This window comes from Pan paniscus, chromosome 8 (genome assembly GCF_029289425.2).
Source record: "Pan paniscus chromosome 8, NHGRI_mPanPan1-v2.0_pri, whole genome shotgun sequence".
NCBI lineage: Eukaryota > Metazoa > Chordata > Mammalia > Primates > Hominidae > Pan > Pan paniscus.
Genome location: NC_073257.2, coordinates 74,985,116 through 75,129,294, shown reverse-complemented (window position 1 = coordinate 75,129,294; position 144,179 = coordinate 74,985,116). Strand labels below are relative to the sequence as shown.

Below are 144,179 nucleotides of genomic sequence, written 5' to 3'. Positions count from 1 at the left end.
AGGCACAGGCCCATATATTGGGGTGCAGCAGCCAAACAGAAAACATGACGAGGCCATTTTCTCTTGCATTCTTCTGCCTCAGTCCTAGAGGTTGTGCTCTTTTTTTCGGGCTTATGAGCCCCTCTGATGGAGAAACCATGATCAGGGTGCCAGACCCTGTGGTGGTTAGAGCCAGAAAACAGGGAGAAAGCAGGCTCGGGTCTGTGTGTGGGCACAGAGAAGATAAAAGGCTCCTGCCTTAGTAAACCTGGCTTCCTGACATGGTTCAGATGCTTAAGAAGTGCACTGCCTAAAACCCTAATAGAGCTTCTCTGAAGTGCCTAAGGACAGAGAATAAAGTGCCTGATCCACACCTAGAGAACCACTTTCTTCAGAGGGTTCTGACATTTTATTGTTAGCTGTTTTCATACTTAGGCTTTAAAATCATAAACACGTATCTATCTTGGAAGTTTTCCTGATTTGAAAAAATAATACTTGTTCATTGTAGGCAATTTGAAAAGTACAGAAAAGCACAATGGTATATCTAAATGTGAACATAGCTTTAACTTACAGAAATGATTACATATTATGAATACTTTTGTATAGACTATATTTGTATCTAAACAATTTATTGTGCTCATTTTCCCATGTCAGTAAATTTTCTTCTACAACACCATGTTAATAGCTGCCTAGTATTCTATCACATGAAAGTTCCAAGTTTCACTTTTCCAGTTTCCTAGAGCTGGACATTTAAAATTATGCTGAGATAAATATCTTTTTGTATATACTGTTTCACATGTTCTCTTTGGAAAAATTCCAAGAAAAGGATTGCTAGATAGAAGGGGGTAAATTCCTAGGAAAAAGGATTGCTAGCAATTTCCTAGGAATTTACCCCAAAAGAACATGTGATATAATTGTTGACAAATTGCAACTTTTGTGCCACTTTTTATTCCCCTATTGTTCAATATTGAAGTGATTTTCAATTTGTCACTATAGTAAGTTATAATGTGATGAACATCCTTGGATATGACTTTTTTTTTTACACATTTACTGTGTTCTTAGGTTAAACATCTTCATAAATAAAATTGCAATATCAAAGATATAAACATTTTTGAAGGTTTTCATCCATATTGCCAAATTTTCTTCTAGAAAAAGGGATAACTCTCACCCCCAGTGATTAGAATGCCATTTATTTCTCAAGACGTTTGCTAGCTAACATGTAGCTTATCATTTTAAAAAAATTTGCTAATGAGACAATCCAAGAATAGTAACTTAGTATTTTGATTTTTATTTCTTTGACTGTTAATGAAACTAAACATAATTTTTTGTTTTAGCCTTAAGATTTATTAATATAGAGCTCAGCTTTACAAGTAGTTTTTTTCAATGTTAGCATTAGACCACAAAGATTTTATTTTGGATGAATTAATTAGCTTCAGTACCATTACTCAATAACTATTTATTGAGTACTGACTATATGCAGGATGGTGTGAGAGCCACAGTGAGGATGCCACAGGTGAGAAAAGGTGAGTTCCTGTCTTTAAGACATGAATCTGCTGCAGAGAAAAGACAGATACAGGCAAATAGATCATTTAAAATGGGAAACGTTGTATATTTTATTTATTTAACATTTATAGTATCTAAAAGGACATTTGATAATATAAAGTGATCTGAGACTGCTAACAACAAATGGCCTAGAACCAATAAAACCATTAAGACAGAGATTAAGAATGGAATTTACCTTGAGCTTTAAATAAAAAGCTATTAATTAACAATGCATGCAACTTAACTCCATGCTTCTTAGCGCTGATGGGAAATGTGTAGGGTCATGGAGCTGTCATTAGCTACTAAAAGGATGTGTGCAAGTTTGTTAGAAAGGATGCAATCTCTCTAGAACTGTACTCATGAAAGAGCTCTCATGTAGGTCTTTCTATAAGGAGCACAGAACCACACAATGGACACTGTTTTTGATAGAATTATTTTAAAAATTCAGTCTTCATATGACTGTTGTTTAAATAGTGACTTGCACACACACAAAATGAGACCATAGTGTTACACTGTAGTGCAGGGCTGTCCAATCTTTTGACTTTCCTGAGTCACATTGGAAGAAGAATTATCTTGGGCCACCCATGAAGTACACTAATACTAACAATAGCTGATGAGCTAAAAAAAATTGTAAAAAAAAAAATCTCAATAGCATTTTTAGAAAGTTTATGAATTTGTGTTGGGCTGCATTCAAAGCCATCATGGGCCACATGTGGCCTGTGGGCTGTGGGTCGGGCAAGCTTGCTGTAGTGCTTAGTATTTCTTAGGGAAGTTAGGTATATGCCTTTCTGAGAATCTGATTTAGTACAAGGGTAGAGCCTTAAGAATGTAGGGTCAGATTGACAAGCATAAATATTTTGCCAACTTATTTCACAGTCAGTTGTTGCAATTGGTACTTTGACAGGCACTGTACCAATGATTTAAGATGATTAAAAATGACAAAAACATGAGATTACTAATGTCCTCAACCCAAAGTATAGGTATTCAGCTATTGACCATAATTAGTTTTCTGTGTTTCATTTATTTGTTTGTGCATTCTACAAATGTTTAGTAAGTTAAAGAAACTAAGCAAGGGTCTACACTAGAGGAGATTATAATATGTTTGGAAGAAGACATAGTTAAAAAATAATGAGGTATAAGTATTAATATGCAGGGAGGCACAGAAGAAAAAGGAAGTCTGTCTTGGTGTGTGATGTCAAAAGGCTTGAGAGGAGGTGACATTTGACATAGGTTTGCAAAGCTGAATAGAAAAGATAAGAAAGGACTTCTAGGTAAAGGGCACAACATATACAAAAGCACGGGTTTATAAAACTACTAAGAGTGTCAGAAAAAGATAAGCAGACAGGTGTTGGGGGTGAGGAATGTGGCATTTGCCAAGCCAGGTTGGGTGAGCTCTGTCCTCCAGACCTGTGCTGGCACAAGTCACATGGGGCTAATTAGAATTAGTCATAATTAAAAATTCATTTCCTCAGTTATACTAGCCATATTTCAAATGCTCTATAGCCACATGTGGCTAGGGGTAACCATGCTGGAGAGCACAGACATAGAAGTTTCCATCATTGCGGGAAGTTTGTTGGATAGCACCACTGGAGACAATGGAATGCTCAGGAAGACTATTATAAAGTGTAGTGATATGACCCAACTGGGGTCTTAGTAACATTGAATTGAAAAGGAAGTGAGGTGAGGCCAGGCGCGGTGGCTCACACCTGTAACCCTAGCTCTTTGAGAAACTGAGGAGGGAGAATTGCTTGAAGCCAGGAGTTGGAGACCAGCCTAGGCAACATAGTGAGACTCTATCTCTACAAAAAGTAAAGAACTTAGCTGGGCACGGTGGTGGAGGCCTGTAGTCCCAGCTACTTGGGAGGCTGAGGTGGGAGGATCGCTTGAGCCCAAGAGTTTTAGTCTGCAGTGAGCTATGATTATGCCACTGTATTTCCAGCCTGGGTGACAGAGACCCCATCTCTAAAAAATTTTTAAAAAGAGGAAGTGAGGGTACAGTTGAGAGAAAATGAATGACAGTGATAATGGAGAAATGGGTACAGTCTAAGACATTTGGAAGCAATAGTATTTATTACCGATTGATGGATGGAAAGTGGGGGGAGTTAAAAGTAATAGTGCTATTTCATGGCTAGGTGGAGGGTGATAAACGACACAATTAGTGTAAACAGGGAACAGAGGAGGAAGTCTGTTGGACAAAACAGTAAGTTCAAGAGTTGGACATGTTGCAACTGAGGTACCCACGGGAACTCCATGTGAACAGGCAGTTTAATGCTCAGAAAAGAGGACAGATCTTGCAGAGACTTTAGTATATAAATAGGTCGACCATGTAAAATTATAGTAGCTAACATGGATGTAAGTCTATATGCCCAACACTGTTCCCAGTGCTTCACATGTAGTTCAGTTCATGTCCTCTTCCCTGTGACTGTTTGAGATAGGACTTACTGTCATTAACCCCATTTTATATAATCTACCCAAGTTCACACCAGTGAGAGATGGAGTAGGGATTTGAACTGAAACATATTTGCCTAACCAAAAATCCAGACAGAGGATGGTGTGACAAGCCACAAAGGAGGGATTTGCATATGTATGTGAAAAATCCCACAAAATGTTCAAATTAAGTCACAATTAACTGCATAACAAAAATAACTTTCACAGAAAAAATGAAGTAGAATAATTTGGAACTGATTAGAAAATTTAGAGCCCATGACTGTTGCTTATGCAGTGTAGTATTGGGCAAAGACATGGAAGTCAACGTGCTTGCCGGAGAAGAATGAGAGGATGGGGAAGAAAGAGGGCCCTAGCGTAGAATCTTGGAGAACATTGATATTCAAGAAGGAGTGAAGGTAGAGAGCTCAGCAAATGAGACTGTGAGCTAGAAGAGAGTGATGTGCCTGAAGCCAAGGAATAAAACATCTGGCAAAGAGAAATAGTTGGTGAGAACAGTTCAAATATAATAAAGCCTGAAAACATTTCCAGTGACTTTCCCCAGCTGGAGTTTGTTGTTGGCTTTTTTCAGAACAGCTTCTATAGTACAGAGGGTGCTGGAGCCAGAAGACAGTAGGATGAGAAGTGCATAACAAGTGAAGAGTGGATGGGCGCGGTGGCTCACGCCTGTAATCCCAGCACTTTGGGAGGCCGAGGCGGGTGGATCACCTGAGGTCAGGAGTTCGAAACCATTCTGACCAACACTGGTGAAATCCTGTCTCTACTAAAAATATAAAAAATTAGCCGGGCATGGTGCCAGATGCCTGTAATCCCAGCTACTCAGGAGGCTGAGGCAGGAGAATCGCTTGAACCTGGGAGGCGGAGGTTGCAGTGAGCTGAGATCACACCACTGCACTCCAGCCTGGGCAACAGAGTGAGAATCCATCTAAAAAAAAAAAAAAAAAGAAGTGAAGAGTGTAGACACATCTCCCAGAAATTCAGCCGTGAGGAGAAGGAGGACAGGATTTTGGCATAGATAGTCTTTTTTTAAACACATTTTTTTTTTGAGATAGGGTCTCACTCTGTTGCCCAGGCTGGAGTGCAGCAGTGCCATCATGGTTCACTGTGGCCTTGACCTCTCCAGGATCAGGTTATCCTCCCACCTCAGCCTCCCAAGTAGCTGGGACTACAGGCGTGTGCTACACTGGGTTTCGCCATATTGCCCAGGCTGGTCTTGAACTCCTGCACTCAAGGAAGTCTCCCACTTCAGCCTCCCAAAGTGCTGGGATTACAGGCTTGAGCCATTGTGCCCAGCCATAAATAGTCTTAAATATTAGATGTGTGAATGGAAAAGGGCCATTCCATTTCTCTCAGGGAACGGGCACTGGAATTCCTGTAGACTAGTTTACAGCTTTTCTCAGAAAACAGCTTCATAGCAGTTCAAATGCTTCAGCAAGGATTCACTGAAACCATGGAGTCTTGAACGTGAGTGAAGGTCCAGGCAATGTGTAATTACTGCATGTTCAATGTTAATGCTTTAACTTGTGAGAAATGACAAGGGAGATCCATGGCATATCAATTCGGCATTTTGCTGAGGTAGGAATTTTACCCATGTGCATGCTGAGGCTGCCGAGACCGTATCTGTCCCTTCTGTGGTTCATGAACCTAGCAGATGGCTCAGCATCCACTCCTACCTTGGTGTCACATGAAGTTTTTAATGGTGTTGTTTCATAGTGAAAAAACGCCCACCAAATGACAGAGAAAACTCAAAAGGGTAGTTTTCTTGTAGTAAATAGGTGGCATCCAGAGACGTATGTGTTGAAATGCACATAGATTTAAGAGACAAACCAGGAATCTGAACCTATTTTCATGATTTTGACCTTCTGGAAGTTATGGGAATGTATCCTGCATAGATCAAATAAGTAGGATGACCGCACATCCTAGGTTGCTTGGGATATTCCTGATTGACTCCTGTTGACCTGGTAAAATATCTAATAGTGTCTCCTTTCATTTTCCAAAATAGTCCTGGTTTGTCTGATAAATCATAAGGTCATCATATATGCAAGTTATACTACAATGAGTTCAATCAGATTATGGGGAAAGAGGGAGGGCTGGACAGAGGGTATCAAGGAAGGCTTCGTAGGTGTGGCGTTGAACAACAAAGAGATCCAATAAGGCAGAGAGGGGAAAGAAAGCGTTCCTGACTGGTGATGATAAAAGCACAGAAGAGGTTCTTACCTCACAGAAAATGGAGACGTTGAGTTCTCTCTCAAACTACACTCCTGTAAAAACCCACCAAACCTGAAGAAGTTAAAATGAGAAGTGGAATGCAGCCATCTTCCATGAGATCCACTGCTGTATTTTTAGTTGTTCAGTTCTGAGGATTTTAAGTGTTAGCTAATACTTGCACATTTTTATTAACTTGATTTCTGTAGAGAATACTACTGGGCAGTTATTTTGCATCATGATGGCAGCAAAAATGTCTTCTTCGACCAGTTCTTAGATTCTAATGTTTTAGAAGTTGTAGGAATTATAGCTCTCCTACTAGCTAAGGAGAGGTTTGGATAGAGGAGATAAACTTAATTTAAAGCATAAAGTGTTTGAAGGTTTCCTCCCCATTGTAATTATAAGAATTATATTTAATATGTATGTAACAGATATTCACATCTTGAAGGGAGAAAACAATTCCCTTTGCATAAGGTAAAAATACTGCAAATATTTCATTATGTCAGTTATTTATTCTTTCTAAAATCCCAGCAGTATCATTTTCCTCAAAATTAATCCTGATTATCACCAAATGTTCTTTACTTACTTGACTCCTGACTGCTTGGGCACTACTTTTTTGTTTCTTTTGTCTTTGTGTATGTGAGGGTTTAGATACATGCACAAATTTCAAACCTTTTTTGATAATGAGGATTTGCAAGATCGCACAAAAAATTATTATAACAAATGTGATTATATGTGGGAAATTGGATCTAGACTTGTAGTGCAATGAAGGCTTAACAATCTTTTTACACTAAAGTAACACTGGAATAAAAATAGGCTCAATTCTATCATTTGTAGAAAGTCTGATTTTCTTCTAATTTCCATGATATATTGGTATTGTTAACCCACATATGTGAACAGCAGAGACACTGCTAATAGCCTGTACATAGGATTTCAATGCTATTTGGGATGACAATTTGCCTGACACCCCCCCCCCCAAAAAAAACCTACATTCCCCAGATTTCCTTGTAAGTGAAAGGAATCACTGCATGATCTCATTCTGGCCAAAGACATAAGGGAAAGCCACCTGATGAGACATCAAAGAAAAGCTACTGTTTTCTTGTTGAAGGAGACATACTCAGCCAGCAAACATTTTTGACCTTTGCCCTTCCCTTTCTTCCTGCCTGGACTGCAGATGTGATGGCAGAGATGGGGCTGCCATCTTGGACCATGAAGCAACAAGCATGAAGACATACAAAGGATAGTTGAGTGGAAAGGTAGGAGTCTGATGGCACTGTGGGGTTTCTGTGCGAGCCCTGCAGTGCCTTCCAGTGGAATTTCTGTTGCATGAGAAACAGAAACCTTTAAGTAAACAAGCCACTATTTTTGAAGTATTGTGTTATGGACAGCCAAACCTATTCTGTAATTGATTAATTCCTGATTGATCAATCTGGGAATGACCCAATTTTAGTAATATTTTATCCCTGTCATTCCTCCTTCTCAGAAAAACATTCTCAGCATTTGAGGGCAGTTTTGAGGATTAAATGAGTCAGTATGAGTGAGGTTTTTGAAATAGTTACTGATAGTAAATGTTGGTTTCTATTACAGAAAGTGGGTACAAGATACTTTTTCCAAGAGAAGAAGGATAGGGTTTCTGGAAGTCTTAGCTCCAGGTGATAGAGCTACAGTTGCCTTATACAGGAATATGCTTGAGAGGCAGTGCAAAATACTCATTACACTTCGTATGATGTGTGTGCATCCTTATCTCATTGTGCCGAACTTTGATGAGTAAAACTTGGTTTATTACAGAATATGTGAAGGTATTGGTGGGAGCTGTACACAGCACAAGATCATGGACCATGGACAGTAAATCAAGTTAGAAATATTTATGGAGCACTGCTTATGCGTAGGGCTCAGTGTTGGTCCTGTGATTGGAGATAATTTTTGTCATCAAATAGGACCTGTAGCTTTATGGGATTTTGAGTGAAAGGGAAACAGTCATGAGAATATTTATTTGGTTACATGTGCACTACAGCTGAAAAAAGAAAAGGCACCACTACATGGCCCTTGCCCAGGAAGGACTCACAAAATCATAAGACAGTTCATATTTTTTAACTAAACATTTGGAAAAAAGAAGTAATAGTGAACTCCAGGAAAAACAAAAAAGTTTCAAGAATGTAATTAATCATAGCATACTACCATGATCATAGTAAACTAGGAGAAAACAGTACTTACTTAATCATAATAACTAAAACACTCAAAATAGATTAACCCTCAAATTATGAGGTAACTAGTTGGGAGAATGAAGGGGGTGAAGGGTATTTGAGAGTGCTAATATCTTCCTCTGCTATAAGAAGTCAGTAGATAATGTTTAAAATTGATAAATCAAGTGGTAGCAGTATATTTGTATTATGTAAAGATTTGGGATAAATTAGAAGAAAAAAATCACTCAGAGATGATGTGGTTGCATGTGGGTGGGATGGGAAAGGCGAGGAACTGCCCTTTTTGGTGAAACATTTTAGACTATTTGACTTTTGAACTTTGATACATTTTAAGCTAAAACATTAATTAAAAATTATGTTTTGGACAGAACAAAAAAAGGGATTGAAGAGTGAAAGATCAAGAGAGAATGATTCCTTGGGAGCGGCAGTTGACAAAGCAAATTACAGAATATACTCAGTGAGAATCAGATGAAACACGGGAGATAAAAGGCTCCGGACCAAGAGGTCCCAGAGAAGCATTCAGAGGAGAAAGGCTGCAACCAGGAAGTCCACACACTCACAGCTGCTTCCAGGCCCCGGTGCTCACCCAGTAACAAAGCCCCTTCTGTCTGGAAAAACCACAGCAAGGCGAGGCACGGAGCAGAAAGCCTTTAATTGGGGTGGCGAATGAGCGGCCCTGTGAACTCCAAATGCCTCCAGCAGGCTGGGGCACGCTTTTTCTTTCCCTTCCTCTTTGCCCACCCGTTGATGGCCTCGCTTTCCAGGGCTTCTCAACAGGCATTGTTGGTCTTTTGGCTTCTTCCCTGCTCTGGGTCCTGAGCCATCTTTCTGCCTTTTTGCTATTCCGCCCTGAGCATGCTATGGGCCAGTGTCCTGGGTTCTCAGCTCACCCTCTCTCCATCAAGATGTTTCTATCCGGGTTCTACCTCCTCAAACCTTGCCAGGTGACTGGGCATCTAAACTAATAATCCAGTAATAAAATCAGTGGTAACTAAAGGCTGATAGCCAAATATGTTAACCCTTTTTATTAACATTTCCAGATTAATAGTGGCCTTCGGAGCTTCAACTCAGAGGAATTATTTATCTGGGAAAGTTGGGCAGTCGGTGTCCAGAGATTAGGGACTTTTGGGTTGGACAATCCCTGGTTCCCATGAAATTGCTCCATGAAAGAACCTTCTGAGCATAATTGAGCCAGCCTCAGTGTCCCCAGTTAAAGCTTTTTGGTATTGATCCAACCCCATGTTGATCTCATCTCCCTCCACACTGAAAGAATCCAATCTATTCTGCACTATTTTGTGCTTGTTTATTGGTAAGTTTTCCTAAGACAGGTTGCATGTATATCCCTTTGCTTCCTAAACTGGTCCATGACCTCCTTGAGGGCTGGCATCCTGTTGTCAAATGAAATGATAGTTTCCTTTATTAACTACACATGTCCTCCTTGACGAGTTTCTGGGGCCTTGACTCACAATCCTTTGGCTAAGAAACATGCTCTAGTCATGAGATGAAGCGCTGATGGGAAAGAAGGTATCAGTCTCTGCCTGTAAGAAAGAGAGCTAGAGAGAGGACAGAGGCAGGGCAAAGAGGCCAAGGACTGAGGTGCTCAGCACTCAGCAAGAGCGGGTTTCTCCGGGGTGGACAACACACTGGGTTTTGGGGTGGTCAGGTACTCACATGGAATTTTGGGGACTCAGTCTTCTTGAAACATTCTTCTTTGCTTATACTGCCCAAGCTGGGCTCATAAAAGGGGCAAGTTACTGGGAAATGACCCAAATCTGTAATTCTCAAAATCTCACGACATACACAGAGCAGGGTTTTTAGGACACTGTAGACAAATCCACCTAAATAGTTTCTGACCTGTGTCTCATGTTGTCTGGTGATTTCAAAATGCCAGAGAGGGTGAAGGGAGAGCTCAGGTATAAAAATGGTTATTTATCAGTGAGAACATTTGGACACAGGAAGGGGAACATCACACACCAGGGCCTGTCGTGGGGTGGGGGGAGGGAGAGGGATAGCATTAGGAGATATACCTAATGTAAATGACGAGTTAATGGGTGCAGCACACCAACACGGCACATGTATACATATGTAACAAACCTGCATGTTGTGAACATGTACCCTAAAACTTAAAGTATAAAAAAAAATGGTTATTTACCTGTAAGGAAGGGCTTTCAGTGAATTAGAAACAGATAGTAATGGCAGATATAGAAACTACAATAGAGAGAAAAAAAAATAAATATTATTATGTTTTAAAATATAAAAACATAAAATGTGCTTTTATTATATAAAGTATAGAAAAACAAAAAGAAGGAAATAAAAACACCCATGTTAAAGAGTGAAATTTAAAGGGTTAAGAAACATGTTACACTTTTCAGATCTTTATATTTTAAGATACACATGTGTACACATATATAATATATACTATATACACACATTTTAGAACATAAATGAAATCATACAGTATATATTGTTATAGAATTTGCTTTTTTACTTAGTACATTATTATAAGCATCTTTCCCTGCCAATAAATATTCATTAACTTTTTCATTTCTAAAGCTTGAAGAGGATGTCATTGTATAGATGCGCCAAAATTAACCAAATCTCTACTTTTTTTTTGAGACAGAGTTTTGCTCTGTCGCCCAGACTGGAATGCAATGGCACGATCTTGGCTCACTGCAACCTCCGCCTCCCAGGTTCAGGTGATTCTCCTGCCTCAGCCTCCCGAGTAGCTGGGACTACAGGTGTGTGCCGCCACACCCAGCTAATTTTTGTATTTTTAGTAAAGACAGGGTCTCACCATGTTGGCTAGGCTGGTCTTGAACTCCTGGCTTCAAGCGATCTACCCGCCTCGGCCTCCCAAAGTGCTGGGATTACAGGCGTGAGCCACAGTGCCCAGCCTTTTTTTTTTTTCTTTTTTTTTTTTTCAAGACAGGGTCTTTCTCTGTCATCCATGCTGGAGTGAAGTGGTATAGTCATAGCTCACTGTAGCCTCAAACTCCTGGGCTCAAGCAATCCTCCTGCCTCAGCCTCCTGAGTAGCTTGGGACTACAGGCACATGCTACCACACCTGGCAAATTTAAAAAATTTTTTTGTAGAGATGGAGTCTCGTTATGTTGCCCAGGCTAGTAGTCTGTCATTTTTTTTTTTTTTTTTTTTTTGGAGACAGAGTCTCGTTCTGTCTCGCTGAGGCATGAGCTTGGCTCACTGCGGCCTCCTTCCAGGTTCAAGCGACTCTCCTGTCCCAGCCTCCCGAGTAGCTGGGACTACAGGTGTATGCCACCACACCTGGCTACTTTTGTATTTTTATAGTGATGGGGTTTCACCAAGTTGGCCAAGCTGGTCTTGAACTCCTGACCTCAGGTGATCTGCCTGCCTTGGCATCCCAAAGTGCTGGGATTACAGGCCTGAGCCACTGCCCCTGGCCCACCCAGGCTAGTCTTGAACTCCTAGCCTCAAGCGATTCTTCTGCCTCAGCCTCCCAAAGTGCTGGAATTACAAGTGTGAGCCACCATGCTTGACCTCTACTGTTTGTTTCTAGTTTTTCATTGTTAAAAGCAATGCATCATTTTACATTATTGAAATTCAGAGTTTTTATTATTATGTATGCTAAATATTCTGCTTATTTTTTTGTTGTTGTTGCTATTCAAAGTCATCAAGACAGTTTTAGCTCTTGTTGGTAGGTGAGGCACGGGTCAAAAGAACTAAAGATAAGGGAGCAACTGGATTTAATCTGCAAGCAGCTGAACTGATGCTGTGAAAAGGGCTTGGGCATCCTATTGGTAAAAGAACAATAAACAAAGATGTAAGAAAAAGTAACCGGTTTTTACTAATTTAACAAATGTAAAGACACTTGCACTTTTAAAAACTATCTTTTTTTCTGTTTATTTCACAGTTTTTAAAGAAGATGTAACCAATTCTTAATATTCTAAAAGTAGAAAGCATGGGCAAGTGTATAAATGTTTTCTCATTCTTTTCTACTTCTGCAGTGGAAGCCTGAATGTGTTATCTATTATTGGAATTACTTCCTAATCCTCTGCAAGCGGCAGCTTCCAGAGAAGCAAGCAAGGGCTGTGAGAAAAACTTTAAAGCCTCTAAAGCTTAAACTGAAATTTAAATTTACTTAAAAAGACTAGCAACAATAAACATGGATCAGTTGTTCTCGAACTAGATACTGTCCAAGAAGCTCTACAATTGTGTTGTGTAAAATAGTTGCCACCAGCCACAGGTGGCTGTTGAGCATTTGAAATGTGAGCAGGACAACTGAAGAACTGAATTTTTAATATTATTTAATTTTAACTAATTTATATTTAAAAACTGAAGCAGTATATTTTTTCCTGTAATAAACTCATTTCTCTGGTAGGACTACGTTTCACATTAACCATTGCAGTGTCAGATATTATATTGTCATGCGTCTGTGTTGTTTCTAATGTTACATATAAACACATAATCGAGTAGTTGGGATTCAGTTCAAATTATTCTTTTCTATGCATTGATGTGACACAAGAACGTGTTTATTTGAATACTGTATGCAGGCAGCATGAGTTAAAGTGATACTCATATAAATTAAAATACTTAATATTTTAATTATAGTATAATTAAACTTTTTTGCTACTTAGAAAATAAGTATGAATGAATTTTAGATTTAAAATGAAGGCATGCTACTAATGGAGAATCAAATGGAGATGTAGAAGTAGTACAACAGTAAAGAAGAGACTGGAAGAAGGTATGTTGCCAGTTTCACAGTGAATGGCAATTGCAATTTGCTGTGGCAGAGCTGTTTATTGTATAATTCTTTCCTAAGATAATAAAGTGGACAATATTAAGAGACATTTTCAGAAAATACATACTGAATTTTGGTAAGAAGTTTCCTCTAAACAGTAAAAAAGTTGACAAGAGAAGTCACCTGAAATTAGAATTAAGTGTCCAATAAAATATTTTACATGTACACACACACACACACACACACACACACCATTTAGCTGGAAAAATGGTAAAATAAATTATGAGTTTAGTTATGGAAATTGTTAGTAAATTATGAGGATAGAGAGTAAAACATATTTTACAGAAAGTAAAAGATTTTATGAATAAAAACTAAAAGATTTAAAAAATAAGTCATTAAACAATTGCCTAAACATGACCTTTCAACAATATAAATGATCAGGTGATTCAAAATTTGAAAAATTACAAGTACTTTTCTTTAGCTTCAGAGGCTATGCAACATAAGAGACACTATCCAATTAATTTCTTCAGATATATTTTGTCTCAAGGGGCTTCCATATTTCAAAGAAATGTTGAAAATTTGTGCCTTAACATTAAACTCATGATGTACATAATTTCTGAGTTTTTTACATTTGTCAGAGTGTTCAAGGTAGAATTGAAAGAAAAATACTTTTTATAATGATAGATGATGCTCCAACTGTGTTAGGTTGAAATTGAATTTATTGGATTTTTAAAATAAGTGACTGATATTTCTCTTATATGATATATATTGAAAATATTTGCCTCTCCCCCTCCCCCTCCCCCTCTCCCTCTTTCTACGGTCTCCCTCTCTTGCTGAGCCTGGACTGTACTGCCATGATCTCGGCTCGCTGCAACCTCCCTGCCTCGGGTTCCCGTGACTCTCCTGCCTCGGCATGCCGAGGCACGCGCCGCCACTCCTGACCGGTTTTTGTATTTTTGGTGGAGACGGGGTTTCGCCATGTTGACCGGAAAGGTCTCCAGCTCCTGGCCTTGGGTGATCTGCCCGCCTCGGCCTCCCGAGGTGCTGGGATTGCAGACAGAGTCTCGTTCACTCAGTGCTCAATGTTGCCCAGGCTGGACTGCAGTGGCGTGATCTCGGCTTGCTACAACCTCCACCTCCCAGCCGCCTGCCTTGGCCTCCCAAAGTGCTAAGATTACAGCCTCTGCCCTCCCACCACCCCGTCTAGGAAGTGAGCAGCATCTCTGCCTGGCTGCCCATTGTCTGGGATGTGAGGAGCCCCTCTGCCTGGCCGCCCCATCTGGGAAGCAAGGAGCACCTCTGCCCGGCCGCCCCGTCTGGGAAGCAAGGAGCGCCTCTGCCCGGCCGCCCCATCTGGGAAGTGAGGAGCGCCTCCTCCCAGCTGCCCATCGTCTGGGAAGTGAGGAGCGCCTCTGCCCAGCTGCCCATCATCTGGGATGTGGGGAGTGCCTCTGCCCGGCCGCCACCCTGTCTGGGAAGTGGGGAGCGCCTCTGCCCGGCCACCCTGTCTGGGAAGTGAGGAGTGGCTCTGCTCGGCCGCCCCATCTGGGAGGTGTACCCAACAGCTCCGAAGAGACAGCGACCATTGAGAACGGGCCGTGATGACAATGGCGGTTTTGTCGAAAAGAAAAGGGGGAAATGTGGGGAAAAGAAGGAGAGATCAGATTGTTACTGTGTCTGTGTAGAAAGAAGTAGACATAGGAGACTCCATTTTGTTCTGTAGTAAGAAAAATTCTTCTGCCTTGGGATGCTGTTAATCTATAACCTTACCCCCAACCCCCTGCTCTCTGAAACATGTGCTGTGTCAACTCAGGGTTAAATGGATTAAGGGTGGTGCAAGATTTGCTTTGTTAAACAGATGCTTGAAGGCAGCGTGCTCCTTAAGAGTCATCACCACTCCCTAATCTCAAGTACCCAGGGACACAAACACTATGGAAGGCCGCAGGGACCTCTGCCTAGGAAAACCAGAGATCTTTGTTCACGTGTTTATCTGCTGACCTTCTCTCCACTATTATCCTATGACCCTGCCACATCCCCCTCTCCGACAAACACCCAAGAATGATCAATAAATACTAAAAAAAAAAAAAAAAGAAAAAAAAGAAAAAGAAAATATTTGTGCAGTTTGCTGGTACAGACTGTATGAAAGTGTTATGATATAGTTGTTAACATCCTTTCATATGTGTGTGCAAATGCTTTTAATCATTGGCAGTTTATGGAACTGTTGAAAGAAACAGAAGACAATGAATTGAGTGATCTTGTATTCTTTGGCAATGCTCATTAGTTGAGCTGTGGAAGAGCTTTACAGATTTACTGTATTGTTAGCTCTAATTTTCTTGAAACAAAAAGAATGCTTGCCAAACATTCAATTATTAAAGATAAAAGTGGCAGTGTGATTTACATTTTCTCACTGATATCACACCACATATGAATGAGCTAAATTTGAAGTTCCAAGGAAAGGTAAAACTTGTTTGTGACCTAACTAGACAGATAGAACAATTTATATTGAAATAGAAACTTTTCGTAATACAAATCAATAGTGATTTTATACTTTCTAGAGTATGAATTAATATGCAGAATATTTTCATGAAAATTGTCAAAAGTACAAGGAAAATTTGAACACTTTGTTGATATTGATAAATTTACAGTTGTATTTCAATTTATTAAATACTTTTAAAATTTGATATTAATCTTGAGCAGACATGGGAGTAACAATTCATGTAACTGAATGTAGTTAAATGAATGTAGTTTTGAAATTGAAAATGCTTATGCTTCAAAATCAAAGCGAAATTTTTTTAAATTTTGTTTTGTGTTGTTTTGTTTTGTTTTTGAGATGGAGTCTTGCTCTGTCGCCCAGGTTGGAGTGCAGTGGCGCAATCTCGGCTCACTGCAAGCTCCGCCTCCTGGGTTCACGCCATTCTCCTGCCTCAGTCTCCCGAGTAGCTGGGACTACAGGCGTCCCCCACCACGCCCGGCTAATTTTTTGTTTTTGTATAGTTAGTAGAGACGGGGTTTCACCATGTTAGCCAGGATGGTCTTGATCTCCTGACGTCGTGATCCACCTGCCTCGGCCTCCCAAAGTGCTGGGATTAGGGCCACAGCGCCCGGCCAGCAAATTTTTTTTTTTTTTTTTTTTTTAAAGAACCAGTTTGTCAGTGTAAATGCAAATGTTAAAGGAAAATGATTTTTGAATACTTGATGGAATGATTGGAAAACTTTTAGTGTTTTCGGAACAACTTGGGCATAAAAATCTGCTTTTTAAATGGCATAGTTTATGAAATCTAAATCAGATAAAGTAGTTCTAGGCATATAAATTGAGATATTTTGTACCTATAAAATCCACACTGGATTTTGAAGATTTTGTTCAAATAAAAGAATGTACAATATTTAATTAATATTTTTTATGTTTATTACAAGTTGAAATTATATTTTAGACATATTGTGTCAAATAAAATATATTACTAAAATTAGTTTCACCTTTGTTTTTTACCTTTTTAAATGTGGTACCTAGCAAATTTAAAATTCTATATGTAGCTCACATTGTATTTCTGTTGCCAGCACTTGCCCCATACATGCCAGCTTTATGGATTTTGTGGATTAGTTCCAAAATCCCAAAGGTATCACTACCTAGTTATATATAAAATCATCCAGATCAATGTCACCTGCCCTGTAATGCCAAGTTTTTGTGTGTCACTGACCCACCATATTCTCTCTTCATTGTCAACCAGGGAATCTGTTTGTGAGATGCCCAGTCAGAGTTCAAGGTTCAATCTGGCCATGTAACTGAATTCCCTGAAAACAGCCTGTCCATGGAGGAATGTAATCAGTGATCTTGGACTAGTTATCATTAATTTCAATCAACTTAGGAAAACTGTAAGTGAAGGAGAACCAGAAATCATATCTTAGATTATATTAGTCACTATTGATATGGTCACCTGTGCCTGAAAACAAATTGACTCATGGTGCTGAGCAAGGCCTTTACGAGATAAGACAACAGCTGGATTCACTGTCTCAGTTCCTGAAAGAGAACAGAGACCAACTAGGATCAGTACATTCCCGAGCCTGGCTAAAGAGAGATTGTCACGTGCTATAATTCAGGGGAAAAATTAATCTGGAAGTTTCTATCTCCCTTAGCTACCTTTTCCATACTCTTGTTTTGTCTGGATTCCTGCCAGACTCAGGATATTTGTGTTAGTGATGACTTGTGGTTTAAAAACGCAATTATTGGATCAAGTCAGAAGATCTGGATGAGAGGTCCTGGTTAATTACACAGTCTCTCTCAGTTTTCTCGTCTGGATTGGATCAGCTGATCTATAAGAAACCTGCTAGAACCAAGGTCTTGTGTTTCTAAATTGTTCTGGTAGTAGCTGAGACACAAATCCCAAACTATGTAAAACTCACTTAAAATCTGAACTCCATTCTAAGAACAAGATTTGAAATGCTATCATTTTCTTTCCTCATCAAAGAAAGAAGAATGTGGAATAATACACTTGTATAATTTTTCTATTTACTGGGAGTCACTATTATATTGTTTTATAAAAGCTTCTTGATATTTTTCCCTTATCAAAAATGAAATAGCAAGAAGGAAGATTTAGGTATGCTGTTAACATTTCTAATCTTGCTCTTTATTTGTAAGTGTGGTACCCTAAAAATGGAAGGCTGTTTGTGTAATAGCATTATAGAGAAAATGGCCAAAGAATCATATTTCTTTCTTTCACTCACTTGATAAAGTCTTCAAATGTTAGTCTGAAATAACTTTTAGTGGTGTCAGAAGTGAAAACTAGCTCTCTAGGGTAGATAGTTTTTATGCTAATTTCATGCACCTCAATGTAGACAATTATTCTAGGGCATGTGAATGATCCATTCACTGAATGAAGAAAAATTATTCCAAATGATTATTGATGAGTTAATCAAGATAACCATGTAAAGTTTTTTTATCCATTAGTGGTAACATCTACAGTATTTCACAATCATCATAATAAAAGAGCCAAATGCTAATGGGCAAGGTAATCAGACTTAATGAAGAACAGTGAAAAATCTGCTTTTAAAAATAGTTTACAGTTTTCATAATCACTGAAGTGGTCAGTGAGTCCCAAGGTTCTTCATATTTCATAATGTGTGTTTGCAAATTTTTTTCATCACTTAAAAAATAGTCAGATTTTTTTAATGTAAAAAAAGAACAGAAATAAAGGGAGACGGATTCATCTGAAAAAATAAATACATATTTAAAAAGCTGTTCATATTGCAATGGTGATTTAAAATGGGGGAATCTCTATGCATTTAAAAATACACAACTACTTTTTTAATGTTTTTTCTCCCCTCTTTATCCTTTTACTTAAATTTGGTAATTTTATCAATACAAGCTCAGACAAGTCTGGACTCACAATTTTATTATAATTATTCATTATATATTGTGGTTTAAATTTGTATTGATTTATTGATTCTGTACCCCAATGTATTGCCATGATGACATGAGGGCCTGCCATTCACCCTCTTTTGAGAAAAGCTATATAAAGTGTTTCCTTATTAATACATCACTGTATTTTGTATCATGTGGTCTCATTACCCTGGCATTTTAAGGTAGGCCCAGCTGGGGCTGCACCCTCCATGGAGCCAGTGGGAACCCCGCCCCTTCTGAGTTGGGGCGGGAGCTCCCCAGGCGCTGCTGCAGCCGCCCAAAGCCCTTTCGCAGACCCAGGCCTCCTGCTCTACAGAGCAGGCAGGCGCTCCGCCCTCCTGGGCGGGGCCACAGCCACCCAAACTGCTGCTGTGGATCCGAGCCTCCCTGTTCCCTTGGAGTTGGGCCCAGAAGCAGGCAAGATCTGCCCTCCCAGGTGCAGCTGCAGCCTCCTGAACCGCGGCTGCAGACCTGGGCCTCCGGCTCCACGGAGCAGGCAGGAGCCAGGACAAGCAGGAACCCCACCCCTTCTGAGTTGGCGGGGCGGGAACTCCCCGGGGCACCTGAGGCCGCCCTCCTAGGTGCAGGACCTGGGCATCTCTGCGACCTGCCTCCTTGGGGACAGGAAGCATCAATTAAGCAGAACCATTCTTACTCTATACTCTTAAAATTAGTTGTGGGTTAAATGAAAAAGTCAACTATAACAACAAAAAAGGTAACTATGAGGTGATGGTGTGTTACTTAGCTTGATTGTGGTAATCATTTCACAATGTAAGTGTAAATCACAGCATCACATTTACACCTTTAATACGTACAATTTTTATGTATCAATTATACCTCAGTAAAGCTGAAAAAAGTGAGAAATAATAACAATACATGCATGTACTGCTTTAGCCATTTTTAAATATTTTTAAATCTTAAATTTTGGGGGGTACATAGTAGGTGTATGTATTTATGGGGTACATGAGATATTTTGATACAGTCGTACACTAATAATCACATCAGGGTAAGTGGGGTATTCATCACCTCAGGCATTTATCCTTTCTTTGTGTTAGAATCAATCCAATTATACTAGTATTTTAAAATAATAATAAATTATTGTTGACTGTAGTCACCCTGTTGTGCTATCAAATACTAGATCTTATTCATTCTATCTTTTTGTACCCATTAACCATCCACACTCCCCCTGCATTGCCTACTACTTTTCCCAGCCTCTGGTAACCATCATTCTGTTCTCTCTGTAAGTTAAATTGTTTCAGTTTTTAGCTCTCACAGGTAAGTAAGAACTTGCAATGTTTGTCTTTCTGTGCCTGGCTTATTTCACTTAACTTAATGACCTCTGGTTCCATCCATATTGTTGCAAATGACAGGAACTCATTCTTTTTTATGGCTGAATAGTATTCCAGTGTGTATATGTACCACATTTTCTTTATCTATTTGTCTGTTGATGGACACGTAGGTTGCTTCCAAATCTTGGCTATTAATAGTGCTGATATAAACATGGGAGTGCAGATATCTCTTCAATATTCTGATTTCCATTCTTTTGGGTATATACCTAGCAGTGGGATTGCTGGATCATATGGTAGCTCTATTTTTAGTTTTTTGAGGAGCATCCAAACTGTTCCCCATAGTGGTTGTACTAATTTACATTCCCACTGTGTACAGGGTACCCTTTTCTCAGCATCCTTGCCAGCATTTGTTACTGCCTGTCTTTTAGATAAAAGCCATTTTAACAGGGGTGAGATGATGTTTCATTATAGTTTTGATTTGCATTTCTCTGATGATCAGTGATGTAGAGCACATTTTCATATGCCTGGTTACCATTTGTTTGTCTTCTTTTGAGAAATGTCTATTCAAATCTTTTGTCCATTTGAAAATCAGACTAGATATTTTTCTTATAGCCATTTGAGTTCCTCACATATTCTGGTTATTAATCCCTTGTCAGATAGTTGTGCAAGTATTTTCTCCCACTCTGGTTGTCTCTTCATTTTGTTGATTGTTTCCTTTGCTGTGCAAGAGCTTTTTAGCTTGATGTGATTAGCCAATCTTTTATGCAGAGCCATAGCCTCATTGACGAAAAGAAATACTTTACAGAGTTTGTAAAGTTTGCAAACTGTGAAATATTTAAAGAGGTTTATTCTGAGCCAAATATGAGTGACTATGGCCTGAGGCATAGTCTCAAGAGGTCCTGAGAATGTGTGTCTGAGGTGGTTGGGTTACAGCTTGGTTTTATACATTTTAGCAAGACATAAGACATCAATCCACGCATGTGAGATATACATTGGTTCGGTCTGGAAAGGTGGGAGAACTGGAAGTGGGGGTGAGGGGACTATCAGATCATTGGTGAATTCAAAGGTTTTCTGATTGGCAGTTGGTTGAAGCTATTATCTGAAGACTTGGAATCAGTAGAAAAGAGAGTCTGGGTCAAGATAAGGGGTTGCCAAGACCAATGTTCTTATGAAGTCTCATAGGTGGCTGCCTTTAGAGACAATAGATAGGAAATGTTTCCTATTCATATCTTTAAAAGGTGCTAGACCTCTTCAGGACTGGGAGGTCCTGGAAGGGGAGAGATCTGTATGTTAATATGGACTCTTTATAGATGCAAATTTCCCCCACAAAACCCAGCTTTGCAGAACCATTTTAAAATATGGCAAAGGAACATATTTTGGGGTAAAATATTTTGATTTCGTTCTTTATTCATCATATGATATTATGCCAGAGTCAGGTTGGAAAGTAAGCCAAGTAGGGTTAAATAAAACCCACCTGATGATATTTTTTTGGCTTGTAGAGCATGGCTCCCCAGGTTCCTTAGATAGGAATTTGGGCAAGAGAGAAAAAAGGTGAGGATTTAATTCTCAGCCTTACTTTTGCCTATGCATCTTTGCCTACAGAGTTTCCTGTCATCTTTCTTGGTCAAACCACACTTGACAATACTTCATCTACTTTTCAAGTTTCATTATCTTTTTTTTTTCTTTTTTTTGAGACAGTGTCTCACTCTGTTGCCCAGGCTGGAGTGCAATGGTGTGATCTTGGCTCACTGCAATCTCTGCCTTCTGGGTTCAAGAAATTCTCCTGCCTCAGCCTCCTGAGTAGTTGGGATTACAGGTGCCCAACATGACACCTGGCTAATTTTTGTATTTTTTTAGTAGAGACAGGGTTTCACCATGTTGGTCAGGCTGGCCTCGAACTCATGACCTCAGGTGATCACCCGCCTTGGCCTTCCAAAGTGCTGGGATTACAGGCGTGAGCCGCTGTGCCTGGCCTCATTATCTTTAAAGCAGATTATTTAAGGAATTTAAAGACATTTACAAAGCTGATGAATAAAGAACTTTTCTACATTCTGTAATTTTATGAAAAACTTCTAAAATTTTACACTTAACCTACACATATTAAATTCAAAGGCAATTCAAACACTTGACTAAGTTTTTATAGAAACAATTCTCTTCTTGCACTCATCTTACACTTATATTGGTTTATATAATACTTGATTAAATTACATAAGTAAAGGAACACATAGAACCAGCATAAATACATTTGGAAACAAGTGCAACTGACTCTTGGTAAGCAGAAAACTTAATTGTAATTGCCTGCTGCAGAGGTGTCTATAGTTGCAAATTTCCAGCATGTTTTGGCCATCAATCAGTGTGTTTTGTAGAGGAAATGGAGAGCATTGGTTTTTCTGGTAAATTGGTTAAATAGCATTTGATTAAGAAAACTTGCACTGTACTTTATTCTAGATATATGAAATAGGGTTTTAGAAAGTTAAAGTTAAATGGATACTGGTGTTTAAGTATTTACTTTACAAAGTATGCTCCCTTTTAAGGCATCAAGCCTGTTTTGAATGTTAAATTTCAGGATATGTATTATTTTTCCACTAAGCACAAAGCAGTGGTAACAGCCAAGCTGGAAAGAAAGATTTCTTCCTTGTGGCTTAACTACAATTATGTTTTATTATGTTAAATATACATACATCTTATGCAATCCTGTGCAGTCAAATCTCAGAAGTGAAAGAATGGGAGAAAGCTAATCTGAGGTTGTAAAATGAATGGATTTTGAAAGCAAAGAAATGCTGTTTTAGGGATAGCCTATACTAACCTTAAATTTTTTTTTTCTAATAGAGAACCTCATTGATATGATGGTAATGTATCAGTTGAATAAGAAGTATGTCCTATAGTTAACCATGCTCAATAAGTATTTACCATATGAATGATTGAAGTATGTGGCTGCTTTAAGAACGTTAAAATTATTTTAAAATCTCCATTGCTACAATGTTTTAAATGTTAGTTTTCTTAGTAAATTATTACATTTCTTAAAAATGGTTTCCTGGAACATTGGTTTCAGAGTGTGGCACCTGGTATATTGTTTTCCTGAAAAGCACATTGTAACATGTGGTGGAATGATTAAGAGCATGGATTCTGGAGTCAAACTGAGTTTATATTCCAGTTCTACCACTTACTAGTTTTAAATTTTGGACAAACTAGTTTGACTTCAGTTTTCTCATCTAAAAGTGGGTATAATAACAATTCCTGCCTCATAGAGTTGTTATGAGCATTAAATGTAGAAGATAATATGTGTTAATAATAGATTAACTATTAATCCACTGAATTGTCTTTTCATCTTTGTCAAAAGTTAGTTTCCCATATTTGTGTGAGTCTATTTCTAGACTGTCAATTATTTTCTACTGATGTAGGTGTCTCTGTTTATGCTAATATCACACTGTCTTGATAACTAGCTTTTTAGGAAGTCTTGAAATTAGGTACTGGTCTGTCTTGGTAAAGTTCAATATGCACTTGAAAAGAATGTGTGTCCTCTGTAAATGGAGTGTTCTAAGAATGTCATTTATGTTAAGTTGGTTGACAATGTCAAGTCTTGCAAATTAGGGGCCTAGGGGTCTGCAAATATTTTCTATAAAGGGCCAGATACTAAATATTTTCAGTTTTGTGCTATACATTCTGTCGCAACTACGCCAATCTGCAGCTGTAGCCAAACAATGCATAAATGGGTGTGGCCATATTTGACTCACAATGAGCTGGATTTGGACCAAAGGTATGTAGTTTGCTTACCAAGTTCTAAGGCCTTACTGATTTCCATCAACTTGTTCTATCCATTATTGAGAGACGAGTGTTATAGTCAGCAACTATAATTGTAAATATGTCTATTTCTCCTTTTAGTTCTATCAGTTTTTGCTTTAAGGCATCAAGCTCTGTTTTTGTTTGTGTATTTTTAAACTCTGTTACTAGGTGCATAACTGTTTAGGATTGTGGCTGGGCGCGGTGGCTCACGCCTGTAATCCCAGCACTTTGGGAGGCCAAGGTGGGCGGATCACCTGAGGTCAGGTGTTTGAGACCAGCCTGGCCAGCATAGTGAAACCCCCTCTCTACTAAAAATACAAAAAAAAAAAAAAAAAAAAAATTAGCCGGGCGTGGTAGAAGGCGCCTCTAATCCCAGCTACTCAGGAGGCTGAGGCAGGAAAACTGCTGGAACCTGGGAGGCGGAGGTTGCAGTGAGCCAAGATTACACCACTGTGCTCCAGCCTGGGCAACAGAGCAAGATTCCATCTAAAAACAAACAAACAAAAAAAACACACAAAGAATTGTTATACCCTCTTCATCAATTTACTCCTTTAGAATTATGAAAGACCTTTTCATCATTTTGATCTGAAATCTACTTTTTCTAATATGAATACAGCTACTCCAGCTTTCTTTTGATTAGTGTGAACATGGTATATCTTTTCCCGTACTTTCTCAGAGCCGTCTGTTCTCAGGCCAAGCTCGCTTCCTACTCTGCCATAAGGTGAGCCACCTCTACCTGCCTGGAGATCAACCTGCGGTCATCCAGTTCCACCAGTGCCTGGCTGGGTAAGTGTGATTTACTCTGACATAAATTAGAAAACTATTGTGACTGCATATTTAATTTCACAGCCCCTACGCTAGCTTTAATCTGTAATAAAACAGACAGACTTCAGTGTCTATATTTCTATCCTTTCAACATTTCAGAGGAAAAGAAAAAAGTGTTTTGATTTGTTTGCTAAAACCTCTGCAGACGAGTAGCATGTGAAGGGAATATTGCATAGACACTAGCTTTTGTTACCTCATAAAGCACTGATTCTGAATACTCTATGTGCCCCTTGGTTACTGAAAAGAGGCAGAGCATCTTAATGTTGTCAAACTTGGCTGCAGCCAAAGTGTAAAAATTTTGCTTTCTATTACCAAGTTATTTTTGCAACAGACACTCTTATATTTTGTTACTAAGTAAGACAACAGCATCTCTCGATCCCGTGTTAGGCTGTATCACCGGGTCTCACTCTGCCTCTGACTCTTGCGGGGCTCAAACTTGACCCCCAGAGATCCAGGAGGGCCATGAGGGGCAGTATTGAAGTGAAGCCCGGGGAGGGGGAGAGCTTGAGGAATGGAGTGAGAAGGTGTGTGGTTCATCTTCCCTGGTAAGAAGAAACACTAGAAAGTTCTATGGTTTGTTTCCCTGGTTTTGTTAAAATGAAGAATCTTTGAGTCCAAAAGCCAAAACAGCTCATCAGGCATGTCACATATCTTTAAGCACAAGCTGGCTGGACCAGTTTCCCTACATCACCTTCTGTCCTTGTTACTTGGCCACAAAGTCACATCTTGCAGCCTGGGGAATCATGCACACTGAACACCTCTTAGAGGTGGTTCTAAAAACTATTTGGGGGGAAGAACAGACCAAATATCCAGAGGTGGTAACAAGGCCCCAGCCTCCCTGGAGAACACTCGTAACACCAACCCAGTCCTCTTCCCAAGGCCTGGTCTCCAAAAGGCAGCAATCTTTTATGCCAAACATACTTATTACAGGGCCTACTGAGGTCCATTTCTTCAGACACTTCTATGGAATTTCCAAGAATTCGTGCAACTTGTAAAATTATGAAACTTCTCATCTAGGTGCTTCCCCTCAGCTTCATTACGCAAGTAACTATTCTAGGTTTTGTGTTTACACTTCTTTGGGGTTATTTAAATATTTAAATATCTAGCCATGTAGAAATTCAAATATCTCTTAATGAGGCAAACTTCTAAGCAGAGACTTCACGTCAATGTTAACTGCTTTCCAACTGCAAATGATGTGAAAGTTTCCCCGAACTAATGGCTGGCTGACTCAATGGAAGATGTCACCTTTAAGTTCCCTGAAAAGAAAAAGTCCTCCAAGCTCGTCCAAGGCCAAGTACACCTCACACCTTTACAGCATGAGGGGATATCAGCCTGTTCAATGTGGTTAAAGGGAAAACAGTGAAACCTGAGTTGACAAGAGGAGAGGAACATCCACAAAAGGGGAATGAGCACAGAGAGAAATCAGTCAGAACCTCAGAGGAAGGAACTGTGCTGGGTGTCACACTTTATAAAACGTTAACTAGCTCTTCCTCTGACATTATGAATCTGATATGATTTGCAGAGACAGTGGGGCAAAATGAACAGAAAATTCATTCTAGCCTAACATTCTTCTCTTCCATTTAGCAAGTGTCTTATTACTAAAGTTTATTTCTCTCAAAACTTGGTCTCTGTGTGGCCAATTGGTTTTGTTCTGTCCCATGGGACCAACCAGGCTCTTAACCTGACCCTGCACTCTGGCACTCAGGGACCAAAAAGAAGGAATGATGTATGCTCCCAGTAAATAATAGTGTGTAGATTCCAGTAAAACAGTTCAGAGAAGGGTCTTGTGAAAATGGGGCTGGAGAGGAATTGTCTTGATGTGAGAAAGGTAGCATGCATAGGGTGGCTGTTGGATATCAGTGTTTTCCAGAAACAAATGGTGTAGTGGAACCGTCAAAGGACAATGCTGAACTCAACTCTTTCTTGAAGTCATAGGAGGTGGGACATTTTTGTCTTGAAAGAAGATTATATTAAGCCTGTTGTCTATTCCTTCTCTCCTTCCAGAGCTATAAGTTGGTGCTGTTTGCCAGGGTTGGTGTCTACAGAGGGCCAGGGGAATTCCAAGCGAGGGAAGCAAGGAGAACTTCTTGGACTCCTCAAGGTAAGAGACGTGGTGAGATACTTGAGGATTTCTGGTTCCCATTCTAGTGCCTGCAGCATTAAAGAGCCAACAAGGACTTAGGACAGAAGCCCATGTCAGGAATAAAGCATGTAAAATAGACTCAAAATTTGTCTGTGCCAAACCTCTTAGGAATGGAGTATCTGCTTAATGAAGGAGAACCCATCCATATACTTAGGAGTTGGAACACCAATATATGAGAGTTCTCAACCTATGGGAACTCTAAAAGTGCTCCTAAATTTGAATTCCCTCCCTTCCATTCTGGCCGAGACTTGGCTCCTAGGAAAATAGCAAAGTGCAAAGGTGTTGACTCTAGTCAGTTAATAAGTCCACTAGTGTTTCTGCATTACTCACTGTTAGTCACCAAGCATTCACTAAGCATCCACTGTGAGCATGAACAGGACTACAGGCTGTTAGTTGTGTCATTTGCTGATGTGTCTGCCCTCTTCTACTGCTCCTACTTCCAACGTCTATGTAATATTTTGTATCTCCTGACAATGCAGCTGGGTTGGGTACTAACAAAGAAGGCCAGAATGAGCTCAAGGGTATTGCATTATTGCTGGAAGAGTGTTCCCATTAATAAAAGCTGGCATTGTGTAATGTCATTCACATATTACTGTACATGAGATGATGCAATGTGATGCTGGCCTTTGATTCACCCAGAGCTTAATGGGAGAATGAGACTGGTCATTCCAAATCCCTGAATTTTTACCACTGAGAATCATAAAATATTAGAGCTGGGAGGGACTTTAGAGAATAGCTCACCCAACCTCCTTTGTTTTACCAATGGGAAATCTGAGGCTTATGTTATTCTTTGTTGAATGTACCAACTGGAATCTGGCCAAAGTGCCTGTTTCTACTCACAAATGTAACGTTTGGAAACAGATTGGGTCCTGTGCCATCTGCTACCATCCTTGGTAGACTAGAAGACTAGGAATCCAGAATAGTTCCAAACCGTCTATGCACTTCATCTACATTATTAGCATCCCGGTTCCAGAAATTCTCTCCCTGAGGGTACTAGTATGTGGCACAAAAGTAGGGAAAATAAAAATAATTCTTGTTTTCTTATAATTTCATCTGATTCATCACTGCATCAAGGTGAGCTCGCTAATCTTAGATCTCAGATCTCCAGGGCATGGGCCCAGCCCTCTTTGTTTGATACAGAGCTATGAAGGCTGTCCAGCTTTGGTAGCAATCTCAATGGCATGTTTTTGTTGGACCATTTAAAAAATGACACAGTCCCCACTGGAGCTTGCACCTGTGTGTTTGTCTACCTTCTGCTGTATCTCCTTAATAGGGGAGGCAGGTAGTCTACCTGTTTAGAATGAGTTCAGGCTACGTAGTCTACACAGCATCAAGATATGGAATGTGTAGTTCACAATTCACTTTTGCCTGAATTATTTGTGTAATTGTGGAATGGGTTAGAAAGGGCATTTTAAAGAGTTATTCTTGGCTGTGGTAGGCTTTGTTCAATGGAAACATGTTTGGCTCTGTGTGAGCTGGCCTAACAGAGAAGTCATGGACAACATCCTGTTTCTTAGGAAAGCTTTCAACTGAAGAGTACTGCAAAAATCTTGGGGACACGGAGCCAAATGAAGCTGTTGACCCAGGGTTGGCCATCACAAGTGTTTTGTAGCCAAGGAAAAATTTGCCTGAGATCAAGATGCTTAGCAGGACTCCTGAGAGTGCCAGAAAGGAGACTGGAAATTAGTAGAAGTTGCTTCTGTTTTTGAGAAGGGCCCTTCTGTGTTTACATAATACAGAGTTTTTGAAATAGAAACCCCTGGCCAGAAAGTTAGAGGCCAAGAGAAGAAATAGAAATTAAATGAAATTCTTCCTTCGGCCTCCCCCTCATCTCTGTAAAAATAGACAGAGACTTCCTTTTCCACTTACAGATGGGGAGGGCACTGCTTTGCAGTTAGAGCTGAGTTGTGAGGTTGAGGCAAACTGGGTTGGTGTTGGCAGTTCAGAATTACCATCTCTTCGAATTGAAACCCGTACCCTAAAGGGTCTTTGGATTGGGAAATAGTGCAACCTCCCCATGCATAAGAGTAGGAGGCACTCCATTTAACTCTAGAACACCATTTTTTGGCAAGCCTAGCATTTAGGCTTAACTTAGCTACACCCTTCTCCTACTTTATTAGAAGCTGGGCATTGAAACTTATCCCTGCCACCTACTAGAGAGAGAGCAAAGAGTATCAGAATGGTCTTTTGAAGGATCTGGTATGTTCAAGAGACAAACACACAGTTTTGTTTTCATTCATTCACTTGCTTAATAAACATTTATTCAACTTCTGCCTCTCCTAATCTGTGTGATTTGCCATGTTTGTGGAGAATGGAATATGAAATTACTGAGTCTTGGCCATCCACGATCTTTCACACTAGGCAGGGAGATAAGACAGACCCACAAATAATGATAATAAGCAGTGAAATGTAACAAGCTCCTCAAGAAAGACGGAATGAAAGGTTATAGAAATTCAGATTAGAGGAGGACCTAGCTGAGCTGAGGAGGGAAGGCTTCATGGTGGAAGTGACAGTAGGAATGAGGAAGAGTAGAATTCCAGGTGGTGAACTGCACATGCAAAGGCATTAAGGCCACAAAGCATGGAGGTATGTTTGGAAAATAATGAGGCCTCTAGTTGGAGGTAATGTAGAGGATGAGTTGAGGGTAATAGGCACTAAGACTGAATGGAAACTTTCAAATGCCAGAAGAACCTGGAATGTAAGGTAGGAGAACAATGAAGAATCACTGAAGATTTCACAGAATGAAAACAAACTATGCTGTAGAAAAATTTATCTAGTAGACGGGTTTAGAAGGTGAGATAAGAAAGGGGAGGTAATTCAAGAAGTAATTAAAACAGTCTGGGCTATAGACAATGAAAGTCATGAAGAGGAGTGGGAGAGTGAGAGGAAGAGGAAGAGGCAGTAGAAACACAATGAGAAGGCAGAGAGGAGACACCATGGCACTAACGTGGCAGCTGATCAGATGCGGGGTAGGTAAGGTAGAACACCTGTCAAAGATGACTGAGGATTTTTAGTTTGGTTGTAATTCCCCACTGGGTAATGATCTCGACTGTTTCTGTTTAGGGAGAAGGGTTTAAGAGAAAACTGATTGCTAGGATGAATTTGTCCAGGGCTTATACCTGGGAGCTATAATGATCTCCAAAGCAGTAGCCTCAGAAAATATATTGAGGGCTACACTGTGATGGAACTTCCTTGAGGGTGACAGATACAGAGAATGTGCAAGGCAGAAAATACCTGCTTTCAGTGAGCTTACAGTTGGAGAGGCAAGAATAGCACAAACGAATAATGCCACACTCTATAAGAAAGAATATAATGAATGGATTAATTATGTATTCAAGATTGTGAATTATACAGACATTTAGAAGCAAAGAAGAGCAATGAAACAGGTGGGGCTTCTTGGAGGAAATGTTACATAAGGTGTTGGGATTTGGAGGGAAGGAAGAGAGAAGTAGGAGAACACCACAAATAAAGGCAGAGTGCTGGGGGTGGACAGTGGTGTTTATGAGGGACTGAACAGACTAACCTGGACATCTCTTCTACAGGAACTTAGAAAAGTTCTCAGTCATCTGAGGGGTATGAAGGGTGCAGGAGAAAGCAAACATTGAGCAAGATTCACAATAGGAGCATGCAAATATCATGCACTACTCATATCAGTGGTGCATAATATTTGCATGCTTCTATTGTGAATGTCGACTATTAATGTAACCATATAATATTACTCTTTTGGGGTGATGGGGGAAGGAAAGTTGGGTGTGTGTGCATGAAAGAGCAAAGTTCCTATCTTCTTTGGCAGGGAACCAATAAATAATGCTTAAAATTGATACATCAAGAAATGGCATTGTAAGCACACCTACAAACATAGAAATGCCTAGGGAAGGCAAGAGCTGCATGAGGTGAGGGTGGTTGCCTCTGGGGCAGGAGGATTGGGTTAAAGTGGGGCAGAGGGCTGCGAATATTAATTATATGATGTGGATTTAAAAACTAAGTATAGTGTTATAGTTTTTGAAAAAAAGAATGGAATTTTAAAATGCTGATCTGATTTCATCCTGAGGTGATGATTGGAGTGCATAAGTAAGACAGGACACCTGGGCCCACTGTGCTGCCTTTGATGGGGAGCCTAGGATGATTTCCTGGGAAGGTCCAAGGCTGTCTCAGCCAAGCTTGCTCCCTGGTTTTTCCACCTTCCTGGGAGGGTCCTCCAAACTCAGCTCTCTCAGGCCCCTTTCCTTTTGAAACACTGCCTTAGCTTTCCATCTGGGTTCTTCCCTCCATCTGGTCCAAGGCAGCTGGGTGGCAGCATCCACAGCACCTCACTTCATTGATGGCCCCATGGAAACAAGCTCCAAACTTTCATTTCATCCTACTGCAAATTATTAACAGAGGATGTTTCCTGTTCATGTTTATTAGCAATGGACTAATAAAAATGATAACTGTGAGAAAGGGATAAAGTTGAATCTATCTTACAGAGTTCTTACCCTCCTGGTCTCGGGCTGTGGTTCTTAATTCCATTGTCCATTTCTAATGATCTGGTCTGGACTTGATTGTCCCATTTTTATTCCAGATGGCTCATCCAGCCAAGAAAAGAAAAAAACAAAATCCCGGGCAAGAACCGTTAAGTGTCACAAGTGGATGATTTGCATTTCTGGGGATCCCCCAGATAGGGGAAACCTACTTAAGTGAATGCTTGTTCTATAAAAGAATTGTTCTTCTCTCTCCAGACTAAAAATAATCATCAGAGTTCTCAGTTTATTTTGAACATATCTTCCTCCAAGCTTCTCAACTTCCTCTACTCAGCCCCCCTCCAAAAAAGAAAAATAAAGTTCTTTAGCCTCTCCAGATCTGGGGGAAGGCAGCAGCAAAGGTACATTAAAGTGGGAGACTTGGAAATTCACCTCAGCTCTGCATCTTTATCAGGGAGCCTTCCCGGGCCTGCAGCCAGGTCAGAGCTGTATCATCAGTCTGAGTAGGAAATCCATGAAAGATGATTTCACCTACCCTGATCTTCATCATTCCCCAAGAGCCCTTTCCCTTCAAAAGTCCCTGCTTTCAATCCTAGGTTTCTGCTGGGAAAGCAAAAGGTTTTCTTTTCGTCTTTCCGCTCCCTCTTCCTTCTGTTTAGAGCAACACAGCTCCAACTCCTCGCTCTGGGGCATTCCAGTTAACAAAGAACCTTTGTCTCTGGCAGATCCTCAGAAATGGGGCCTTCTGATAGGCTGGCTTGTTAGTGATCGAAAGCCCCAGGCACTCAGGTGGCCCAATGTCTTTATCTAGCTTTTTAATAGCCAACTATCAGTGATAAATGGGACATAAATATTCAGCAATAACCAATAAAAGCCCACACTGATTTCTCAGTCATTGGGAACCGCCCCCCTCCCCCATTTCTGAATAGCATCCACTTTTATCTCAAAAAGGCGCCAACAGTTTAGGAACCAAACTTTGTTAGTGTCCTCAGGCTAGGACTCTGGCCGCATCCTGGGCCTCTTAGGATCTGCACAGAAAAGCTTGAGGGAGTTAGGACAGTCCTCTCATCTCCCCTGGGGTTGTAAGCATTTTTGCTTTGTTTCTTTTCTAGTTCTGTAGAGTGAGTGAAGGAAGCAGGGAAAGGAGTCCCAGCACAATAGCCAGCCCTCCAAAGGCCCTGGGCTGCACACCGAAACGAACATGGAGGGAGGTAGCTGTGAGAAGGGGAGATATCCTGGCTACCTACGTGGTTCCTTGCTTCTTGTAGCTTTCTAATAGTTTGTAGCTGGTTCTGGCAGCACCCAGAGCAGAACAGTGGGAGGAACTGGGCACCTCCAGAGATATCCTCACTGATTTCTGGTTGCCATGTATCCAGTCACTGCTCATGCCAATGGAGAAGGCCTCAGGAAGAAGCTTCAGAGACTGGAGTGAACCGGACTGGCCTTGGTCACCAGCAGCTTCATCCTGCTGCGAAGGCCACCAGTAGAGGAAAAGATAGAGGGAGCGGAGTCTCTGCAGCAGAGCTTCTTCCAAAATATGGGTCCACAGGCTAATGAGAACCTCTCTGGTACTACTCTCCCCAGGCTCTTTATGGACATAAAGATGGCAACAACAGACACGGGGGACTACTATAGGTGGGGGAGGGAGTGGGACAAGGGTTGAAATCCTACCTGCTGGGTACTGTGCCCACTACCTGGGTGACAGGATCAATCATACTCCAAGCCTCAGCATCATGCAATCGACCCAGGTTACAAACCTGCACATGTACCCTCTGAATCTAAAATAAAAGTTAAAATTATATGAAAAAAAGATTATGTTTTTCTAGTCTAGGTGGATGATCAGATGGCTCCTCTCTTTCCTAACGGCATTTACAGCCCTTCAATGTGGGCCATGTGAGACACTGGTCTGAGAAGAACTTTATTAATTGTATCTCCTGGGAGCACTCTGAACTACTTAGTTTCCATTCCCAGAGTGAAACACACACACCTGTTTGGATTGCCATCTTTCCCCTCCCTTTCAGCCTGGATTCCTCGGAGGTAGCATTCGCATTTGGGAGAAACTATCTGCCCCTTGTGGGGAAGCTCTTGCATCCTTGAAGAGACAAACCCAATTTTATCCCTTCTGAACCATTGCAAGTTTTCTGCCAGTTGTGTAAACTACAAATGTCTTAGAAATATTAGCCCGGAAGTTGTTTTTTTTTTTTTGGTTTGTTTTTGTTTTTGTTTGTTTTTAATTCCCCAGCAGTTTACACAGTTTTGAGAACAGTTGTTTTTTTTTTTCCACAAGCTCATGTTTGGAGATTCAGAAGCTCTTGGCTATCAATCATACTACTTTATTCCCAAGTCTTTCCACAGTGTTGAGGCTTCAGAGCTGAGTTCCTTCTGAGTTACTCTGGACTAAATTTCATCAGTCAGCCACTGCCTCTTCAACATCTTTGTATCTAGCCTTCTCCTTCTCCTTAGGAAATGTCTTGACTTCAGCTTATTTTTATGGGACAGTGTCCCTGGTGACTCAGAGAGGAAAGGAGAAATCCAAACTCCTTTAGCCTTGTGCACAGAAACTGAAGTTTTAGAGGAATAGTTGGGTAGGTTTTTTTTAATGGGCCATTGGTTTTTCTCTCCTTGAGTCTTGTCTCTTTGCCATCTTTGTCTTCTCTCCTTCCATCCTCAGCAGAGTTCCTGAAAGTCTAACTAAACTTAGCCCCTTATGGCTGGGTAATTTGGAGAAATGTTGCCTTCTGGCATTTTACTTTTGTGAAATAAATGGGCTCAATGAATAACTGGTATATTCTAAGTCATAAATTAATTTTATTCTCTTTGTTTTCTTCTCTTTTCTTCTTCTTCTTCCTTAAAAAAAAAAACCCTTTTGTTCCTTTAAGAAAGAGGACATATTTAGGAAGTGTTCTGGCCTACCAATCGTTTAGTATTTATTTGAAGGCTGAATTACCAGGATTAATGCTATAGATTCATGACCACAAATATGGGTTAGTTAGTAGCTGTATGTTGAAGAGAACTGTGCTCAAATTCTAGCATGATGCTTATAGCTTCATGAACTTGGGCAAATTAATTAACTTCCCAGAGCCTCAGGAGTTTTATCATTAAATGAAGAATAAGGACACGCTTCATAAAATTGAGGGTAAAATTACATAGTGTGTGTAGCACAAAGCCTGACACATTGCAAGTTCTCAATCAGTGGTACCTATGGTGTCAACTGCATAGACCACTTTTAAAATTTTCCATGGGAATTAAAAAAATCTTAACATTCTTCCCCTGTCCATTTAGCATCTTTCTGGCTCTCATTCATAGCAAGTGATGTATTCTGAAGGAATACAAAGTCATTTTGAAATTAGCTTAAGCAAAACTTTCATAGAGAAGTCATTTCTAGTCATCTTCAAAGTGTGTACATTTGTGTGTGTGTGTGAATGCATGCACTACTCTAGATAAATTTCTAATACCTAGAAAGTTCTTTTTAGTACTTCTTGGCTTTCTAAAATGGATAACAGAGAATTTATTCAATTGTTCCTTCTTCCATGAAATCTTTCACTACACCCTGGAAAACCTGATGAGCTTTGAAACTCTATACAGCCCTCGGGAAAGATGCTATTTTTCTTACTAGTATTTCTTAGTGATTTACATTGTTCCTCTTCTCTACTACACTTTAAGTTCCTGGAGGGCAGTGCCTTTCTCTGCTTAGTGCCTTCCATGGCACCTAGCAGAGTCTCATGTGAGGTAAAGTAGACATCAGTTCAGGATTAACAGCCTGGACTCTAGAGTCAGACATGCCCTTAGGTCCAATCCCACTACTTTTTGACTCCTCAAGCAGCCTTACTTAATCTTTTCTGAGTCTCAGTTTCTACTTTTGTCAAACTGAAGTGTTTGGGGTTGTTACAAGCATCAAAGAAGCATATATATATATATATATATATATATATATATATATATATATATATTCTCAGTTCCTGGAATGTAATGAGAAATGAATGAAATTGTAGCTACATCTAATTATCACTATTATTCATGTGCTAAATATATGCTTGTATGTTGGATGAATGGACAGATAGATGGATGGATGTCATTCTCTATAGCTGCAGCAAGCAGACCTTGCAATGAATTATAAAAGTATCCCCCCAACATTCTGATCTGCCAGGACTCCAAACTGGAATTAACATTGGGGATTTCCATATTTTTAAAGCTCCACCTCCACTCTCAGTTTTGTTCTGATCTTCCCTGTGATACTTGAGTTTTCTTCTGAGATCTGATACCTGACACTCCCTGACTCTCTTTTGTATAGTGAAAGCCCATCTTTTGCTGATAGACTATTGCCAATAGCAATATTATTTCTAGAAGGATAATCCTTATCTTGATGGCTACTTTCTAACATAAACAGAGAAGAGAAAATAAAAGAATACCATTTCCACACCAGGTAGTGGAGAGATAAACAAAGATGTCAGTAGTCGCTATGGTAGGAGAGTGCTTTTGCACGCTCAATTACCTGCCTGAGCTGTTGGCCTGCTTCCTGTCTGCTTTTCTTTGCATTGCTTGACCTTTAGACTGATGCTATTAAAATACATACCCAGTGCCACGTAAATGGTTTTCAATGCCTGGCTGCTTAGAGAAAACTCATTGACATGCAGCGTACAGTTACTTATGCATGTGAAAAAAAGAGATTAAGAGTCCTTTTCGACACCAGCTTGCTAGGATCATATTTTGTTGTGGCCCCTCTATAGATTACTGACCTCCCTATGGGTTTTTGGCCTCAAATGACACTGTAGCACCTGACATCTCCTTCTTTAGCTACCAGGTATGAAGGTGTATCTGTGGCTAAGAGGTTCTCTGCCCTGGGATCAGTCCTGGGCTCGTTGCTGAGTCACTAGTGGATGGAAACAGTAGCCTCATACTCATTTACACTTCTATGATAGTCTAGATTCATCTGTGTCTTTGACCTTTCTCTTGATTTCATTTAAATCCAGATACTGGAGTCCCTACTTTAAGAATACAGAGCTCTTCCCCACCCTGCTTGTTCACTCTTACCGTTCTCTCCCTGGAAAGGGAAACAAGACTATAAACCTGACATGGATTCCGATCTTAAAAATATCAGCATGAGGGTCCAGATGGATAAGAATGCCCCTGTGAGTTGAACTGTAGCACTTTGGTATTCACAGAATGATTCATCATTCATCCATTTATGTACATTTTATATAACAAGTTCATCTTCATGCATTTGTTTTCATTTATGTCAAACCTTAGGAGGAAACAGAAAGGAGTAGAAGAGCTGTTCTTGCTTCTTGACAAGATAGATTATTATAAGATAGAACTTAAAGAGAATGGGAAAGATATTAAGAGCATGACAGTGGAGAGCTGGTCATGTTCCATAGGAGAGATGAATCTGAACTGGATCCTGAAGCAGAAAAGAGGGTTGGGTGCCTAGAAATAGCGGATAAAGACATTTGACCTAAAAGAACAGTGTCTGTTATATCAACATGACTGTTGAGAACTAGCTCCTGCATATCTCTCCTCTTCCCTGAAAAGGGGGTATTGAACTAACTTTAGAGTCAGTTTACAACCATTGGTTTTACTGCCGTGAAATAGATGAATAATAACACAGGTAAGAGAGATGCTATCTTCATTCTTGTGAGCTTCTACAAGGCTGTTCTTGGCATAAGCAAAGTTATGAAAGCCATTTCATCCAGCCTCATGCCATTAGGTAAGATGAATTCAGCATGGGGGGCATCTTGTTGCCAATAGGCTAGGATACTTCTAGTACTCCATGATGCATTTCTTCATGTGTTCTGATTCTAGATGCTAAGGCAGTAATGACAGGACATGGAGAAGGCTTGCCTCTGTGAGTTTCCATACTCACCTCCAGCTACTCTGCCACTTGCTCTCAAGGCTCCAGCCACATTGTCCTTCCAGAAGGCCCATCTCAGGCTCACATCACTATTGTCTCTACCTGGAATCCACTTTCTTCCAGTTATTGCTTGGCAAACTCCCACCCATCCTTCAAGTCTGTGAAAATGGATGGGACCAGATCTGGTTGCTCCATGGTGCCTATGCTATTCCTTCATGACCAAATTGTAATGAAAGTGTTTAGGTGTTAAAATATTTTCTCTGTATCCCCTATTAAACTATAAGTTCCATGAAGTCAGGGATTGTTAGTTTTGTTCACGTCAGTTTCTTTGAAGCCTAGCACAGAGCTGAGTGTATGGTATATACATAATAAACTTGGTCGAATGTTGAATGAATTAATGCATTTGGAGATCTTACAATCATAATGGCTAGTCAAACTATGTGCAAAATGAGTTAGTTAATTATGGAGACATTTCAAACGTTGGAGTAAACATTGACATCATTGGCAATCCCAAGTTAGAGAGATTGTGATGGTCTTTACAGAGTTCTTTGCTCTAAACTAGTCCCCTAAAGTTATAATGTATTGAAAGAGGCCAAGAACAATAGCTGCTTGTCTCTCATCTGTGGAGACTGGGAATATTCTTTCAGATGACTTTCTAAGCTCTAGAGCTGGAGAAAGCACCCGGAGTGAGACATCATTATTGGCAGTCATTCATCTCTCTTCCCTTTTTTTCTTCCTTCCTTCCTTCCTTCCTTCCTTCCTTCCTTTCTTTCTTTCTTTCTTTCTTTCTTTCTTCCTTTCCTTCTCTCTCTCTCTCTTTCTTTTCTTGAGAAAGGGTCTCACTTTGATGCCCATGATGGAGTGCAGTGGCATGATCATGGCTCACTGCAGCCTCAACTTCCTGATCTTTCAGGTGATCCTCTTACCTCAGCCTCTTGAGTAGCTGGGACTACGGGCATACACCACCACACCCAGCAAATTTTTGTATCTTTTTGTAGAGTCAGGGTTTCACCATGTTGTCTAGGCTGGTTTCAAACTCCTGGGCTCAAGCAGTCCTCTTGCCTTGGTCTCCCAAAGTTTTGGGATTACAGGCGTGAGCCACCGCACCTGGCCAACTTTTCTTATTTTCTTCTATCTTTATTTGTTTCATTTTTTTATGCATCTACTTTCTTTCCTGCCATTCTACTCTGTGGCCCCATGAACATGGCTTGGTTATGGTGTTCCAATCTAAACAGGAGCCAATTCTTGCTTTAGAGGAAGTAAGGATTTCATGCTAAAACCCAGAAGGTGGTTCAACTTCAGGCCACAGGTCTTGGCATAGGAAGGTGCCATTTGGGCTGATAGCATAAACATAATGGAATAGTTAGACCACGGTTCTTCCAAGCATCACTTTCCACTCCTCCTCTGCTTCGAGAACCTCATCCTGTTTGTTCATAGTTGATCAAACCCTGTCTCCTCTCTTCCATATCTTGAAGGCTAGTTCAAGCCTCAGCATCTGCTTTCTGAATTATTGCAGTAGTCATCCACATCGTCTCCCAGATTCTAGGAGCTATCATTTCCAAAGCACAAGTTGTATCTTCCTGTCCAACTCAACATTTATGATGCCTTTTATTGCTAGTATGAATTCCCAGCCTCTCAGCAAGCGTTGATACTTTTGTCTCTTTACAAGTTGTCTCTCAAATCCCTTCCATCTCTAACCCCATCCAACCCTCCCCAAAGTGCACAGCACTCCAGTCCCCTGGACTCTGATGACCATCCCTGTCTGACTCCGTTTTATGCTTCCGTGGCTTTGCACACACTGTTCTCATTGTTGAGAGACTTGTCCTTGCTGAGCTTAAATATTCCCTCTTCTGAATGTCTCTTCCTAATCCTCAGAGTCAGAACTATAAATTCTCTCCTCTGTACTCCCAGGCAAGTTTACTTCTAAGTCATTTACAGCTTGCCTTGTTTTGTAGTGAAGAGTTTGTATCTGTTTCTGGCACTGCCTGTGAGCTCCTGCAAAAGCTGAAACCATGTTTGATATGCACAACCTCTATATGATCATGATTTTCCAGGGAAGTGACTTTTTTTTTCCTGTCTTACTGCTCATATAAGTACACCCGTGCCTGTCAGACCATACATCTCTTCCGAAAATATGGTCACAGCTTTTATTCATCTTTATATATGTCCTTTTACAGAAAATGCTCAGAAATAGTTTGTCGAATTGAATGAACTAAGTGACTCCTTACGAAGCACGTTCCCCCCATGGTTCTATGATTCAATTAGGAAAAATATACTTATGTCTTGGACCAGCTTTTTCTCCGGATGTCCTGGCAGCTGAGGAAAGTCAGAAAGAAAAAACATTTAAAAACACCTATCCATAAAGAATAATGGAGATTGAGGTTTGAGGTGAGGAAGAAAGAATTCAAGGAATGAAATCAGAACCATTAAACTTTTAAGGTGCCTGCCCTCCTGCTTGTTGTATCATTGTGTCAACACATAGCAACAGTTTCCTATTGTTGCCAACAAGGCCTTACAATATTACCTTTCATGATGAAAAACAACAGCTGTAGCACAGCCTGAGAACAACACTGCTTCTGTATTGAAAGCCCAGTTCTTAGGAGCTCTAATCACTTCTAAGATAGCATCTCTCCAATTCTCAGAATATCCCTCAGAGGGAAGGAGGAGGCTTGTATTGTTATCGGCTCTATTTTGCATACAGTAAAAACAAGGCAAGAGGAGGTTAAATGATTTGTCCTTGGTCATGTGTGAGTCAGAGACTGAGCCAGCCAGAGAAGTTTCTTCACTTCCAGGCCATTGTTCTATCCTGATATTGGCTAACTCTCTCCCTCCATCTTTGTAACTGGTGGGGACAAACTACCAAGGGAGTGACAACTGGGTGATCTTTACTTCCCAAAATATAAATGTTGGCCACTGACCAAGAGAGTTCACAATAACAAATGTAAGGGGAGTTGTATGTCTGTAGTTTTGTGTGTATTCCTTCAGTCAACAGATAGCTTTGGAGGACTTGTGTGTGTCAGGCATTTTGCTATCCACTGGGGATGTGGAGTTGAGCATGAGAGTCATTGTTCCTGCCTTCAAAGAGCATCCACTCTAGCGGGATCACAAACATTAAATAGAGAAAGAAACAAATACAACTATCATAATGAATCAGTCATCTTCGAGCAGGCTGGGGCCATCCATTAAAATGGTTGCTAGCCTTTTTTGTTCTCTATCTCTCAGCAGGATATTCAAGACCCGTTGCAATCTATCTTCAAAATATCTTCCATTTCCATTGGCCTCCAGTAGTTCTCTCTTCCCTCCGATAAACAGAGTGCTCCAGCCCTGCTAGACTCTGCCATTCCTGGGCCACTCAGTTTTAAGTTTCTGTGGCTTTGCTGAAATGGGCGGAGAGACCTTAGGCTTCTTAGACTGGAAGTGAGGGTGTGGGGAGAATGGAGTGGAGACTGGAGCCATGCCTAAGGAGAGATGAGGCCACTAAAATGCTTGGCTAGTGAACATGTGTCCTATAAGTGAAAGGTTGAGAGGATGGCTGTTACAATGTCTATTGCTGTGGTTAAGCACCTTCACACACTTTAGCTAGTGTAGAGGAGAGAGTACTGGATTAGGAGACTGGGTGCCTGGACTGTAGTCCTGCCTAGACCTTGGCTAAGTCACAGTATGTCTCTAACCTCAATATTCTCTTTGGTCACATTAGCGGATAGGATTAAGTGTTCTCTGAGGGCTTCAGAATAAGGATGTCCCTATGGTTCTTCAACCTGATTTCACGCGCACGCGCCCGTGTGTGTGTGTGAATGTAGTGGCATAGGGTGATAAGATAGGGGGGAATAATTTTTAAAATGGGACCAGCTCTTGATAACTACTGGTTTCTTCCAACTATGCATAAAACCAGTGCCAAGGTGGGGTTATATATTTATATTTGTGTTTCCACATCAGTTACGTTATACCCAGCCCAGAATACAATGTATTCTCTCCATTGTAAACACTTTTGTATCCAGCTACTTCTATGGCCTTCCCAGACCCTGAAGACCTTGTATGGGGGAAAAGACTTCTCCTTTACCCTCTGAGGTTCTGTGGTTGGGCCTGAGAATTAAACTTAACAAAAGACAGATTAACAGGAGAAAAGCATACAAACTTTATTTGATGTTAATATTTTTACATGCATTTATATATAGGAAATGAAGTTCCGGCCGAGAGCAGTGGCCCACACCTGTAATCCCAGCACTTTGGGAGATGGGAGGTCAGAGGTGGGTGGCGGGAGGATCTCTTGAGTCCAGGAGTTTGAGACCAGCCTGGGTGACACAGTGAGACCTTGTCACTACAAAAAATAAAAAATTAGTTGGACACGGTGGTGCATGCCTGTGGTCTCAGCTACCTGGGAGGCTGAGACAGGAGAATTGCTTGAGCCCAGGAGGCGGAGGTGGCAGTGAGTTGTGATCATACCAATGTGCTCACCTTGGGCAACAGAGTGAGACCCTGTGGAAAAAAAAAAAAAAAAAGGAAAGAAAAGAAAAAAAGAAATAAAGATCCAAAAAAAGAGATAGGTCTGAAAGCTTATTTACAGTTTTAATTAAAAAAAAGTGAATTATGAAGATCTGACAAGACAAAGGAAAAAGGGATTTGGGCTAGGGGTGGCAAATTGTGAGAAAGTGATGAGGAAATAATGGAGGAACTAATGGAACATAAGGGTTATTTTGGCAGGTTTGTTTATACAGATTAATCCCATTCCATCCCTCACCCCATAATAAGAATGTTTTCCTCTTTTTGGCAAAAGAGAAGGCACCATTGTCATGGGAAGTTTAGTTCTTTCTTTAGGTAAAAAGGGAAAGGCCAAAGAGTCATTCTTGCATCTGCTGTTTTTTAGTTGCCTTCACCTCAAAATACCTAATATGCCAAATTGGCATCTTTTGGGATGGCATGTTCTGATTTCCTTCAACTTTTCTTTGTTTCTTTCTTTCTGGGTCCTCAGTTCTACCAGAAGGCAGTGCTATGGTGTGCCCAACCCTCCCAGGGGCCTAAATGGCCACCCTCTTGGGAATGCCCAAAGCATCTGCTATTTAGGACTTGGTTACAGAGCGCCATCAGCTTCCCCAAGGTAAGCCAGCATTGACTTCCAGGCCATTTAATTTACATCTTAATTTTGCTCATTGCTCATTTCTAAAGAGGGAGTCCATTTCCTGGGTTTTTCCAGCTCTCAGATACAAACAGATCGAGCCTTTAGTTTCACTCCTAAGATGGAAGACTTATTTCACAACACCAGTGGCCCTGCACAGCCTGATTTCTAAAGCAGAGACATACGTGCTGCACACTGCACATTTGCCAGTATTAGGTTCCTGCAACCAGTTGGGCAAGAGACTCTGTCAGTGACTCCTCTGAACTGATGCTTGAGGGTTTCAAATCAGTGGGAGGAGTTTTACAGAAACTGTAATACAGCCAACATTTACATGTCTTCAGTTATGTAAAATCTACATTTTTCTTACATATGGAGCATTTATTTCTAGTTATGCTTTCCAATTGTGCCATTCATTTCTTTTAATCAAGTTTAAGGATATGTCCTCAGTAGTAGATCTGAACCAGGCAGAAACGATGTGTCAAAAATATTTCTTGGTTAGTAATTGGTGAGACAGGGCCTTATGGTTTCCAATTATGGAGTCCTAGAAACTAAGTCATCCTTCTTTGAACTCTGCCATGGTCATTTCCAGACCCAGGAACAGAATGACTCAGAAATAGCACTGGTTTTGGCAACATGACTGACATCTTACCTTCAGGCCCAGAAATCAAAATCCCATCTCAAGAATGCTGTTTACTGTTTTTTTTTTTGTTTTTTGTTTTTATTTTTATTTTTGGTAGGTGAGAAGATTTTAGTTGGGGATATTGCATCTTTTATCCATCACGAGCTTTGTATTCTGCATTTGCCCCAGTCCCCTTAGTTGGTTGCTTTGTATGGAGGCCATGGATCTGGAGCTGTGAGACCCTCATTGCCCCACCTTTAAATGCTTATTTCTGTTCCTTGTGAATAGGTGTGTATTAAAATGGAACAAAATTTGCTTCAGAAGAAGAGTAAAACTGTTGGTTGATACAAGGTTTTAGACATATGTAGGTGACAATTTATTCATACCACGTCTAACCATTTATTATTATATTGGGTTTTGAGGTCTGAGTGCATGTTCTTACTGCCCAGTGGAGAATATGTGGAAAGAAGAAGGCTTTCTTGGCCAGCAGCAGCTAACAAACAGCATTTTGGTCTCGGGTCCTTAATTATTAGGGACTAGCATGCCAAGGCTGACTTTTTATTAGCATGTCTCTTTTCCTTTAGGAAAAAGTTTTAAAACAGACTACCCAAAGGTCTTCCAATTGCTAGTTCAAGAGATGACTTGTGTTTGAATTTGGCCAATTAACATGACAATGTCAATGTCAAGATCCATTTCCAGGGGAAAGAGTTTTGAAAGGCAGTTCTTGAGGGTGTCCAGGCTGAGAGGCAGCTTCTCCTCTGGGACTATTTGGATTTTATATTCCCGAGCCAAAAAAACATTCTTTAGCATTGGCTGACAAAATGGGTTTCAGAACAGGAGTTTCTAAAGCTGCAGTGGAAACTTTAATTATGCAGGTCCTGTCAAAATCCATCTGCTAATTCAACTGTTTCTGGGTAAGGTACTTTTTATTTTTCCAGAAGTATTACTGGATGACTCTCTGATAGGAATGTGAAATTAACTTTCTTCATAGGCAAGCTTTAGTTTTTATTCTTTTCAGCATTAGTAATATTTTCTTCACAGGATTTATTTGCTTTGTAGCTGATTTGATAAAGGCACCTAAGTGACTTTAGAGCCGAGAGACAGAAGGTGTCATTTAAGGAGATGCTATTGGAGGTTTCAGTGTGTATGACTTTGTGATTGACTAGTGCTCATGACTTAGAAATAAAGCCTTTCTGTAATTTTTAAGAGGAGAGGGACATCAAAAGTTGTTCTGGTTTGTGCAAGACCCAAATGTTTGGCATGCTCATGGGCAAATCTGTGGTCTTAACCTTTTCAATATGCCTCATCGAAACAGTTGGAAACCTCTCTATTAAGCAATACTTCTATTTATGATGAGCATCCATGGATTTGTTTTTGTGGAGGGATTGGGCAGGAGTTTGAGGTAGTTGCTAAATGTATAAATATTGAATGTGCCAGCATCTGGGACATTTCAGCTTAAATATCAGACAGTGAGGCTTATGCAAGCAGCTGACTTAGTGAAACTTCTGTTATTTTAGGGCGCTTGCCTAGATAAGAAGCTATAAGACAAAACCAGAATTTTTATAACCAGCAATGTCATGTGCATTTCAAACAGAGATTAAGAAAAAAACTTTTGCTAATGAGTCTCAGTTTCAGGAAAACCTCAGTGGAATTATATGTGAGAAAATGGACTTGTGAGTGGTGATAGTCTAACATCTACTTGGGGTCTGTAGCCAAAGGGCTTTTAAATATAGACTCCTCTTCACCAATTAAAATAAAGAACTCTATTAATTTTACTCAGTCTTCAAACCAAGGAAATTTCATGGCAAGTTTGAGAAAACAGTTCTCTGGGACCTCGAAATTGGGAGACAAAAATATTTGGCAGGGCTAAATATTCTGTGTAATGATTACAACTGTGATAGAGTCATCTCTCTGTGATCTGAAACGCTTGCTTTCCTGAGCCTGGTGGAGCATGGTTTTCAGTTAATTAAGAGCATCCCTTGCTTTTTAATTTGCCCAATTTTTCAACCCCTGATTCATCTTTCTCCCAAGGGATAAATGTGTGGAGTGAGAGTTTCTTGCCAGGCCTTGCCCTATACTTTTCTCTACAGTCTGGCAGCTGTGCCTGCTATTTTGTCCTCACCTGCTGTGGAGTTGTGCCTGCTGTTGTCCTCACCTGCTGTGGAGAGTTGGAGAGTGTGTGGCTGCCTATTGTTATAAAGCTCTGGTTCTCTCCTCACCAGACAGGGTTTGAGTCTTCTCCAGCCATACTAGAGATGTCTTGGAGACTATTCTAGTTCTCCACCCACCTGATTTCAGTTTTCAGGTCCTCAAAGAGAACAGGAGATGTCCTGATTATTTTCTTCTAGGAACAATTTTACCAAGAGATGTGGGCCCCCAAGTTAACCTCTCTATGCCTGAATTCTGCCTATCTGCTGTGCTGATCTTAAAGGAACACAGACCCTTTTAAATCATTTCTAGATCTTCAGTGTGCCTATTAGTGATTGATGGTGTTTTATTAAAAATGTATACTTTTGGGTTCTACTCACAGATTCTAGCATGGAGCCTAGGAATCGATACACTCAATAGTATCCCTTGGTGATTCTGATGCTATGGTCCTAGGACCAGGTCTGAGAAACATCAATGCTTTAAAACGTGTATATGGCAAGAACTAAGTGAACAAATGGGTCCAAACTTCCTTATTTTACAGCTGTAGAAGTTGAGCTTAAACACAATGATAAGCCCTCAGCTAATCAGTGACAAGTTATCCTCTGGACTTCAGGACTAAAACCAGGTCTCCTGAGTTCTAGTTTATAAGGCTCCAAGTCAAGAGGTGAAATACAACACAGATCTGAAACAGCTCAGGGTTAGTGGGATCAAGTAATGTGGCTGCCTTGGCTCCATCATGCAAATTTGAGGATGTCACTGAAATGCAACAACACGAGGCCTGCAGATTATTTCCTGAATTATCCGAAAGGGTCTTTGTGGAGTCTGTCAAGTCTAAATCTGCATTTGTTTCTTAAAATCCCCAATATAATATCCCTGCCAAGTAGGCATCCATTTAGTTGAAGACTACTCTCTTCGAAGACTTCTTGGGATGCTCCCAACCACGCCAATCCCCTTTCCCCTATCCACTTCCTAACAACTCTCATCCCATAAGATTAGCTCTATACTGGGCTGGAAATCTCTCCTCCACACCTGTACCTTCTACCCAGTGCTGGGCCTACTTTCAAAACAGATACAGAACAAGTCTAATTGGCCTTCCATATGACCGTGATCATGCCTTCTAGCGAAACATTCTTTTGTCGAGGTTGAACAATACAAGATCCTTTGGCCATTTTTTGTATAACTTGGTTTTTAATACTGTCTTCTTTGTGATTGTTTTGCTTTGCATGCAGTCTGTTTTGTCATCTTTTATATTAAAATATAGCAACTGGAACAGAACCAGTACTCAATGTGGTTTGACTGGTTCAAAATTCATTACTTCTAAGATACTTTGTGCCTAACCATAAATACAAAAATTACACTATCATTTTGAGTGGACCAATGACATTCAACTCACAATTAAAAATCCCATGTCTTTTCACAAGTGCTGCTACAATCATATGTCTCCCACCTAGTATTTGAGTTGATGATTTTTTTTTAAACCCATGTGTTTTATTTAACATTGATCCCAGTTAATCTTGCTGGAGTCAACCCACTGTCCTAGACTATTGACACCTTTTTAAAATGCTGATTTTGTCATTAGTCCGAGGTTACTTGATTTTATTCAATTATTCATTCCACAAACATTTACTGAAAACCTGCTATAATATGCCAATCATGGTACTGGATATCAGAGATAAAATGGTGAGCAAGGTAGTCATATCCCTTCTGTCATGGAATTTATAGTCGAATGACGAATACAAACCAGTCACCAACAACATGAACAGTACCTGTGATGATGAGTGGTGTGCATGTTTGGGTGCACACGTGGAAGGGTGACCCAGGGGTGAACATCTTGTCCAGTTTCGAGGGTGGTGGTCAGAGAAAGCTTCTTTGTGGAAGTTACCTCTAAGCTGAGATGCAAGAGATGTGGCATTAGTGAAAGAAGAGTGTTCCAGGTGGGGCAATCCCATGATCCAAGGACCAGAGACAAAAGAAAGCACAGCCTGGGGGAGGGGCGGTGGGTACGTATGAATGGGACTGGCAGAGCGAGATGCCAGGAGAAGGGGCTCAACTCCTCAGAGGGGAATGGGGAGCACCTGTGAGAGTTTAGATTGTCTGGAATGTTGATAAAAAGTCTGGAGAGCAATGTCTGAGACTGACATCAGCCCATTCCTCAGCAGTTTGTGGGGAAGACAACTTGTCACAATGCCAATCTCTGCATTTCTCCATCCTGCCCACCAGAGTATCCTGAAAGACTTGGTCAAATATCTTGCTGAACATCAGATACACCATGTCTCCTGATTGAGCAGACTAATACCCTTATTAAAAAGAAAATGTGGTTGGCCTTTGTCTGGCCTGACTTGGCCAGGTGCTCGCCACTTAGGACCAATGTTTGATTTCCTGTGCCACCTGACAGCCCTTGAGATAGTCCTTGCTCTCTGCACTAGAGAAGAAGCCAGTGAAAAGAAAGATGGGCATCCTAAAATGTAATGGTAGGTAATTATGAAAGGTGACATGGAAAATATTTCTCTTGCTCTTAAGATGTTAGCTGGGCTAGAAGCTGTCCTCATGTGCCTCTGTCTGGCTGTCATAGCAGAGGTATTACAGCCTATAAGAGGCAGGCCTAGGGGTCAGATGGCCTGGGCTCAAACCTTGCCTTTTTTGGTTACCACCTGTGCAACTGGGGCTGAAAGCTTGACTTTCCTCAACTGTAAAAGGGAAATAAAATGTCTACCTCATAGGGCAACTTGTATTGGAAGTAAATGAAATAATGCACACCCAGTGCCTGTTGTATAGTAAATACTTGATGATAAGTGTTATTTATTTATTTGAGATGGAGCTTTGCTTTTGTTGCCCAGGCTGGAGTACAGTGGTACAATCTCGGCTCACTGCAATCTCTGCCTCTCAGGTTCAAGCAATTCTCCTGCCTCAGCCTCCCAAGTAGCTGGGATTACAGGTGTGTGCTGCCACACCAGGCTAATTTTTGTGTTTGTAGTAAAGATGGGGGTTTCACCATGTTGGCCAGGCTGGTCTGAAACTCCTGACCTCAAGTGATCCACCTGCCTCGGCCTCCCGAAGTGCTAGGATTACAGGCATGAGCCACCACGCCTGGCCTGATAAGTGTTATTTATTATGTTTCTAGAATAATTTATATTTGTCAAATCATAAAGATTTTTGTGCCTTCCTATTTCTTGTCCTCATGCGGTTCCCTTCATTTTCTCCCACACTTAGTGGAGAAACTCCCCTCCTTCTTCTTTCATTACAGCAACTATTGAAATGCAAAAGGAATGAAGTGCCTGGAAACAGAAATTGCTTTTGACCAGTTACCCTTTTATTCTCCCTCTCATTTTTGGAGGCCTGGAGCCAGCTAGCCAGGCTGATGTGAAGAACTGCTTAAGTGTGAGCAAGTTGGGTGTGGAGGGTACGGAGCTCCATGCCTGCACAATGGCACTCCCCCCACCAAGTCTGCAGGGAAGGCCGTGGGTGGGCCTCTGACAGAAGGTATTCTTTCTCAGTGCTGTACGTGACATCCTGGTCAAATAGACGGAGTGAGTCTTTGTGATGTTGCAATGTTTTATTGTTACTAGCACTTTAGCAACTATCTGGAGCTGACAGGACAGCTGTTCAGAAAGAGATGATATTTTATCAGCTTGTGTAAGTCACCAGTGACCCAAAATGTGCATTTCATTGGAAATTAGGAAAGGAGAATGAGTCTTTGAGTCTTCTGGATTTGGAAATCTTCCATATCATTCCAGCTAGTCACACAATATAGTATCTAAAATTCTGGCCCAGGCATGATGCCTCATGCCAGTAATCCCAGTACTTTGGGAGGCTGAGGTGGGAGGATTGTTTGAGCCCAGGAGTTTGAGATCAGCCTGGGCAACAAAGTGAGATCCTGTCTCTACAAAAAAATTTAAAAAAAAATGATCTGGGCATTGTGGTACATGCCTGTAGTCCCAGCTACTCAGGAGGCTGAGACAGAAGGATCACCTGAGCCTGGGAGGTCAAGGCTGCAGTGAGTTATGATTGTGCCACTGCACTCCAGCCTGGGCAACAGAGTGAGAGACCCTCTCTCAAAAAATGTAAAATAAAATAAAATCTCTGATCGGCCATCCTCTGTAATTGGAGATACTCATTGAATTTCCTTCTATGTTAGGATCAATTTGGGTATCAACAGATCAGGGTTAAGGGCAAAGTTTGCCCTTCAAGACACTTTGGGGCCTTCTTAATGTATCTAGAGAACAGTCATGTATTAATGCTTATTTGTGTCCTTCCTTGGTTTGCAAGCAAGCATTTTCCCAGGAGATAGAGTGGCCAAGGTATTGCTTGTGTCTGACCCCCTTCTTCTGTCTGAAACAAGGTGAGCCTATTTCAGGAAGAGACATTGGCAATGGTGCATTGTTAATGAGAATGGCATGCCCTCTGCAGCCTCCTCAGGCGTGGAGCTGGGCCGGGAGCTAGGAACACCTGCTCTTAAGTGCAGTATGTTTCAACCCACTGAAAGATCTTAGTGCAAAATCAAGCATGGAATGATGTTCTGTGGTTTTCAAATAAGTTCCTAGAGGGTTTGAGTTGGATAGGCTGGGAACAAACCTATTCACCTATGACAGACCTAAGCAGACTCCGATGTCTGATCAGGGAAAACTGGACATGTTTACAGGACCCAAGAGGGTTGGCTCCTCATTTAAAACATTTATAACATTATAGCCTGGCCCCAAATCCAGCTGAGCTGAGAACCGTGAAGAGGGTAAGTGTGTTGGGTCTGTGTGTTTATGCAGTTGAGTGAAATCAAGTTTGTTCTCTAGAGAAACTGCAGATCAATTTGTTGCATCTTTGATAATTTCCCCTGTACATGCCAACTCTTAACCTCATAAAAAAGCTCCAGTAATTATCTCCAAACTGAACTTTTCTCAGTTCCTTTGGATAAATAAAAATTCTCTATGAATCAATTAGAGGAATCTCCATTTTTTTAAATATCAAAGAACTGGATTAAAATGGATTGTACAGGAAATGCTGTCATTAAAAGGGCCAAGAAAAGAAGACATGCTTAATTATTGAGTGGAATATTCATAATTTTGCATATCTATCAGCTCGGTGTGTCCCTAACATGTTTTTAAGATGTACAAAAGGAACACATATTATAGCTCTTGCTCTCTTTTTTTTTTAAGGAAGGCAAAACAAATGCCAACATAACCGTTGTTTTTGACTACTTCATTTCTCTTTCACTGAATGAAATAACACCATATCTTTTTCAATCCTCTCTTTCAGGGCTACCCTCCACCCAGCCACTGTCTAAAGAGCTTCATTTAAAGGTAACCCTGCAAGGCCTTGAGAAGGGTTTTGCCACCAAGTTATTGTATTTAATCACAAATTATTCCTAGTCCCTGCCTTCTCTGTGGTTAGTTGTGGATTTCTGTTTTTTTTCAGTTGGATAAAGGCAGTTTCCGACTACAGGAGACCTGCAGACTTACCATGTGTTCCTTGGAGCACCCTGGCTTAGTCAGGATCTTTCTGAATGCTCCCTTTGGGTGCACCTCTTGTTGATACAAGCAAAAACTAGCATAGGGACCCTGGAGCAGGAAGTGAATAGGTATTGTTGAAACCATCCCAATAAACCTTTATGAGGCCCCTATTCTGAGTTAGGCTGACTCATGGCTTGAATGTGGCCAGCAGTAGAAAAGGAACTTGCCACAGTGGTGGGAGGCATCCTGGTTTTTCTGAGAATAGGGAATGGTGAAGGATGGCTGGTATCTGTCTTTGAAATGCCTGTGCCCTACACTACCACCATGTCTGTCTTCCCTTTTCTGCCTTATCTTTTCCTCATCTCTCTAGCAAGTTTCGTCTCTCCTTTTGCCCCCCATTTCTCTGTCGCTGTCTTTCACTTTCTCCTCTTCAATGTGGTCCTAACTATTTTCTTCCACATCAAAGGTAGGAGTGGGTCACTTGATTAATTACCATGCAGCAGAATCCTTTGCCTCCTTGACACACAAGGCAAGGGGACAAAGGGCCGCTCTTTAGAAGCCCTGAGCTGTGTGGGTGCCGGGTGGGGAATTCACAAGCCTGAAAGAATGGAGCCTTCCCAGCAGGGATGTGAAGGTTCCTAGACCCTACAGAAGAATAAAGTTGCTACTGCCGCACATTGTGGTTGGGCCATATTTGCATTTGAGGGGAGAGCACACAACTCCAGTTTTAAACCATATGGAATATATAGAAACTTGACTTAAACTTTAAAATCTTTTATGGGTGGAAATCAGTATCACTTGGAAATGAAAGGAGGTTAAATCATGATGACTGACAGTTTAACTTCCGCACTGTCCATTACAGCACCACTCGTCCCATGTGGCTGGTTTCACTTAAATTAATTAAACTAACATAAAATTTAATATTGAGTTCTTCAGTCGCACTAGCCACATGTCAAGTGTTCTATTGGACAGTGCAGGAATAAGGCATTTCTGTCATTGAAGAAACTTCTACTGGACACCCCTGCCCTTAACTCTTCATTTTTTTAAGCCAGGTAGCTTAAAGGAGGTCTGGGGAGTACTTCACAATAGAAAATTAAGAGGGATTCCAGAACTGACTGGAAAAAAAAGAAAACTTTTAACAGAATGACAGGGTAAAGTAAACTATTTAGAATTTAGTTGATCCAAATGAGGTATTGTTTGGGAAGGTGTTTGAGCAGTTGAAAAAAAACTATACAATAAAAGTTGGAAGTATGACAGTTATTGTGATTATTCTTAAGAGTGGAAGAATTGGCAACTGAGGATGAAAACTCAGCTAATGGCCACATGCATTCTCCGCTCAGCAGAGTTGGAATTTAAGGACCAGACCTTCCAAGCCTTGGCTAGATCTCATTGCTAGTTAGAATTCGTCAAGTAAAGAGCGGTGCCTTCTTTGTAAGACTAAAGGTTACTCTAAGGAAGTGAGATGTGCTTCAATTCCCAAAGGGTGAATATCATCTTCCCCCACACATCCTAGCAGCAGTCCAGTGTCACTGAATGCCTTCAGATGATGACAATGATAATTAAAGGTCATCTTTGGACTAACCGATGGTCTTTGTAATTGGGAATAAATCCCATGAGAATGTCATTTTCAAATTACTTCATGGTTCAAGCCTGATACGGACCTTTCAGAAAAGGCCATATAGAAAAGATCCTCAGGCTACTCTACCCTAGTGTCATGATTGTAAAGACACAGACTAAGATAATGGATTCAAGTCTCCTGGCTTGCATGAGACAGGTTTCTCCTGGGTTGGGTAGTAATGCCACGGATATCCAGCGTCCCTCAAAGTCAGAACACGGGGTTCTTAAGACAAAGCAGCTCTAGCCACTGGACTGTGACTTCCTAAATTCACTAACAATTCTGCCCGCTCTCCCCTCCCCCAATCACTTTCATTTACTGACAAGCCCTTTGGCTCTGACCTCTTGAGGTTACAAAACCAAATGGGTAAGAGAGCTGGGGAATAATCCACCAAACTTTCATCAAGTCCTAGGCTCAGGGTTTCCCAAGCATGAGTGACTGCAGGTATTAGCGTCTGTGTGCTAGATCCGTCTTGCTGGTTCCTAAGTGAAGTGTGTGAGAGAGAAGTCTGGGCATTGGATGTTCTGGTAAAGTCTTAGTTTCCGCGGTAAATGTTGAGGAGGTCTTACCGCCTTGTCTGATGATGAATGAAGTATGTGATTAACCCAGAAGGAACTGAGGTTTCATCAGCACATGCATGAGTCTGATTCCTTATTGGTAGCAATTAGAACTTCACATAAACACGCTTATTACAAATCAACAGATATTCATTGAGTGCCTGCTCTTCAGTAGATTCTGTGGTATAGGGAAGGAACTTACCATTTATTTGTCATGTTTTATACAGATTGATGATATGTTATGATTCATAAACTTTGGAAGTCTCAAACATTTTGTGTTGAATATTTTAAGAGTTTTGTTTCTATCATCAAATGTAAAAAATAGAGAGTGTGAAGGAGGATTGTGGTGGGAAGGTCCCTTCTTGTCTATGCCTTCTGGGTCTGGGATGAACTTTGGTAAAAATATGTAGTTTGAAGGATTAGTCTATGATGAGCAGAGTCTGAAAATGAAAAGGTGGCTATTAATTACCAGGCTGCTGCTGCATTGATTAGTTGTTTGTTGAAATAGGAAGGCCATGCCAGAGCTTCCTCTCACATTCCTGGGATCTGAATTTACATGTCTTGTGTCTGCCTTCAGAGCAGAGTCGAAACTTGCTTGCCATTTGCCTTATCTCTTCATCACCAACAATCTGTATAGTTGGGGGAAGAATAGAGACTCACAGCCTCTTTTGGAGAGGCAAAGTATCTCCAAAGTCATCTGTCTTCACTTCTTCATCAACAAGTGAGAAATCTGAGGTTCAGAGAGGTGAAGCACCTGCCCCAAGGTGCACAGCTTGTTGGGTCGGAGGCTGAATGGCTGGAACCCTGGTTTCCTGCCTCTGTGAAGTGTGCTCTCTACCACGTTGATTTGTCCTGTGTTTTAAAGTCTTCCCACTGCTGATCTATTAAGAAGTGACTGATAACATTTTTAGGCAAAACTTTGGATACCTTTTCAGGTAAAATCAGAGTCATTTTTTAGAATCTGTGACAAAGATGATTCTAAATAGAAACTTCAAACTTCTGGATTCTGAGTAGTTTCTAAGCTTGACAAAATGAGATCTTTTAGCTTTCCTTCCTCAAAGGAAGGCAACTCTATCAGCCACATATTTGGATAACATACAGTCTAAAAAGTCTACATTCCGGAGCCAAACTACCTGGATTCATAATCCTGGCTTTGCCACTTAGAAGTTATGAGACGTTGGACAAACCACTTAATTGCTCCATGCCTTAGTTTACTCATCTGTAATTTGGGAGTGACAATAATATAGTATCTTCCTCAGTTGAATCAATATATTGTGAAGTACTTAGAGTGGTGCCTGGCACATAGCAGGCATTATTTAGGCATTAGTTATTTTATTGTTACCCTTTCTTCCTGTCTTTCTTTCTTTCTTTTTTTCTCTCTCTCTCTTTCTTTCTTTCTTTCTTTCTTTCTTTCTTTCTTAAGATGGAGTCTCAGTCTGTCACCCAGGCTGGCGTGCAGTGGTGCGATCTTGGCTCACTGCAACCTCCGCCTCCCAGGTTCAAGTGATTCTCCAACCTCAGCCCCCCGAGTAGCTGGCATGACAGGCGTGCACCACCACACCCAGCTAATTTTTGTATTTTTGGTAGAGACAGGGTTTTTCCATGTTGCCCAGGCTGGTCTCGAACTCCTGACCTCAAGTGATCCACTCGCCTTGGATTCCCAAAGTGCTGGGATTACAGGCATGGAACACCTTGTCCAGCCACATTAGTTAATTTAATCATTTACTTGGTTAAATGCAATAAACTGTTTTCCCTGTTTATTTTCTGCATCAGAATATCTTACTGGGAACAAAGGAAAAGCATAAGAAATCAAGGGGGTAATGGTAATGTGATTTGATTGTGTGGGTTTCTTCTTCACCTTGAGAGACCAGAACACATCACCAGAGTATTCTACTGCAGCCCAAACCAGTGAGTATCAAGGCTCCACGAGGCGTAAGAGGTCACCTGATGCATCCAACTGGTTTAGGAAGGAACCTGAAGCCCAGGGAAGGTCCCGTGGTCTTGATTGCCAATGGTGGATGCCTGCTGTCCACCAGTGCTCCAGGTGCTCTCAGTACACACAGCACCTGAAAACAAGGCATCACTTGGACAAGGGGGAGAAGTCTCCACATTTAGTGGATCCTGGGTAGAAATATGAATCACTTATTTCAGTTGTTGGAAAGCCTTTCATCTAGTGTGTTCAAATAGAAGGTGAAAAATGGGCCTATGTGTTTTCTGAGTCACACTAGATTTCCTCTTATCCCCATTTCTGAGCCTGCTTAATGATTTGCAGGAGTAGTTTAATAGAGCCCTCAATGGTGGTGGTAGCAGTGCTAGAATTTCTGACTTGGGTCCCCAGGAAGAATAAACACATATCCTCTTTAGTTGAGTGAAATCTCTTCACATCTCTTCAAGTCTGGCATCCATAAGCTGCAAACGGACTAAGATGCCCTTAGCTTTCTCAAGCGTCCAGCTGACATCCAACAGGGCCAAGTTCTCTGCCAAGTTCCCAATGGGTCATGACCTCATTTTTCAAGATGGTAACATGGATGAGCTGGGGAGATAATGAGATGACATATTTTAGTGATGAACTTCATTTAGATTTGTATTATCATTTTTTATTGTGAAATAATACATTCGAAAGATTATATGCCATGCATGTGTAATTAAAAGACGAATAATAAAATGACCACCCATGTAACTACCACACAACTTTTAAATTAGAACATGTTAATATAACCTTATATGGGCTAGACTGAAAGCTCCTTGAGAGGCTGTGTGTATGTGTGTGTATATATATATATGACATATGTTACGTGTGTGTGAATAAATGTATATATATACAATTTTTTAGTACTTAGCAAGTACTGTATATATAAAATGTACATATATAAAATATATACACATATATAAACATACATATACACATATATATTTATTTGTATATACAAAATCAATTGCTTAAAGAGGTTAAGCAATTTGACCAAGGTTACACACTCACAAGAGGCAGATCTGGATTTGAAACCAGGCTTCTCAAAACTTGCAATCTCACTCACCCTAACTTCTTGACTAATCTTTTACAGCCCTTTGCTCTCCTCTACAACCTTTAGTGGAGTGCTGAGTGCATGACTGGCATTCAGTCAGAACCAAGGGAGGGTTGGCTTGTTGAGATTTAGAACACAGAGGATAAATAAAGCAAGTTGACAAGCAGTGCAGGAGCCCGCTCCTACTACAGAGCTGGCTAATTGTGCACACCTTTTTCCAATTTCGTGTTTGGTGCCATCACAGTGGGTGCTCCACATTGGCTGTGGTGGGAATATTTACACCATGGAAATTGGCAAATATGGCCAGTCATGGCTCCCTTTTCCCCACTGTGGGGCTGTTATAAAGTCTTTTGATGGTGTGTTGTGGCTGATCACAGGGAGGAACATCAGAAACATGTCTATGAGGGACGTTCAGCTCTGCTGTATTCTTTACAAAAGTCCATAACCCTAATCTAATCATGAAAACACAACACACAGACCCAGATTGGGGAACTTTCTACAGGATGCCTGACAAGCCCCAAACTATCAAGTGTTAAAGCTGCAAGAGGCCTAAGAGATCACCTGATGCATCCTACTGTCTTCAAAAATCTTGAACCAGTTTTAAAAAATTGGGATAGTTTACATAAAAATCAAGATTTCTGAAATAGTAGTATTGTAATCACACCCAGCAAAAATTGGCTAGAACTGAGTGAGTTGCCCCCTTTTATTGGTGTCTGAATTCTCCAGTTTACAGTAGTTTCTATCTTTCACACAACTGTACTCAAATGCACCTAAGCTGGTCCAAACCCTCATATTCTATTGCCTGTCTGGCTCCTCAAGGCAGTTGGGTTTATCTTTGTAGTCTATATTAACTTAAATGTGCAGTAAGACTGGGGAGAGAAGCCAGCAGGGCTGGAGTGCTGGGGGAAGTCTTTCTGGAGAGGTGCCTTTGCCTGGTGCCAAAGAGCAGCAATTCTCAATGTGGGACCACCAGCATCGGCATCACCTGGGAACTTGTTAGAAATGCACATTCTTGGCACCATCCCAGACCTACTGAACCAGATACTCTGGAGGTGGGGCCGGCAACCTATGGTTCAGCAAGCCCTGTGGGTGATTTGAATGTGTGCTAAAATTGGAGAACCACTGCATAGGCAGGCAGGTTTGAGATGGGCAGAGCCAGGTGGTCCAGGCAAGATGCCTCACTCTAGTAGTGGGGAGCTGGGAGTGGGCATGGACCATTTCATGGGTTTGCAAGTCAGTGTGCTGTGGGACAGAGCCTGGGGTCTGTGTGAGTTTTCAAGTCTATGGACCCTGGGCATATGCTGTATGGATGTGGGCTTTGCTTCCAACTGTTTCCGATGCTCTGTGTCAGAATGGGTAGGCGCCTGCCTGGGTTGAGGCTCAGGATTCCATACTTGTCCTCTTTGGCGCTTCCTTCAGCAGCCACCCCATCCTTGCACCATCAAAATCTCTGCAACGTGGATTTAGTGAGAAAAGAGAAAACGGTCCATTGTGGTTTCTTTTGATTGGCAGATGATTAACCCCTTGGAGTCAGTCCTTTGTCCATGTGGCAGTTCCCTGGGTCTGAGTTGAGTGAGAGGGTTATGTAAATATGAGAAAATGTCAACAGATGTAAAGTATGTATCATATACATTCCTACCTCCCTACTCTATTTTTAAAGACCTAGATCAAGTTTTACCTCCTCCTGAGTCCCTGTCAGGACTGTCTCTCCGCTCTCTGTGTGTAACTCCTTGATATTTGCACAGTGTCTGCCGTTGTGAACTGCTTCTGCCGTTGTGAACTGACCCCTAGGGATTCCCATCCGTATCCTCTTCCTCCTCCAGCTTCCCTCCTGACTCACTGCCTAACTCTTACTCATCTTTCAGGCCTCTGGTTAAACGTCACCATTTCTAGAAGCCCTTGCTGACCACACAGGGAATGGGAGTTTCTTAGATCTGCTGGCATTGCCTGATTACTCTGACAGGAATTGTCACGTTGATCACTGTCCCAGCAGCTAGCACAGTGCAGCACACATAAGTGGTGCTCAGTCAGCACTCACTTCATGAACAAGTTGCCTGCAAACACACAGTGCACAGCATTGCCTAGTGGTTAAGCACCCTGGCTCTAGAATAATCAGCCTGTGTCTGAATCCTGGCTCCACCTAACTGGTAGTGTGGACAAACCACTTAACATCGCTGCGCTTTCTATTAAGGGACACATTGCTAGTACTGACTACAGGGTGTTTCATGGTGACCAAATGAGCTAAAATACTTAAAGCATGTAAAGAAATCTCCAGCAAATAGTAAGTGCTCAACAGCTATTAGCAGTCAACAGGCTTTTGGTGATGATTTATTGAATGAGACTGATGATATCTGACCTGAAGAAATTCTATTTATTTAAGTGGAAATATGTGTGAGACCTGACCCCAAAAAAGGGATGGAGGCATGCCTACCTGCTCAACAAGTGGTGCCTTTTTATTTTATTTTATTTTATTTTATTGAGATGGAATCTCGCTCGGTCACCCAGACTGGAGTGCAGTGGCATGATCTTGGCTCACTGCAATCTCTGCCTCCTAGTTTCAAGTAATTCTCATCCCTCAGTCTCCCAAGCAGCTGGGATTACAGGCATGCACCACTATGCCCAGCTAATTTTTGTATTTTTAGTAGAGACGGGGTTTCACCATGTTGCCCAGGCTGGTCTCGAACTCCTGACCTCAAGTGATCCACCTGCCTCGACCTCCCAAAGTGCTGGGATTACAGGTGTGAGCCACGGTGTCCGGACAAGTGGTGCCTTTACTGCTCTTCTTTTTTTCTTCTTTCTCCAGGGTAGCAACAAGTTAGGACTGATCAGGCTCACCAGACTTATTTGGGGTAGATGTATTCTAAGAGATAAACCCAAAGTTCAGAAGCGTTTCTGCTGTTTAGACTGACTCCATAAGTATTTCTTCCAAACAGCTTAAAGGTGTTAAATCTATTTGCTTGCTAGAGACACATGTATGTGACTGCAAGCCTATTTGTATCTGGGGAAGAGATTCTGAATGTGATCCAGTTCCTGTGCATTTTACCTATTTTATCTTGAGTTGGCTGCCTTCTGCCACAGAGTTGTAATTAATATTGTTGTAGAACAGGAGGCTCATTAAATCGCCTCATTATGACTGTTCAGGTTCTGGGGTTTGGCTGAAAAGGATTTCCCTATTATCAGTGCCTGACATATATTCCTAATCAAGCAGGCCAATTCTCTTCTGTCAAGGACTGTCTTCCAAATGGAGATGGTATTTATTCTGACTTGTACTATTAGTGTGAAAAATGTTGGTTCTGCTGAGAGACATATAGGTCCCTGTCACAGGTCAGAGCTTTTTTTTCACAGACATGCAGAATGTAGGAATTCATAAGACACCATGCTTTTAGAGGCTGGCCTGTCAGTTGGGTTCATTCTTAAGTCTTTGGTGGAGGCAGAATTTTTGAAAAGGAAAATAAACATGATTATAAATTTTTGGAGTCTTTGTGTCAGAAGAGGCTTTAGTAGCCATGTAACCTTCCACTCAACAGATGAGATTTCTCTTACCAATTATGATTTCTGATTCTCAATCTTTGCTTGATGGCTTCCTTTGACAAAGAGCTCACTACCTCTAGTGTGGCCATTTCAGACAGATCTAAGGAAAATCCTTGGCAATGTTGACTTGTAATTTGTCTTCCTCTTACTAACCCATTGTCCATCCTCTTACTAACCCATTGTCCCTAGTTCTGCCATCCAGAGCTGCACAAAACAAGTCTGGTCACTATTCTTTGAGAAAGCACTTTGAGCATTTGAGATAGCTCCCTGCTTCCCTTCTAATCTCTTCTTTAGATTAAATGTCTTCTCTTTATGGTTAGTCAGATCCTTCATCCTGCTATTCACTGATGCAAAATGAGACACCTTTCAGCCCTCCTCAGATGTAGTATCCAGAAGTGAATGAACCTTGCATGTGTGGTTAGTTCACCTGAGGGTCCAGGGAGGGGCTTCTGGAATTTTCCATGGAGGACAGTGTCACATGGTATTTTTGCCAGGTGGTGAGAAGTGTTGTTCTCTCTTCCTCAGGACCTTTTACTGCAGGGACCTGTACCTTACTGCAATCACACCTGCTCACTGCATGGTCGCTGGGGATACACCACTGAACTGGGCTTATGCTTAGAGCCTTTGGAGTTAGGCTGCCAGCGTACAAAGCCCAGCTCTGCTGCTTGCAATTTGGTGTGATGTTGGGCAAGTTGTTCAACTTCTCTGAGCCTTGGTTGGGATGATAATAAGGTTTACCTCAGAAGATGTTATGAGAATTCCTAAGATCAGGCATGTAATGGTTTAGCAGAACTCCTGAAAAATACTTAATAAAGTGCTGATAATTATTAATAACAGCTAAACACCAATTATCTATACCCCACTTCTTCCCTTATCCTGAGCTTTGAGTCTCTGAATTTTGACCTTTAGCGGGTAATGCCAAACCTGAGAAGGGGGTGGGGCAGGAAATTTGTGGTAATTCCAAATGAATTTGTCTTTCACTTGAGTTCTTTTTTTATGTCCAATCTCAATACACTCATCGAGAACCTTTTCCATCCAGATTGCTTTTTATATAATGTCGCATTTCATGTGACAGAGAGAGAAAAAGAGAGTCCATGAACTCTATGTTCTTTCAAATGCTTTAGCAGAATGATCTCTCTCTCTCTTTCTCTCTCTCTCTCTTTCCTGTCCTGGGTCCTTCCTTCAAATGAACTGTTACTCAGAACCCCAGTGTGTAAGACAGATAACAGCTGAGCAGGTCCCTCTGGCAGTTCTCATCTTCTCTCCTTGGCAGAAGCAGCCTCATTGTTTGGGAAACCCCTGGAGGTTATCTGTGGAACCCCAGGATTCTGAGATGTATGTTTGAAAGCCTCTGCAAGAACCAGTTCCACATCCAAGTTTCTGAAATCTGGCCCTAATCCTTTCATTTGCCTGATCTCTTCCTGTGCGGTCATCTCACCTCCACCTTAGGTCAGAGGTCCCCACTCGCCTAACACACATCACTCTCTGACCCAACTGCTGTGAAGCTCTTCCCAGCTCTGACCTCCAAATACTTTTTAATTTTGTTCTCTTCTCTTGACCTCTGTGTCCCAGCCCCACTGAGAGCTGACAGCCATTCTCCACCCTGTCTTAAAGAGGGTCTCCAGGATTTAGGGGTGGAGTAGTGGAGGGGTGGTGGGATGGGACAAGAAGCAAGTGAAAGACACACTTGGAGGGGGGCTCTGGCAGGGGAGAATGGAGAAGGGACAGATGTCCCTCAAAACTGAAGAGGTAGCCATTCAAGTGACAAACCTTTTACAAATCCGAATCTCTTTGACCTTTCTGCAGTATTCATTCATTCATGCATGCAAGCATTCGTTCATTCAACAAGTGTTCACTGAGGTGTACCTGTTGTGTGGCATCTTGTACTGTTCTATTCTATGCACTGGGGCTCCAGGAGGGAAGACATCATAGCCCCGGCTCTGAAGGAATTCACAATCCAGTGGAGGAAACTAAGTAAACTTTGGTGATCCCCAGACACCCTCCTGGGGGTCCTTGATCACTTGTTCATTTGGCTTGAGGATTATACCAAAGCATCCCTCATTTTCCTATTCTAACTTCCTCCTAGATCTTAGATCGTATGATACCATCTTCAATTTCCAGGACCTGGAAAGTATAAGGAGAAAAAAAGAAAAACCTCTACACTCATAATGCAATTTTTAAATTAAACACATTGCACCCTTGTGCCCAGATGGATCTTCACAAAGCTCCACCTGGTCACAGCATTCCTTTATTAAAAGACTTTCAAAGAGGCCCTGACTTCTTAGCCCCCTTTCAGAGCTCCCCAGCACTCAGCAAGCTCTTCCTCTTCTGAACTCCTGGCCATTACTGCAGATGCTGATGGTGGAGCAATACATCTATTCTGCCTTGTGATGTTGCTTATATTGTTGTTGTGGTTATCGGTGAACTCTTACTACTAAGCTTCTCATGTATTTAGGCCATGCCTTCCTAATTACTTAAATGGTTTACTCAAAACTTTATTTCACAAGTAAGACACAAATATATTCTTTTTTTAAAACAAAATTATAGAGAAAAGCAAAAGCCACTTTGAGCTAGGTTCATCCCTTTTTCATTTCTGTCCCAGAGAGAGAGCTGGTATGTGTCCTTCTGTGCCATTTAAAAAGCACACTTTTACATGCAGATATGTTATGTATTCATAAGATATATAGAGTGCTATTTTCCTTATGTGTGTGTTTGCATAAATGACATTGTATGGTATGCATCATTCTATGATATTTTTCACTCAATATATTTTTGAGATCTACCAACATTGACATATGTAAGCCCCAGTAAGTTCTGTTAAATTGCTCTACTGTATATTCTATGCTGGTTGCAGTGGCTTACTCCTGTAATCCCAGCACTTTGGGAGGCAAAGGAGGGCAGATCCCTTGAACTCAGAAGTTCAAGACCAGCCTGGGCAACATGATGAAACCCTGTCTTCATGAAAAATTAAAAAAAGATTAGCCAGGCATGGTGGTGCATGCCCATAGTTCCAGCTCCTTCAGAGGCTGAGGTGGGAGGGTCCCTTGAGCCTGGGAGGTTGAGGCTGTAGTGAGCCATGATCACATCACCACACTCCAGACTGGACAACATATCAAGACCCTATCTCAAAAGGGTCGGGGCCGGGGCTATAATGTCTTCCCTCAAAAAAAAATTGCTCCACTGTGTTCTATGGAACCAGTGTACAGCATTTTGTTTGGCCCTTCTCATGTTGGACTTTTAGGTTGCTTCCAATTTTTTCTTGTAAACAATGCTTCAGCGAACATCCCTTAAATATGTCAAACTCCTTTTAAATCCTGTGGGAGGCAGGAACAGTGAATTCTGTTTCTTGAATCCTCTATTATCCCTAATACAAATCTTTGCTTATGGTAGATGATCAATCTGTTTATTAACATATCCATGGTGCAACATAGGTATATGTAAACCAGTACACAAAGTTATGTTCTGAAGTGATGCTCTGGAAGTACACATTTAGAACTGACAGCTTTCTGGGTAGTCAGATCCAATCCATTTGATACCTGGGAATTGGATCTGCTCTCTCTTCTGTGGCAGAAGCAGCAGGGATCTCTCCTCTGGAAGAAGAAGAGATACCCCACACAGACGCTTAGGAAGACAAAAGCAGATCACGTCCCCAGAGGGACCACTTGCCAGTGGGCATATTTGCTCATTTTTCTGTTGTTCTTCCTGCCCCATACCCCAATCCCCTTTTGTTTTTTCCGATGAAGCCATTGGAGCTAGTTTTTGGAGCACTGAATGCCTTAACCAACCGCTGCAGCCCAAATCCCTCATTCTAACCAGGGCAGAAGTCTAGGGGCAGGGATGGTAACAAGGCTTTGGCTCACATTTTGAATTGTGTGTTCATCAGCAATTAAACAGGGAGAGACAAAGATGGGAGGGTCTGGGACACCATTGATGGTGTTTCCCCCTTTCCTTTCTCTGTTATGTCAGCTCAGCAGGTATTTGTGGATCACAGGTGAATCAGAGATGAGTTTCTTGCCTCAAGGAACTTGTGTCTACTAGAACTAGAAAAGGTCAGGAAAGGGGCAGAACTCCCAAAACGGAGTTTTGTGGGCAGAGAAGCACCAAGGAATGCAGGATTGCAGAAGGGAGCATGCGCCTTTCAGAAGGTGAAAGCTTCATTCAGGAGCTAATCTTGTTTTTGAGCCTTGCAGTGAGACCAGGAGTAGTAGGAAGAGATGGTGGTGGGAGCAAGGCCCGCAGAGGACTTCGGAGGAAGCTGACGAGTAAAGGGATGTATCTGGGACATCAGGAAACAGTCTAGTTGTGATACTCCAGGAGAAGAGGTGAGAAGTCTAGAAGGCAAATGTGAAGGAGGAATGGGTAGTAGAGGCTGCGTATTCTATCCCTGAATCCCTAACATGTTTTTGGCCCTAAAATCATTTTTTATGAATGCAGACTTAGTTTTATTTTTTTTGCTTTTCTTACTGAGGCTTAACATACATACAGTAAAGTGCAGAAATGTTTCTTTTCTTTTCTTTTCTTTTTAAGAGATGGAGTCTCCCTCTGTCACCCAGGCTGGAGTGCAGCGGCGCGATCATAGCTCACTGCAGCCTCAAACTTCTGGGCTCGAGGGCTTCTCCCGCCTCAGCCTCCCAAGTAGCTGAGACTACAGGTGTGCACCATCATGCCTGGCTAATTTTTAACTTTTTTTTGTAGAAACAGGGTCTTGCTATGTTGTTCAGGCTGGTCTTGAACCCCTGGCTTCAAGCCATCCTCTTGCCACAGCTGCCTGAGTTGCTGGGATTATAGGCGTGAGCCACTGAGGCCAGCCCAAAGCACACAAATCTGAAGTGGAAGACTCAATGAATTTTTATAAATGTAACATAAGTAATAATATGCAGCTCGGTGAGATCAAAACACAGAGCATTTCAAACACCCCAGAAGGCTCCCTCATGCTCCATCCAAGGCAATAGTCACCATACGCACAAGTACCGCTCTTCTGATTCCTATCACCTAGATTAGTTTGTTATTAAACTGCAGTAAATGGATAGCTGTGTCGTGTACTTTAGGACATTCCTTCAGCAGCACTGTACAGAAAGTACAGTGAGGAAGGGAGGAGATTCTTGCAAGAGCAAGTGAGGAGATTGTTGCAAAAATAAGTGAGGAAAAGAGGAGATTCTTGCAAGAGCCTGGGTGACATGTATTTCATTTCAAGGACTTTGAGCCAGGGTGGTGCCCATGAGAATGAGAAGAAGGCCACAGATGCTCTGGATGGCAGGGACACATAGGTCCTTAGGGACAAAACTAATGAAACCAGGGTTTATGCGGTCTGTGCACCACCTTCCAGGGCTCCAACCTGCTCCAGGGCAGTGTACAGTCATGACAACCAGGTGTCTCCCAGATCACCTGATACACAATAAGCTCTCAGATGCACAGGAGGAAGCAGGACCCTTGGCTACAGGGCCACAGCAGCTTCTCACCATGTTCCTCAGGGCTGTTCTCTAGAAGCCAATCTTCATTCGCCAGTCGCCCCAGCAATTCTGAGAATGGAGACACCGCAACCCTTCTGCAGCTATAGGGATGGCCAGAGGTTTCAGGCACACAGTGCCTCTACAGGCTCCAGGTGATGGAGGAGTCAGACGGGGTGAAGGAGTAATCCAGAATGAATCAGGACCACCGAAGTCTGCCCTGCCCTGCTAAGAGCACACCACTGAAGTGGACACTGGGGGTCTGGCAGATTGCTCCCCACAATCCCCAGAAAAAAAGCAATTCCAGAAAGCAATTGACAGAGCCATTCCGAGAGACTAAGACAAATTATTCCTAACCCCAGAGTTTCCACCTGGGTGAGGTCAAGGTTAAGTAGAAATCAGTAATAGGGGAATAACCTTGAAAGGGAAGAAGAGAAGAGACCCAGTGCTGTCTGGGGAGGGGCTGGGGGAGTCAGGGAGAAATGTGGGAGTGGGGGAGGTGCTGGAGGCAGCCATCCAGCCCCTTGCCCTAATTTTTACCCATTGGGTGCTGATTATATAGATGAATCCCAAGCCTTTGGGGGTGCCACTGACTCCCTCCACCCCATTCCCTTAGAAATAGCTGCCTGGGGACCCAGGTGTAATCACCAAATTAATCCCCCTGTTATTTTCCTGTCTTGGAAGCAATTCTAGTTTCTTGCCCCTTCATGTCGCACTGCAACTTTGTTAAGTGTTGAATCTTTAATTCGCTACATAAATCAGAGTCCTTTGTTGGAACAGGTGTGAGAAGAGCGATTCCAAAATCAAGTAAACAATGAAGAAACCTCCCTTTCCTCATTCATGGGCTGCCAGCATGTGCAGGAGGTGGGGCAATGGTTGGGGTGGGGGCAGGGTGAGGTGGGGGTGGGGGTGGCCCAGGAGGGAGAGTCCAGCAGCCCCTCCCCTTCTGGAGCTCACCTTCCAGCTGGGGAGAGATGTAAACAAATGATTATCTGGAAGAGTAATAAATAGAGTAACGCAGGTGCAGTGGAAACCCAGGAGAGGGAGGGATTGATTTTGCAGAGGCAGTTGCAGAGGAGACACTGGAGCTGGGTCTTCTAGAATGAGCAGAAGTTCTCCCAAAGGGCATTGCAGGCAAAAGAAACCACGTGAGGCAAAAGGCAGGAGAGTGTGAGGAATGGCAAATCTGGAGTGGGGATGGATGCGAGAAAGGAGAAAAGGAGGCCACAGGGAAATGAGAACTAAAGCGAATTGGAAACCTTGAATGCCTTTGGTTTGTTTCCCAGCTCTGGGAGAGGGGAGCATATCAAGGGTATTTGTAGCTGGTGACAGGAGCCTCTGTGTGCTTAGAAGAGGCAACACTCCAGGCAGTGTGGTGGGAGATCGTAGGCTAATTGGGCCTGCTCCTGGCAAAATTGCAAACGGTTCGTGTCCCTTCCATTACTCTCTGGACTTCCTGCCCCTTCTGTTTCCCCTCTCCAGGTATCTTCATGCCTTTCCTCCTCCCGCTCATTACAAACTCCAAACCACTGTGTCTGTTTGTGCCAAGCCAGGAGAGGTGATGGAGTTGCCTGCACTTGCCAGCCATGTACCAGGCGCCATGCTGAGCTGGTTGTTCTCTTACGACTTTTAATTCTTACAAAACCTCTAGGATGTTGGGAACTCATACTCATTTGACAGACACTGTGGCTCAGAAATGTTAAGTAACATGCTCAATGTACACAGCCAGGCAGTGGGAGCTGTGATTCAGGCCCAAATTGTTCTGATTCTGGAGTCCTGGATCTTAACCCCCACACTGAGTTACTGTCCCCAACAGCATTGTGCCACCCTATCACATATCTGCAGTAACAAAGTCCTCAATACCTCAAGCAATAAATGAGACAGGGAGGCTGCAGGGGAAGGGGAAGGAGGATGAATATTCTCGGCAGGAGACCATCTATTCCTCACACAGGACTGGCCCAGTGCAGTCTCAGGAGGGGCAGTGCCATTTAGGGGCCCATGAAATGTTTTGGTTCCTTTTTAAATTAAAATAAAAAAATGTACCTTCAGGACAAAAAACATTGTTCCTCTAGAATACAAACATATATATATACTTTAGGGAGGAAACATTCTCTAAGAAAAGTGCCCAGGGCCCACGACAGTCATGATGTGGTCCTGGCCTGCGTTTTCCCCTCTTCCTTCTGCCTTGTGCCACATTAATTGATACCATGAGTTCACTCTTCCTCCTGTATGTGAACCATCTTCCCTTTCCCTCTGTGATACTCAGCTCAGGCCATTCTGAGACCATTGCAGTACCTCTTATCTGGTGGCCCTGCCTTCAGATTCTTTCTCTTTTTCCAGCCTTCTCCCAGCTTGCAGTGTTCTTTGATCTGTTCTTATTCTATATTTTTACAATATTATATTTATTCTCATGATTGTGTGTGTGTCCCATGTTAAGTCAGAGGATTTGAAGTTGTCTGTGTTCCTTCATGGTAAAGACCACCCACTTTTGAAAAAAAAATATGAAAATCGATAGGATATACATAACATGAAGTTTATCATTGTAACCATGCTGAATGGTTAAATGGTATTAAGCACATTTCTAATGTTGTATAACCATCACCACTACCTGTTTTCAAAACTTTTTCATCACTGGAAACTGAAACTCTGTGGCCATTAAATAATAACTCCGCATTGTCCCCTTCCCCAGCCCCTGATAACTTCCATTCTACTTTCTGTCTCTAGAACTTACCTATTCTAGGTGCCTCATGTAAGTGGACTCATACAGTACTGGTCCTTTCGTGACTGGCTTATTTAACTTCACATAATGTCTTTGAGGTTCATCCATGTTGTTGTGTGTGCCAGGACTTCATTTCTTTTGGGCCTGAATGATACTCCATCACATGTATATAACATGTTGTATCCATTCATCAATCTACAGACACTTGGGCTGTTTCCCCCATTTTGTTATTGTGAGTCATGCCGGTATGAACGTTGGTGTACAAATATCTGAGCTGCTGCTTTTAATTCTTTTGGGTCCATACCTAGAAGTGGAATTGCTGAGTGATAAGGTAATTTTGTTCAATTTTTTGAGGAACCATCAAACGGCAAACCGACTTTTTTCATGTGTGATGGACGAAGCTGCCCTTGAGTCTACTTCCAAAGCCTGGCTCTGAGATTAGATGACTGTAAACAGTTGTGAAAACTTACTGCACCATGCATTTTAAAATTGTGAATTTCACTCTATTACAACTCCATGAACTAGAGTTTTAAAACATAGTTTTCTTTTCTAGGAGGAGGGATTCCTAAGGAGAGGCTTGAGATGGATAGAGCAAAGGGGGAATTGTGAAAAGCATGAGAGTTTCTGAAGGGAGGGGGAGAAGAAATCAATGACCAATCTCACAATCTTGCTTAGATAAGCCTAGCTGCATATTATAACTGTTAGCTCTGGCGAGCATAGTTTGTGCAATTGCAATTGTCATTCTGCTTTTTGTTTGTTTTTGATTCAGCGACATGTATTTATCATGTGCCTTCTGTGTGGCATTTAACAGCCCCCTTTGTCACAAGTTACACACATAGAATGAAAATGTTAACAAAAAATAAGATGTCACTTTAAAATATACAAGTAAATGGAAAGACAGTCCATGTTCATGAATTGGGAAGACTTAATATTGTTAAGATGTCAGTACTACCCAAAGCAATCTGCAGATTCAATGCAATCTCTGTCAAAATCCCAAGGATTTTTTTTTGCAGAAACAGAAAAATTCCTCCTTAAATTCATATGGAATCTCAAGGACCTCAAATAGCCAAAACAATTTTGAAGATGAAGAATAAAATTGGAGGTCTTACATTTTTTGAATTCCGAACTATAGTAGAACATGGGCCAGGCATGGTGGCTCATGCCTGTAATCCCAGCACTTTGGGAGCCCAATGCGGGTGGATTGCCTGAGGTCAGGAGTTCAAGACCAGCCTGGACAACATGGTGAAACCCCGTCTCTACTAAAAATACAAAATTAGCTGGGCGTGGTGGTGTGGACCTGTAGTCTCAGCTATTCGGGAGGCTGAAGTGGGAGAATCACTTGAGCCTGGGAGGTGGAGACTGCGGTGAGCCAAGATCATGCCACTGCACTCCAGCCTGGGTGACAGAGTGAGACTCTGTCTCAAAAACAAACAAACAAACAAAGAAACAGACAAACAAAACTTTGTAGACCAAAGCTACAGTAATCAAAACTCACTACAAAGCTACTGTAATCAAAACTGTGGAACTGGCATAAAGACAGACATATAGACCAATAGAATAGGATACAGAGTCCATAAATAAACCCTTGGATATATGGATAAATTATTTTCAACAAGGATGCCAAAGCCATCCAATAGGGAGAGGATAGTATTTTCAACAAATGATGTTGGGAAAACTGGATAGCCCACATGCAAAAAGAATAAAGTTGGATCTTTGCCTTACACTGTGTACAAGAATTAACTCAAAGTGGATCAAAGACCTAAATGTAAGAGCTAAAACTATAGCTCTCAGAAGAAACATAAAGTTTCATGACACTGGATTTGGCAATGACTTCTTAGATATGACACCAAAGGCATAGGTAAAAAAGAAAAAATAGATAAGTTAGACTTCATCAAAATAAAACACTTGTGCATCAGTTAACCCAGCTGTCCATCAACGAATGAATGCATAAAGAAAATGTGGTCTATATACATAATGAAATACTATTCAGCCATAAAAATGAATGAAATCAAGTCATTTGCAGCAACATGGATGGAAATAGAGGCCATTATGATAAGTAAAATAAGCCAGGAACAGAAAGACAAATATCACATGTTCTTACTCATGTGTGGGTGCTAAAAAAGTTGATCTCATGGAGATAGACAGTAGAATAATAGATACCAGAGGCTGTGAAGGGTGTGTGGGTGGGGGAAGAGATGAAGAGAGATTACTTAACATACAGTTAGAAGGAATAAGTTCTAATGTTTGATAGTAGAACAGGGTGACTATAGTTAACAATAATGTATTGTGTATTTCAAAATAGCTAGAAGAGAGGACTTGAAATGTTGACTTCATCATTACACACTCTATACATGTAACAAAATATCACATGTACCTCAAAATATATATATAAATACTATGTGTCAATAAAAATACATAAAAGGCAAATCTAAGCAAAAAATCCCCAACCAAACAAAAACGTTTGTGCATCAAAGGACACTATCAACAGAGTGAAAAGATAATCCATAGAATGGGAGAAAATATTTACAAGTCAATACCTAATAGGGATTGATATCCATAACATGCAAAGAACTCTTACAACTCAGTAACAATAAAACAACCTAATTAAAATTGGGCAAAGGGCTTGAATAGACATTTCTCCAAAGAAATACACATGGCTACTAAGCACATGAAAAGATGCTTAATATCACTCATTAGGGAAATACAAATCAAAACCATAATAAGACACTACTTCACTCCCATTAGGATGACAATACCAAACAAAACAAAACCAAACAAAACAAAAACACAAACAAACCCAGAAAATAACAAGTGTTAGTGAAGATGCAGAGAAACTGGAACCCTTGTACATTGCTGGTGGGAAGGTAAAATGGTGCAGCCACTGTGGAAAATGATTTGATGAGTCCTCAAAAGATTAAACATAAAATTACCATACGATTCAGCAATTCCACTTTTGGGTATAGACCCAAAATAAGTAAAAGCAGGGACTCAAGCAGATATTTGTACACCAATGCTTATGGCAGCATTATTCACCAAGCAGTAGAAACACCCCAAGTGTTATAAACGGGTAAACAAATTGTGGCATATACGTACAATTGGATATTATTCGGTCTTACAAAGGAAACAATTCTGATGCATGCTACAACATGAATAAATTTTGAAGATATTATGTTGAGTGAAATAAGTCATAAAGGGACAAAGTTTGTATTTTATATACACTTATATGAAGTATCTAGAGTAGTCAAATTCAGTCACAAAAAGTGGAAAGGTAGTTGCCAGGGGCTTGGGAAGCAGAGAATGGGGAGTTTCAGTTGAGAAAGATGACAAAGTTCTGGAGGTGTATGGTAGTGATGGTGACACAACCATGTGAATGTACTTAATGCCAGTGAATTGTACACTTAAAAATGGTTGATGGCCAGGCACGGTGGCTCACGCCTGTAATCCCAGCACTTTGGGAGGCCAAGGCAGGTGAATTACGAGGTCAGGAGTTCGAGACCAGCCTGGCCAACTTGTGAAACCCTATCTCTACTAAAAATACAAAAATTAGCTAGGTGTGGTGGCACACACCCTAATCCCAGCTACTCAGGAGGCTGAGGCAGAAGAATCTTGTGAACTGGGGGGAAGAGGTTGCAGTGAGCCAAGATCTTGCCCTTGCACTCCGGCCTGGGCGACAGAGGGAAACTCCGTCTCAACAAAAAGGAAAAAAAATGATTAATATGGTAAACTTTATGTTATGTATGTTTTAACACACACACACACACACACACACACACACATGCCTGAAAACAATATTACTTCACTCTTGATTTTTTTTTTTTTTTTTTTTTTTGAGATGGAGTCTTGCTCTGTCACCCAGGCTGGAGTGCAGTGGTGCGATCTCGGCTCACTGCAAGCTCCGCCTCCCAGGTTCATGCCATTCTCCTGCCTCAGCCTCCCGAGTAGCTGGGACTACAGGTGCCTGCCACCGCGCCCAGCTAATTTTTTTTTTTTTTGGATTTTTAGTAGAGACGGGGTTTCACCGTGGTCTCGATCTCCTGACCTCGTGATCCACCCGCCTCGGCCTCCCAAAGTGCTGGGATTACAGGCGTGAGCCATCGCTCCCGGAGTCTCATTCCTGTCGCCCAGCTGAAGTGCAGTGGTGAGATCTGGACTCACTACAACCTCCAACGCCCAGGTTCAAGCTTCGAGTAGCTGGGATTACAGGCGCCCACCACTACACCTGGCTATTTTTTGTACTTTTAGTAGAGACGGGGTTTCGCCATGTTGTCCAGGCTGGTCTAAAACTCCTGACCTCAGGTGATCCGCCCACCTCAGCCTCCCAAAGTGCTGGGATTACAGGTGTCAGCCACCACACCCGGCCCAGGAATCTTTTTAAACCTTCAACCCAAACTCTGTAACATCTGGCTTCTGGTCTCCTTCCCAGCACTGTGTTAACTTCTAATATCATCTCCCACCCAAACCTCTGGCTACATTGTTTAATACATTCTCATATTTCCCTCATCTGTCCTCCTTTGCTCTTCTACATTTCCTAAAATTGTTCCTGTTACCTGGAATGACCTTTCCTCTTCTCCATCTCCACCTTTAAAATGCCACCCATTCTTCAAGAATAAATGTCACTTCCTTCAGGAATCCAGTCCTGACCTCGGTACCTCTGTTTCAATACTTTTCACTATGGGCTTTGTCTTAGAGTGATACTTTCACATTTTTGTTTCCCTTAATATATTGGAAGCATTCTGAATTATATATATGTATTTAAACCAGCCACAGAATTTAGCTTGTAGTAATGAAAAAAATGTTTATCAAATCAATTAAACTTTCTTCACAAAAGCAGTTCCCAGTGGGAAAACTGAGAAAACTTTGGTCCATTTTGATCTTCAACCAAGAATTTCAAAGAGAATCGAAAACTTTAGATAAAAATTGCAATTTATTATGCCAACATTTTATCTGTCCCGGCTGCCAAGGGTGAACAAAATGACACTCAATCAGGAAAATTTGTCTGCAGATGCATTTCTTAAGGTTTTTTTTTTTTTTTTTTTCTTGAACTGAGATGGAAGTGTCATGTGATGTAATGTGTAATGAGCAGTTCTTCTGAAAACTATATTTTGATTATTCATAACTACTTTAGACGTAGTAGGTAAACCCCCCTGAAAGCCGATGCAGAATGTGTGCAGATGGGAAAGCAGTTAGTCATTTGCTTACTGCTCGGTTTTGAAAGCGATGCCTCTGCTCACGCAAAGGATCAGTTTAATGAATTCAACTCCAGGCAGTCAGGTGTGATGGGGAGGGGGGCGTTATGTAAGATAGAAGCTGCATATTCAGAGCTCAGCTCATGGGGAAGCAGGCCTCAGGTCTTCTCATGCGAAATAGACCTCTTTTGTAAGAACACTTTCCAGAAACAAAATTAGGAAAAAGTACTTTTAAAAAAGTGAATTAGGAAGCAGCTGTCAACTCCTAGAAAGCGGTGACTCGGAGCGGCAGGGAGGCCAACCTGATCCTGGGGAATAGTTAATAGTTGGAGCCTAGGTAACCACCGAATACTACTTAACTGAATTCTCTATCAAGTCCAGCCTTCCAAGAGGTATTGTTTTAGGATGAACTCATGTGGAAACAGTGCACTGGAAGAAAGGACATTAGAATTAGTGCAAACCAAAATATATTTTTAAAACATGACTGAAATGCAACATAGGTACAGAAAAGTGCACAAAACACACACATTATAAAATAAACACACCTGTGTGACCAGCACCCAGCTCAAGAAGACAGTGTTACCAACACCCTGCAGCCCTCTCATGCCTCCTCCCTCCTCACCAAAGCTAACCTCTCTCCTCACTTCTGACAGCATATATTGGTTTGTCTATTTTTGAACTTTATATAAATAAAGTATGTAAAAATATTAAAAATTAAATTATTAAGTTCAATTTGAATAATAAGAACATTTTCACATGTGCCCATCCACCAGTCGTTTTGAGGGAGGAGAAGAAGAGAAGCAGAGAGATGACTACCACATCTCTACAGACTCACCAGTGATGCTATTGTTGGGATGTTAGTAAGTGTTAGTAATTACACCAGCATAAGCCACCAAATCTATTAATTTTTTTGAGTTGGTGGATGAATCACTTACTCCTTCCTTTCAGGCTGACAAAGCAGAATGCTGAAGTCCCCTTCGGGCTTAGCATGTGGACGCCAAAACCTAGCAGATTCTTGAGCTTTGAAATACTGCCAACAAGATAGGCTGTAAGGAGCTAATTCAGTTTAATGGGTCCAATCAGAGCATCCTTCCAAATGCATAAAGTCCACGTGTTTACAGAACTAGAGGGACCCATGAAGGAGGCAGAGGTTAATATCTGAGCAAATAGGGGATCTGTTAGCAAAAGTGGGGAAGGATGGCAACTGGGGAAGAACCAACAGTGTCTGCCACAGTATCATTGTCATGACTATCATCACATGAGCACAGTGACAACAGAGAGCCCACAAAAGAACATCCTCTGTTTATTTCAGTTTTCCCCCAACTCCAGGGTGGGGTAGGTGTGCATTAGTTTCTTAAAGCTGCTGTGACAAAGTGTCACATATTGGGAGGCTAGAAGTCCAAAGTCAAGGTGTCATCAGGGCCTTCCTTGTAGAGAAGACACCTTCCTTGTAGGGGAGACACCTTCCTTGCCTCTTCCTAGCCTTTTTTGGCTTGCAGCTGCAGCATCTCAATGCCTCGTGTGACACCTTTCCTCATGTGTCTGCTCGGTATCCCTTCTCCTCTTCTTATAAGGACACCAATCATATTGCATTAAGGGACCCCTTAGTCCAGTAGAAACTCGTCTCATCTTAACTGTACTACTTACATCCACAACGACCTATCTTCAAATAAGGTCACATTCTGAGGAGCTGGAAGTTAAGACTTCAACCAGGGGATCATGGGAGGCTTTTCCTCCATCCCAGCTTTGGGGGCTACAGAGCTAAGACTGGAAACTGGCCTTGAATAAATACTTGTTTTGAACCTCCAGGCTATGAAATTTCACTCAAAAGTTTATAAGAGGTAGCTGGGCATGGTGGCTCACGCCTGTAATCCCAGCACTTCAGGAGGCCAAGGCAGGTGGATCACCTGAGGTCAGCAGTTCGACACCAGCCTGGACAACATGGTGAAACCCTGTCTCCACTAAAAATATGAAAATTAGCTGGGCATGGTGGCTGTAATCCCAGCTACTTGGGAGGCTGAGGCAGGAGAATCACTTGAACCTGGGAGGCGGAGGTTGCAGTGAGCCAAGGTTGCACCATTGCACTCCGGCCTGGGCGACAAGCGAGACTCCATCTAAAAATAAAGAAATAAATAAAGTTTATAAGAGGCATAATTAGCAGCAACAAGAAAGCAGTGTGGTTAAAATGTAAAGCTCTGTTGGTTGGGAGCCATCTCAGAGCTGGGTGGGAATCCAGTTTTGATGTTACTAGTTATGTAACACTGTAGTTCCCTTCTGTAAGATCAGAATCATAGGGATTGGGAATAAGTATTAAAAAGGCAATTTATGCTGACCTCTGCCCTTGGCCCATAATAGGCTCTCAACACTGAGCGCATCCTTATGCCTCAGTTTTCTCAAAGGCATAAAATTCAGGAGGTATCTTTTCATGCAAGATATTGCTTGCAATCTTGACTAGATGGAGTTTTGTTTCTCATCAGATTTTTTTCAGTCTTCTTTCATCCTGTCATTTTTGGGATGCTTAATTTTCCCCTCTATACAAATGTAGAGTTCTTATATTTTCTTTGGCCATATTTTTCTGACTTCAAACTTATATCCAGCAAATGAATTAGGGACTCTTTTTAGCTTAATATTACCTTGGTTTTGCAAGTTTTATGGAGTTGAAGCTGTCCCAATAAAAATCAAATCTCCAAGGTTGGAGTTGAGCAGGGACAAAGATTAGTACAGAAAATTTCAGCATGTGTTTGAAGCAAAGGCCAGAGGAAAAACTCTAAACTAATATGTGCATTGACTGCATAGTATAGCTTGGGGAATCTAATTATGATAACCACTGCTTATTGAGCAGTTAATATGCACCAAATATTATTCCAAATATTGTACATATTTTAGTTTATTTGCTTTTCACAACAACTCTAAGAGTTAGGTTTGCTTATTGTCCCCATCACACAGATGAGAAAACCAAGGCACAGAGAGGTTATGAAACATGTCCAGCACCACATGCCTGGCAGAGTTATAATTCCAACCAAGGCACTCTGACTTTCAGGGCCCATTTGAGTAACTATTCTGTTATCCTAGCATTTAAACTGGCAAGCTGATGGTGAGTCTGTTGGGATCTGGTCACAGGACAACCACCCAGCTGGGTCTGTGCCCTGTTGACCTGTCTACAGCATGACTCCCCAAGGTGAGCTGACCTCCTCCACACTGCAGTCTGCATGCCATCCATGTTCAACCTGGTGATGTCTTGCTTGGATTTCTTCTCTCTGCCAGAAGATCCCAGCTATGTGGGTTCCGATTACTTGCTAAATTGTCCCTGTGAGAAAGTAAGCTGGCTTTGCATGGCCTAGGAGGTAAATGAGCAGAGCCAATAATGAGTGTCAGTAAGGCCAGCCTCACTAATTACAGATGAACTAGAGCTCAGCATGGCAGATGGAATCATCTAGGATTAATGTCAATGAGTGAATGCATGAATACACCCCCCAGACATCTATAAGGGCCTACTGTGTGCCAGTTATTGAAGTCTAGGAGCTCCCAGGGCAGTTCAGACAGCTGCAGAAGTAAGTAAAGAAAGCACAAGGAAATGACGCCTCCGTAGAGGTTTGGAGAGAATATCACAGAAGTACAGAGAGGGGCGATCATCATTTCCTGAGGAAGTCAGGAAAATATAGCCAACCTTTCAGCTGCCTAGCAGAATGCACAAGTATCCATCAGGCAGGAGGACAGACCTACTAGGCAGAGAAGAGAATGGCTTATTTCTCAGAGGATCCTTGAACCTCATCTCAGAATCACACGGGATGCTTATTAAAGAAGCAGATTCCTAGCCTCCATTTCAGACTTTTAAATATGCATCCTTGGGGGTGTGGTCCAAGAATCATCATTTTAAATGAGGCTAAAATTTCAGTAGAGCAGTGTTGTGCTGTATGAAAGCCAGGGTTTTGACAATGATTCTCCTGCCCAGGTTTGGGATAGGGAGATAGAATGCTTAGAATAGAGAGTGCGGAGATAGAAAATGGCAAGAAATTATACTTTAAGAGTAGGTTGAGGCCAGATTTTGAAAATTTCCAAATAAAGACATTGGGCTTTACCTTGTAAGCCACAGGGAACCAGGGAAATTATAGAAGCAAGGTTGTGACATGATCAAATCCTTATTTTGGAGTGGGTGAGAGGGGATAAGCCAGTCACAGCCATTAACAGGCTCTTGGGGTAGCCCAAGGGAGAGATGACAGAGTGGCTGACCAAGACAGGCACAGTGGAGTTCCTTTCCTTACAAAGATAGTTATAAGCGTATTGCAGAAAACAGAAGACATGAAATTTTCCCATGGTTTACCAGCATATTAGGTGACTTGCACATAGTCTATGATTAATAAATATTTGCTTGATGAGTAGCTACTTAGTGTCACTATGTGCCAACCGTGTGCTGAATATTTTGCATAAACTACCTTACTTAATCCTCACAACATGGCCAGAGAGCTATTATACTTTACAGATGAGAAAAATGAAGTCTTGGAGAAATTAAGCAACTCGTGCAAGGTCACAAAGCTAATAAGTGGCAGAGATGAGTTGCAAAAGCAGAAAATCTGAGGCCAGAGTTCATGCACTTAGCCATAATGCCACACGGCCTTGCCAGGGAACAAGGCCATTTCCTTGAGACTCTTCTTACATGCAAATATTTTTACATATTTATCATCATTATCCATAATGTTTCAAATCTTATACCCAAAGCATTTTGCCACATCATAAAATGTTTTCGTAAGCCTAATTTTAAATATATGCATACCTATCTACTGAATGGATATAGATTGCAAATTTACTCACTTAGTATCTTCATTGTTGGTATTTGGTTGTTCCTAGGTTTTACTAGCATAAGTAGTACAGTAACAAACATTTTCATGCTGATAATACTTTCTACATCTAATTATTTCCATAGACTAGATTCCTAGAAGCAGAATTGCCACTGGATGTAAGGCCTCATGGAATTTTTGAACCCTTGATTCATGTTACCAAATTACACTTTGTAAATGTTTTTACAATTCACAATCACTATGCATCAGGTAGCCACATGCAAAGTATGAGAGTATCAATTCAGCCTGCCTTGACTTGCATTACACATTATTTATTAGTAAATATTACCCTTATTTAGAAGGTTTAAAATGATAAATTATATCTAATTGTAATCTGCATTCATTTGATTGTATATTTTCCCATATTTTTCTGACTAATTACATTTCCTCTTTGTGAATTCATCTGCTTGTGCAGTTTGCCTATTTGTCTTCTGGAGGATTTTTAAGAGTCCTTTTCCAGGTAGACTATGCAGATTTGGGGAACACATTAGGGGTGAGGGGATGAGGAAGAGGGGACAGTCAAGATTTGAGGAAATCTTTACCACTGACTGCTAAAATGGCCAAATGCTTTCTCAAGTTCAGAATCTACTTAATTAAAATATCTGAGGAGATGACAAAACATCCTTCCTTCTCTCAGCTCACATTGTGCTTCACCAATTAAACAATTGGTACACAGAAAAATTTCTTTATTTATTTTTGAGACGAGTCTCACTCTTTCGCCCAGGCTGGAGTGCAGTGGCGCAATCTCGGCTCACTGCAACCTCCGCCTCCCAGGTTCAAGCAATTCTTTACCTCAGCCTCCCGAGTGGCTGGGATTACGGGCACCCACCACCACGCTTGGCTAATTTTTTTGTATTTTTAGTAGAGACAGGGTTTCACCATCTTGGCCAGGCTGGTCTTGAACTCCTGACCTCGTGATCCACCCACCTCGGCCTCCCAAAGTGCTGGGGTTACCGGCGTGAGCCACCGTGCCTGGCCGGTACACAGAAAAATTTATACCCACAGTGCCCACTTTCTTCTGGGAAAAGACAGTATTGCTGACTGTGTTGGCAGAAATCCTACTAAAAGACTTAAATTACAGAATTGATGCACTTGATTATGTTTCAATTTTCGGAACAAAGCATAATTAGTGTTTCCCCAAAGTGATTTGCCTACCACAGTGGTGTTGATGTAGGTGGTACCTGGATGAATACTGTTTATTTTAGTGGTTATCTATTTATTTTAATATAGATTAGGAAATATATATCCTGCCTCAGTCTGTGTGACTTCACAGATATGACTGCAAAGAATGGCCCAAAGTTAAAAGAAAAGAGCATGAATCAGTTGAAAGAGGCCAATAACCATGCAAGTGGTAGAACTTGATTAGAACAAGAAGCACAAAGTTGGCAAACCAGTCACTGAATTTTGGGGAGCACAGCTTTCCACCATCAACACACTGCATGCCGGATGCCATGCTCGGTACTAAGGATGCAGAGATAAAGGGACAAGCTTCTTCCTCTAAGAGTTCACAGTCAAAGCCAGGAAGAAGGACATGTAAACTGGTAAATGGTGGAAGCCTGTACTGATGGGGATGAGGGGTGTGCACTGAGCAGCCAGAAAATCACAGACAATAACAATGAGACAGGATGAAACCTAACAGCACAGGCCACACAATGGTATATTACAGATATCTTTCTGCTTATTTCCTTTCACAATGTTCATACCTAACAGGATGAAACTAAATTCCTTCCCTCCCTCCCTTCCTCCCTCCCTCCCTCCCTCCCTCCCTTCCTTCCTTCCTTTCCCTATCTTTTCTTCCCTTTTCTTCTTTCCTTTCCCTTCTTACCTCACTTCCCCCCTCCCTTACTTCCTTTCTTCCTTCTTCCTCTCCTTCCATTTTTCCTCCTTCTCCTTATTCTCTCACTCCACCCCTCTAATTCCAGGTTTGTTTTATTTGCCACCAAACTGCCTGCCCACAACATGTGGCACTCAGGACATCCAGGTGTGTGCCGCAGGGCATCAGGGAGATAAATTATGCTTATGTGCCTGGGACAACAGCCTCAACTGGTAAATCAAGTCTGTTCTTTTTACCCTGATGATTTCCTTTTTAAAATTCATCTTGGAGGAAGTTGTGTGACATTTATTTTCCACCCTGGGCTCCTAGATCACTCAGCTTTGAATAACACCTGGCTACCTTGAGGACTGTGAGCCCTGCTGACCATGGAAGTGGGAAAGGGAAATATTTCTGGTGATGGCTCACCAGTTACAATTGGCAAAGCAACCTTGAGAGGATTAAAGTGACCCTTAGAGGAAGCGCGAGAGGTTATGATCATCCCCAAATAGGTGTGGCACCTGCTATGAACAAGCTGTCATGTTAAGTGCCCTGGGAATAAAACACAGGTGCAAAAGTCTCTGCCCTCGAGGACCATACGAAAAGACTGGCTGGAGAAATAATGATGTATATGAGAGCAATAGCCCTAACCAAGGTAACATATGATAAATACACAGGAGATATATAGAAGAAAGCTCACTTCTGACAAGGCAGATGTGGGAAAAAGAGGTTTGAGCTTCCCCCAGTCTCTCTTGACTCACTGTGTGAATGAATCAATCTGTAAATGGCCCTTGAGGGATCTCTGGATAAGATTTCAACAGGTACAGAGGAGAAATTAGGGCATATGGTTAGAAGGGAGAAAGATAGGGTGGGGAGGGAAAAACCCAAGATGTGACGAATAGAAAACACGTTTTATTTGGAGAGAGGAAGAGCTTGAGCACACACGTAGACAAGACTATGGCGGAGGGCTCATTTAGGGAGCTAGTGGATGGAAAGCCTGGAAGGTAGATTAAATGACCCATCTCAAGGGTCATGGGGAGCCATTGGCATTTTGTTAGATTAGTAAGAGTGACACCCAATTTGTTCTTTGGGAATATTATTGTGGTAGAGCATGGGTTGGTGGAGGAAGAAATTAGAGAAAGGAAACCAGTTGGGCAGCTATTGCAATAGCCAGGCAAAGACTAATGAAGGCCTGATGAGGGCTGTGGTGATGAGAATGGGAGAGAGGCAAAGGATGAAAGAGGTATTTTGGAAATACAGTGGCCATAGCCCGGCAGCTAGTTGGATATAGAGGGCCAGAGAGAGAACTGGAAGATGAACTTAATGTGATAGAGAGGGGAGGTGCCACCAACCAAGGCTGAGTTGCTGGTTTTGAGGGAATGTTTGGGAGTGTCCTTCATGTATGCATGGGTTTAAGCAAAATGAAACCTGTTTTTATGGAACCATTCTTCCCTGGCTATGCCTGGAGGAATAGGGGTGCTGATCCAACTATTGACATCAGGTGGAATTAGGATTTCAGGGAACAAACACATTTTAGGAACTGCTAGGGTGGAGGCTCTGGGGTCTGTCTCAGGACTAACATTCTCTGCTATTTTCAGAGACTCATACAGCTGCAATTTTCTTATAATAAGAGACTCAGAGACCTTAGGAAGGAAGGCTTGGAAGAGTGCTTAACACACCACTCAGCATCACTATTAAGACTTGAGAAATGAGCACTTGCACCACTTTCACTCCTGTGCTTGCCAACTCCCTGCCCAGGGCCCTCTGATTTTGCAGATTCTTTTCCTGGAGCCATTCATTAAAGCCACAGTCAAGAATTTACCAGTCCTATGGCCCTTGCCCCAGGGCCCTGATCTCTGTTAGATGGCGGCTAGCTAAGCAGTTCGGTCATGACTTCTCTGTTCAACAAATAGTCATTGAATGCCAACCAAGGCCAGGCCCTGTTCTAGGCACTCTTTACTGCTGAGATTCTTGCAGCAAACCAAACAGACAGAATCCCTGCCCTCATAGACCAGCATTCTAGGAGTGGAAGCAAACCACCAATAAAATAAATAAGCAAAAATATGTTCGACAGTGGTAAGTGTTGTGGAGTAAAATAAAACAAGGAAGAGGCTAGGAATTGCTGGGTGAGGAAGCTGCTTAAATAGGGTGGTTAGGACAGCTTCACTAAGAAAATGACATTTGAAGAAAGATTTGAAAAAGAGGAGGGGGTGAGCCATGTCTTTACCAGGGAAGAGTGTTCCAGTTGGAGGGAACAGCAAATGCAAAAACCCTGAGTTGGGGTGCATGCCTGGAGCATTTGAACAGTTGCAAAGATGCCAGCAGGGATGGAGCAGAAGGAAGGAGAGAAAGTAGAGCAGGAGACCCGGAAAGTAATGCAAGGCTTCGTTCAAATGGACATCCCATCTTGGTAACCACATCCTATCTAGGATCTTCTGAAGATGGTGCCTGAATCCTATACAGTGGCCCTAATGGATGGAATTTGGAAAGTGATGTATTTGACCATCCTTTACTTTTGGGTAGGGCTTGCTCTGCAAAGAGTCAAGTGAATGTCCAAGCACAGGAAGAAAGAAAGGTTTCTGGACAGAAAACATCAAAGCTCTTGTTCCATTTGGTAGAGCTGACACCGTGATGGCGCCTCCCCGCCTGTGCTATTGTGGCTGGCAGGAGGCCTGGGTCTTCCTAGCAGCCTCCTCAAAGCTGATTCATATCAGTATTACTCAACGTGTATAGATTCTAAAATAAAAAAAATAAAAATTACTCTAAAAAAGTATCCATGTTCTTTAACTTCTTACATCAGAAGTTGCATTTAGTTTACAGCTTCATTTCTTTTTTCTTTTCTTTTTTTTTTTTTTTTTTTTAACACCAAACTGCAAGGTGGGGCTGGGAAGAAGAAAACCACGCAGGCTAAAGTCCCTTAAATTCTATACTTAAATTCCATCTCCATGGCAGCATGACAGCCTCCTGACCATGTGGAACTGTCACAAGTTTTGAAGAATAGCTTTGGAGATATAATTCCTCACTTATCTAAAAGCTGCATTCGTTTAATGAAGAGGTTTATTATATCTCCCCACAGCTATTGACCATCAAATTGAGGAGGGGGGTGTTTTCCTTTATTTCTCTGAATTGGGCAGCTCACTTCCTCATTCTGGCTGAGTGCCTAAATGCTTGCAAGGGCAGAGACAAACACAGGAAGGGGGAGGGGGTGGAACGGGACAGAAGGCCTTGCCCATGGTGGAGTCATATGAACTTGTAGATCAAAAGAGCAGTCCTGGCTTTAAAAGACTGTGGCACTATTCATGAACCCGGTGACTACACAAGAAGGAATACAACTACTTGTTGTCACCAAAAGATAAAAAGCTGCAGCTGGCTCCCCCATCCCCCATCCCCAATCCAACTTAGATGCCCCTGCAAGGAAGGTAGAGCCTTTGACTCCACTTGTTCTCATTAATTGCTGATAAATGACAGACCCATAAAATAGAACCAACAAAAGGAAGTTGGCAAAGAGTGACATGAGTAGTTTCCTTTTAGAGAATGCTCTCAGACTTGAAATACTCTCAATTTTACACCATTTGGTTGGTGATAAGGTGTCCTGGCCCTTTAGTAAAGTTAATGCAACTGAATTTTAGCAGAGTATGTTAGTTCTGGGACTGACCCCAGTGTCTCTAGTCTAACAATTCCCAAAGTGTGTTTGTTCCCTGGAATCCTAATTTCACCTGGTATCAATAGATACTGTGTGGTGGGAAAAAGGGAGCCTCCTTAGTCAAAAGAATGTTGAGAAATGCTACATTTAAATAATATTGAACAAGTTTTCTTTACTGCAAGACTCTCCAGAACTTTTAACATTCTTAATGGCAAAAATCATACCTATTTCCCAAGTTTGGACCACCCAACCAATAGAACCAGAGCCAAATGACTTGGACTCCCAAGGCTCTCTTCATTTGCCTGAAGAAATACAGAGCATTAAGAAAAACTGAAAACAGAGGTATTCATGAGCCATTGTGGTAAAGAAAAGAGTAAATATCAGATCCAAAAAGTCAGGAGGTCAGGTTTGAGTCAGTCCCAGGTACCTAAATGGAAGACCAAGATTGGGGCAGGCAAAGCAGCAAAACCACAGAAGCCAAGGACGTGCATAGGAAATACATTCATTCTTTCATTCATTCAACAAATCCTTACTGAAGTCTATAAAATGCTAGGCACCATTCTGGGCGTCGGGAATACAAAGGTAACAAAGGCGTGTTCATTGAAGGCTGCTCCTGGGCATGCTCACCTGGATCTCTCTCTAGGTGCTTTTAATGTACTCCCTGCCTCCTTAGCTAGCTGGTCCCCTTCACCTTTGGTAAGGTCTAAGTTCTGCAGGGATCCAGCTGGGCATTGGAGCATGTACTTCCTAGATGATGGGAGAAAGCGGCAGAGGTTAGGAGGGCAGGTCTAGGGAAGAAACTTTTCTGCTTTCTGCTGTATTTCAGCAAAACCGAGAGGCAAGGAGATGTCATGACTCCTTATCCAAGTAGCTTATAAGAACTTTCAATGAGGAAAACCCTCTTAAAGTACAAACCAGAATTCGTAAGAAGGCCGTTGAGTTGAGAGCTTGTGAAATTTCTGGGACAAATGATTGATTCCTTAAAGTGATAAGGCAGCCTGGCCAATATGGTGAAACCCCGTCTCTACTAAAAATACAAAAATTATCCGGGCTTGGTGGCAGGTGCCTGTAGTCCCAGCTACTCGGGAGGCTGAGGCAGGACGATCGCTTAAACCTAGGAGGCGGAGCTTGCAGTGAGCTGAGATCGCGCCACTGCACTTCAGCCTGGGCAACAGAGTGAGACTCCATCTCAAAAATAAAATAAAATAAAGTGATAAGGTATTCCAAGTTCAAGCATGGTGGTTCATCTTGATCAACTCCAGGTTTGGGAGATCCTCCGAGTAATGCTTCCAGACCATAAATTTGGCTTGGTGGTCAGGAGCTCCTTTTCCATAAAGGGGCAATTGATTCAACCAGCAGGATATATATATTTAAATAAGAAGTGCTACATTTGTATTTTAAATAAGAAGTACTACAAGGAAGCAACATGTGGCTTTGGGGTTTCTTTTGGCACACAAAAGCATGAGTGGCCATATTTGAACATCTGTTTCTTCCATCGATGGATGGTGAAGAATAGGGCTTGGTGTAGGTTTATATTTTAGGCTTTTTATGGTTTCTTTGGCCACTGGAAACACAAAAACAGCCAGCCACTCCAAGGATTGTAAAATCAACTGTCTACAAGGGCCAGGTAGATAATGTAAATGCAGTAAGTGGCCTGAGTGTAATATAGCAGGGAGAGATGGGGACTATGTCAAACTAGGGGGCAAATATCCTGCCCAAAAGGAGGGCAGCTGCCACTCATCTCCAGCTGATTCTTAGCAATATGACTGCAAGATTGCTTCTGATTTTTCAAGAGAAGCTGGAGAGCAAGATTTGTGTGTGTGTGAAATTTTCTGATTTTTAACTGTGGGTAGCCAAATCCAAATTTAAAATAGCACGTGGGACAACATCCTGCTGCAAAACTGAATACACCTGAAGGCTGGAGGCAGCTCATAGGACACCACTTTACAGCCCCTTCTATTAGGTCCACTGCGAATTCCTTGAACGAAGGAAATGTGTCTTTTCCATCTCCATCTCTGCTGGGTTAAAGCCAAGTGGTTGGGATCTGGCTGGAAAATAAACCATAAAGGCAATAGACAGAGAGAGGCACAGGACTGAGCTGAGGGCGGTCCCTGGAGGAGGGTGGGAGAGGCTCCAGAGTCCAGGCTGTGGACCAGGATTGTGGGCAGGAGAGGCCAGGCAGCCAGAGGTTCTGGTGGCCAGGCCCTCTGACGTCAGCTACATTTAAAGGGCCAGGCAAGCACCTCCCTGCTAAGATTTAACATTGCTTGATGCTTTGGTGTTCAAGATTCTGAGGTCTAAGTAATTTCTGTCCTTAACATTCTGGAGTCTGTTTTCCCAGAACTACTCAGGTTCTTTCTTAAGCCTAGTATCTTTAGTGTCTTCCTATTCTGAATTAGGAAATGAGGGCTTTTATTTCCTAGAATTTATTTATATTAAAAGTGCTTCCAAGTATAGATATTACATTATATGTCACTATACATTGTTTATGACTCATTATTCTTTACATAAAAGAACAAAATGAAGAGAAATACAAAATTTGGTAAAAATATCTATAATAAAACACATGGAACTTAATAACACAAGGAGTGAGTCCTAAAGTATAGATTTTTAGTTAGTAATAATGCACTAATAATGGCTCATTAATGTTAACAAATATACCACCCTAATGTAAGATGCAATAAAAGGGAGTAGAGTTTATAAGAACTCTTCATCTGTTCAATTTTCTATTAACCTAGTTCTAAAAAAAGTCTATTAATTAAAAAATTTTAATAATGAACTTGACTGTATTAAAAAACCACAGAAAACCTTTTCCCAATGAATCATAGTCTGTCAGGAAAATGACATATGTATGCTTCAATGCAATATTCACTTCTTCAGTTTAATCATTTATCCAATAATGATGCTGAGAGTAACTTATTTTCCTTGCATTTTTTTGAAGAACTCAGCTTCCATCAATAACTGTTGATTTTTGCCTAATTTTCTCAAACATCTCTTACCAAGTCTCTGAGTACTTAATTTGAATACTAAGAGAGAGTCTACAGTTTCAGTGCTCACTGAACCTGAAGAGGGTTCACAGTCTCTAAAATTGTTCTTTGCTGAAATTTGTCTCTCCTTCATGGTGTACCTAGCAGAGGATGAATTTGCACTTTTAAAATAAGACTGGAATACTAACATACACAGGAGGAAAACAATCTTTCATCATATCCAGTTGTTTCTCATTTGTATCCTTTCTCTTTGCCCATTAGGCTAGTAAGTTCTCATTAAACTATAATTTAAGGACATGGTGTTTATTAAAAAGGTCATTGCATGATAAAGAAGGGACAAAACTTTGAAAGGAATTAATGGCTTTTCTGGATGATTTTATTTATAATTTCTCCCTAAGCGAAGCCAGTATAAATGATAGGCCTTATTCGCACTTCATTCTCCCAAAGTTTCATGATTTAGACAATTTTATATATAACTCGTCTGTTTAGATATAGATCTAAACCAGAGTGAAAACCACTGTTAATGATGTTCTTTCACAATTCTCATAGTTTGAAATGAAAATGAAAACTTAGAATTGTTTATGACTTTTGCGTACTGCTAGAAAAGCACATGGTCTTCAGTGATGATATGTCCTGCCCCTTCTTTTAGAAAGAGCATCAGGTAAAATAGTGGAAGTAGTTTGCTTAAAACAAGAACCAGTGCCTTGAATTAAAATCTTTATCTTTTTTTTCATTTAGATAAGAGGCCATCAATTTGTTTTAACTGTTTGTAGAATAATAAACTATTTGAAACATGTTTAGTCTTCTTTCAAGAGGAGGCATCAGTCTCAGATATCTTGAATTTAAGGTAATGCTATTTGCATTGCCCTTTTACCAAATCACCAAATTATTGCAGTGACCTATTCACACCATTATAGAGAAAAATATTTTACAGGAACAACTTTCCTCAAAAACTGGAAAATCATCAGATGTTTCATTTATAGCATTGATATGAGTGTACTGTTAGAATCAATTCTTATCAGGTTTTGATGAAGTTAGTCATCAATTTCTTGAAAAAAGTCTTTAAACTGGTAGGATTTTCCATCTCTGAAGTTAATATTATCAGCTGACCTGCTGATCATCTTATCAACCAGGGTGCTGCACTCAGAGTAGAGAAAGTAAAATAGCCACTTGTTGCCCCTGGCAGGACATCAAGTTCAAGAACTTTTACATTATCTCCAGGAATCTCATTAAAATAACTCACTAATATAGGAACAGCTTTTTTATTTTTGTGGTTAGCTGAAGCTGTAATAGTGCTGAGACACAAAGGTTTTATCCAATTCTTGTTAAATCTTTTGAGGTCTCGGAGTGAGTTAAAATTTGTTTTTGTTTTTTTTTTTTTTTACACCATACCTGTGGTTTGTGCTGATGTAAATGTAAGTTCAAATGCTGTGGAACCTTGCTCAGAGATGTAGTCTAAAGATCTGAAGCTATGATTGTGTTCTATGGTGTTATATGGAATTACCACTGCTTTTCTGAGCACCTTTTATGAGCTATTTCATCACTGAATCATGGAAGATCCAGATCTGACAGATAATGACTGTTTCCTTACATTGAAAACGCAAAAAGATAGCAGATTTGGCTTCGACATTTTCTCACTTCCTACCACACAAGAAGCAAAGTGCTACATGTGGATTGACACTTTATTTATGTGAATATTCCTTTTGCAAACCCCAGTAAATGTTTTATTTTTTCCCGACCCTTTCTCTGCTTTGCAATCATTTTGACCCAAAAATAAAATAGTTTAAATAATTTTACGCACCCTTTGAATATCTCTGAACTACTGGCAGGAGCAGAAATAGCCCCTATAATTATCTATGCATATCATAGGAATCAGCTTTGCCTGAAAATCACTCCACACTTAGAAGTATGCACCTAGCTTCAGACTTAAACACTTGGACCAATATCCATCTTGATGCTCAGAAGAACCCAGCTTACCCCTTTCTGCTCCTCTTTCTTCCTCAACATCTTAATGCTGTCTTTCCTTCACTTAGATGTGTCTAGCCCCTTTCTTTCCTGCCCCCATCCCACATCCCCAAGTGCCCACAGACCCAACAATAAACCCTTCTGGCATTTTATACAGACAATTGCAGGTCACTGTAATAATTTTTCAGCCTGGGATCCTTCTTCTTTTGTAGCTTTTCATCTTAGATTTCTTAATTCTTTAAAATGAACATTACTAATTTCCTCCTTTCAGTCACTATCTTCCAAGATATTGGAAGTTTTAGAGCATTTTATATCTATGCAAAAATATGGAATAAGGTGTTTGAAATTAAAGTTTCCTATCAAAAGTCAACCTCTTCCCAAGCCTGTTATATCCTGGCTCAAATGGTCCCATTCTCCTCCCTGACTCCCAATCATTGTATCCCATTAACTTGTCTCATGTTCTTCATTGTGCTTACAATTATCATTATATAAACATAACTTACATATTTATGTTTCATATTTATATGATTCCAGATCATAATTCTTTTGCTTTTAGAAACAGTGACCTTGTCTTGTTCACTGCTATTTCCTGGTGCCTAGAACATGCTCTGTGAAGACTGGTTGTAAGAGAGAAACAAATCTGAAAAATTGTGATGGTCAGTCCCCATCTTTCCAGAGCCAGGCTACTAATGAGGGACCCTTGGTTGGGAGACACCAAGGTTTCTTAAGATTCTTCTTAGAGTTCCACCACCTTTGAGGGTTCCTGCTTACTGAATTTGGAAATGGGTGCCTCCTGACCCACACAGCACCAAAGAATGCTTTGACAGGTGACTTTTGTCTTTTTCAAATTACAAATGATTAAAAGAAGCCCCACATAGGTTAGATAAGATGACTAGGTCATTTAGAGACCAAGGGTCTAAACAAAGGCCTAGGCATAACAAAGAATTGAATAGGCTAGGCAAGGTGGTTCACGCCTGTAATCCCAGCACTTTGGGAGGCTGAGGTGGGCAGATCACGTGGTCAAGAGATTGAGACCATCCTAGGCAACATGGTGAAACCCAACCTCTACTAAAACTACAAAAATTAACTGGGCGTGGTGGTGCGCCCCTGTAGTCCCAGCTACTCAGGAGGCTGAGGCAGGAGAATCGCTTGAACCCGGGAGGTGGAGCTTGCAGTGAGCCGAGATCGTGCTACCGCACTCCAGCCTGGCGACAGAGCGAGACTCCATCAAAAAAAAAAAAAAAAGAATTGAATAATTTTTCAAGACATACATTGGGATGTTGCATAAACAAGGCTGAAAAAAGTAACTTTTTTTTTAAAGTAAAGAATAATGACTAGCTTGTTTTTCTCAGAAATGTATTAAGCATTGAATTATGTTATAAAGGCATGACTTTCTATTTCCACATATTCTGTTTCAAGAAGCATTTTAACAGCAGCAGTTATGTCCTGGTTTATTGAGAATATCTGCCCATGGAAATCTAAAAAATCAATATGTGTGCATTATTTTACCTACAGTCATAGCATCATTGGACGTTAGGCAGGAAGGCAGCAGAGACACTTCCTGATGATCAACCTGCTTGTTTTTACTAATACAAATCCTAAGGATCAGAGAGTAGAGAGGTTTGTCTGAAGTGATTCACCTGCAGCCTGTGCTGGATCATCTTTATTTGCCTGGCTCCCTTTGCCAGCCAGCTCTGTAAACTACATGGATCAGGTTCTCTAGCCTTCTGGGTGGGAGGCAAAGGCAAGAGATTGGAGGATGAGTAGAGGGCAAGGCTGGGGTATTTACTCCCTCAACAGCTTCCCTTCTGGGATATGATTCAGTAGCGGTTGCATTTTTCGACCCAAAGCCGCAGCTCCATCCTGTGGTTCCTTTCACCCCAGGAGTGACCAGGCTTCCATTGTTGCTAACTCCAGCCTGCTGAACCTGGCTCATGCCTTGCTACATAGCCCCTTTTTACTTACTAGTTTCCATTGAATATGTCATCTGTTTCTTATCTGGGCCCTAACCATACACATTCGAATCCAAGTCTTCTGACTACTGTCCAATGCTGTTTCTATTCCGTTCCCAAATTCAAAGGCTGCTTTAGAAATACAAAGGACTGTGAAAAGTTCTGAAGATCAAATGTACAGCAGGGTGACTATAGTTAATAACGCTGTATTATAGACTTGAAATTTGCTAAGTGAACCGATCTTAAGTGTTCTCCACAAACACACACAAGGATGACTATGTGAAGTGACGGATGTGTTAATTAGCTTGATTGTGGTGACTGTTTCACAATGTACATCAAAACGTCACATGCACAGCTTAAATTTATACAGTTTTTGGTCAATTATACCTCAATAAAGCTGTAAAATATAAAGATCTATATTTGACAAAAAAGAAGGAAATATACATGACTCTAAGTGCTCTGATTATGTGGAAATATTTTAAAATACTTTGATGAAGTACTAGAAACAGAATCTAAAACTATGGGTAATGAGGCCACAGAGAGGGGAAAGACTGACTCTAGGGAGGTTCTGCAGGAAATCTTGCAAAGGTGAAATTTGACTGAGGCAAAATGTGGAACTGTCTAGAGGGGCAGGAGGGCACTGTGGTTCCTGTGTGGTCAGAGGAACTGAGGTTGCTGCTTTCAATCCTGCAAGAGCTGAAGTCAACCCACCCTGGGTGTGATTTTATGAGATATGTGTTTTTCATCCAGCACAGCCCCTAGATATAAGCCAAATACTTTGTGCTCAACTAAAGAAGCAGTGCATTTTCCCAACACTGGATAGGAAAGCTGGTTGCATTTGTCTCAGAGAGGGGGCCCCTGCTGGTCTCCAGCATGGTGTCTAGTTGAGATATTGCCAAGGATCAACCTAACCAGGCAGAGTTTTCACCTTAAATCCTGACTTCACTGGAATATCATCTCTACATACTGGTGTTTCATCTTAATTCATTCCCACTTGCTTCCTTTTCCTCATGAAAATGGAATATCAGGCCGGGTGCGGTGTCTCACGCCTGTAATCCCAGCATTTTGGGAGGCCAAGGCAGGTGGATCACCTGAGGTCAGGAGTTTGAGACCAGCCTGGCCAACACGGCGAAACCCCATCTCTACTAAAAATACAAAAATTTGCTGGGCACAGTGGTGGATACCTGTAATCCCAGCTACTCAGGAGGCTGAGGCAGGAGAAGCACTTGAACCCAGGAGATGGAGGTTGCAGTGAGCGGAGATCGTGTCACTGCACTGTAGCGCCTGGGCGACAGAGCTAGACTCCGTCTCAAAAAAAAAAAAAAAAAGGAATAGCAGTAAAGTCATGAGGTAGAATGTAAAGCGAAGTTTCTTGAATAGAGCTGTGCCTCAGAACTGAAAATAACTTTGTTCTAGTCTCATCTCTGTCACTGACTTCATGGGACCTCATGCAAGTGTCTGGGACTCAGGTTCCTCTGAGTAAAATGAAAACTCAGATTAGAATGGCATTTTAGGTCATTTCTGCCTTTCAATTGCTATGATCCCCTAAATAATCAGACTAAATGACAACCTCTTCTCTCTTGAGCTCTCTGCCTATTTGGAGAAACAATTCATGTACTCAGGGTCCCTTCCTCCTGGGTCTTGGGATATGTTTCATAGAGAAAGTGATGAGGTCCTGGTACCCCTAGCATTCCTGGACTCAGCAACTGGTGTCTAGACCCGAAGACCTCATGTTCCTGGAGCCCACCCTCTGGCCACTGTCTTCCTGGAGACATGTCATATAGGAAACACAAGGCAGGAGACAGATCTCACAACTTGATTGTTCTGTTGGTAGGACCAAAAGAATCATTTGGAGTTTGACTGCATTATCCAAATCACTTTTCCATTCTACTTGACTCAATGTGTCAACATATGCAAAAAAAAAAAAAAAAAAAAAAAAGTCAGTCCAACAATTTTCCTTTTTGATCTGTCCAAGGTCAAATAATCATTCTGGCTGACTTCTTTCCTTGTTGACCAGTTGTTTCAATCCTCCATGGACTCACTCTACAGAAAGCTCAATTTTAATGGTTTCTTTCTGTATAAGCCACTTAAATCAAGTGGCTTTGATTTCTTTTCTGCCTGGCAAACTCTGCCTCCTAACTTTAAAACACAGTTCAAACAGCACCTCCTATGGGAAGCATTTGTCGATGCTCCTTCCTTGGGTAGAATTCATATTCTTGTCCTCTGTGCTTCCCAGGCACTGTGCACCCATCTCTTTCCTGGCATCTGTTGCCCTGTCATAGAGTTATTTGTATCTGCTAGAGGGGGAGCTTCTGTAGGTCAGAGACCTGGTGTTTGTGTATCTCTGCCTGGAATAGCAACCTCTTAGTGAGGACTTCTTAGGAAAGGAGGAAGGGAAGGGGCAGAGGGAGAGAAGGAAGGAGGGAGGAATTTTCTGTTTGCCAAATGCTTGCAACGTTCTCTCCTTATGCATATTCTGAGGGTGAATGACATACTTCATCGACAATGTAAGACTGTCTTTGACAGTGAAGTAATAATAAACTACCAGCTGTGGCATAGTACCACTGAATGGTTTGTTTCTCTTGCTCTGCCGTACCTGACTCCCCTATGGCTTGAGTTTGGGGGGAAAAATGCAACAATGACCTTTACATCATCAGATACCCCTAAGGGATGGGTTTTGTTGTTGTTGTTTTTAGTTGGTTGGTTAGTTGGTTTTTCTGAGAGAACCAGTCTCTGCACTTCCCCAGAGAATAAAGGCATAAAAGAATTGCTGCAGTTGGAATTGCTTCTTCCCTAGGACAGAGGGAGTTGTCTAAAGTCTCAGCCTTGCCTTGGCAAGAACAATCTGGTCAGAGAATTAGATGCCATGAGATTAACCAGGAAGTGATGCAGCCAGGAAAATCTGGGTGTTATCTCTGCCGAAAGTCTGTCCCCAAATAGCCTGGTAGTCAACAAGTTTCCTGTCTTGTGTGTTAAAAAGCTATTTCCTCATTTGATCTTTCAGGATCTCAAAAGCCCCTAAAAGTTCTGGTTTTCTTTTTTGTCATAGCTAAGGTCACTGTAGACTATCCCTTGAACAGTCAAAACTTGGAAAAGGTCAACTCCATATTTGTTTTTACTTTATGATACTAAGCAATCTATTTGGCTAAGTGTTTTTTCGTTTCGTTTTGTTTTGTTTTGTTTTTTGAGACAGAGTCTTGCTCTGTTGCTGAGGCTGGAGTGCAGTGGCGCAATCTCAGCTCACTGCCACCTCCGCTCCCCCAGGTTCAAGTGATTCTCCTGCCTCAGCCTCCCAAGTAGATGGGATTACAGGCATGCGCCACCACGCCTGGCTAATTTTTGTATTTTTAGTAGAGACAGGGTTTCACCATGTTGGCCAGGCTGGTCCCGAACTCCTGACCTCAAGTGATCCACCTGCCTCAGCCTCCCAAAATGCTGGGATTACAGGCATGAGCCAACATGCCCGACCATTTGGCTAAACTTTTCACCAGTGTGACTACACTGGTGGCATTGATAATCTTGGGGTCACTGCCCACAACGTGAGATGCATTTATTTATTATAAAGTGTTCTGATAAAATATTGGAGTTACTAGTCCTAGAAATCTGTCATTGCATCTAGATTTCTACACAGCATAACAATAAGGCCATGAGAGATGTTAGTGTGCTTTTAATCACTGTTGGGTAAACTTGAGCTTCGTCATTTTAACCTAGGGAAGATAAACATCTAGTTCATATAAGATATTATTAGTTCATTCAAAAATATCTATGAAGCACCTACTATGTGCTAGGCACCATTCTTGGTGCATGGGGGTACATCAGTGAAGAAAACAAAGATCTTTGCCTTCATGGAGCGTACATTCTATGTCAGCGGTCCCCGACATTTTTGGCACGAGGGACCGGTTTTGTGGAAGACAATTTTTCCACAGATGGGGGCTGGGGATGGTGGTTTTGGGATGAAACTGTTCCACCTTCAGATCATCAGGCATTAGATTCTCCTAAGGAGCGTGCAACCTAGATCTCTCACATGCACAGTTCACAATAGGGTTCACGCTCCTGTGAGAATCTAATGCTGCTGCTGATTTGACAGGAGGCAGAGCTCAGGCAGTAATGCTTGCTTGTCTGCCACTCACCTCCTGCTGTGCAGCCTTGTTCCTAACAGGCCATGGACCAGTACCAGTCTGTGGACTTCTGTTCTATGTGGAGAGAAGACAGGCAATAATCAACACACATAATAAATTAGTAGATGATTTAATACATGTTAGAAGATGACAAGTGCTGTGAAAAAAGGAAAAGTAAAGCATGGTAAGGTGGAATTAGGGATTGAATTGGCATGAGGGAGGAAGATGCCAGTGTGTACTCAGGATGGGCCACACTGAGACAGTGACATTTAGAAAAGGACTTGAAGGAGGTTAGGGAGTTAGCCAAGCAGATATCTGGAGAGGAATGTTCCCAGAAAGAGGGAAAGGTGAGTGCAAAGACCCTAAGGTGGGAATGTGACAGTCTTGTTTGAGGACAAACAAGGAGGCCAGGGAGGCTGGAGAGAGTGAACCAGTGGGTGAGAAGTAGAACACAGGAGGAAGAAGAACATGGGGGTTCTGGAAGCCTTTACCCTGAGTGATATGGGGAGCAATTGCAGAGTTTTGCATGAAGATGTGACACTATATTCCATATGTTAAAAAGCATTACTTTGACTTCAGTGTTGAGAAGAGACAATGTTATATACAAACCTAGGCTGCATGAGTAAATTTGATCAGGCGTAACCTGATAATAGGATACTTCTCCAAGAAGAATCACAAGATACCACGTTCAAAAAAAGCATTTGGATTCTACTTCCAGAATGTCAATGTGGGTGTGCTGCCACGCAGCTTGATTGAAATAGCTGTTGTATCCATATTTGTAACAGACACCATCCTCCTTCCAGACTCTCTTAGAGTTGTCATTTTCCTTTATCCACTACATTCAAATAAAAAAGTTACCTTCTACATGCAAAGCTCTATGCTAGTCATAGAGCACAAGAGTTGAGACTGCAAGGATGGGCAAGATGTGGTCTCTGTCCTCTCCTACAGTTTCCAAAGAGAAAATTTAGATTCTTGATCTCAAAATGATATATTTCTCTGATATATGCCAGGTACTTGGTATTTGCTTTTTTTTCTTGAGATAATCAATGATTTCATTGGGGGAGAAACCTTTATAAGAAGTCAAATGAAACTCCTACGTTGTAGGTAGCATAATCCTTGCTTGGCGTAGAGTTTGGTTTGTCCTACTCACCATGTGACACGCAGATGAACTTTAAATTATCATTTCTGGAAAGTGCTATATTCTCAATAGATCATCCTCCAAGAAGAATGGATGTGTGGCTATAGGGGAGGAGTTACAAAATGGTGGTGTCAGGGACTACAAAATTTAAGGCTCTTAATCCATTGTCTCTAGACCGAAAGAACAAAGTCAAATCAGAAAGTGCTATGTAGTGGTCAGAGCATTCAATTGGCATAGCTGGGGACTTGGAGAGGTAACAATTTTTTGTGGGGTTTGTATAACCACCTTAACAAGATTGCTGGGCTACCATAACAAAATACCACAAACTAGGTGGTTTAAATAACAGAAGTCTGGTTTCTCACAGTTTTGGATGCTGGAAGTCCATGATCCAGGTGTCAGCTCCTGGGCCTTTCTCCTTTGCTTGCAGATGGCCACCTTCTTGCTGTGTCCTCACATGATCTTTCCTCTGTGTGCTTGCATCCCTTGTGTCTCTCTGTGTGTTCAAATTTTGTCTTTTATAAGGACACCAGAATTGTATCAGTATTGGATCAATACTGGATTAGGGCCCACCCTAATGGCCCATTTTAACTTAATCACATCTGTCTCCAAACATAATCACATTTTGAGGTACTAACGATGAGGACTTCAACATATGAACTTTGAGGGGACACAACTCAGCCCATGGCAGAGGGGATAGTCTCATTATTCAAGCATAAGACTTGTATCTTGGGAGTGTTTAAGCATTTTCACAAGGAAAACTTATGTGCTTTAGATCTGACTTTCTGTGCAAAAATGTGAGATTGGCTATAGGTGGGACCCAGGTCTGAGTTTTCTAGGAGAAAGCAAGGCATTGTGTATCCTGTGTACCCTTTTATTTAAGCCCCTTAAGAACAGACTGTCATTATGAAACTCATTTACATGGGGATTGAGCCAACCTTGGCCTTAGTGTGGTTCTCCAATTAACTGACTCAACAGACAAAGCCAAGGGTGAAAACTGATTGAAGGACAAATGATTTTCTGGTCAATTTTCAGTATCATTCTGAAAAGGCCTCACTTGGTAAGCATTTAATTATTATTTTCTAATTATCACTCAAATATGATCACAGAAACCAAGCAAGTAAAGAAGACATTTCATGGTTAGATACCCTTGTGTTTGCTGACATGCAATTTTGATTTAGATTTGAACAGGGTCTGACAGATAAGGGCTGCAGCAGGGGGTTGGGTTTGTTTCCAGACTGCCATACTCTTGCTCTTTTTCCATTAAGTTGGCCGGACATATTCTCATGAGTACTAGACAGACACTCTGTTAATCTCTGACCTTAACTTACTCTGCAAATGGCAAACACCTCTTAAATTGTAGAATCTTCTGCTTGGAATCATCATAAAGATGTTTGAAAGGAACAAAATTTTATCATGCTACACAGAGATTATGAGTAAGTTATCTGGAGAAACCTGGTGTCCAGAAGGTTCTCTAACCAGGGATCTGTCAGAGTCCAGGGTTTGATCACTGGACCCTTAGTTATCAAGATACCTAATTTTTCATACTGAAAGAAAGATACTTTTGTTTTAAAGGAAATGACTTGCAGTAACTGAATTCATGAGGCTGCTATATAGTGAAAAATAGAATATTCAAGAGGACTGGACAGTCCTGTCTTCTGAAAAGTCCATTTGGTTTCTCAAGAGGACTGGACACTCCTGTCTTCTGAAAAGTCCATTTGGTTTCTGTACCCTCATGGGAAATATGTTATAATAAGAAAGTTGCTTGGTGAGTCAAAGATCTAAACAAAAGGAGTTACTTACATGATTCAAAAGTTTAAATGCAAGGATGAAAGGTAGGCTTCATTTAACAGGTGCTCTTATCAATTGTTCAGGGCTGTCTGTAGTGTTGAGAAGTATGAGGCCACATCTGGGCTTGGTAGGAAAGTGACAGTTGATTAGTGATGTCTGCCATGGGTGTAAGAGTGGGAAGAAGGTGTGTATATATATATACTATGTTTGAGCCATCCCTCATGTAAAACCATCACACCAAGAGAGCCTTATAAATGTGCACACACACACACACACACGTTCACTAGGACTAGAGGATTGGGCAACCTGGGCAGTGCTTGGTTGGTGACTGCTAACATCATTTTTCAGTGCTTCCATACGTAATGGATATTTCTTCTGACAAGCCTGTCTTTCTGTGGATATGTTTAGTCAGGTCAGGCTAAGTGCTGCTGGGTTAAAGGCAAGCTGGTGTCTTGAAGATGACTGCATAATTCTCCTCTGAGCCATTTTGAGCTGACTTCTTTCTTTGCTCCCAGAGGAGAATCTTGTTGACCAGATTTGGGGCACCACTCTATAGCCCCTGTATAAGGAAAAGAATAATCTAGTGGTTTTCACACTTTAGGAAACCTCTTTTTTCTAACTAAATCTTACCTAGAACTCCATCATACTAAACAAATAAAAGCAACAGGCAGGCTTCTCTGGAAGTTTCAACATTCATTGTTTGACAGACACTATTTTTCTGGGTGAAGATGTCCTGAAACATAGTTATGGTGATCCCTGGAAATGCATGGAGTATTATTTGAAAATCACCCATCCAGTTCAATTTCTTCATTCCAGGCAAGAGAAAATCCAGGCATTGGAAAGACAAATTGTTAACTCAGGATCACATAGCAGGTATGAAGCTGTGTTGAGATAAACACTCCTCATTTCTTAACTCTTCATATAGCACTCTTTCCATAAGACCAACACTTGTGGGTTTGGGAGAGATTATCTTTCAGCACCCGAGTGGCCAAGCCTAGTCTACACTGTGAGTCCTCAGGGGAGGAGTAGCCCCAGGCCCACCAAGGGCAACATGCTGAGGACCCCGGAGAGAAATGTCTGCTTTGTCTTTCCCCCATTTCATAAGTGAAACCTGACAGCATAGATTAGAAAAATAATAAAAGGCCATCTCATCTGTGTTCCCTATTTATTACACATTATGCAGGTATCTGGTTGCAAAACCTGCACTCCTACTCCTCTCTCATTGTTAACAATGTTTGAAGCAGAACACACTGACCTGCTTCATCAGATAACGTCGGCATCTCGGTGAGTGCTCACTTTCCAGGTGGCTTCCACCCTCCGTCCCCATTCCCCCCTCCTCATTGACCCCCAAAATCCAACAGGGGGAACACTTTATCAATAGCAGAACACTCCACCTTTACATGATGTGATTGTGTCTATATCTAGTCAAGCAAAAAATAAAGGAAAATAAAATTGCACCCTTTTTGAAAGAAAATAGAATACCCAGATTGTGGGGTCCAAGAATGGAGCCTGAAGGATTGTGACCCAGTTCGTTAACCAAGAGGGGATTACCCCAGTTCTTCTCCTCTGGTCCTGTGCAAGGCCCCCTTTGAAGCTTAGGGAGGACACCAATTTTGTGGAGGAAACAGCTCTTCTTCATTTGATGTCAGACAGAAAGAGAGAGAGGAAAAAGGGAGGGAAAGGAAGAGAAAGAGAAGAAAAGAACTGAGGTGGAGAGAAGGGGAAAAGAGATGTTGATGAGAGGCAGAGAAAGGTGTGAGAAGAGCCAGACACAAGGACAGGAAGGAGAGAAGGAGGAAGAAAAGGAGGAGAGAAGGGAGACAGAGAGGGAGCTTTGTTTTTAAAGAGTATAAGGTAATAACCAAATTAAGCAGTCCCGGCCTGTGCTGCCACACAGAGGCTCATGGGGTGGGAAGACCAGATGGCATGTGGGGAAACCCAGGTCCCTGCCTCATCTCCACTATCATCTCTGCATCATCTTGAGTGAGTCCCTTTTCCTCTCTGGGTCTCAGTTTCCTCACCATGCAGTGAAAAGTGTGTGTGAGAGGCCCTGAGTGTCTCCCACTCACCCCCACTAACCTTAACCCTTGCCCTGGAGCAGTCTTGACTCTGTGCTGAGGAGACACCAAAGGGAGAACAGAGCCCTTTGTGGCAGGCTGAGGAGAGACAACTTAAAAGGCGATGAGGGCAGAAGAATTGAAACATTTTTGTTGTAGAGGAAAGCGTGGGCTTCAGGCAGGGAGCCAGAAGCCACTGACATCACCATAATACTTGGAACAGGCCTCTGAGAGGTAGGCGGGAGCCTCAGGGAGTGGGCAGAGTTACCTGGTGAGGGACAGACGACCTGAGTCTGGCCCAGGAGCAATGAGACACTTGAAAGAGGCTCGTGGCCCTTGCAGGATCAGGGCACGGGTAGCCATGAATTCAAATGCCGGAGGAAAGTGTGTAAAGTTTGGGAAGTCATTTCTCCACTCAGTTCCTTGGTTCAGGTCTTGGCATGGAAAATGGGAGAGATGAGCGTGGTCAACTCTAGATAAAAATCCATTTGTCCTGATCTCCGGAACTGAAGTCAGAAACACTTGATACAGAAGATGTTTGCATCCACCTTCTCTCTTTGGCCCCCAGAGCCTGTCCAACAGGGAATGGAACTGGAGGTCACCTCTCTGGTAGGATTAGAGGGATATTGGGAGGTACTTCATTCTTTCAGATGGGGCCTCCACTAAAATGCCACAGGGATTTCTATCTCCTTTATTACTAAGCCCCTTTTAGGGGTTAAGCATTGCCCTCTTCCCACGATGTTTTGTGAAACTTACGTTTCATTCCTCCTTAGGGATTTGCAAATACTAACATCTTAGTGCATCTTAGTGCAAGCTTATCAACTCTATGGCATGTGTGCCACCACTTCCTATTGCACAGCTTAAAGCAGACAGTGCTAATCAATTGCCCAGATGCATCATCAGAATCCCTCCCAATCAGGGCTCTTGCCAGGCATTATGAATTGATGGAAATGAGCTCTTGAGACTGATCCTGTTTGTTACACCTGTGTTTAGGGTTAATTATCAGACATTATCCTTTGGGGCAGGAAAGTCCTGGGATATGGTGGAAGGGAGGATTATGGGGAGCCTGAGGGTTGAGAAGAAGCAGAGGAAAGAGAGATGAGAGAACTGAGCAAAGACAATGCTTGTTTTTAGTATTATTTGTTTTTTCTTCTTTGTAACTTTCCCTTCCGTTTTTCAGAGCTTTCTTCATCCTTGGATTCTGTCATCTTGGCTCTCTTTTCCCACCAGGGATCAGGATGTTAGGAAACAATTGTTTAAGGTCCTACAGGTTGAGGTGCTGGAATAAATGGAAAATAGACCAGGAGCTCATTCCTTTGTCCTTAGGAAGATGGTTTCTGTCCCTGCTTATGGGACACCTGGAGATGCCTTACTCTTCACGGGAGCCTTTGCAAGATCCTTAAAAGTCCACACCCCTCTTCTGTAACCTCTTCAGGGGTGGGAACCCCATTACCTCATGAGACAGCTCATTTCATTGTTGAATGACCTAAGTGGTTAGCAAGTGGTCAGCTCATACTGGTTGAAATCTCTCTGCCTGACAAGTCCACCTTTAGTGCTGGTTTAGAGAATATATCTGCTTCCTCTTTCTCCACGTCAGCCTTTTGTGTTGTTTCAAGATGGCTATCATGGGCTGCCTAGGTTTTCTCCTCTCTAGGTTAAATATCCCAGTTTTCCTATTCTGCCTCATGTAACATGGTATTAGAGCTTTTATCATCCTGAGTAAACCCCAGGTTGTCAGTGACCTCCTTGTAACCAGTGTCCCTCATTGAAAAATATGTAGTCTGACTTGTATGAGTCTGTGGGATACAATTTGTTTGTTGAATTGAACTGACTATTAGGTCCCGTGATCTAAAACTTATGCTTCTATTTATGCAACCAAATATTTGGGTTTTTTGTTTGTTTTTAAGGTACTACTTTATCTTGCCTTATGTTAAGCTTGTGGCCAGCTAAGACCCATAGATTACTTTCACAGAAATTATTACCCGTCTTGTATTCAACTGATAGGAATTTGTAAAACTGATTACTACTGTTGCTAAACAGGAATATGTATTGACTGTCTATTTGTATGTGGTTCTGTGCTGGGCACGGGACCAGAGAGATAAGCACTTTAGAACATTATAATTTGAAACATATTCATTAAACACACACTTATTGTTATTATTGGCTTTTTAGTGCAAAATTTGTTAACATCAAAATTTTACATTTGTAGCATTTGCCCAGTATTATATCCTTATTTTACAGATCCAATCACTCATATAATGAACATAAATATATATGTACAAGAATGTTAATTGCAGCATTAATTTTTAATTGTGAAATTAAGAAGCAAACTAAATTGTCAAGGAGAATAGTTAAATATAGAATAGTACCTCCATAAATGGAATGTCATGAAGCCACTAGAACTGCATTTGATCTATATGTAATGACACAGAAAGATCTTCAAGACATATGGTAAAGTGAAAAATGCAGGTCATAGCAGAGTAGATATATTCATAATTTCATTTGTGTCTTAACAAATAAAATTATAATCAAAAGTATATTTTACACACACATGCACTTAAATGTAAATAAGGGTTTGAAAGATACACAGTTAATTATTGATGGAAATTTCCTGTTAGAACAGGGTAAGAGTAGAGAATAGATTGTTTTTCCTCTATGTATTTTGGTGGTGTTTGGATTTTTACAAGCATGTATTTATTTATTACTTGTGTAATTTTTTTAAGGTTTCTTTTTGGTAGACAGAGGAAATAAAAAGAATTCAAAGATGAGAAAGGGACAGTCTCCTTCCTTCAAAAAAAAAAAAACCCCAATATGAGGATCAATGCAACATACAGATAATGACGGTATTTTGCAATGGAAGGTGTTAGGGAATCTGGATGAGGGAGTGATTCCTTCTGCCTGTAGGAAGATGAAAAAGGCTGTACTTTTTCTGGATAGGACACTCAATCCTGTTTGCTGGAAGTGTAGAGTTTGTGTGGGGGAGTAGTCAGCAAGCATTCTCAAAGGATAAGTTAGACCTACTTCTCAATTAGCCTTTGATATACTTCCTTTGGTAGCCAATAAGAGATATCTCAGGGTGGCATCTTAGGCAGATTAATTCAGCTGGGATACCAGAAGTTTGGGGGACTATGACACTGGAGGCAGAGAGATTATTGCCATATTTTAGCATTTTCCATGTCCTATTAAAAGTTAACAGTGGTTCTCCCACCCACCTTGCTAAATGTGTTCAGCAGCTAAATAACCTTAGAAAACCTTTACACATCTCTACTTTGAGATATGTAATCCTCTTTAGCATAGTATAGGCTCTGAGAAGTCCTGCAATAAAAATGTGTTTAGTTTTTATTAATCCATCATTTCTCAGTTTTATCTGGACCTAGGACATTTCATTTGCAGCCTTTATTTTTCACAATGGCATTCTGAACAACTGCAAGCACTTAAAAAATCTGTTAGAGTAGAATCATAGAAGTCTGAATAAGGGTGGCAGAAGAACGATGGGAAGGAGGAGTGGATGTGATCATACTGGAGAAGAAAGAATTGGGAGGGCATGACAAGTTGTCTGGATGTGGAGTCAGGGGAGAGACATGTCAAAAACTGGTCTGAGATTTCATTACTTCTGCTATATTTCCTCATTTTAAAAGTCACAACATCAGGTCTATACCTCTGAATGGCTGGCCACAGACTTGGGACTATCCTTGCTTTACTGGGCCCAGCAGAAATTGCTGGCCTGGAAAAAAGACTCATAGTTTTCTTCATGTCCTCACCCTAATGGAAATATCTAATTTAAAATGGGTATAACACAATTAGTGGAGTAAAAACACAATCCATGGAATGGGAGAAAATATTTGCAAATAATATATCTGATACAGGGTTAATATCAGAATATGTAAAGAACCCCTACAATTCAACAGCAGTAAAACAAACAAATGGGCAAAGGACTTGAATAGACGTTCCTCCAAAGAAGATATACAAATGGCCAATAAGCGCACCAAAAGATGCTCAACATCACTAATCATTAGGGAAATGCAAATCAAGACCTCATACTCATTAGGATGACTATTATCAAAAATTCGAAAATAACAAGTGTTGATGAGCCTATGGAGAAATTGGAACACTGTGCACTGTTGGTGGGAATGTAAAATGATACAGTTTCTATGGAAAACAGTATGGCAGTTCCTCAAAAAATTAAATGTGGAATTACCATATGATCCAAAAATTCCACTTTGGGGCGTATACCCAAAATAATTGAAAGTAGAGACTCTAAGACATATTTGCACACCCATGTTCACAGCAACATTATTCATAATAGCCAAAAGGTGGGAGCAATCCAAGTGTCCATCAACAGATGAATAGATAAACAAAATGTTATATATAAATTCAGTGGAATATTATTCAGTCTTTAAAAAAAGGAAATTTTGACACGTGTAACAACATTGATGTTAGAGACTAAATGTTTGTGTCCTCTGAAATTCATATGTTGAAATCCTAACTTCCCCTGTGATGGTATTAGGAGTTGGGGCTTCTGGGAAGTGATTAGGTCATGAGGGTCGAGCCCTTATGAATGGGATTAGTGTTCTTATAAAAGAGACCCCAGAAAGTTCTCTTGCACCTTTTCCTATGTGAGGTCATAGCTCAAAGATGGCCTTCTATGAACCAGGAAATGGTCCCTCACCAGACATCAAATCTGTTGCCACTCTGATCCTGAACTTCTTGCCTCCAAAACTGTGGAAAATAAATTTCTTTTGTTTATAACCCACCCAGTTCGAGGTATTCTGTTTCAGCAGCTTGAATGGACCGAGACAATGAATGAACCTTTAGGACATTATAGGAAGTGAAATAAGCCAGTCACAAAAGGAAAGTATCATGCCACTTACATGAGGAACATAGAGTGCTCAAATTCATAGAGATGGAAAGTAGCATGGTGGTTGCCAGGGGCTGTGGGGAGGGGAATGAGGAGGTATTGTTCAATCATCATAGAGTTTCAGTTTTGCAAGATTAAAAGAGTTCTGGAGATGGATGGTGATGATGGTTGCACAACAATGTGAATATACTTATTGCCACAGAACTATACACTTAAAAATTGGCAACGTGGTACATTTTATGTTATGTGTATTTTACACAATTAAAAAACAAACAAATAAACAAAATTGATATAGCATTTTGGCTCCTATAGTCAGAAAAGTCCTAAATCTCTTTAACTGATTATTTAATGTTTTCTACAATTTACTATCAGTGTGCAAATGGTCTGGAGTTTTGAAAACTATACATATGAAGCATTATCCACTGTAGAAAATATGGAAAATACAAAAGCACACAGAGAAAATAACATCACTCAACTCCGTCTATCTGGAGATAAGCCATCAAGTTTTCTGGAGATAGCATTATGGTAGATTTCCTTCAAGTCTTTTTATCTGGAACGTGCCTACTTGAGTCCTCAGCCCCCTCCTCTCTTTCCCTCTTATTCTCACTCAGAATACCAGGGCATGACAATCATTGCATAAGGATAGCTACTTTTGGCCAGTCTTGGTCCAGTCTGTGGCCTGGGTGGCAGGTTACAACAATCATTGAGTAAGAAACAAATAGAGATTGATTCTCTCATGCAGTGGATGTGTGGAGTGCTCACTGATCATCTGAACTGTGTCCTGCCCAGACTAATATACAAAAATAATAGGATTTAGAAGGGACTCGTCATACCAGGAATTAATTAGACTACTAGTTGCCCTTGTCATAGTGTTCATTAAACTTTATTATAATGAGTGGTTTGATGTTTTAATTTCCCACTAGAATATAATGGAGGAGCTTTATCTGCCTGTTCACTGCAGTAGTCCCATTGCTAAGGCATACCTGAGATATATGAAATGTTCAATAAATATTTGTTGAATGAATTAATTAATGGGTGCTTTTAATTTACATTCAATTTTATAGGAGAATAAAGGAGAAGTTGTGTAGAGTACTATTTAAGAACATTGTTTCCAGTTTCAGACAATTTGCATTTGAATCCCAGGTTCTGTATTTTGAGAAAATTATTTAACTCCTGGAAGTTTTTCTCATTTGTAAAATGGGGATGAAAATGGTACCTGTCTCAAAGTTAGTGTGATAATTAATTGAGATAGTCCATTATAAATCATGTAGAATAGAGCCTGAAACATAGTAATCACTCAGTCCATGTCATTTATTATTATATTCACCTTTCTGTTTTTTATTTTCATAAACATTTCCTATATCATTGAATTTTTCTGAAAAACATGTTTTTAGTGGTTATGTAACTATTCCATATTGGAAATTTACCCTGATTTATGGACCTTTAAGTTGTTTTTAGATTTCCTCTATTTTAAATCACTTTTGGATAAGCATTCTTGTAATAGGGTAGTCAGGAGTGCAGGTTCTGGTACTGGACTGCCTGGGGTCACACACTGAATCTCCTCTTACAAGCTATGTAACTTTTGACACCTAATATCTCTGTACCTCAGTTTCCTATTGGCAAGATAGGAACAATAATAACAATTCATAAGATTGTTGAGATAGTAAATGAGCTAATGATGTATGTAGGTTGCTTATAATGATGTCTGGCACAATTTAAGTGCTTAATAAATGTTTACTATTATATTATTATTGCTAATCTTTTACTTCATTTGTTAATTTTTCTTTTTTTTTTTTGAGACAGTCTCGCTCTGATGCCCAGGCTGGAGTGCAGTGGCACCATCTCGGCTCACTGCAAACTCCGCCTCCCGGGTTCACACCATTCTCCTGCCTCAGCCTCCCGAGTAGCTGGGACTACAGGCGCCCACCACCACTCCTGGCTAATTTTTTTGTATTTTCAGTAGAGACAGGGTTTCATCAGGATGGTCTCTGTCTCTTGACCTCATGATCCGCCCGCCTTGGCCTCCCAAAGTGCTGGGATTACAGGCGTCAGCCACCGCGCCCAGCCCTTTATTTGTTAATTTTTTAGGCAAATACATATTGTTTGTGGAATAAAAACAGATGTTTTCAGGATGAATGTTTATTATAGTCTAGATAGGCATCGCTAACCTAAATGATGGTTTGATGTTGGAAAAACCTGGACATTAATAATTATTAGAACTTTCATTAATCATAACCCTTCAATATTTAAATGCATTCAAATGAATTTAATATCTTAAAAAATGTTTTTAGATCTCCACAGTTTATAATTTGAAGAGTAGCTAAATGTTAATTCCTAAATAAAACCCCCCATTACTATTTATCATCTTATGTCTTCTGCAGCAATTCCATACAATGTTCACTTGGAATTACCTGAGGTCTAGGTGGGTATGAGACTCAGGGATAACCATCTTCCTTTGAGTTATCTTAGAAGCCTCTTCAGTCCAAAGTGATCACCTCTCCTCCTCCCCCTCCATGTACACTTATACTCTATTCCCATAGAGTATGGTAGAGACAGACCTGGGTTCATGTCTGGATTCAGCCCATGATGTATCTGAGCCTTGCTGTTCTCAGCTGCAAAATGAGAATGATAATGCCCATCTCATGAAGTTTCTGTGACAATTGAGAGGTAACACAGAGAGTGACAAGTGAGAATTCAATACATGTTTTTTCTTTTCTTTTCCTCAGGGTTAAACATGACAATACTAATAACAGCAATAATAATAATAATAGCTACATAATGCCATGGGCCAAGCACTGCGTTTGTTAGTTACCTCATGTTGCATAATCTTTCTACATACAACCCTAAGAAGTAGGCACCATTATCGCCTTTATTTTACAGATGAGGAAACAGAGGCACAGAGAGCAACTTACTAAAAAACGACAGAGCTGAGATTCACCATAGATGAATTTGGGCTGTTTTTGAAATTTGTATAAATGGGGTCATGCATGCATATAGGTCCGTCTTCTTTTATTCAGCATTATGTCTGTTAAGATTTATCCACATCATTGCAAGTAGTTTTTTTTAAATTGCTGGGTAGTAGTCTATCGTCTGCATAAAATGTAATTTTTTAATCTATTCTTTTTCTGATGGATATTTGGGTTGTTTCCTGTTTTTTGGCTCTTATAAGGAATGTTGCTATGTTCATTTTAGTACAGATCTGTGTGTGTGTGTGTGTGTGTGTGTGTGTATTTATTTATGTTGGTTTAATATCTAGGAGTTTGACTGCCCAGTTTTGAGTTAGGTAAATCTTCAGTGGCAGAAGATACTGCCAGTTTTCCAATTTAACCAGTTACCAATATAACTTCCTCCCAGGACTACGTAAGAGTTCCAGTTGCTCTGTATCTTCACCAATACTTGATATTTTTCGTTTTTAAATTGGTAGCTCTTCTGGCAGATGTGTAGTGGTATCCCTCTGCAGTTTTAACTAGCATTTCCCTGATGACTGTTGATATTAAAAAATATTTTTAATGTTTATTGGCATAAACATCATTCTTTTATGGAACACCTGCCCAACTATTTGCCCATTTGAAAATCAGGTTGCATGTCTTTTAAAAACTGATTTGTAGAAGTTGTTTTTGTTTATTTGTTTGTTTTGTTTTGTTTTTTGTTTTGAAACGAAGTCTCGCTCTGTCACCCAGGCTGGAGTGCAGTGGCGCGATCTCGGCTCATTGCAAGCTCTGCCTCCTGTGTTCACGCCATTCTCCTGCCTCAGCCTGGGACTACAAGCTGGGATTTGTAGCTGGGACTACAAGCACCTGCCACCATGCCTGACTAATATTTTGTATATTTAGTAGAGATGGGGTTTCACCGTGTTAGCCAGGATGGTCTTGATCTCCTGACCTCGTGATCTGCCCACCTCGGCCTCCCAAAGTGCTGGGATTACAGGCGTGAGCCACCGCGCTCTGCAGAAGTTTTTTAAAAATGTGTTTTGGGTACAAGACTTTTATTGGATATATGTGTGACAAATATCTTCTCCCACCATGTGGTATGACTTTTCATTCTCTTAATGCATCTTTCAATAAACATATGTTTCTCATTTTAATATAATTTAAAGAACAATATTTTCCTTCGTGTTTAGTGTTTTTATGTGCTTTATAAGAATTTTGTGTCCACCTCAAGATAATAAAAATAGTTGTTTATCTTTATTGTTTTGCCTTTCACATTTAGTTCTATGATTCATTTTTTTTTTTCTTGAGATGGAGTCTTGCTCTGTTGCCCAGGCTGGAGTGCAATGGCGCTCTCTTGGCTCACTGCAACCTCTGCCTCCTGGGTTCAAGTGATTCTCCTGCTTCAGCCTCCCAAGTAGCTGGGATTACAGGCACGTGCCACCACACCCAGCTAATTTTTTGTATTTTTAGTAGAGACAGGGTTTCACCATGTTGGCCCGGCTGGTCTTGAACTCCTGACCTCAGGTGATCCACCTGCCTCGGCCTCCCAAAGTGTTGGGATTACAGGCGTGAGCCACCATGCCTGGCCCTATGATTCATTTTGAATTGAATTTTGTATATAGTGTGAGGTAAGGTCAAGTTTCCATTGTAACACATGGCTAGCTAATTATCTACCACTACTGATTGAAGTCCATTATTTTCCCATCATATTGCTGTGGGACATTTGTCATAATTCAGATGACCATAGATAGGTGCGTCTGTTTTTAGATCCTAGTCTGTTCCATTGGTCTGTTTACCTATTCTTGGACCAATACCACTGTTTACATATGCAGATTTATATTAATCTTGATATCTGTGTTAGTCCTGCAGCTAAATTATTCTTCAAAATTGTCTGTCTTGAATTGTTTTTTTACATAAGATATGTAAATAGTATATAAATAGTATGTTGAAAATGGCTTGATTTTGTCTTCTTTCCCTAGTAATAGTTTACATAGGTATAAAATTTTAAGTCGACATTTATTTTATTTTTCGTCAGCACATTTGAGATTTACGTTCATAGTTGCCCAGCTTTTATTACTGCTGATCAAAATAAATGTAACTGTAAGTCATAGGTGTAGGTGTTCTTTTTACTTTCATAGCTTTTAGGATATTTTTGATGTTCTACAGTTTTATTACAGTGAGCCTTTTTTTAATCCTACTTGGTCACTTCTTATGCACTTTTAAAATAATTAGACTTTTAATTTTGGACCAGTTTTAGATTTACACAATCATTGAGAAAATAGTGCAGAATTCCTGTGTATCCCACATCCAGTTTTCTCTATTATTAACATGTTACATTAGCATGGTACATTTGTCCCCATTAGTGAACCAATGTTGGTACATTATTATTAACTAAAATCTATATTTTATTCATGTTTTCTCAATTTCTCCCTAATGTCTTTTTTCTCAGTTCTGGGATCCTATCTGGGATACCATATTACATTTAGTCATCCTATCTTTTTAGATTCTTATTGGTTGTGACAGTTTCTGAAGCTTTCTCATTTTTGATGACCTTGACAGTTGTGAAGATTACTAGTCAGGTGTTTTGTAGAATGAACCTTAATAGGGATTTGTCTGTTGTTTTCTTGATTGTTAGATCAAGGTAATGTGTTTTATGGAGGAAGATCACATGGGTAAAGTGCCATTCTCATCACATCCTATCAAGGGTACATACTATGAAAATGACATCACTATTGATATTAGCCATGATCACCTGACTTGAGGTAATGCTTATCAGGTTTTTCCAGTGTAAAGTTACTCATTTTTCCCTCCCTTTCCATACTGTGCTGTTTGGAAGAAAATCACTATGTGCAGCTCACACTTAAATAGGAATTATGCTCCACCTTCTTAAGGGCAATGTATCTACATAAATTATTTGAAATTCTTCTGCATATTAAGTATATCTATTCTCCCCATTTGTTTATTTATTCAATCATTTATTTATATCAATATGTACTAAGGGACATTTTCCTACTTTGGCTTATAACCCAATATAATTATATTTATTTTCTTGTTCAAATTCTTGTAGCTTTCAGTAGGTTCCTGTATCATTTGGCTTGCCCCCATCATTGTATTATTTTCCTTTTGGCTCATCTTGTATATTTCCTGCCCCAGTCTAAGAATCAGCCTTTTCTTAAAGGAGCCCTGGTTCCTTTTATTGGAGAATGGTATTAGAAACCAAGACCTGCATGCTAGGTATGCTCCGCAATACACTTTTTATTATTAATATTGTTTTTGGTTGACAACTTATGATTGTACACATTATGGGGTACAATCTGATGTTTCAATATAGCCAAACAATGTGGAAGGATTAATTCATGCTAATTAACATATCTATCACCTCTCTTACCCATCATTTTTTTATGGTAAGATATTTGAAATGCATTATTTTTGTTACTTCAAAATACACAATAGATTATTACTATTATTATTATTATTGAGATGGAGTCTCACTCTGTCTCCCAGGCTGGAGTGCAGTGGCGTGATCTTGACTCACTGCAACCTCCGCCTCCCGGGTTCAAGCAATTCTCCTGCCTCAGCCTCCTGAGTAGCTGGGATAACAGGTGCATGCCACCACGCCCGGCTAATTTTTCACAATACATTATTTTGACCATGGTCACCCTGCTGTGCAATAGATCTCAAAACCTATTCCTTATGTCTATCTGAAACTGTGTACCCTTTGATCAACTTTGATCTCAGGTTGTCTTGATAAAATTTGCAAGTATTACTCTTCATATAATGTTTCTCTATTATTCTCTCCATTATTTTTTTGCTTCTGGAACTCTTATTTAAAGAGTTGGAGAAAACTCTCAATCTATCCACATGTCTCTTAAGTGAACTTCCTTTTTGCTTTTGTTTTGTCTCCTCCTTCATTTCCATCTCCTCTTCATCTTTTCTGTCTGTGCTACATTCTGGTAAATTCCTTAACACCATATTCCCATTTAATAATACTCTCTCTGACTCTCTCTCTCTCTAATCCAGATTTTTATTATTTTCAATTGTTTTATTTCCACTAGCATATTTTTTATTTCCAAGATTCTAATCAGTTATTTTCTGTTTTTCTATTTTTATGTCATTCACAAATCAGAGCAACAAGTTAACTGGTGGTTGGCTAAGGTCCTAGCCTTGAAGCTGATTCTATCTTTACACATTCCTTTAAGCCATAAACTTAGACAGTGGGTCAGCAGCTGTTTTTATACACACACACACACACACACACACACATACATACACACATATACACATGTATATATAAAAACATACATATGGGTGTTTATAATACACATATATGTACATACACACATCGTACATACATACATATGAATATACATATGTACATACATACACACATATATGTATGTGTATATACATATACATATAAATACATATACATATGTATGTATATATACACATATATATACACATATATACACTTACATATATACGCATATATATACACATACATATAAACACACATATATACACAAATATATATACACACACATATATATAATACACATACACATTTATATAAAATGGTAGTGAACAGCTTGCCTCAGTCTATGGTCTTAATCAGTGAGCCAGTTTCTTTTCTCTGCATTTAATCCTTTTTACCTCCAGGAGCTGAACTTTCACAGCCATTTTACTGTATTGGCTGGAAACCCTAATGTATTATTCATTCTCATGATTCCTTTTTATTTATGCCAAATGATACAGGTTTCTCTTTTGTGGTAATAATATAAAGTTTTCTTTTAAAAATATATTTACTTATGAAAATAAATAATTTAAAGAAAAATACAAAGTAAATTTTAGTGCAAAATAAAATAAAAATGACTGAAGTTTGAGAGACCTAACACTGAGCCACACTGACACTCCATGATTTGAAATTATTGGTAGAACATTGGCAGGACTACAAGCTGGATCTCCTTATAGTCCAGGTCCTTACACTGGGCCCTTCCTGCAGAGTAACCTGGACAGGTAGTCCTGTGCAATTAATGAGTCTCTGTCACTGTTTGACAATGTGACATAGGTTTGGGACCCTGTGTGTGCAGTGATGCTGAGGCAGGGTGAACATGAACGCTACTGGTTTGAGAGACATGAAAATTAGAGACTGTCTTGGAGGCTTGCTTGTGGGACTACTGCGGCTTACACTGACTAGCTACAGACAGCTATGCCATGAGGTAGGGAATCATGGTATTGATGCTGGGTATCAAGGATGGGGAGTCCTGAATCCCTTTCTTGGCACAACGTTGGACTCTGAGGTTTGGAGATAAATGACTTGACTACTCCAGAGGTGACTCACTGCAGCTTGGAAATTCTCAGCTGCAAGCCTGCACTTTAAGAAAAAATTATTATTATCGTCTCTGACTAATAACCAGCAAACCCAAGTGAAAAATAACTCAGTGGGAGATGAAGAGAAAATTCCTTTTCTAAAAAAAAATTCATATTGAGCTGCAAAGCACAATAAGGCAAAAGCAGAGGAATGCAGATAACAAATCTTTAAATATTAACTGGGTAATTATGCCAATTAACATTTAATTTTATCTAGCTCATCACATTTTATCCATAATAGCATTCTAGGTAACAGTTATTGCTGTAGACCTCTGAAAATTAATTAAAATCACTGAGACAGAACCAAAAAAAGTCCATTCTTTTTTTAAAAAATTCATTGAAGTTAAATAATCAATTTCCATTCTGAAAATTTACTCCAAATGGGAACTTTGAAAGCCAGGACCAGAGACAGGTTTTCTTTCTTTCCTAACACCTGCCTATCCTCAGATTTTTGTTGCTATACCTCCCTGGGCTTCTAATTGAGTCAGAGTCTGCATAAAAGGCAGTGGGTGGGGTAGAATGCTAAGTCCCCGTGCCTCCCAAGTTCCTGATTTCTCTGGTCTCTTGGCCTAATGCGAGAGGCTGTCTTGCCCTGAAATGGGCTTCCTCCAGATGCCCCAAATTCAGCGGCTGCAGCTCAAGTGTGTTCTCATTTCCTATTTCATCCAGGAGTCCTGTGGAGATGCAGGCTGAGGCAACAAACTGAAATGAGCAGGTTGGCTGTTCCTCCATGGCTTGTTTCTGGTGGGGCCTGGGATCTCACAGTGTATGCAGACCAAAGCTGGCCGTTCAGTGGTGAGATTAGCTGTAGAGGGTTCAGTGATCAGGGTTTAGGGTGGCTGGGGAAATGCTGTCTTTAGGGGCCTGCACATTATAGCAGACAGCCCTATGAACTTTTCAAAGCTGAACTTCTATTTTCTATCCATCTATTAGGTAAAACCACACCAGCACAATTCAGGGCCTGCTTCTTCCCCTGACAGAGCCACACAACCACTTGTTGGTGAGATGTCTGGGACATGATTCTCAGAATATTTTGATGGAAAAACAAAGTTTAGTTGCTGCTAAATTCACCCTCCTTCATTTCTGATTAGGCTGTACAAATGCATGGGTTTTCCTCCCTTGATTGGCTTCAATAATCTTAGCTCAGAAAACTAAAAATGATAGATACCTACAGAACTTATGTTTATGGGTCTACAACTATAGTAGCCAAACTTTTGATCAATCTTCAGGTAAACCCCCAGAATCCATTAACTCTACCTATCGGTTGCTAAGGACTGTGTTTGTAATATGTTCCCTTTATCTTTTACTAAGTATCAATCAAGTCAATTGATTGATTGATTAGTGTATACTGATAATCTCCCACAGCCATCCCATTGTATTAGGTATAGTGTACAGAGGTTTACTGAGCTATGAAGGACATGAAAACACTCACGTCTGAAAAATGAGTGGCCTTCATGTACTTTACCTTATTTGATCCCAACTACTACACTTGCAGCTGTTGTCCCCCTCTTTGGGACCTGTAACAACATTTTGAACATGTCTGATCACACTCACCACATCCTCTGTGCAATCTACTTATGGGTGCACCCAGCTTACCTCTTTCTGGACTATGGGTTCCAAGAGACATGGACTCACATTCATCTTTCATTTCCTACAACCTCTGACCCAGGGCCTGGCACTCAGTAGGTCTCAAAAATGCTTACTTATTTATTTTGCCAGCATTGGCCCAACAATTCTAACAAATGGCCTTTTTGTGTCTGTCAGTTACAATTTACACCTGATAGGTCAGATACTTTTGGACTATGACAATAAAGAAAGTGACTTCTTTCTTTGCATTACTATTTTCTCTTCACACTATTTATTGATTTGTGTGTGTGTGTGTGTTTTAAATAACCAAGCCCCAATTAAGCCAACTTGTTCTTGATTTTCTAAAAATTATATAAACTGTAGTTTCTATTCTATAGCCAAAATTAAAATACATCATTGAAATTAAAGTAAGCCTACAGGAGTGCCATTAGGGTATTCAAAGCCAAATGTTGATAATAATGGTATTTACTTACTGAAATTTAGCAGCATTCATTCAAAAGCAACATGCAGTCCTAACTGCCTTAGATCAAAGAATACAAGTTACTTTAAGGTTCTATTCTCTAATTAGGTAGAAAAACCATTTCTTTCCCTCTTATTAACTGTCTCCTTCCCATTATGTTCTATGTCACTTTAAGCAGAATATCCATTTGAAAGAATGAATGAAGTCTGAGGGACTTGCCTGAAGATTGAAAAAGGATAAATTATCTTTATTTATAAAGATAAAAAGCTAAAAAGAGGCTTCAGTAGTTGCAGATTTAGTTAAGTCTCCCTTCTAAGCACAGCTCATGTATGTATCAGAATATTCATTTGTTCCATCCATTTGCAAATACCTTGGCATGAGCAAGTCAACAGGATTCAATCAAACAGACTTCATGGGGAACAATTCCTATAAGGATCATCCAGCCTCTTCCTGGGAAAAAGCACAACCCCACTCTTTCTTGGCAGGAGGGAGACGTCTTCAATGGGCCTGATATATTTTGCCTTTATCAGGACTTGTGATATTGCCTTATTTACAAAATTATAGTCCAGTTTGGGGTGACGGTTGAGGCTGAAGCCCTTGGGCTCCCCATGGGTCCTCAGGGCCGGAAAATTATAGATTGCCAAAGCTGTATGGGGCCTTAGCTGCCACGGAGGCTAATACTCTTGTTTTACAGATTAGGCAGCTAAGACTCAGGAAGGGCAAAAGGTTGTAATAAGGCAGTGGATCCCAAACCTGGCTGATCTTGGCTCATTCATCCCATCCATTCAATAAATGCTTACTGCACATTCCTCTGTGCCAGCACTGTTGTTGGTGGGGGGATACAGTGACCGTCCAGATAGGCATTGCCCTTACTTTCATGGAGCTTATACTCACCAAAAATATACCTAATATAAGAAAATAAAGCACAGTAATGGTCAGGGTGACCAAGGAAGAGAGGGGAGGGTTGGGAAGGGAAGGCTTGTGTTGAGATTTGAATAAGGACTAGGCATAGGATGACCAAAGGGTGGGGGCAGGGGTCATTCTAGACAAGGGGAATAGCTGGTGCACAGGATGAGAAGGAGCATGGAATGTTTGAGCATGGTGAGCAGTGGGGAGAGAGGAGAGACACGTTAATTGGAGAAGTAGGACAAGGCCAGGTCATCTAGAGCAGTGGTCCCCAACGTTTTTTGGCACCAGGGACTGGTTTTGTGGAAGACAGATTTTCCACAGACATGGTTGGGGGATGGTTTCAGGATGAAACTCTTGCACCTCAGATCATCAGGCATTATTAGATTCTCATAAGGAGCACACAACCTAGATCCTTTGCACGGACAGTTCACAATAGGGTTCATGCTCCTATGAGAATCTAATGCCGCCACTGATCTGACAGGAGGTGGAGCTCAGGTAGTAATGCTCACTCTCCACCTCCTGCTGTGCAGCCCACTTCCTAAGAGTTCCTGGTGCCAGTCTGTAGCCCTGGGGGTTGGGGACCCCTGATGTAGAGACTTGCAGGTTGTGGTAAGGAGTGGATTTTTAAAAAAATTATAATGGGAACCCAGATTATTTCAAAATTAGCTTCTTAAAGGGCATTTTCTTTGCTGTTATTATTGTTCTACAATAGATTATTGGGACTAGGATTCTGATAATGAGTCAGGTCAGAAGATGGCCCAGCACAGTTACCGGCCAGTTCCTGTAACTATACACCAATTCCTTTCATTATATTAAGGACCCTCTTGCAACCCTCTGGGCAAGACTGAAAGGGCAGTGTGTTGTTACCCATTATGTGAATTATGATGAGGCCAAATTTTAGCCACAAACACAAATGGCTTCATCTGAAAATAATGCGGTGATCATTTTTGAGCATACTGTGGCACAGGTTACCTAAGTTTGGAAAAAAACAAAGCCATCAAAGCCTTCTGTTGATGATGTGGATGAATCTATCTCCTCCACCTGGTCAGGCTGGTCACCCCAGTCAAGACCCAACCACACTCGAGCCACCTCACACAGATGAGAATCTCTTCTGGTTGCACCACAGGCTGATAACCCAGAGGGTGGCAATCACTGAGTCAGTGCCAACCTCACAGAAATGGGACAAATGAGTACTAATGGGGATGGACCTAGGGCTGGTGGGGCCCCAACCTGCCTCTGATGACCTAGAAGGCCAGGAACTGGCTGGTTGATGGTGGTTATAATTTTACTTTATGCTACCAGTCCTTACCTTTAGGGGTCATATGACACAGGGTACAGAACAGGGTCAGCACACACCTGGGGAAGAAAACACATGACCTAAATGTTAACTGGCCACCAGCCATCAAAATGTCTCAGGGATTGCACAAGCTTTCACATACCTGGGCCTTCCCGACTGGTAGCTGAGGCTCCCATGAGACAGAACTCTGAAGTTCAGCACCTGGAGACCCGGCTGGCAATGCTGCCTCTGTCTCATTACTAGCTACGTGACCTTAGGTAAGTCACTTGGCCCCTCTGGGGCTCACTTGGCTTCTCTGGGCAGTGGGAGAGGTGAACATGGCCTTGCCAACATCACAGGGTTATATATGAAGTAATGTGAGTGAAAGGGACTTGGAAAGGGTAGAGTGGCACCTAAAGTGGCTTACTGGGCTTTACAACCACTGGGAAGTGTGGAGGAAATTCATCAGAGAGTTGATGTGGACGATGAAAGGCTCAAAACATGAAAATCCTGGGGACAGGCTATAGAAACTGAGATTCTATCCACGTTAAACAGAGAAGTTTGAGGGCTCTATTCCAGCCTGTGACTGGTTCTTACCCAGAACATTGTGACTAACTTCTATCAGGTCTCCTGAGGAAAAAACAAAACAAAATGCCTACTAAAATAGGGTGTATTCTATCTCTGAAGAATGTCTTGTGAGCGTATTAAACACTGGAATGAGTTACTAAAACAAGTTTGGTATTCTTTCTCTGATGGCCTTAGGAGAGATTCATACCTGAGTGTGGGTGGTTTAAATGTGATTCTGGCTGAAGATAGAGGAAGACACTACAAACTTAGTTCCCTTTTTTGGTTCCTGGAACTAAATTCATAAGAATTTTCAGGATGTGAGCTCCATGAAGACAGGGAGTTTTGTTCACTGATGCATTCCAAGCATCTAGCATAATACCTAGCATATAGTAGGTGCTTAATAAATATTTGCTGAATGGATAAAGGAACACTATGAGCTAGTCTGGGCATTTGGAAGTGAGAGAAGTTACCCTCTGGTTCACCTACCTGCTTATCCACAGCCCCTGGCTCAGCATAATGTGGGCTGAGCCTCTAAGTTACAGCAGTGGCCTTCAAATCCCAGGGAATTTGGACAAGGTGTCTGTTATTAGTCAGGGTTCTCTAGAGGACAGAACTAATGGAATAGATAAATATATAAAGGGGAGTTTATTAAGTATTATCTCACACGATCACAAGGTCCCACAATAGGCTGTCTGCAGGCTGAGGAGCAAGGACAGCCAGTCTGAGTTCCAAAGCTGAGTCTGATGTTCTAGGGCAGGACGCATCCAGCATGGGAGAGAGATGTAGGTTGGGAGACTAGGCCAGTCTGTCTTTTCACATTTTTCTGCCTGCTTATATTTTAGCTGCGCTGGCAGCTGATTAGACTGTGCCCACCCAGATTAAGGGTGGGTCTGCCTTTCCCAGCCCACTGACTCAAATGTTAATCTCCTTTGGCAACACCCTCACAGACACGCCCAGGATCAATACTTTGTATTCTTCCATCCAATCAAGTTGACACTCAGTATTAACCATCACAGTGTCTCAGTCCTCTTCATCAGGAATTTGCACAGTGGGGAAGGAGTCAAGTCCACTCAGGTTCCACTACAGCCACCCACCCATCTTTTACCTAATATTTATACATATTGGGCTTCCAGATACTAGTTTCTATTTGTTTGGTAACAGTCCACTCTAGTTGCTATTCTGTGAGAGCAATCTGTGATTTTAAAAAGCCTGAAACACAGGAAAAGTGAGGAATAAGCTCCCTTGTTAAAGCACCTTCCATCTCTAGGATTTCTGAGTAACAGATGAGAGGACGAAAATGGTCACTTTGGACATGTTTTTGGTGCCGCTTGTTTCATGAAATTCAAATAAAGGGAAGAAAGGCTGTAATAAATTGTTCCAGTTTTCCTCTTTTTGAAGTGTTCATGGGTTGTTGTCTGAATAATCGTATTTTAAAAAAGCAATCTGTCTAATTCCAAAAGGCTGGGGGTTGCCAGGTCTCTGGGGAGACTCTCTTTTGAGCATACAAGGCCATTGATTGAAATTGTTCTGTTAGTCAGTAGTGAGCACACTGGCACCACAACAGCCCTTAGAGGGAAGCACACAATCTAGTTAATTATGAGGATGCGAGAAGGAGTATGACCATGTGTCTGGGCCTGCTATTAGTATCAGGAGAAGCAGACCCACCAAGGCCTAGTTCCAAAGGCCCCAAGACTCCAAGGGACATTTCCCCACTCCCCTATCTCCACATGAGAAGGAAAACACAGATATGGACCACTCTGCACTGTGAGGAGAGGAAAAGAGGCCACTTTAAAGGGCCTTAGGATTGGTCAGCAAGCAAACAAGTCACAAGTTGAGTTCAATGGTTGATGCCTTGTCCTGGAATCATAAACTTGGCCTCCCACCCTACCCCAATCTATATTCAGCCCTGCCTCTGAAGGCCCAGCAACCCAAACAATTGCCCTGGGAGACAACAATTATATTTGCAGTATTGCCCTGCTTTTCAGAATGTGGTCTTCCTTGGATGTCTCGCAATGCTCTGGCCAATGGCACTTAGGGCAGGAATACCCAGTCTCATTTTCAAGATGAAGAAACAGAGGCTCAGAGATGCTAAGTCACTTGTCTAGTTACACCGGTTAGAGTAGGTACTGGGAACACCAGTAATGGAGTCAGACTACTTGGGTTCACGTCTTGGCACTTCCACTTAATCAGCTCTGCAACTTGGGCTTTGGTGACTCAGTTTCCTGAGTATAATGATATCTGCTTCATAGTGTGATTGGTAGATTAAAACAGATAAAGCATCCCAGTCATGAAAGTGTTTAGCATCCTGAAATGCTCAATAAATATCAACCATTATTATGATGGAGAGGCAACCATTAAGGCCAATTCCTAATCTCATGGTATTTCCAGTACACAGTGTTGTACCCAGCACCAGCTTCTTGCATTTTCTTTCTGCCCAATCCTCTCCCCTGCTCCCCCCACCTTTCTCACTCAAAATAGTGAAGATGTAAAACTCTTTTTCTAAACATTATGGCCCCCTTGGCTGCTACTTAAAATTCTGCTAGGCACAAGGGGATGTGACGTCTCTACCTCTTTGTGGCATGAGGTTAAGAAGCATCACTGGATACAGGGAAAGAAAAGCCTATCTCCCAAGGCTGTCACTAAAGGTTTGAGTGATGTGACTGCAGCAAGCACAGGTGGTGCCTTCTAGCATCAACCACCTACCCCAAATAGCACCATCAGCCATTGTCAGAGGCAGAACTGAAACTCTGTGCCTTGAGTCCTTTCCATTCCCCAGGCTACCTGGATTGCCCTGCATCTGGGACTAGTAGTAGGTGGGAGAGGAGTCAGGAAGGAGAGGGGGTGGCTCACTGCTGGCTGCTACCATGTCAGTAGCACTCACTATCCTGAAGACAGAGAGTGGCCCCTCAGACCTTAATGATTTAAACCTCTGCAAAAGGGGATATCTGAGGACGAACCCTTCAGAGGATGCTTTCTAGGGTCCTTGCCCTTGTTCTGAATACAACATCTCCCTAAGAAACTGTTAGACATAGCATGCAGTGGGATGGGTAGAATTAATTGGGAATTATCTGACAAGATAGTATAAAAATCTCAGATGCCTCTCGTCACTGGAAAGGCATATATTGGATTCCTATCCAGAACTTTGCTTGATTGGAATATAAACAGAGAACACATTTCTGATGTCCCTGCCTTAAGGAGATTTATAATAAAGTTGAAAAAGTAATGGCATGGAGAATATGTGAGAAGATCCCACGGGGACATGCTCCTACATGGGCTGTACAAGGCTAAGAATGCCCCTTATGGAGCACTGTCACTAGATTTCGCAGGAAATTTGCTAACCCATTCTTCCTAAATTTTATATTTTGGTTCTATATTCCCAAACCTCCTTGGAAGAACAACAGTGCTATTATTATGCATTATGGTCTCACTGGAAAAAAAGATGATATATTAATTGGATTATTATTAATGTGGAACTTGGCTTTCCAAGTTTAGATGACATTTTCCACAAAGGTATAGCTTGTTTTAAATTACATGCCAATAACGTCTGCCTTCTGGGTTCCTTTTTCGCCTGCTCAGTAATGATATTATCAATGTTCTTGGAAGCTGAAGCTCAGAATTTTGGAAAAAAGCGACAAATACTTCATATATCAATGTTTGAAGTATGGCCACTGTCTTGCTTTTATCTGCTGTGGGTTGTTCTACATTATATAATGTACTCGAAGCATGTGGGCTTTGGTGATTGAGAGAACAGAGTTCATATTCTGGTTCTGTGTGAACTTGGGTGAGCTGTGTATCTTCCCTGAGCTTTAGTTCCCTCATCAGTAAAATGAGAATAAATAGCCCTGTTTCTCAAGGTGGTTGTGAGGAATGAAGCAATGAACCTAGAACATAGTAAAGTGTCTGGTGCAGAGTGAACAGTCAATAATAGTAATGATTTAATAGCTAACAATTACTGAATAGTTATTATATACTGACAATATGCTATGGGTTTTACCTATATTATTATATTTAATCCTTAAAACAACTCTATAATCATTCTGTCCACTTTATATATGAGGAAATAGAGGCACACAGAAGTTATGGAAGTTTTTTTTTGTTATTTTTTTTCCTTTTTTTTTTTTGAGACGGAGTCTCACTCTGTTGCCAGGCTGGAGTGCAGTGGCGTGATCTTGGCTCACTGCAACCTCCACCTCCCAGGTTCAAGCAATTCTCCTGCCTCAGCCTCCCCAGTAGCTGAGACTACAGGTGCGTGCCACCACACCCAGCTAATTTTTGTGTTTTTAGTAGAGACAGGGTTTCACCATGTTGGCCAGGATGGTCTCGATCTCTTGACCTCATGATCTGCCTGCCTCAGCCTCTCAAAGGGCTAGGATTACAGGCATGAGCCATCGCGTCTGGCCAGAAATTTTGACTACCTAGATGTTTAAGTACATATAGCCAGGTAGTGTCAGGATTTGGGTTTGAACCCAGGACCTCAGGATTTAAATCCAGGCCATATAGGCCTCCAGAGCTTATAATCTTAACCATAATCATGAGAAATAGTGACCATTCTTATTAAGATTATCTGATTGAAATATACAATTTGCTTTCTTTTTTGGTTTAATGCTGCAAAGCAACTGCTCTGACAACTGGATGCACTGACTGGCCTGGTCCTTTTGTCAGTATAAAAGCAAAGCTTCTACAACAAGTATGACATCATTTGGAAGAAGAAAAATTGCTCCCCGTAACCTGGTAATATAAGCAGGCTAGTCATATGTGTCTAAAAATCCGTAAGCTCCTCAGTTATAGCAAACTTTATTTTTTATACAATTAGAGATAATAAATTAAAGGTATAAGCTGAAAGATTAGAAAATATAAAAAGGCATGATTTTGGATGAAGATTATGCTTTCAGCCTTTATGATCAGACTGACAGCCTATCACTTATTAAAGTGGACATCAGGTTTGTATGTACCTTGTCTTAAACAGTCACGATATACCATGCATTGATTTACCTTTTATCTTTTGCCAGCAATGGTAAAGTGATCTGTAGATTTGTCAGGATGTGTTTCTACTAGATAAAACTGCACTTACAAACTCTATTCATTTAAAATGGGACAAAATTCACACAGTCTGTCATTTCCTTATTAAGAAATAGACAACTAAGAAATGTTTTTCATTACGACTGTCACCAAGACACAATGCTAATATCAATAAGCATTTTTGTGTATGTTCTCCTTGCTGAAACCTTGTCAGCATGTTCTCATTTGTCTGCAGAAGCTGAGTGGTAAAAAATTTCAAATGTAAAAATTCTAATGTCACTGTCATTAGCCAGAAAAAGAAATGGCAGAGCAAAGAAAGACACTCTTGGAGAATGAAATCTCTCCGGAGACACTCCAAGGAGGATGCCTGTATTGGCTACCTTCAGCCCCAGTGCACTAGACATGGAGATGGCCTTAGAAGTTTCCACCAACCATGGACTTTCTCCATTCCTCAAATGAACTTTGCTTCCCTCCACCTTGGCACCTTTCAACACCTGTTCTTTCTCCCTGGAATGCTGTCTCCACTGACCTTCCCCCAATCCTTGCACATCCTTCAGATCTCTGCTTAGAGAAGTCTTCCTCAACCTCCTAGATTCAACTGGGTCCTTTGTCATTTTCTTTCATTGGGATCAAACACTGTCATTGTTCATAGTCATGTATTTGTGTGATGCACAATGCTAATTCCATGGGGTGGGAACCAGGCCTAATTTTAGGCACCATTATATCCCTGGGGTTTGGTGTAGTGATGGACACCTGGTAGAGAGGCACACGAAATATCTAAAGGGAACCTGAGCACCCACTGCTTGGGCCAGTGCTGCTGCTTGTGCTGCTGCTTCTACAAAATTAGATCATAGAGCTCTTATCTCCTCCTGTCCAGATTATTTGTGCCAATGACACGTGACTTAAGTTGTACATTGGACTGGTGCAAAGCAATGCTTTCCTCAAGCTTCACAACAGTTTTGATTGGCGTAGCCTGGGCTTGGTTTATAGCCTCTGGGATTACCAGATTAGTAGTGAGATGCTGAAACATAGAGAACCATTTATCACTTTTTTTTCAGCATGCAGGGGCACTTTAGGTGGATGGCAGAGTTGGCAATTGATCTGATTTTCACCGAAGTGCACATGTTCTATGCCATTCAAGTTTGAGGTCCCCACCCTCATGAGTGTCCACAGTTAAGGCAAATTCTGACCTTCTTTTGTCTTCCACTCCAGTAACAGTATTAGTATGGAAGGGAACAAAAATGACATTACAATAGGTAGAGCCTATCATGATGTGCAAGAATGTTAATAAATCAAAACACCAATAAGAACAAATTATTTGTGACATCCCTCTTGGCTGATGGTGATCCTGTCACCACATTGTAAATGAGAATTTCAAATCTGGGTTAAAAAAAACAAACAAACTGAAAATCACTCAGGAGACTCTGGGGTCCAGCTAGGACCCTCAGGTTGCCACCCCCGCTTGTCACCCTAATCACTCTCCCGCAACCCCAGGAGCAAGCCTACTAAAGGGTTTCTCTGCATCGTTGTTATTTTACTTTCTGGCTCTGGAATCTGGACAAAGCAAACTGGAATCTGGCATGAGTTTGCTACTCTTTTAATAGCCCTGATACATCTTGGAGTGCCCCATTTAGTCGGGCATTTTTACAGGTCTATTTTAAAGAAAGTTGTTTCTTTGTTGGATTTTTAATCAAAACAAAAAAGTTCAAATGCTTAATAGTAGGGACCATGGTACATGTTTGTATTCAACTCTCACATTCTCCATCCCCACACCCCTCCACCTCCAGCACAGTATCTTGCTCGGTAAACCCTTTGGAGTTTTTACTTGTCCGCACTTCTTTCTTTTCTCACCTCTTCTTGTCTCCAGGAAGGATACTGTGGGGCTAGCTTCTCTTATGACAGCGCCTATTAGTATGGTGGCTTTGTGCCAGCCTGGCTATTCCATCCACAATCTAGGTCTGCAGAGCCCAAGAACTCAAATTCTCCCTTTACAGTGGGCAGGGGGCGTGTCCATGACAGTCCCTTCCTCCTTGCCTGTAGAAAGCCCTGACCTCAGCTTTGCTCCCCTCAGAAATGGCAAAGAAAGGAGATGAAATTGGCGGAGGCGGCCTGATTCTTCCCTAGTGGGCTGAGTCAGGCTCCCAATCCTCAAAGAAGTGTTCACTTTTCAGACCTGGGTTTTCCTGAGGGCACGATGTAGCGACCACTGTGCGCTGTACTTGGATTCAGAAGACCCAGCTGCAAGTTTGGACACGACCACTTACCAGCTACGTGACTTTAGGCAAGCCACTTTAGCTTTCTGAGCTTATCCACAGGGTGGCTGGCTTGAAAGGGTGCGCCTTGATTCTGTTCCATTATCTGCACTACCCATATTTAAGGGTTGGTACTTCAAGAGACACTCAAAAAAACAAAGGTTACGAGAGTTATCTACTGACTTGTTTCAGCGGAGGTTCAATAAAGGCCTCCCAGGACTGGCCCCAGGCATTCCCTGGCCTCCCCGCAGCTGCCGCCCGTCCCCGCCCCCACTCCATTCCCTGCGCACCCCAGGCTGATGCAGCGTAGCTCTTAGGGGGAGGTGTGAGTCCTTGGAAAGCTCACAAGAATTTCAGAGGGTCAGTCACTCTCATTTACTCCAATGTGCTTTCAAGACTCCTTGATGGGGCCCCCTCCTCCACCCGCCTTCTACTGGCATCCTCCTCCGGGAAAGGTGGCAGCCGAAGACCTCGCGGTTTTCCCTCGCTCAGGCACCCCGCCCCGCCCCCAGCCCCGGTCCTGCCCTCCGCGCCCTGCTGGCCGGGCACTCGGGCGTCCAGGAGCTCCCCCTCGGGGTGGCGCGCGGCGACCGCCGGCGGGTTTGGCAGCAGCGCCAGTCGCGGGGCGGCCCGGGCAACTCGCCCGCCTGCCGGTCCGCCCACGTGCGCAGAGAGGAGCGAAGCGCGAGCAGTCGCCTCGCCCGCGCTTGCTGCCGGTGGGTGCCTCACCTAAGGGGCCGCCGGGGGCCGTAACCCGAGCCCCATCGCAGGGATCCGCATTTGCATAATTCGGCTTTCCCCCGTTCTTTCGGACTCAGGGCCCGAGATGCGAGTCGGACTCCCTTCCGAGGCGTCGTCTTGCCCATGGTCAGCGCGGGGGCCGCGGGACCCGCCAGAGCGCAGGCGGAGTGGGCTGGCGCACGTGGTAAGAACGCAGCTATCTTTTCTTGCTTTTCTTTTCTTTCTTTCTTTTTCTTTCTTTCTTTCTTGAGAAATAGGACTTTGCACATTTTTGCTGGGGTGGGGTATCTACTAGGGTGCTAACCTTGCTGCGATTTCTTTCCATGTCCTTTTCATCCCCAATTGGAAAAAAGCGCACAGCGCGAGCGAGAAACTTTCCCAAATGTGCTCTGGGTGACTTAAGTCAGAGAGATGGCCGGCCGCTGGATACCGGCTGTTTTGGAGGGAGGGGGAGAAGCAGCGCTTGAGTGGAAGAGCAGAGGGAGAGACCGCTCCCGGCCGCCTCAGGGCCCTGACCGCGGTGCGCTGGGCCCGGCGAGAGCTGGCGCACGGCTGCAGCGGTCGAAGCAGGTGAGCGGCTGAAGACCCGCCTGCAGCGCCGCGCTTCCTCCACGGCGTGGCGCCGTGGCTCCCGCCCGCCCCGGCCCACACTAGGCTAGGGCCGCTCCGGGCCCGGGGTGAAAAAGGGACAGGACAGGCCCGCGAGGCTGACCCTGCGCGTTATCCCTGGCCTCCGCGGCTTTGGAGCGGGAAAGGGCTCTGGGGCAATTCGCAACCTGCACAAACGACCATGAATGAGTCATGCAGGCGGCGGTGCGCTGGACTTGGGCACCCGGGACCAGCCTCCTGTGGGGCCCCGGCCAGGCCCGGCTATCCATTGCGGGCTGGGGCGCACTGGGAGGTAGAAGCTTTGCGCCCAGCAAGCCAGAACCTGCTGCTATTTGGACTTTGGAAAAGTTTTTAAAAATTGCTTTGGGAACTAAACAGAAGGGTTTCTACCGGGGTCTCGCAAAGTAAAACGAGTGGGTTGGGGGATGGGGATGGCGTCTTGAAAGTGATTAGAGATGCTTTCGGCCGTCACTGAGGACCGCGCTGGGCTCACCGAGGTGTTTTTTGGGGAGGGAGAGAAAATATTTATTCTAGTACGTGTATTCTGGCTCGGGTGCGGGCAGGGCGCGGTCCTGGATCGTGGGCTATGGGGGTCAGGGGGATTCTTTGGCTGCAGGGACCGGTAGTGAAGGTTAGGCCAGTGTCTTCATAGAGCCTCCTGTCCAGCGAGCCCGGAGTCCGCTCTGCCGCCGGGACACTGCTGGCAACGAGGGCGCGCGGGCTCAGTCAACAGGGAGGTGTGTAGTGTAAGGTGTGTGAGCGGGTGTGTGAAGAGGGCAGCGGGGGCGGGAGTGTGTAGCGGAAGTGGAGCGAGTGTGAGTGTGTGTGTATGTGTGTCTGGAGGGGCAGGGTGAGTGTCCAAGCTTCCATCTGGACGCCCCCACGCAGCCGACCGCCCAGACGCGCCGGGAAGGGCGCCCGCTCCGCGCAGCAGCTGAAGGGGGGCGGGGAGCGCGCGGGTAGAGGAAGGAGGGTGTCTCCGGCTGAGGATTTCTCTCGAAGCTCCCCACAGTAATTCTGCTCCTCCTAGGGTTTACCCTCCCAGTCCCAAGGTGCCCAAAATACTTAAACAAACAAACAACCCAAACCTGTTCCGTTTTCGCTCCTGTATAAATAGAACAGACTTTCCAAAAAAGCAATACGCATTCACTCTTATCACCAGCCACTTCTTTCCACCAAGTAATTCAGAAAAAAGCAGTCAGCTTCCGTGAATGCATGTAGCTTTTTTTTTCTTCGCTGCCTCCTTTTGCTTGCGGTTTTGAGCTGCCAAGAAAGTGAGTAGGGGTTTGACTGTAGTGTCTCGGCTCCGCTCGGTTTCTTTCCGAAGTTTAATTTTCCGGAATGGCTCCCAAACAAGGGCTAGGGAGGCGGAGCCGCCGGCACCGGATCTTCGCCTTTTTTGGAAAGTCCCAGAGAACCGGAATTCCTCCCCGCCCCGGGAGGCTGAGCCGCAGCCCGGAGCAGCTCGCTCTCATGCTGTGGCTGTGACTGGGTCCATGGCGCGCCCTCTCCCCCGCGATCCCTGCGCCCCGGACCCAGGCTGCAGCTAGGGCCGCGCGCCCGGGACCCCAGCGATCCCCGCCGCCTGCGAGCTGGAAGTCGCGAGCCCGGCGGAGTCCGCGCGGTCGAGCCCGTGTATGCAAATCAGCCATGTGACGGCAAAAGCCGCCTGGCCCAGCCCTGTTCCTCAGTCCATATATGGGCAGCGACGTCACGGGTATTGAAGACCTGCCCATAAATACTTAGAGCAACACTTTCCGTCTAACTGAGCGAGGAGCAATTGATTAATAGCTCGGCGAGGGGACTCACTGACTGTTATAATAACACTACACCAGCAACTCCTGGCTTCCCAGCAGCCGGAACACAGACAGGAGAGAGTCAGTGGCAAATAGACATTTTTCTTATTTCTTAAAAAACAGCAACTTGTTTGCTACTTTTATTTCTGTTGATTTTTTTTTTCTTGGTGTGTGTGGTGGTTGTTTTTAAGTGTGGAGGGCAAAAGGAGATACCATCCCAGGCTCAGTCCAACCCCTCTCCAAAACGGCTTTTCTGACACTCCAGGTAGCGAGGGAGTTGGGTCTCCAGGTTGTGCGAGGAGCAAATGATGACCGCCAAGGCCGTAGACAAAATCCCAGTAACTCTCAGTGGTTTTGTGCACCAGCTGTCTGACAACATCTACCCGGTGGAGGACCTCGCCGCCACGTCGGTGACCATCTTTCCCAATGCCGAACTGGGAGGCCCCTTTGACCAGATGAACGGAGTGGCCGGAGGTAAGCCGCGTGTCTTCGCAGGCCCGGACCTGCGCGGCCCGGAGGTGGTGGATGGGGTGCAGTGGGTGTGCGGGAATCGCAGGAGAGGATTGGGGCTCCAGGTGGACGGTGCTGACTGCACTGGCTTTGAAGACTGGAAGTGGGTGCAGGAGGAACCTGCGACAGCTGAGACCAGGGCGCGCGGGCAGATGCGCCAGGTCGCCAGCAAACCGGCGTGCGTGCGCCCCGGCGCGCCCAGCCCCGGGCGAGCGCAGGGATGGGGGTGGAAGAGGCGTCCCCCCGGGCTTCGAGGCTTGCGCAGGCCCTCTGGCCGGCAGCACTTCGACCTCCCCTCTCCCGGGGCAGGGGCAAAGTGACGGTAAAGTTCGGGGCTCTCGGGGAGAGCTGCGCGCCTGGAGAGCCGAGCGGCGGAGAAGCGCCAGGGGAAAGCGTCGGTAGCTCCCTCCTGGGCAGAGCCGACCCCGGGAAAATCTCGGAGCGCTCCCTTCTTGCGGCCTGGAGGCGCGCCCCCACCTGCCCGCCGCCCGCGAAGTTGAGGGGGTTAGTAAGGCGGGGGCTCCGGCCGGCGGAGGCAGGGAGTGGGTGGTGGAGGAGGGCGCGCAACGGCGGGAAGCAGCCCCCGGACTGCCGAGGGAGGCCCGCGGGGGCACCGGCGACGCCGGTTTCCTTGGCGATGCTGTGGAAAGTCGTCTCTCGCGGCCCCCGCGCCTTCCTCGAAGCCGGGCCACTGGCCTTGGGCTGAGGCGGGGACGCGCGGCTGTCGGGAAAGGCGGAGAAGATTGGGAGGGCACGGAAACCTACGGACTCCTTCCTCTACATCCCCCATTGGCTCCAGCAGCCCTCGGCTGAAGCGCAGCGGGAGAGGGAGGGAGAAAAAGGCACAAGGCGCCGGGGATGGGGAGCAGCCGGGAAATCACCCACCCCCTTCTCGGGCTCTCCTCTCGGTTTGGCACCATCACGGCACTGACTGGGATAGGTCGATTCTTGGGTGGTGTTTGTCTTGGTGCCTCAGCCGTGGAACCCCCAGGCAAAAAAGAGGGAGAAAAGCTCCGGGCGGATGAGGCTTTTTAAAATATTGTTGTTGCTATTATTGGGTGTTTTTTATTGGGGACTAGAGCCACAGATGGCTGGGGGTGGAGGGGAGTTGGGAAAAGCTCATTCTGCTTTTTTGGAGGTAGTTCTTGAGTTCCATACTGTCAATGGGTTGCCACAGTTGGGCTGGCCTCTTCTTACAGTCTGTGGGCCTCAATTTCCCCACCTTTTGGACTTTGCCACAGCTCTACAGTGCTGAGACTCTCGGCCTTGGAAATGGACCTATGTGAGCGGGGGTGAGAAGGGAGTCCTGGCTGTATTTTCATTGTTCCACCTCCATTCTGCCTTTCCCCTCCCCAGATGGCATGATCAACATTGACATGACTGGAGAGAAGAGGTCGTTGGATCTCCCATATCCCAGCAGCTTTGCTCCGGTCTCTGCACCTAGAAACCAGACCTTCACTTACATGGGCAAGTTCTCCATTGACCCTCAGTACCCTGGTGCCAGCTGCTACCCAGAAGGCATAATCAATATTGTGAGTGCAGGCATCTTGCAAGGGGTCACTTCCCCAGCTTCAACCACAGCCTCATCCAGCGTCACCTCTGCCTCCCCCAACCCACTGGCCACAGGACCCCTGGGTGTGTGCACCATGTCCCAGACCCAGCCTGACCTGGACCACCTGTACTCTCCGCCACCGCCTCCTCCTCCTTATTCTGGCTGTGCAGGAGACCTCTACCAGGACCCTTCTGCGTTCCTGTCAGCAGCCACCACCTCCACCTCTTCCTCTCTGGCCTACCCACCACCTCCTTCCTATCCGTCCCCCAAGCCAGCCACGGACCCAGGTCTCTTCCCAATGATCCCAGACTATCCTGGATTCTTTCCATCTCAGTGCCAGAGAGACCTACATGGTACAGCTGGCCCAGACCGTAAGCCCTTTCCCTGCCCACTGGACACCCTGCGGGTGCCCCCTCCACTCACTCCACTCTCTACGATCCGTAACTTTACCCTGGGGGGCCCCAGTGCTGGGGTGACCGGACCAGGGGCCAGTGGAGGCAGCGAGGGACCCCGGCTGCCTGGTAGCAGCTCAGCAGCAGCAGCAGCAGCAGCCGCCGCCGCCTATAACCCACACCACCTGCCACTGCGGCCCATTCTGAGGCCTCGCAAGTACCCCAACAGACCCAGCAAGACGCCCGTGCACGAGAGGCCCTACCCGTGCCCAGCAGAAGGCTGCGACCGGCGGTTCTCCCGCTCTGACGAGCTGACACGGCACATCCGAATCCACACTGGGCATAAGCCCTTCCAGTGTCGGATCTGCATGCGCAACTTCAGCCGCAGTGACCACCTCACCACCCATATCCGCACCCACACCGGTGAGAAGCCCTTCGCCTGTGACTACTGTGGCCGAAAGTTTGCCCGGAGTGATGAGAGGAAGCGCCACACCAAGATCCACCTGAGACAGAAAGAGCGGAAAAGCAGTGCCCCCTCTGCATCAGTGCCAGCCCCCTCTACAGCCTCCTGCTCTGGGGGCGTGCAGCCTGGGGGTACCCTGTGCAGCAGTAACAGCAGCAGTCTTGGCGGAGGGCCGCTCGCCCCTTGCTCCTCTCGGACCCGGACACCTTGAGATGAGACTCAGGCTGATACACCAGCTCCCAAAGGTCCCGGAGGCCCTTTGTCCACTGGAGCTGCACAACAAACACTACCACCCTTCCCTGTCCCTCTCTCCCTTTGTTGGGCAAAGGGCTTTGGTGGAGCTAGCACTGCCCCCTTTCCACCTAGAAGCAGGTTCTTCCTAAAACTTAGCCCATTCTAGTCTCTCTTAGGTGAGTTGACTATCAACCCAAGGCAAAGGGGAGGCTCAGAAGGAGGTGGTGTGGGGACCCCTGGCCAAGAGGGCTGAGGTCTGACCCTGCTTTAAAGGGTTGTTTGACTAGGTTTTGCTACCCTACTTCCCCTTATTTTGACCCATCACAGGTTTTTGACCCTGGATGTCAGAGTTGATCTAAGACGTTTTCTACAATAGGTTGGGAGATGCTGATCCCTTCAAGTGGGGACAGCAAAAAGACAAGCAAAACTGATGTGCACTTTATGGCTTGGGACTGATTTGGGGGACATTGTACAGTGAGTGAAGTATAGCCTTTATGCCACACTCTGTGGCCCTAAAATGGTGAATCAGAGCATATCTAGTTGTCTCAACCCTTGAAGCAATATGTATTATAAACTCAGAGAACAGAAGTGCAATGTGATGGGAGGGACATAGCAATATCTGCTCCTTTTCGAGTTGTTTGAGAAATGTAGGCTATTTTTTCAGTGTATATCCACTCAGATTTTGTGTATTTTTGATGTACACTGTTCTCTAAATTCTGAATCTTTGGGAAAAAATATAAAGCATTTATGATCTCAGAGGTTAACTTATTTAAGGGGGATGTACATATATTCTCTGAAACTAGGATGCATGCAATTGTGTTGGAAGTGTCCTTGGTGCCTTGTGTGATGTAGACAATGTTACAGGGTCTGCATGTAAATGGGTTGCCTTATTATGGAAAAAAAATCACTCCCTGAGTTTAGTATGGCTGTATATTTCTGCCTATTAATATTTGGAATTTTTTTTAGAAAGTATATTTTTGTATGCTTTGTTTTGTGACTTAAAAGTGTTACCTTTGTAGTCAAATTTCAGATAAGAATGTACATAATGTTACCGGAGCTGATTTGTTTGGTCATTAGCTCTTAATAGTTGTGAAAAAATAAATCTATTCTAACGCAAAACCACTAACTGAAGTTCAGATAATGGATGGTTTGTGACTATAGTGTAAATAAATACTTTTCAACAATATTTTTGTTGCAGAAATCATTTCTGAAATACTTAAACTGGGTGGGAATTAAACAGTCATTCAGTCTCTGTGGGAATATTTTTTAAAAACAGCACTAAGCACCAGTGAAAATGCTTTGACCAAACCGTGGTCTCCAGGTCTTCTTTGCTAACCTGTGGACACCAACCCCAAAGCAGGCTCCATTCATAATCAAACACTAGTGTTCTGGGGATTTCCCCCATGCATTAGTGTAAAAGTGGGGAGGCGTTGTTTTGACTCATTGTTCCGTTGTCTCTAACAGCCTATAGCTTCTCTCTGCTCCTGAGTGGGCTCCGGAAAATAAATACTTACAAACAAGTGCCCACTCGGAGACTACACATTTACAGCCGCTTTCAGAACCCTGACCAGGGTCTAGAACTCAGACGAGATGTGGCTTTGTGGAAAGTGTGGTGGCGTGGTCAAGCTGGAAATGACTTTCAGCTTCCAGGATTAGTCTCATGACCACAGAAAACTTTTTGAAAAGCGCTATCATCTCTTCAGATCGAAAATGCCCCCAGACGCTGCTGATGACAGCATGAATGGGTTGTCAAAGGAATTACCCCAGGACTCATTTCTCTCCAACCTTCACTTCCCAATTGATTACCCCTATTTGATAGAATCATTGATCTGCCAAAGGTTTGGTGGGTCTAGAAGTGACGATCAAAGTATTCAGCTCATTAGATAAGATAGGTGCCTCAAGAAAATCTCAAAGATAATCTAAACTAAATAGGCCAATATAGTCCTCCATGGTACTGGATAAAGGTTTGCAAAGAATATACTGTAGGGTTCATTTCACTGCAAGTCTTTTGTAGTGGTTTTAAAATATAAATTCACCAAAAATTAGTTAATTTAGCCACAAAGTAAACAGACGATGCCTTTGTGAAGTTATCATCTTTACTGTAAAATCTGGGCCTAAAAATCATTTAAGTTCACCCACTTCTGGATCCTTACACAAATGTAACATGTTGCTGCAGCGTCCACTGTTTAGCTGACATCTGAAAATCCCTTTGACTATTTGCCCTTCAGCACTGTTAAGACTCCCTCAGACTCAACCTGTATTTCAGAATAACAGATGGTTACAGCTACTCTGGAAACCACCTTTTGCCCTTACCAGCACTAGAATTTGAGATCCAATTTGTGGAGGGAATGAATGCCTTTCTTCTGTATCTCTTCTCCATCCCTATTTCAAGGATGTAGAATCTCTCTATTCTATTACTACGAAACAAGAGTTTTCAGAACTTGTTTCATATTTTTTTAGTAACTGGTGTTTTCCCATTAGTTCGTATTTCCCAGCTTGTTGGCGTAATATCATCCTTGCTTGTCCAACTTTGGTAAGTATAAGACAATGCCACATTTTGATAATTACGTGATTTTAAAGAATACTTCCCTCCTACCAAGATTTCATTATATTAAAATATAGTATACCCAAATTTTGTAAGATATATTTGTCTTGCCAAATTCTAATTTTAGAGGATTTTCAATCAAGATAATCTTAACAATTACTTACGAAGCAGTAGACTAAAAGTCATCTCAAAAATAAAATAGAAGATATTTTGATGACAGCAAAATTGGTTACATAATCACTTTCACCCTGACGTGGGCTTGGTGAGGTAGCATTAACACACATACCATAAGGAACACCACATCTCAGCATTTTCTCAGAGCCAACTTTGTGGCTTTTACTAGTAGATTTCAACATGTGAGGTCAATATCTTTAATCCAATTTTGCTCTCTGCTTAAAATGTTCAGGGTGCTTCTTGCACGTCTCATTTTTTACATTGCTCAAGAAATAAAGCATAGAAAAATGTCTTCTTCTAATCTTGTACATACACTTTTGGAGAAGAATTCCTTAAAGATTCGTAGTGCTTTTGAGATATTTCAATTCATATTAAAAATGGGTTGATAATACCTACATAAGGCTTACAAGTTTTCATAAACCTGGCTATTTAATTTCATTATCCCAGCTGCTAATAAGATTAAGGCAAATTGTTTCATATATATTAAAAATGGCTGCAGTGACATTTTAACCACTTAATACCACTTTTGTGTGTGTGTGTTGGGGGGGGGCGGGGGGAAGAGCGGTCAGCATTAACACAAGTCCCCAAAATGCTGCCAGCAGAAGCTAAAACTAAACAAATTCTACAGGAAAACAAAACAAAAAATAAGGGAAGAAAATAAGTCCTAAAACTCTTTCCTTCCAGAATGAAAGTATTTTTGTTTTCTTGTATAGTACTATCTTATTTTCCTTAGGTTAAATACAAAGTAAGCCTTTTTCTGTTACAGCAAAATAGTCCAATTAGACATTAGCTTCAGATGTGTTTTCCTTCAGGCTGTTTCAAAGCTCACTCTCAAGGAAATAAACTATTTTTAAGTGTATATTACTTGGGCTTTAGAAATCTGCAGAAGGCCACTAGATTTTAGTACAACATAATCTTACAGTATATACTGTGAACCTTTAATGGTAATCAAACTGTAGACATCAGAGCAGGTAAGGTTTTCCCTATCTGTCTTGCAATAATCAAGTAAGAATTATCTCTAAACAATTTGAAACATGTCTTCATTTTCCGTAAGTACACTGATTTTTTTTTCCTTTCTTTTTTGAGATGCAGTCTCGCTCTTGTCACCCAGGCTGGAGTGCAGTGGCATGATCTTGGCTAACTGCAACCTCCACCTCCCAGATTCAAGCGATTCTCCTGCCTCAGCCTTCTAGGTAGCTGGGATTACAGGCGCCCACTACCATGCCCGACTAATTTTTGTACTTTTAGTAGAGATGGGGTTTCGCCATGTTGGCCAGGCCGGTCTCGAACTCCTGATCTCAGGTGATCTGCCTGCCTCAGCCTCCCAAAGTGCTGGGATTACAAGTACACTGATTTTAATCCAGAAATGTAAACATCCCCAGATTTGAGTTTGAAGATTCAATATCTATAAGGGACTTGACAAATGGTTTCCTTCTTTGACAACAGATGCCTCATTGCAATGGAAGTGATCAGTGATTGGCTTCTGTATATACGCTTAAGTTATTTAGACCTGCAATTACAAAAGTAGCACTGCTCTCAGGTTAGAGTTGGAAAGCAAGAGGCAAGCCCTGAATTAAAGATATATTGCTTCTTCACTGGGCTGTAGAGCTAGAGCACAAGATTCAGAATCAGTAACAGATGAGTAATGGCAGAGTCCTCCCGAGATGCCAGGACTGAGGCACCTACAAGGAGACAAGGAAAAGGGGGAATAAAAGGTGTGGATTTTGGAAGAAGTTCAGGGTTACTGGTGTTAAAAGCTCAGAAAACCCTCTCTTGTTGCCAAAACACATATTACTTAAAAAGCAGGCTACCACTTTCATTAATAAATAGCAGTTGGTGTAAATGCAACCCATTCAAATCAGGCTTAGTAAAAATCAATTCTCATAAAATAGTAAGCAGGTACACAATACTCTGCATTGATATAACTGGCCAGTGACAGAACCAGATACTTTAAAAGCTTCAGAAGCATTTAGACAGACAATTTCTCACCCATGAGGCAATTATTGCATTTATTATTCACCATAAAAGTGATTAATATCATTGTGCTCATTAGTCTTTCCAAGGGGAAGATAACTTTTATCCCACAGTTGTTATTAAAACATTATCTATATTGGACGGAGTATATAGAAACACAACAGCAACACACCAAGTCAGTCACGACTAACAGTTTATGCACACAGGTGCAAGATAGTTTCTGCACCACATTTTGTCTTTGTAATAAGCATATTCTTTCCTCAGTGGCTCACTAAAACAAGTTATATTTTGTCTTCACCACTAATTTACTCAGAATTTATTAGTGAACCAAAAGTTTCACTGTTCTTATTGAACTAAATCTGAGATATCGTATTGCTGTTTTGGCCTGCAACAATTTCAGTTACTCTTTTGAAAAGCACCTTAGGTTTTTTCTTCCGAATTGCTCGTAATTGAAAACTTTAAAACTTTTTTTCATAATGAAGTCATAATTCTTCCTTTATTACTATCCTACAGCCAGGATGAGTTTTCGTAGCTTTAATGTACTAAGTTGTATTATAACACATACATTGCTATTAATAATCTTGGTAAGCTAATCAACTTTTTGCTACAATATAATCCAAAAAAGTATGTGATTGATAACCACATTCATTACTGTGCTATGGAAAAAAAAACAAGATCTTTTATTTTGTGAAGTTTTCTAAGAAAATCATTTGCATATCTAGAATTTTATTTTCAAACTAAGTGGCATGAAGAACTGCTTCAAACTGCCCCCAAAGGCATTTTAAACTACACCAGAATGTGGAGCTACAATAAAACAATTTTAGCAACAATGCAGGAAATACTTGGTACTATGCCTGTGTCAGGTTTTATAATAAAGTGGCATGTCCTGTGGAATATCTTTTTGTGTTTTGTTTTGGTTTTATTTTTAAATCACTCACCAAGTATTTGCTTTTTTATACTATCTTAAAAACTGGGAACAAATACTCCCTCACCCTGGGTCTCTGTGTGCATAAAGAGGCAAAGGCACGTACTGTTTCTCTACATACGGGGTCAACATTCCACCAATAATAGCAAATCTCCCTTTATTATAGATATTAGAACTCTATTGCCACTTGGGCAAGTCAATCAAGAGGGCTTAGACGACAGCTGGGCAAATTTTAATGTGTTTATTCCTACAATTTGTTTTTATTAAAAGTCTTGTGAAAAAAAGGAATCCTATAAATAGTAAAAAGGGAGAAACAGTGCTCCATGGCCTGAAGCAAATGGTGTCAATACATGTGTAAACAAGGTAAGACTGCTCGGACTATTAAAAGCACAAAAATAAAACTAGTCACAGATAGCAAGACTTCATTTCAGGAGTTGGGAGTGGGAAGTAGGAAGTGTTTAATCCCAAGTTTTGGTGCCCTAAAATGGCTAGTAGTATAGTTAATTCTCAGTTCTCTAGCTGTGATCTTCTGTGCCTTCTATCTCTTCCTACAGAAAACCACATTAGATGAACCCAGCGCTCAGTCATTTTAGGGAGAGGGTTGAGACAACACTGCCAGCAACACAGCTGGAATCACCCGAGTCGGGAACATTAAAGTTCCTGAGAGAATATGAAACAGCTATCAACATAATATTTCTCCCTACTTTTACAGTAAAATATTGGAAGTAAATAAATATAGGGAATGCAACAGCTGGCTAGGAGTGTTTTACATTCAGTTGTTTGGAAGCATAACACATTCAGCTCCTTTGAATCTTCCTGTTAGAAAATACAGAATTACTCTATCACCTTTTAAGGTACAGTAAGACAAGAAAAAAAGTCATGTGAGGATAATACAGTCTTTGCATTAAAGGTGAATCTGCAACATGAAATCTGCTCAACTCACAGATCTGGAGATTCATAGGGAAGATAAGCTCTAAGTGACCATGTCACAGAGATATGCAGGTGCTGAATTTCTTAGTAGATGCTGCCTGAGTAAACCAGATGTGGCTACTGGGCAAAGGGAGGAAAGAAAATAAATCTTGTCCTCTACATGCATAGTTATGTTGTGAGAATGATCCCCAAACTGAAAAAATCACTTAGTTTTCACAAGGAATTAATTAGGCAGGCCAGCTCACTTTAAACAGTAGCTCATCTCCTTAAACCTAGTTTTTACCAATGACTTGAACTAAAAACAATTCAAACCACTGGGTCATGCACAGTCAATAAGTTAAAAAACTATAAGAAAAAAAGGCATAAGGGCATGAGTGGAAAATAAACCCTATTTAACTAAGGGGTAGGGAGTGGGAGCAAGAAAACCACTTAGTATTTTGTATAGAATGGGGAAGAGAGGAAGATATTTTCATTATGGCTTTAGGATGGAAGCGCTTCAGATAGTCCCCTGCCCCATTCCTCCAAATCAAAGCCCCAGTGGCAGTGACAGTACCAGGAAACAATCTAGCCTCCCCGCCCACCCCGCCCCCATAACCGTGCCCGGCGGCTGCTGTCCAGTCGCCCGTGCTTCCCAAGGCTGCCGAGGAAGCGGCTGCTGCTCATTCCAGTAGATCCAACGCCCAGGCTAGGGGGTAGAGACACAGCCCTTGTGGTAGGGTAGGGCACGTCTTCGGCCCACCGCTCCTGGGCGCCGGTGGCTTCAAGGGAAGACCTTGGGACCTGGATAGGGTTCTCCCTCGCACCAGAAGTCATCGGCCTGTGGGGTCTCCAGGAGCCACACCTCTCGAGGCAGGTCACAGGCCGAGCTGGAGGCCTCCTTGGGCCTGACCGGCTCCAGCACCCGGTAATAGTGGCAGTCCCGGCCATCGTCCGGGTCGTAGGGCGGGGCCAGGATGTCCAGGAAGGCGGCAGGCCCTTCCACGGCGTCGATCTGGTGCAGGTTGTCCCGGTGCGGTGTGAGGATGCAGGGGCCGCTGGCCTCGGTGTACTCGGCCCGCGAACGCAGCACGCCCGGCCGCACGGCTTCTCGCTCCCGGGGCTGCAGCGGCGGCTCGAACTGCTGCTCGGGCGGCAAGGCCCGCGGCCGTTGCCCGCCGCCCGCGTCTAGCTTGTCCATGCAGCTGATGCGCACGGTGCCGTATAGCACCTTGAGCATGCCGTGCATGCCCGGGTGGTCGTGCAGCGGGATGGACGTGCCGCTCTTGAGCAGGAACACGCCCAGGCTGAAGCCGTCCGTCTCGTAGATGTGCATGTAGGTGACTGGCGGCAGGTTGGGCGGCAGCGGCTGCAGTGTGGCCTTGCGCGGGGCGATGTTCAAGTCCTCGGCGCGGAGCTGGGTCAGGAGGCTCTTCAGCTTGCTCAGGTTCTCGGGGAAGCCCGGCTGCATCGGCGCCTCCGGGCCAGAAGCCGCGTCGCGATCGGAAGCGCCGCGGCCGCCCCCGCTGCCCCGGAAGGTGAGGCAAGCCTGGCGGGCGATCCGTTGGATCAAGGAGGCCATGTTGTCTCGGGGCATGGTCGGCTGCTCCTCCGCGTGCCGGGACCGGCCCCCTCCTTTCCTCCGCCCCTTGCGGTCCCCGGCGGCCGCCACGGCTGCCCCCAGCCCGGGTCGAGGCGGGAGGCCCCGCAACCACCGGCCCGTCGGGCGCGCGGCACCGCCGCCAACCTCAGCAGCCACGCGCCCGCAACTGCCCGGCGCGCTCGCCTTGAGCCCCCTCTGAGCGCGCACGCGCACGCCCCACACCCCGCACTCACGCTCCGGGAGCAGATACCGGCCGCGCAGACGGTGCCAGGCTTTGCCTTACGCCCGGCGCTCCATTCATGCGGCCCGCACCTACGACGGTGGCCGGGCGCCCGGGGACCCTGCGGAGCATGCCGGGACTTGTAGTCCGGCCTTCCGCTTGAGCGCTGAGATAGTTCAGTTTGTTGATTGGAAAATAGAGGAACTATTATACATGTTGGGCATAAAGCGATCTTTTTCAGGATGCAGAGGTGTTTTTCTTGTTTTAGAAAAGATGAATCGGGGTGGAAGAGTAGTAGCCACTTGACTACAACTCCCGGCACTCCCCGCAGGGTGGAGTGACTCACTTCCGTCAGCTGGCCCGCGGAGTAGTGGAGGCTCTTGGCCTTCATAAGGAAAGGGGCAGGGAGGGTCGTTAACCTCCTGGCGCCGCGCTGGGGCCTGGTTAGCCATGCAGGGTCGCCTTCCTTTGGCCTTGCCCCTGGGAAGGAGGCTGTTGAGTCAGCCTTAGCTCCTCATAGCGGCCTAGGCAGCACTGTCTCCCACGGGAATTGCAGGAGGGCGCTTTTATAATTTTGTGTTTCCTAGGAGGGGAGGGGGTCCAGGCCGTCCTCTGTGATCATCAAGGTTACTCGGCCCAGCTGGGCCCAGCTGTTGCTTGCATCAGGACCTGATGACGCTGCTCTTCTGGTTACAGAGCAGTATAGCTTTTTGCTGGAGAGACTTGAGAGGCCATTTACAGTGGTCGTGGATTCTGAACATACTAGTGGTTATCAAATCTTGGTTTGCCTGAGAAGGGGGAGCGGGCTTTTATAAATGCAGATTCCCTGTCGTCACCCAGAGATGGAGTTACTAGATGGTTCTGAGGCATCCTAGGAGAAACAGTGGTGTGCAACAGTCAGTTCAATCAGTAATTGTGAAATTGTTTCACTACACAGAGGCATCCTTCTCTGTGGCGTGAACTAACTTTTGGCATAAGTAAATGACTAGAAAAGCAAGACATTAGATACTATGACTTTAAACTTAACCCTGAGTTTAAAGTCTTTTTGGATTCCAAAGCTGAACATGGGTTTCTTGTACATTTTGTAATTGGAGTGGTTCAGTGAATCCTCTCCAGTTAAAATAGGCATATTTTTTAAAGTGGATTACATAACCTGGCTAATGAGTACTCACAATATGCCAGGCACTGTGTTAAGTGCATTATATAATGAATGTTATACTATTTAATCCTTGCAGCAACTCTTAAGAGGCAGGCACTATTATTATTCCCAGATTGCAGATGAGGGAATAAGTTGTAGGATAGTGAATACTAAGTACCCAGCAAAGCATGAGCAGCAGAGCAGAAATAAGTAGTCTTACCAAAAACAGCAGCTTGAATTGGTGTAAAAGCACCAAACGAGAGTCAGGATATTGTTGTTCCAGCCTACTGTGTGTACTTACAAGCTGTGTGTCGTTAGGCAAATCCTACCCTTTTAGGGCCTCAATTTATTCATTTGTAGAATGCCGGTGTTAAGGGAACAAAAGTTCTGAACCCTACTCATCAGAACCCCCTGGAGAGCTTAAAAAATAAAGATCTTGGGGTCACACCTCAGAGATTTTGATTCAGAAGAACTGGAGTGAAGCCTATTTTTTTGTGTGTGGTGTTTGTTTGTTTGTTTTGAGGGGTAACAAGGTTTATCGTGAAGAGCGAAATAACAAAGCTTCCACAGCTTGGAAGGGGACCACAGCGGGTTGCCCCTATGATTTATATTTAAGATGCTTCCTCAGGCTATTATTATTATTATTATTATTATTATTATTATTATTATTTTATTATTTTGAGACGGAGTCTGGCTCTGTTGCCCAGGCTGGAGTGCACTGGTGCGATCTCGGCTCACTGCAAGCTCCGCCTCCCGGGTTCACGCCATTCTCCTGCCTCAGCCTCCGGAGTAGCTGGGACTACAGATGCCCGCCATCACACCCGCCTAATTTTTTTTTCTGTGTATTTAGTAGAGACGGGGTTTCACCGTGTTAGCCAGAATGGTCTGGATCTCCTGAGCTCGTGATCCGCCCCCCTCGGCCTCCCAAAGTGCTGGGATTACAGGCGTGAGCCACGGCGCTCGTCCAAGCGATTCTTGATTATTAGCTCAGTTTGAGAACCACTGGTAGATCTGTAAATAGTGAACCAGCTTTCATTAGTTAAGAGGGTGGTTATTTGCTTTAGGAAAGGATTGTTAAGACTGATTCATTTTTAGAGGTTGCCATGCCATTGTTACGTTATTTAAATGTACTTTCAAAGCTGATAAATAAATTTCATACAGTCTTTTTCTAAAGTGAGAAATATTTGAGAGTAAAATTCTTCCCCTCCCTTTATTTACAAATATGGACTTTTATTTATTGGTTTTACTTCTATTAAGGTATAATTAGTGGTAAGTATAGACTCCATGGAACACAGACTATATTAATATGCAGATCTCTTGCACTTAATGGTTGTCCACACTTACTTAACTGAAGCTCAAATTTTTCATCTATAAAATGGGATAATATACCTGTGTAAACCACTGATGACACTATGTAGAACATAGTAGCTGCCCCATGACAGTAGCTATTATAGGTTTAAAATGGCTATAAGTTGTACTTAAAGACCAATGAATTTAAATAATACTAAGCAAGTATTGAAATGGAATTTGACTTGTTTTGAGAATCAGCTTCAGGGTAGAGATAAAAAAGATTATTGCTTGAACCACTTACCTGGTAATTTGCTAGTCATCCTTTGGCCTGAGGTCAAAGTTTCCGAAGACTGCCTGTATCAGAATCACTTGGGAGTGTCTGTCAAAAGTGCAGATTCCCAGATCACGTCAAAACCTACTGCATCTGAATCTTTTGCACATTAAAAATTTTAAGAACCAGGCAGGCATGGTATGGTGGCTCATGCCTGTAATCCCAACACTTTGGGAGGCCAAGACAGGAAGATCGCTTGAGGACAGGTGTTCAAGGCCAGCCTAGGCAACATAGCAAGACCCCCATCTTTACAAAAAAAAAAAATTAAAAAATTAGTTGAGCATGGTGATACACGCCTGTAGTGTATTCTGGAGGCTGAGGCAGGAGGATTGATTGAGCTGATGAGTTCAAGGCTGCAGTTAGCTATGATTGCACCCCTTCACCCAGGCCTAGGCAACAGAGTGAGACTGTCTCTCAAAAAAAAGTTTGTAAGAACTGCTGAGTGTCTACAGGGCATGTGGTACTTTTTTAGGTCACCAAGAGTCTACCTCCATAATTCCTTTTGATGTTGCCCTTCATTCAGAGCTGCACTAATGGGTGATATTGACTCTATGGGCTTTTGCCCTTAAGAAGCAGTTTACTTGCCCTTCTGCCCCACTGGCTGAGTGGGTTTCTATTAGCATTAACATCCTTCTTTTTTATCCTTGTTGATTCTGTAATTCTTCAGTGTTGTTATAAGCAAAATGGAGACCAAAAGAAATTCTGAAAGGGAACAGACGGGAAGAGAAGTGATAGTGAACAAATACTAGGAAAATGCATGGCAGAGACAAGGTTTGGGGAAAGTTTAGGATAGACAAAATCAATCGTTTGATAAACAGTCAGTATCCACTGAGTACCAGGCATTGTTCTAGGCTTTGGGGATTCAGCAAGGAACAAAGGAAGACAAAGTCCAAATTCCCAAGGAGTTTACCTGCGAGTAAATGTGTATGTTTGAGAGGATGGAAGTGTTATACAGCGCGAGTAAATGAGCAACATACTTTTCAGACAGAGATAACTTAGGAAGACAGTAAAACACAGTCATAGACTGGTGTGATATTTATTTGTGTGTGGTATGTTACTTTAAATTGGGTTATCAGGAGGGACCAGATGTTAACATTTAAGCTACTTTTGAATGTTAAGGAGTTAGCCATGGAAAAATCTGGGGTCAGAGCATTCCAAGACCAGGAAACATCCTTAAGATTATTCACAGGGTATTGACTATCACAACTTTGACCACGTAGAAAGGAACTTGGTATAATTAGGAGAGAAGATGAAGACCTGCGGGGTTAAGACTGCGTAGTGAGCTTCCAGGTTCCTGGAGGGAGATGCAGGTGGAGAGGCCAGTAGGGATTGTGTTATGTAGGTCTTATAGGCCGTGGGAGGGGGTAATAGGGAGTTGTAGGCTGTGGTAGGGAGTTGGATTTTATTCTAAATGCAGTGAGAAGTCTTTGGAGAGCTTTGGGCAGAGGAGTGATTTGATCTGTTTTACATTTTTAAGAGGTTGGTGGTGGGGCGAGTGTAACAGCAGGGAAACCTGAATGAGGGGCAGTAATCCAGAAGAAAGACAAGAGAACTAGTGTAAGGATAAGAATCTGTTTGAAGGTACAGCTGACAGGGCTTGCTGATGAGCTATTGCTTCAGCAATCTATTTCAAAGTGTATTTTCTCCATGTTTTTTCTTTCACAGGTTGACAGCTTTGTGGTGATAGGTAAGACTGATACAGCTTAAATCCCACCTCCTACCCACATCTATTAAATTTAGGAATGAGGGAAGCACACAGAACCATGAGTAAAGCTGAGATTTTTTTTTCTCCTCCTTTACAGTTGCTTAATTAACCAGGAAACAAGGAGAGCTGGAAGAGCCCCCAGCCTATATGGATTTAACTCCACCTGTTCATTTCTATGATCTCTTCATTCTTTGGGAACTAGGCTTGTGCTTTTGCCTTTCGTTCTTCTTCCCCTACCTCTTGACTCTATGAGGACTGATTTTCTTTAATTCACAAGATACATTACCTTCTGGCTTTTACTCAAATCTTCTTCAGAATTTATTTGCCCATTTCTTTTGGTCACACTGAGATCCAGTGGAAAGAGTACAAAAGATTATAATGATATTCTCACATGCTCAGAGTTCCTAGTCTGCAGTTTTGTTTTGTTTTTGTTTTTAAAGTGGGAACTAAGGTTTATTTTTTCCCGAGTAGTCATTTCCACCTTATTCCGATATCTGCCTTTTATATATTAGTATAGAACATGGTAAATAAATAGATAAAAATGTCCCCATTTTCAGACTAATTCATAATTATATTTGAAGTATTTTGGATTCATATTGTGGCTTTCCTTTCAGTTTTTAAAAAACATGAGTGTATATTTCTCATTCCTTATTATGAATGAATGTCATGTTGTAAGAAAAAATAAAAATTTCAAAGTCAGAGGAGCTGGTGTCATGGCTTTGCCACTGACTAGCTGTGTGTTACCGAGCAAGTCCACCCTCGCTGGATCCCAGTTTCTGTGAGAGATGATCTATCTGTAAGATTCCTTCTGGCATCTCATTAGCTCAATGTGGAGGACAGAGACAATCACAAGACTGATTCAGACAAAACCAAACATATGTATTTTCTTTCATTTACCTAAAATTATTACACTATAATCCTCTTAGCTGTGTCCATCTCCATTAAGATCTTATAAAGTAACTCTGCCTACTCTAGTTCAAATTTGTGTGGTTGTCTGAAATATCACTTTGGAGTACGGGCTGTTTAGCTAAATATGCTAAGTTCAGGGCTTTTTCATGTTTGGGTGAGACTTTAGGTGCACACATTGCACTAATAAATTGCAGAGGTTGTGTTGTGTGATACATGCCATAGACACAATTTTCTAATCGTAATTCTATAGACTGGTGCATATTGGGTTGGGATAGAGAAGGACTTAAATTTATTCTTTTTTTCCTCTTACTTGCCAATGCCTTATTTCAGGCAATGAGAGGCAAGGGAAAAAAGAATTAAAAATTGGTAGAATGCAGAGCATAGTTGAGGTGGGAGAAGGTGTGGCTTTC

The 144,179-nt window shown here is 42.1% G+C and overlaps 2 protein-coding genes across 13 annotated transcripts; one reads left to right on the top strand and one right to left on the bottom strand.

Moving 5' to 3' along the window:
* Window positions 1-23,507: 23,507 nt before the first annotated feature.
* EGR2 (early growth response 2) lies at window positions 23,508-131,235 on the top strand. Of its 12 annotated transcripts, XM_057298904.1 has the most exons (8): window positions 23,527-23,629; window positions 24,233-24,342; window positions 26,386-26,482; window positions 41,802-41,927; window positions 49,960-50,003; window positions 124,571-124,677; window positions 127,264-127,372; window positions 128,765-131,235. In XM_057298904.1, the coding sequence occupies exons 6-8, from the start codon at window positions 124,579-124,581 to the stop codon at window positions 130,024-130,026; spliced, it is 1,470 nt and encodes a 489-aa protein (XP_057154887.1). In that variant the 5' UTR covers window positions 23,527-23,629; window positions 24,233-24,342; window positions 26,386-26,482; window positions 41,802-41,927; window positions 49,960-50,003; window positions 124,571-124,578; the 3' UTR covers window positions 130,027-131,235. The 12 variants fall into 12 exon arrangements, with proteins under 12 accessions (XP_054948858.1, XP_057154887.1, XP_057154886.1 ...); XM_057298903.2 differs by lacking the exon at window positions 23,527-23,629 and having other exon boundaries at window positions 23,638-24,342; XM_057298906.1 differs by lacking the exons at window positions 23,527-23,629; window positions 24,233-24,342 and adding an exon at window positions 24,614-24,926.
* Window positions 131,236-134,760: 3,525 nt separating this feature from the next.
* On the bottom strand, window positions 134,761-141,671 carry ADO (2-aminoethanethiol dioxygenase). Its single transcript, XM_003830319.6, has one exon. It carries the CDS (start codon window positions 138,168-138,170, stop codon window positions 137,358-137,360), a length of 813 nt encoding a protein of 270 aa, XP_003830367.3. The 5' UTR covers window positions 138,171-141,671; the 3' UTR covers window positions 134,761-137,357.
* Window positions 141,672-144,179: the final 2,508 nt, after the last annotated feature.

What these genes read in the sequence shown, in the direction of transcription:
- EGR2 (XM_057298904.1), top strand. Translation starts at nt 124,579, where the DNA reads ATGCGAGTCGGACTCCCTTCCGAGGCGTCGTCTTGCCCATGGTCAGCG. An exon ending in GGAGTGGGCTGGCGCACGTG is followed by an intron (nt 124,678 to 127,263) that starts GTAAGAACGCAG and finishes TTTGTGCACCAG; the next exon opens with CTGTCTGACAACATCTACCC. An exon ending in GATGAACGGAGTGGCCGGAG is followed by an intron (nt 127,373 to 128,764) that starts GTAAGCCGCGTG and finishes TCCCCTCCCCAG; the next exon opens with ATGGCATGATCAACATTGAC.
- ADO (XM_003830319.6), bottom strand. Translation starts at nt 138,170, where the DNA reads ATGCCCCGAGACAACATGGCCTCCTTGATCCAACGGATCGCCCGCCAG.